The sequence below is a fragment of the Nasonia vitripennis genome, chromosome 5 (genome assembly GCF_009193385.2).
Source record: "Nasonia vitripennis strain AsymCx chromosome 5, Nvit_psr_1.1, whole genome shotgun sequence".
In the NCBI taxonomy this organism is placed as follows: domain Eukaryota; kingdom Metazoa; phylum Arthropoda; class Insecta; order Hymenoptera; family Pteromalidae; genus Nasonia; species Nasonia vitripennis.
The window spans coordinates 4,295,408-4,436,201 of record NC_045761.1 but is presented as its reverse complement, the minus strand read 5'-3'; the positions used below and the strand labels follow the sequence as shown (position 1 = coordinate 4,436,201).

The 140,794-nt window shown below is 46.1% G+C and overlaps 10 protein-coding genes across 26 annotated transcripts; 7 read left to right on the top strand and 3 right to left on the bottom strand.

Annotated features, from left to right (window-relative positions):
* Positions 1-9,027: 9,027 nt before the first annotated feature.
* LOC100121077 (cuticular protein RR-2 family member 24) lies at positions 9,028-21,952 on the top strand. Of its 4 annotated transcripts, none has more exons than XM_008210871.4 (4): positions 9,028-9,145; positions 9,751-9,923; positions 15,640-16,038; positions 21,117-21,951. In XM_008210871.4, exons 2-4 carry the CDS (start codon positions 9,894-9,896, stop codon positions 21,381-21,383), a joined length of 696 nt encoding a protein of 231 aa, XP_008209093.1. In that variant the 5' UTR covers positions 9,028-9,145; positions 9,751-9,893; the 3' UTR covers positions 21,384-21,951. The 4 variants fall into 4 exon arrangements, with proteins under 4 accessions (XP_008209093.1, XP_008209094.1, XP_008209095.1 ...); XM_008210872.4 differs by having other exon boundaries at positions 9,049-9,145; positions 9,754-9,923; positions 21,117-21,952; XM_008210873.4 differs by having other exon boundaries at positions 9,049-9,137; positions 9,754-9,923; positions 21,117-21,945.
* A 21,434-nt stretch (positions 21,953-43,386) lies between these two features.
* On the top strand, positions 43,387-46,663 carry LOC100121101 (cuticular protein RR-2 family member 25). Of its 2 annotated transcripts, XM_008210875.3 has the most exons (5): positions 43,387-43,637; positions 43,865-45,535; positions 45,617-45,665; positions 45,738-46,163; positions 46,223-46,663. In XM_008210875.3, the coding sequence occupies exons 1-5, from the start codon at positions 43,629-43,631 to the stop codon at positions 46,354-46,356; spliced, it is 2,289 nt and encodes a 762-aa protein (XP_008209097.1). In that variant the 5' UTR covers positions 43,387-43,628; the 3' UTR covers positions 46,357-46,663. The 2 variants fall into 2 exon arrangements, with proteins under 2 accessions (XP_008209097.1, XP_008209096.1); XM_008210874.3 differs by having other exon boundaries at positions 45,617-46,163.
* Positions 46,664-47,937: 1,274 nt separating this feature from the next.
* On the top strand, positions 47,938-49,212 carry LOC100379588 (cuticular protein RR-2 family member 62). Its single transcript, XM_031931871.1, has 2 exons — positions 47,938-48,570; positions 48,957-49,212. Exons 1-2 carry the CDS (start codon positions 48,466-48,468, stop codon positions 49,209-49,211), a joined length of 360 nt encoding a protein of 119 aa, XP_031787731.1. The 5' UTR covers positions 47,938-48,465; the 3' UTR covers position 49,212.
* Positions 49,213-61,576: 12,364 nt separating this feature from the next.
* On the top strand, positions 61,577-66,746 carry LOC100121152 (cuticular protein RR-2 family member 26). The gene is made up of 3 exons (XM_016988249.2): positions 61,577-61,795; positions 65,568-65,843; positions 65,927-66,746. The coding sequence occupies exons 1-3, from the start codon at positions 61,790-61,792 to the stop codon at positions 66,272-66,274; spliced, it is 630 nt and encodes a 209-aa protein (XP_016843738.1). The 5' UTR covers positions 61,577-61,789; the 3' UTR covers positions 66,275-66,746.
* Positions 66,747-66,819: 73 nt separating this feature from the next.
* Positions 66,820-75,219, bottom strand: LOC100121174 (cuticular protein RR-2 family member 27). Its single transcript, XM_001604713.5, has 3 exons — positions 72,221-75,219; positions 70,882-71,847; positions 66,820-70,805 (listed from the first exon to the last, which is right to left on the bottom strand). Exons 1-3 carry the CDS (start codon positions 72,224-72,226, stop codon positions 70,512-70,514), a joined length of 1,266 nt encoding a protein of 421 aa, XP_001604763.1. The 5' UTR covers positions 72,227-75,219; the 3' UTR covers positions 66,820-70,511.
* A 118-nt stretch (positions 75,220-75,337) lies between these two features.
* On the bottom strand, positions 75,338-104,531 carry LOC100121241 (non-lysosomal glucosylceramidase). Of its 2 annotated transcripts, XM_031932019.1 has the most exons (15): positions 103,716-104,351; positions 102,843-102,931; positions 101,647-101,827; positions 100,360-100,640; positions 99,754-99,990; positions 99,248-99,377; positions 98,951-99,190; positions 98,176-98,420; positions 97,819-97,973; positions 97,648-97,751; positions 97,182-97,324; positions 97,005-97,111; positions 96,745-96,936; positions 76,758-77,066; positions 75,338-75,709 (listed from the first exon to the last, which is right to left on the bottom strand). In XM_031932019.1, the coding sequence occupies exons 1-15, from the start codon at positions 103,847-103,849 to the stop codon at positions 75,449-75,451; spliced, it is 2,808 nt and encodes a 935-aa protein (XP_031787879.1). In that variant the 5' UTR covers positions 103,850-104,351; the 3' UTR covers positions 75,338-75,448. The 2 variants fall into 2 exon arrangements, with proteins under 2 accessions (XP_031787879.1, XP_001604835.1); XM_001604785.6 differs by lacking the exons at positions 75,338-75,709; positions 76,758-77,066 and adding an exon at positions 95,242-95,948 and having other exon boundaries at positions 103,716-104,531.
* LOC116738602 (cytochrome P450 CYP12A2-like) lies at positions 86,629-91,265 on the top strand. Its single transcript, XM_032600595.1, has one exon. It carries the CDS (start codon positions 90,461-90,463, stop codon positions 90,806-90,808), a length of 348 nt encoding a protein of 115 aa, XP_032456486.1. The 5' UTR covers positions 86,629-90,460; the 3' UTR covers positions 90,809-91,265.
* Positions 104,518-122,308, top strand: LOC100121262 (KICSTOR complex protein SZT2). 2 transcript variants are annotated; one of them, XM_031932016.2, is made up of 27 exons: positions 104,518-104,989; positions 105,166-105,483; positions 105,564-105,641; positions 105,703-106,111; positions 106,186-106,406; positions 106,475-107,109; positions 107,186-107,923; positions 107,999-108,201; positions 108,269-108,432; positions 113,581-113,920; positions 114,009-114,194; positions 114,266-114,561; positions 114,639-114,981; positions 115,063-115,427; positions 115,508-115,610; positions 115,674-116,519; positions 116,593-117,129; positions 117,206-117,669; positions 117,749-118,303; positions 118,371-119,079; positions 119,173-119,267; positions 119,338-120,143; positions 120,224-120,389; positions 120,460-120,676; positions 120,751-121,253; positions 121,372-121,989; positions 122,080-122,308. In XM_031932016.2, exons 1-27 carry the CDS (start codon positions 104,969-104,971, stop codon positions 122,209-122,211), a joined length of 10,068 nt encoding a protein of 3,355 aa, XP_031787876.1. In that variant the 5' UTR covers positions 104,518-104,968; the 3' UTR covers positions 122,212-122,308. The 2 variants fall into 2 exon arrangements, with proteins under 2 accessions (XP_031787876.1, XP_031787875.1); XM_031932015.2 differs by having other exon boundaries at positions 120,751-121,271.
* An 87-nt stretch (positions 122,309-122,395) lies between these two features.
* Positions 122,396-131,728, bottom strand: LOC100121281 (synaptic functional regulator FMR1). Of its 8 annotated transcripts, none has more exons than XM_008210887.4 (14): positions 131,301-131,723; positions 130,405-130,457; positions 129,974-130,124; positions 129,621-129,784; positions 129,358-129,523; positions 129,166-129,236; positions 127,874-127,945; positions 126,708-126,855; positions 126,473-126,625; positions 126,248-126,391; positions 125,958-126,165; positions 125,619-125,864; positions 124,995-125,090; positions 122,396-124,805 (listed from the first exon to the last, which is right to left on the bottom strand). In XM_008210887.4, exons 1-14 carry the CDS (start codon positions 131,349-131,351, stop codon positions 124,600-124,602), a joined length of 1,929 nt encoding a protein of 642 aa, XP_008209109.1. In that variant the 5' UTR covers positions 131,352-131,723; the 3' UTR covers positions 122,396-124,599. The 8 variants fall into 8 exon arrangements, with proteins under 8 accessions (XP_008209109.1, XP_032456484.1, XP_031787883.1 ...); XM_008210888.4 differs by having other exon boundaries at positions 124,092-124,805; positions 126,488-126,625; positions 131,301-131,668; XM_032600593.1 differs by lacking the exon at positions 124,995-125,090 and having other exon boundaries at positions 126,488-126,625; positions 131,301-131,668.
* Positions 131,729-131,951: 223 nt separating this feature from the next.
* LOC100121301 (WD repeat-containing protein 44) lies at positions 131,952-140,206 on the top strand. 4 transcript variants are annotated; one of them, XM_031932018.2, is made up of 10 exons: positions 131,952-133,099; positions 133,368-133,551; positions 133,895-134,536; positions 134,615-134,752; positions 134,954-135,044; positions 135,126-135,244; positions 135,595-135,963; positions 136,042-136,503; positions 136,580-136,992; positions 137,264-140,196. In XM_031932018.2, exons 1-10 carry the CDS (start codon positions 133,032-133,034, stop codon positions 137,796-137,798), a joined length of 3,021 nt encoding a protein of 1,006 aa, XP_031787878.1. In that variant the 5' UTR covers positions 131,952-133,031; the 3' UTR covers positions 137,799-140,196. The 4 variants fall into 4 exon arrangements, with proteins under 4 accessions (XP_031787878.1, XP_008209104.1, XP_008209099.1 ...); XM_008210882.4 differs by having other exon boundaries at positions 134,918-135,044; XM_008210877.3 differs by having other exon boundaries at positions 134,918-135,244; positions 137,264-140,206.
* The last annotated feature ends 588 nt before the right edge of the window (positions 140,207-140,794 follow it).

Genomic DNA, 140,794 nt, shown 5'->3' with positions numbered 1-140,794 from the left:
ATGCCATAGTTATATTCGAAATTCAAACTTATGTACTAATTCATTTGACGAGAGGGGCATAGTAAAGATGAGAGGCGAGCGCGCGAGCGGTACAAGGAAATGTTGCGCGAGCGCGCGATTCTTAATAGTGCCAGTAAAGCGTTTTATTACAGAAACGGTAAGTGCATCCCAGGCCTCGACGAGTAGTAGAGAGCCGTGCACATCTCCGCAATAAAATGTGGCAACACTTAAACGCTCGCTCGGATAATTTATGAAGTAAAAAAAACGTCTTTATACACACCGAACCCACAACCATAGCGGCCAGTCAAGGGGAGAAATAAAAAAGGACTCTCTACGGGCTAGATACTTGGCTAGACGGTGTACATATATTTTAAATCGCGCGCCGATTATAGCCAATGACCCGCGCGAGCTGGAATCCGTATGCCAATTTCGAGGATATAAATGATCGGGGCGAGCGTTGATTTACTTTTCAAAAGCTTGCGTATTAATTCGACCCCAAGAGAGGGGATCGTATATAATAGAGCTGATAAGTATTTCAGAGAAAAGCAATGAAAGCTTTATGGAGAACGGTAATAATATTCCTCAATCAGTTGTCGGCGTATGCCACTTCGCCTTCAATCATCTCCAACTTTTCGTAACAGCGCACATAGCTGGCAAGAGCGAAAAAAATTTATCGTCCTTGAATTGTGCCATCGCGAGGAGGAAAACAAATCTCCTTCATATTCCTCGGCGTTGAGATAGAAAAAAAGATGTTTCCATTCAGAGCGTATAACCAGAGCGCACTCGCATGAGTCGCTCCCGAACACGCGGTGGTTCCGCTCGACGTCCGCCTTCTCCGATTTCGTTTCTATCCGCGTGTGCGCGATTGCACAGCGGCAGGGACTTTCCGTACTCTTCCTTTTGTCTTTTCTCTCTATGTGCTTTGCCAATTCCGAGGGACGATCGGCGATCCTTATCTCTTTCGGCCGCGCCGCGTTACCTGCGTTATTTCGCCAATACGCGCATATAAGCTTGCCGTGTACGTGTGTACAGCGCCGAGAACAATGTGGGAAAAGTTGGCCGGAACGGTTTTATTGGACATTGTGATTGTCGTGAATTTCGCGGGGCGTTGGTTCGTTGCATCGCTCGCGTGTATCGGCCGGGGAAAAGCCAATTTCGCAAGGGCTTCTTTTTTAATCGTCGTTTCCTCTGCATCGAAATTTCGGATACGGGCTGTGGGATACCTATATATTGCGTCTCTATACTCGTATGTGGAGAAGACTCGAAGACTCGAGACGTAGGAAGAGTCTGCGCCGTCGTCCCCTTTTACTTCGAGATCCAGGCTTTACTTCGTAATTACAGTATACCTCGGATTAAGCTCTCTCTCTCTCTCTTAGGAGACCGACAATTACCGCGGGGCAGCTCATGAACGCGGAGTCAATGTTTCCGGGGCTCCCAGTCGTTTTCTCACACACAGACACAAACTTTTCCTTCCCTTTGTAAAAGATCCAATTTTCATGAAAAACTCGCTGTAAGTATATGTATCGCAGCGATTACACTCTGAATCGAGCTCGTAATTTTCAGCTTTGGATGCAAATGCGGCTCATGAATATTTGTAATATTAATATATTCAAAATGCTAATGCGCCGCGCGAGAGACGATCGACTGGGCTCATCGCCGGTGTAATCGAATTTTGAAACGCAATCTTCGTACCTATATAAGAATGCACACAGTCGAGCATTGTCATCGACGATGATTTTTTCATTTTTTTTTCGATGCAGCAACAACATAAACGTTTCACAAGGATCTTTGTTCGCAGCGCGCGCTTTGTTACGCAGAGAACATAATCGCTAAGTACGCGTATGCTCACCGCGTCGCGAGTTCCGAGAAAAAGTCTCCTTCTTTCCAACGCAGTCGCAGTAGTTTATCGAAATAATCCCGAAACAATCAGCGCTCGTTGTCCGCGAGCAATCCCTCTGAAAAGCAATCACGCATCCTTCCTATAAGGGTATCTGCACTCGCGCGAGCTCTATATACATATACACACAGGGTCCTCGAACCCGGAAATCCAATTGCTCCGGCAACGTCCAGTCTCCTCGTTTTTTGCTCCACGTCCGCTTCCCTGGCTTACGTAAGCTGCATCAGCCCTGATGGGCCACTGCAGGTCACGCAAACGATCCGGCCGGTCACCCCGCGCGGTGCTGTATACACGTTATACGTATGTATATACACACTTGCACATCGGGCTCGCGCTGCAAACTTTAAGGTTAACGACGGGATAAAATGTCACGAACGTCGAACAATGAGAGAGAGAGAGAGAGAGAGAGAGAGAGAGAGAGAGAGAGCGCACGCAAAGCCAATAATCGCGTGTCCCATTGCTATTAAGGCCCTCTCTTTCTCTATCTCTCTGCCATAGCTTCTCGATGGATGCATATAAGAAGCTGAAGAAGTGACGCTCCGGCTGGAATTCGATTAAGAATGCTAATTTAGCGTAATTTCTAATTGAATGAAGCGCGCTGGAAGCGAAGCCGCGGAGTTTATGACGGTGTGCCTCATTGTTATCGCGAGTGAGCGAGCGGCCGCGTTATTGTTGTGCGCAGCTGCTTTTGTTGAAGAAAGTCGATAATTGCCATTGTTATATATAAATTTGCATTCTTCCATGCGTATCTATATACATAGGGGCGAGTGCGTATGCAGATGATGACCGCATAATACGTTTTACGTAACGGGGTGACAAAGCGCTCGCGCGCGATATAATAATAATAAAACGTCCACGCGCGCGCACGTGTACGCATATGAGAAATAGGCGGCAAAGTGAAAATTCCGCTTACAAGCGCTCACTCGTGTAGCTACTAATGCGTGTACATTGTTAATTCTATATTATACATGAGGAGAGTCGCAATGTTTCATTGTTTTCATCGCCCTTTATACTCATATGTATACTATATTATAATATGCTCGATATCGCGCGAGACGAGCGAAATATTTCAAATTCATCCTCTTGCATGTGTCTTAATTACGATGCATCCACGGAGAAAATAAGTCACGAGTAATCAGCGAAACACGACGTGTCTTATTGAATATAAAACTTCGCGGGTTAACGCGCGCTAAGAGTGATTAATACGATTATGGCAGCCGATGACGTTGCCCAAGATTTAATAACGATTTCGTCTCACTCCGCGGCTAATATACACACGGAGAGACATCAAGCTTAAATATTTATCGTACGTATATTCTTGCAGGCGCGAAGCGCGTTACAATCTCCTAGAGGCAAGAATTCGCACACTGCACCTATATCGTGGCGCGAGAGATCCTTTCCTATTAGCCTCTTCTCTATCGAACCAAGCCTTCTTTGAATACTCTGCATCTGGATGCTGCAGCGTGGGGGTGTTTCGACCTTTGGAATAATTCAGTTTCCCCGAGTGGAATCTCTCGTTCGAGTTTTTCCATTTTTTTTTTTCGTCTGTGTCGCCGCACCGCACCACGTCGTTCCTGACCTGTTTATGGGGTGGTATACGGTCATGCGCGAGATAAGCGATCTTCCGCAGCTCTTTTGGACGATTCGTAACGAGAGTCGAGACGGAATGGAATTTTAAGCTACGTTTTCCGCGAATCCAGCGTTCGTTCCGTTGTTTTTTTTTCGCCTCGACATTATGCGCTCGCTATGAGGATTCATTTGTATTTTCATCTCGAAAAACGATGGCCTCCGAGATGCGGCTCGTAATAAATTCCTTGAAAAGAGCAGACGCTCGCGGTGAAGGCAGCTCGGCGGCAAGGGACATTTCCATAAAGAGGAATTCGCAATTTTTCGCTTTCTGAATTCCGCCCGCTCCCGGTGCGTAACAAAGCGCGAGCGCAAACAAATATGGAGCGAGAGCGTCCCCTTGAAAAAATAAAAAAAAAATTGCGGAAGCTAGCTCTGTACATAAAAAGCGCTTAATTTAGAGTCAGAGCGCAATTCGCGGGGGCGACATTTTTCTCATTACCTCTCGTCGTCCCCGGTGCCTCGAGAGCGTTACGTTATCCGATGGCAGCGCGCGTCAAATTTCCCCGGCTGGAAAAAAAGCGACTCTTGAAATGTCCGGCGCGCTCCGATTTCGAAGAGGAGAAAAACCTCTCGCCCACGCGGATCTGCTCGCTGGAACGATTAGGAAAACGCGCGTGGTTTAGGTATCCCCGTGACTAATTATAATATATTATAAGCGGCCGCGATGACGCGTCGCTTTTTTCACACGGCAGTTGCTCCATTCGCAGCGTTTCTTTTGTTGTATACGCGTGCGCGCCTTTTGCGAAGATGAAGAGCGCGCTTGGTTCAATTTTCATTTTCCAACTCGCCCACGCGCTAGAGTATCCACTTTTTTGCATATTCATCCTCTCTACACTGGCCTGTTGCATATCCGACAGAGCCATTACAAATTGTGCAAGTTTTTAATTGTTCCACGGCGCAAAAAAAAGAGCTCTGGAATGGACGTGCGCATCGCTGGCTTAATCGCCTGACCAGAGAGTTTAGCCTACGAACTCTCGAGATTGCTGCATACGTAGCGGGTCTAATGCCGCCATTCCATTTTCTGCGACTCTCTCTCTCTCTCTCTCTCTCTCTCTCTCTCTCTCTCTCTCTCTCTGCGCGCTTCTTTCAGCGTATAACGTCGAGACTGGAAAAACCACGAGGTACATAATTCATCGAGCAGCTCGCTCTGCCGCGATAATCGCGCTATCAAAACTATTTAAAAGCGGCTAAGGAAAGTTGCCGGTCCGCTGGGGGGAGGCAGTCTGCCAAACGCGCCTGTGGGAAAAAGTATATCCCGGAGCTTTCGTCCGTGTCTCTGGACTTCTTTCCCAGAAATGCTCCACTTTTGCTTTATTAATCTCGCGGTCGTGTGGTACCCGGTATAGTTATATACGGGCGAAAATAGCGCCATCTTCGCATCGAACCGGCAATAAAGAGATAAAAATAAAGGGGATAAAGTTCGAACAACTCGAATGGAAGTTTGCGCGGGTATTCCTTAATTGAGTTCCCTTGCTCGTTAACCCGGCCGCTGCAGTGTATAAATACCGTAGCTCATCTCGAGGAAAAACAGAGAGGAGAACTGTGCTTTTTTAATTTCTACAGTCTCATTCTGTCTCGGCGCTCTGCGAGTTTATGAAGAAACTGCGCGAGTTTTACTATGTGAATACGTGATTTTGTTTTTGCATGATGCAGTACACCATATAATACGAGCAGTAAAACGCTCGTAAACGTTATTGGAAGCGAAGTCGATTTCGCACGCGATTCGCCCCCTGACGCAAGGAACAAAAGCTTCGCATTCACTTGGTGTATAGTATATACGAGTCTAATCACTCGAAAAGAAATACCCTCTTTTTGCAATCATCATCGTGGCCGTGACTCAGCTCGTCGGTAGACGCGAAAAAGCGAGCGCCCGGAGCAAAAGTGTTAGAAGAAGAGAAGCAGCGCAGCCTCGTTGAAAAGTGAAGCGCGCGAGAATGAATCGGCTAATAATCGGATGATGAATTATTCCGCGCATTGTTGCGCTACCATACTCTTCTCTCTATACACATCCAACATGCCCCCCGGGACTAGCTCATTCCATAGGAAATTCCCTCGTCCTTGGACGCGAGTATACGAATGTTGCGGAGGAGGAGGAGTATGTGATGCGTCGCTGTGTGTCCTCTCCTTCGCCGTATTCCGAAGAAGTTCGACTACGCAATTTACTCCCCGTCGCGAATAATTCTCTCAACTTGTCTGCCGCACACACACATACTCCTCCGCACTCAATCTCTCGGCTATTAACTATATATGCGCCGTCGTTCCGAAGGACTAATATCGTCCTGGCCGACCTCGCCGCTCTCGATAAGCTTATGTTGGACGTATATAGGAGCCGCCGCAAAGACGCGGATATATTCTCTATCCGAGGCTTGTATAATGGAAGGGAGGATCTTCACTGGATTTCGAGTTATTATACAGCGCAACGCGGAGGGAGCTTCGCTTCGAGATCTTACGATATCTTTTATTTTTTTTTTTTTTTGACTCTTTCCTTCGCAGCAGCGAACGAACCGAATGCTAATGACTTATTACGCGCGGAGAGCGCAGACAGCCCCGCTGCACTCACGTAAGTATCACGCGGACGAGCTGCGAACAAGAGATGCCACTACGGCAGATACACATATAAGAGACGGAACATTGTCGGAGACACGTACGTATGTTTTATAATGACGAGCCGGGCGGCGAGTATAATGATGATATAGGTGAGAGCGAGAAACGTTGCGTGTGTGTGTGTCACCGGTGCGCAATGGCAAACAAGAGAAAGAGGAATGTACAGCGCACTCGCGCGAGCATATCTATATACTTCCCGCGAGAGCGCTGATTAATTGAGCGTCTAATTACACGTCTCTTGTGTCGAACGCGTAATGGGCCTCTTTGCAAAAAGATTACGGATCTGCGCCTCGTAATAACCTCCCCGGTGTGTATGGTAGCTTTTAGAAAAATATCATTCCTTCGAGCGATAATTGTAAGTAGTTTTCTCACGTGTTCTCAACTCGCGTACTCAAAGCACAGCGACGACGGGGCTCACGAATCGAAATCTCCTCTCAGCCAAATGAGTCCCGGCAGCGCATCAAATCCCATATCCCGTGCGGCTCTGCAACACTCCCCTCTCACTTTTGCAGCGGCAGGTGTATCAACGCGATGCGCCGACTAATTAGAGACGTACACCTTTTTTTTCGACACCTACAGCATAGTATACTCGTCGCTATGCGCGGCACAAAGAAACGCGACACACCCCTCCCGCGTGACCGCTGCAGAAGAATTAGCTCGCACTTTTTATCATTTGCTTTGTGAATGCAGCCGACGCGGAGTCTCTCTTTTGACATTACTCTCGTTAATATTAGCGGGAAAGCCTCGCTCTTTTTTCTCCTCAGCTCTTTTACACGCTGCATACAGCTTTGTTGCACCGGGACAAATTTAATTTCTTAATGCGCTGATCCTTCATTACACCAGACGCGACTGTCAGCTTGATTAGGCTGGATGGCGTGTGTGTCTACTCATAACGCGAGCTTTATTTGCAAAAAAAAAATAAATAAATAAAAACACTGGGGGGAGAGCGGGAGAGACGCGTTCCGGGCTCGGAGAATCTATGTATCGGCACGACACGGCGTGTAGAAAGGCCGCGGATCGCGCGATATAGCTCTGGTTGTTGTCCTTTCACCCGGTATTCGTTCATTTGGAGCGTCGAAAGCAAGCGAGATGCAGGCGCGCGCGCACACCTTTGCAGCACTTTCGGCCGCAGAGCGTTCGCTCGTTCGTTTGTTTGCCCGTTCGATCGCGCTCGTTCGTTCTTTTTGTTCTTCTGTGTGCCACGGCTCTTTCGTAGCGATGCTCGTGTGACGAAAGCGAGTGAATTTTTCGAGAGAGTCGCGTTGCTGAAAATTCAAATGAACATCGCGCGCGCGCGTTGTCCATCGAAGGTATATAATACAGACGTCTCCTTCGGCGTCTTCTTTGTCCTCGGCGCATTGGATTCCAGCTCGTGTGCGCGGCTGCATTTCCGTCTGATGAACGACTCGCCGCTGGCTTCCGACTTTTGACACGAGCAATCGATGCCGCGTATCTTGAAGCGAGTCCTGCATGACAACGACTCTTTCTCTCTGTCTCTGCGGAGTCTTTAAGTGATGCCTGCAGGTCTTTTTGTGTTGTACAAGAGTCGTCTTGTTTACGTCAGCGAGCACCTGTGCTGCGGAACTAATCTTATGAATCTCAAAGGGGCGGTTTGCTCTGAGCTGATGTTTGCTGTTCACATTAGAAATGTTTCGATTGAGTCGTACAAGGAAAGTATACGCCCACCTCGTGGAAATAACAAATTACGCTGATGAGCTCCGAGACGCGAGACGAGAGACACTCATGGCTGACACTAGTCACCATCAGCGCCGTGTGTGTAAAGCTTAACGAGAGCCGCGGAGCCAGGAAAAAACCATCGGCTATCTCTTTTATCCGCAGCTCGACCCTATACTGCAGCGTATATTCGCGCTTGTTATCTCGAACTCGCATATCCACTTATCCGAGCCAGCTCTCTCTTTCTAGTACGTTGGCGTTCGTTTAACGAGAAATTGGCCGCGCGCAGCGGAAAAGTCCTGCAGAAAGTCGAAAAATCGAGAGTCGCCCCGGAGCAGAGGGTAAATCCAGCGGCAAACATTTTGTGATTTCCATCATCCAGAAGATCGGAGAACTTTCCTCCTCTCTCCCGCTTTTCTTCCTCAAACAGATATCTCCCCGCAAAGGATTCGAAGTTTCACTCGCAACGACCGGCGCATTGTTACGAGACGATCGTTACTCTCGACTCTCCAAGAGTGTATTACGTACCAATGGTCTCGAGACTCGTCATTAGAGTCGTAGTTCGCTACCGATGCGCTGCGTATAAACAGTCGGCAGTAAAAGTCGCCGTCGTTATTTACGCTGAAAAATCGCGCGTGAATTACGCGCATCGGTAGCAGGATCGTCCCACCAATCTCGTCTGTTTCCACTGCGGTCGGCGCTACTCAACTTCTCGGTGTCATCCAGCGCGCTCTCGCATACGAAAACTCGGTCATCCGGAGCGCTCGCTTGCATCTAGCTGTTCCCCAAGGTCTCCTCGATCCTCGAAACACGTACACGCGTTACACATACGGCCCGCATGCATACACACACGAAGGAGCTCTTCTACGCCGAGCGAGTCGCAGAAAAGAGAAAGAGCGTCGCACGCAGAGCGCATCGCGCGGCCAGAGAGAGAGAGAGAGAGAGAGAGAGAGAGAGAAGGACGTACTTAGGTACCCACACACACACACGTATACACATGCACTGGAGTCGAGAGAAAGAGCCGTACGGAGAGGAGATCGAGCGGCGGCGGCGGCTCGCCAAGGCAAAGAGAGTAAGAAGGGAGGAGCAGCGGAGGAGGCTAGGGGATCTGCCCTCTCTGCAGCGGCGGCGTCTTGTATTGTAGAGTCGCGTCCTCTCTTTTCCCCCCCGGCAGATCGCGGCGAACGAAGGACCATCTTATTAAGGCCCACGCTATATAAACACTGGAAGCCGGCATGGCGAACAGTCAGCCAGCGTCTTTATTCGCCGTCGGGACGGATCATTTGTACCTACACTCCACCGCACACCTTGTTGCCGCTTCTTCGGTGCACGTGTGCGTGTGTGCGTTACCGCAGTTGAATTACACTCATTGAGTACCGCACGCGTTTGGCTTGCTTTTTTCGCGCGCGCGCGCGCGCGCACGCGACAGAGATCGTCGTCTTCGAGAGCTATGTACGTGGTGCCGGCAGTGTTCTTTGCGTCGTTGATCATGTGTGAATCGTATGAGCTATGACATACTGTGCTGCACGGAAGTCGACTCGCGAGTTTTTTACAGGTCCATTGATGCGGTGGCACATCGCACGCGGCTTTCTAATAATAATTAAACGGAAGATTACAAAGTTGTAAATGCCTTGTATTAGTTGCAGCTCTCGCGCGTCGAATGGGCTTTATGAAAGCCCGCAGACAGCGCGCGAGAGTTGCATGGAAATTAATGCTATCCAATTACTCAGCTAAACTCGGCGGAATTTCCACTTTATTTCTCGACTCGACTCGCGCGCGCGCGCCGAAAATTAGTTTAACCGTCTCGAGCCGAAAGCCTCGAAGAGCCGATCGATCAAGCCGCGTAGAGCGTGAAAAACAAGCCAAACACACTCGCCGGACTCTAATTGTTGTGCGTCGTCAGACGAGCTTCTCTAACCTGATGTGATGTATTTTCACGAAAAAAGCAGCAGCAGCGCAGATCATCTAGTGCTTAATCGGCTCATCTGATTGGCCGAGAAGGAGGGATCACGTCCGTTTAACTGCTCGTTATCGACAGAGAGGAGCCTGAGGAGACGACGACGACGCCGACGTATAACGAGCCATCGTCATGCTCCTAGGCGCATCACAAGCTACGCAGGTATAGAGTAGCACATTTTTACCTCGTGTTTATCGCGATCGGAATCGCCGCACCGCGTGTATCGGAGGCGCAATTAATTAAGCTTATCTCGAGAGATCGAGCATCGATGTATATATACCTATATACATGGATCGAGTGACGGAGTGCAGCGGCCGGTACCGAAAAGCCAAACTGCAGCACTCAGGACCACACCTTGTAAGCTCCGAGTCGCCGGGCGTATCTCGGTGGCGCATCTCTCGTGTCCTGCTGCAGCACATCTCGGTCTAATCGCGCCTCGGGTCCATACAGCCGCGTGCATCCTCGCCGCACAAGATATCGAGCTGCACCATTGCACTACATACGCGGAAGGAGGAGATATCCCGTGGGGCTATTCGGAAATTTCCCTCAGTGCTCTTGCGATGCTTATCGCCTCTCGCGCGCCACTATGCGTGTGTGTGTGTGTGGTCGGTAAATTTATCGGACCACTGCGACGACGACGAGGACGAGACGTCCTTTGCGCTTGTTCCCGAGTATCTATACCGCGATAAGACGACGCTGATGGCTGACACGGCTTATACCATAGCCGCTCGTGTGGCTTTGAACGGTGAGGTATTATTGTAGGGCTGTCCGCTATTTTTGCGCGCGCCGAAGAAAAATAAAGCTCGAGCGCAGTCGCGGACTTGTTATCGCGGGAAAGTAGCTTAGCGCGTGCGCGCGCGACGATCGGAGGATGAAAAACGAGGTAGTGGCGGCGGAATTTCGTGAAATTGGAAATCGCGACTGTTTGTGTACGCGAGTATACACGAGGAGAGAGGACTGAGAGCTGAGATGAAAAACGTGCGCGTAAATAAACATCCGCAAAGGATCCGCGATTCTCTTATGGGCATATGGCGTGTATTTATACGACGAGGCTCTCCTCCTAGTCGCGGGTAAAACAAATATCGAGATACGTATGTGCACACACACATACACACACACGCACATACGATATACGTAATATTTCGTTTCGATTCCCCTCGAAGCAATGCGTGCGGTCTGATGGTTGTCGGTCGCCTCTGTTACCAGGATGAATTCCCGCGCGATGTTTTTACTTCGCTGACGCTAATGAATTTCCATCAACGTTGTACAATTACGGGGCTGCGTGTATACGCGTTTATGTAACGAGAATATTATGTATGTAATCAAACTACGTGTATAGGTTATTGTTGTTGTTGCATTCGAAATTCGATAGTTTTTTAATTTTCCCTCGAAATCGGCCGCGCTTTACAAGCTTACGTTCGCTTTAATACACGCGCGCGATCTATACCGAGGATAAAAACTGTATAATAAGAGCACGCGAAAGGTTGTGGTGAAATAGTACATTACGATACGTGTGACTTAAATGGTACTTTTTTACACGGCGCAGTTAGCACCCGAGCGTAGCGAGGGCGCTAAGCGCCGTGTAAAACTGAACCATTTAAGTCAAGAGTATCGTATTAAATTTTATAGCACAGACTGCTAAAATCCGCAAGTCTCACCTATTCGTGACTTAACAGCGGATTTTAACCACACTGTGCTATAAAACGTATTTTCTCAACTTGCATCGAATTCCATAGCGGCGGCTTCTTTTCGCCGCGAGAGTAGAACCGAAAAATAAAACGTTATGCCTGTCTCAGGGGATCGTGATGAATAAAGCGGATATAGCCCGGCGGACAACAATCGTCCCTGATATCAAGTAAATATTTACCATCGCGATCCTTGTACGAGTCTACCACACAACGTAATATTTATTCCTACGCGCGAAGCTCTTGCGGAAGCCGAGACAGTCTCCTCGAGCTGTATACGTTATAACTCCTCCTCGCGTATTTATAGCACATACACGTTTACTCTCGTCGTCGGCGTGGATTTTTGCGCCCACGCGCTCTCTCTCTCTCTCTCTCTCTCTCTCTCGCTCTCTCTCTTTCTCTCTCTCTCTCTCTCTCTCTCGCTCTCTCTCTTTCTCTCTCTCTCTCTCTCTCTCTCTCTCTCTATCTCCTATGTTTATACACGAAGCTCTGTATACACGCAGATAGAGTCTTTGGAAAATCTGTTTAAAAAGTGCTCTCTCGCTTTTTAATCCCCTTTGCTTTGCGCCACACGCAGTGAATAATTTTCACGATTTTCGCATAGGAATTCGATCCTGGAATTATTCGCTCAACTATTTCATTTGGCACACAGGGATACCAGCCGCGCGATCGATGGGATTAAATGGAGCTAATTGTTTGTACGATCAAGATAAACCGTCGCGCGGCTTTTTAACTCGGAGAAATCACACAATAATACTTGGCTCGTATCAGGTTTATGCGATAAACTAGAGCTGAATGAATTCCGCGATGGTTATTGTGTGCAGAACAATAATTATTCGAGAAAACCTGGAGATGCAGTTCCAGCTATACACAAGCGCCCCTCAGGGGCAAAGGCAAAGGCTTCGTGTTTCGCTCGCTCGCTCGCGGAGTGTTCCAGAGTCGCGTGACAAAGCAGTTACGTGTGTATATACGCTGCTCTACGTACACTCTGGGCTGCTCGACAAATGAAACTGTCGCCGTTCGCTTGAATAATCGCTCTCTCGTTGCCGGTATAAATTACGGCGTTTCAGATCCTTTCGCGCTAGCGCCGCACACACACACACACACACACATACACACACTCGGAGATATTAAAACGGAAAAGGCGGAATAGAATGACAGGATATACACAGCGTGGAAATGTCAAGATGCGAGTCGTAATTATTCTTGCGCGATGGACTGGTTATGCTGTACGATATCCTCTGCTTCGTGTGTGTGGGGGCATAACTATCGATGACGATGCGCTGACGCGGAGCTATGGAGTCACTGACGCAAGCCGTGACGACTTGGATAGGTAAAAAGTTTAATCTCGTTGGTGATTGGATTTCGGTCATACGGTCATTCGTCTCGACTGGATAAAGAACTTTATTTATTTTCTGTTGAATTTTCCGAAGGGTTTGATTGAGAGTTTGCTTTTTGAGTAGCAATCGCCATAGTGTTCGAGAAGACGATCGCATGAATAGTCAAGCTGGGCGCGAGACGATCGAATGGATAAAATTTAAACCTAATTCAATTTCACTAATGCGATTGAGATTTCAATCAAACACATTCGTGCACTGAGAAAAATTTGATAGTAAAAATTACTATATCGAATAATAATTTGGTAACAGACTCGGAAGCTAGTAATTTTTACTATCTCAGATAGTATAATCACTGTTACGACTTTCAAAAAACTTAATTTTCTAATTTTTACTACCTAAGATGGTAAAATTTACTATAAAATGTGGGAAAAATTATGATATTCTCAGTCGGTAAGGTTTGAATTTATTTTTTTTTTTGCGCTAATCAGTATTTTAGTTGACATTTTACATTTATTTTATTATAATGAGTTTCTGTGGCTATTGATTTAACTTTATTATTTATTAGTCGTCGTTAATTTTTATTAACTTTAGTTCGTACATCAATTAATACATCAGCTAGATCTGAAATTTTGTACGTAACAGATCTGTTTAGGTAAATGGTCGGCGCACTCGATTCTCATGCCGGAGCTCCAGGTTCGATTCCCGTCACCGCAATAAAAAATGTAATCTCTCTTCCAAACATAATAATAATAATCAATAAAAATAATAAATAATAAAGTAATAACAGCGCGAAGTACCTAAGAAATGTAAAATATAGAACTAAGCGAAATTAAAATTAAATTTTTAAAAATTCGATTTCATCAAAAATTACTATCTTTGAATAGTAAAATCTAATATCTTAAGAGTCTGTTACCAATTTATTATGAAGAGCAGTCAAAATTACTATCCCAAATAGTAATTTCTACTATGAAAAATTTCTCAATGTGTCTGTAATGTCTATACGAACTGATTTAAATTTATTTATTTATTTTTCGCCCTCGAGGAGACGTTTTCATATAAAATATACACATTTTCAATGATAATAGAATTAAAGCTATTGCATTATATCGCAATGCGTTTCAGGAATACTGCGAAATAAAACAGGTCATGCGTCACGGCTGCAATGTTGTTCATTCATAAATCATTTTGAAAAAAGGATTAATCTTAAAAAATAGCGCTGAAAAATGTTCAAATTCATTTATGTACATCTTCCATTAATAAAAGTCGCTATATTTAAGATAGTAATTAAGGTCAAAATAAACGCAATAAGAAATTCAAATTAAATCCAAATTACGAAACATTAAGTATACTCGTGAAATAAAATATGTTTATCATATCCGGCATATAAACTCGGATAATTTTTCAAAACCAAGTTAAATCCTTCTTTATCGCACGCTCTTCAGCATTAATTTTCCAAACTGAATAAAAATCGCCCAAGCAAAGAGGCTCTCCAGCCTAATTATCCCCCGATAAGCGAAGGCAGCCCTATATACCTAACAAGTTAGAATAAAAGCGCGATGCGCAAGCGAGGAAAAAAAATGATCAAAGATTCCAACACGCCTTAATATTATCGCTCCTCCCGCGGCGGCACCTGCGCGCAGCGATAGCGAAGAATATTTCGCGCATCGCGCGCAAGAGCTAGAGAGAACCTCGTCTTTGCATCAGGGCTGCGCAGCTCTCGCGAATTAAAAGAGAAGCTCCCAAGCGCGCAGTCCGCTCCTGCGCTTGCAAAGGGACTCGATAATCTCCTCTCCTCGACGCAGTCTCTCTCATACCCTCTTGCCGTAACGAGACTACTGCAGAGAAGCGGGTATACACGCGCGTACACAGGGCTGGGGAGAAAATTACTTAAAGGGAGTAGAGCCGAGCGAACTACTTACATTATACTCGGCCGTTCATGGACTTTTGCCTCTTCTCGGGCTTCTTGCGTGCGTTCGAGTATAGGCGCCTTGGAATTCAACTCGAGAGCTCGTCGTAATTAACAAAAATATATAGATGTTAAAGGCTCTACTTATTCTGCATTAGGATAAAGCGGCGAGTTGAATTAAAGCTCGCTGGATGAACGTTTCACTCGTGCGACATCGGCAAAAAAGCCAACAGTAGCAAGGTCCGCAATAACGTCGCGTATGTAACAAAACTAAAGTGTCAATCCCGTAAGGTTGCTCAGTTTACGTGCAGCCCCCCCGCGTTATTTGAAATATCGACAAAATATCCTGCGACGTATCCTGCACTACTAGAAATTACGGCAATTTTCTTACACGGGCTCTTCCTCCCGCGCGCTCGCGAGCAAGCTGTGCTCCCTCGACAATATGAAGCTCGCGCGCCTCGTATCTGATCGCTCGAAAGGTCAGGGCATTGTTCGAGAAATTGCGACAACCGAAGCTCGCACACACATACACACATGTGGATATTTTCTGCAGTATAGAGAAAGAAAACGGGGCTGCTTGCACGAGCGGCACACATGCAACCTTCTCTCATCTGCCGTGAAATTCGAAAGGAGCGCGACCGGCTGATAGAGTTGCTTTTTATCCGAGCGTGATGCTGCAGCAGCGCTTGCGATGAAAAAAGACGATTTTTAAAAATGTGTTACCATTCGATCTTTCTAGCTTTGTATTTTTCGGTCACTTTTATCATCGTAGCTGATGAGTTAATTTCAACGATGTACTTCGGAATGTTCTAAAATTTATCGGATTTAAAATAATTCAAAATTCATGTTAATACATTATTCGCTCATTTCAAATTTCACACGAATGCACATTGAACTATGAATTCAACGAAACCTCGCTAACGTCATCTCTGTGTCTCGTCGTCAAGCTCGCACTGCTGTGCCTGGCAACGACAGGCGTCCTGGGCGACCTGCCGCCTGGCACCATCAGGCGGAACGCCAACACGTACCTGCCACCGGAGCCGACCAAGGGCTACGACTACAACAAGCCACCAGGTCCGGGCTTCCCGAGTCCAAGTCCACCCGGCAGACCGACTCCAGGCTTCCCAGTGGGACCACCGGCGAGACCCACTCCCACCTTCCCAACTGGCCCACCGGCCAGGCCACCTACCGGACCACCGGCCAGACCATCGCCCAGACCACCAGGCCCAGGCTACCCGACACCCGGCAGACCTACACCCCCGGGTCCCGGCTATCCGGCTCCGGGCCCGAGGCCCACTCCTGGCTTCCCCGACTACACGGGCTCGCCCAGCGGACCCGGTAACACGGTAAGTCATCAGTTAATACTGTTTCGCTTGCATAATTGATGCGCCTCTGGATATAGGTAAAAGCACGCGGCCAGACAATGGGAGTAGATAATAGCGAAACTTTTTCTACGTCCATCGCCCGGCTCAATTTAATTTCCAATAAGGCTATGCATCGATTGCACACAACGGGTTAGCGGGAATCGCGAACTTTGAATCTGAGTGGATGATAACGCGCTGCTACCGCATCAGCTCGTAATCCCCTTATAATTTCGACAGCTCGGGGCAATCGACTCGAGTTTCAGAATACATCCACAGCCAGACGCAGTTGCCAACCGAGTTATTCTCGTCCATCTTATATAATGGAACGCCGGAGCGTTATACATATATCATGCAGCGACTAATTATCATCCAGCAAGTTTTCCGGCTGAAAACGGCCGAGGACACATCACCCGCGCATAACGTACCGCAAAAAGCTCTCTCGGCTCGCCGCTATACCGTAAATAACAAATACGTCCTTCCGAGTATCGTCCCCCGCGGCAAATTGAAACACAATGACGACGCTCACGTCCTCCCCCGAATAAAACTTCGACCCTTTCCCTACTATAAATACATAACGCGCAGCAGCATAGCACAGTAGAAGATTATACGACTGGCCAGCAGCTGGTGAGAGAGAGAGAGAGAGAGAGAGAGAGAGAGAGAGAGAGAGAGAGAGTCCGGAAAATTCGGAATTACAGCGCGGAGGGAATATTTCTTCGCTTATAAAGATACGCGCGCGCATTCCGGGGCATTTGCAAAAGCAGTTTATACACAGCGCGCGCTCCGCAGCGATAAAGTCTTTCTTGCGGTTCAAGTCCTCGGCCCGCAGCTTCGCGGGCGCACGAAACTTTTGCGCAGCTCCTGCGCGCACTTCCGGCATAATAATGCAAACGGCCGTCTAACGAACTGCCCCCGCCGTATCTTCTCTCCGACTCGCTTTTCGTCGCCAGCAGCGTATACAGAGAGTCGTGGTGCGTGTAGCTATGTATAGAGCTTCCGGACGCTCGTCTTTTTCATTCGCGCTCGCTCTTTTTACGAGCCGGGGCGATATCGGCTCGGCACGAACGCGCATTTGCACGGCTAGCGGAAGGACGGCGCAGTCAGAAGAAACGCAGCCGTATACTGCTTATCTCGCGGTGCGCGCGTGTTCGCTTCTTGCGACGCGCCCGCGAGTTATTTTATGTGTGTGTGTGTGTGTGTGTGTGTGTTTACGTATATCCGCGCGGAGCTTTTGCGCAATATTTTCGCTTGATACCGCTGCCGCTGCACCGCCTAATGAGTTTTAGCATTTTTCACGGCTGCGGCTTTCTTATATTATACATCTCTGCGCGTACGCGCGCACGTGACGTTATAATTGTTCACTTTTCCTATCTCGCCGCAATTGAATCGGATAATTATAGGGAAATTAATCGCTCCGCTCGATCGGCCGGAATCGAGCGAATTTTAATCACGCGATTTATACCATTATTATACCTCTCTCTCTCACGCGCGCAAAGCTCGAACTTTCAAAGATAAATAGTCCGCGTTATCGTCGCCGAGTAAACGCGACACACAGCCGAGCGTGTCATACTCGCTGGCGTATCTGTACGCGCTTGGAAACGCGAAAAGTTATCTTTGCGTCGCGCGCTCGCGGATAGTATTTTTCTCTTCGCAGCTCTCTTTCGTCATCCATCTCTTTCAGCGAGTTTGCTTTGTACAGGCGCGTATAGGCTCTGAAAAATATGACCCTTTTGCGCGAGCGGCGCATTCGCGTTTCCAGCTGTTTTCCTTTTGCGCCGCGCTTCCTTTCAGCGGCAGCTACTGTAGCCTTGATGTAATTAAACCGGCGAAAATTTAATTCACTTTGCTTTATTAAAATTCCGAAAGAAATAGATACGTACAATTAAATAAATTAAGTGCGCCCGCGTGTGTATATATATATATATATATATATATATATATATATATATATATATATATATATATATATATAATAAACAGGGCGAGCCGAAACAGCGACGTTTAATTATAATTAAATGCAGCTGCCGCGCCCTCCCGCAAAATGCACTTTTTTTCTTTTAGAGGGCGAAAAATGTGAAAGGCTTTTGGTAACTTTTAGAAAGCGCGTGTTTGCTGATTCTAATGACTTTTCCGGCTGGGTGTGTTTGAATCTCAATTTCGCGAGTTTTTCAGAGTTCCACAGGCACTTGTGACGGACGATTTTATCTCTCATCCAACGGTATATAATATAAGACAGCCTACGCCGACTAATAACAAAATAAATTACTCCGCACGAGCGAAACACTACTCCCGACGACTGAAAACACACGCGAGTAGAGTATCGTCGCGCCCAGACGAAAAAAAGGAAAGCGCAGTATACGTAACTCACTGTGCTATACGTACAAGAAGAGCCTTAGCTACAGCGATACGGCGAAACATCGCACCGAGCGAGACAGAGAGATTATATACCCGAGCTGGCTGTCGAAGACAAACACATATATACGGAGCGGCGCAGCTCTTATCTCCGATATAACTTTTTACACGAGCCCGCGTGTATGGAGCTCTCGAGTGCACAGAATTACAGCCATCCTCGCTCGAATAAACCTCCACACCCACGCGAGCGCGTATAATTCGAGACTCGCTCGCTCACCTACATACATACACACCTATATACTGCAACTCGCTCCTCTTCGAAGGTAGAGTCACGCCGCCGATACCGCTGGCCCCGATAGGAAATAATTTAGCTGTCGACGTTCGCCGCGCCGTGTTATAGCGCGAGGCGGGGTATATAAACTGCCGCTAGTCGTCGCGAGGGAATTTCTGATTTATCATTGGACACGAGAGAGGCTGTGTGTATACACGGGAGAAGGAGAGCGCTCCATCAATCCGCTTTAAACAGCGCACGCGAGCTCGCGGTAGAGAGAGATCCGTATGGATCTGTAACCGCGGTAATTAATAACAATTATATATAAACACTTCTTAATTCTGATCGATCGCTACTCTCGCGAAGAAGCTTCGCTATCTCGTTTAACCCGTTCGCGGAAGGGATCTCGGGAGTGCTTCATAACTCAGCTGTACTTATACGCTTCTAATAAAAGCCAAGCTCTCGCGGAGAATAATTAGTCTCACTTATATTGTGGGATGCATTCGAGGTGTATATATAGGTGTACGCGTATAAGAGTAGGCGTCGGGGAATTAAATTCCCGGCTTTGAAATTCGAATTCGTTACTCGTCGCGGCGCGGGGAGTGGCATCCAGCGTCAGGAATTCAGCGGCTGTGTAATACGCGGGATATGATTAATTAACATCGCGAATCCTTTGACACACGGCGCTCGCGAAATTAAATTTTTGAGCTAGCTCTTCATTGCCGTGTATATATATTATCCACATACAGGAGGCTGCAAAATTTAATCGTTGTAAGCCGCGTCATCATCGCTAATCAGCTGCTGATTATTTTCGAAATGTAATCCCCGCGTACAAAAGCGCGACGCCTCGATCGACCTACTCCGTGGGGCAATTTCCTGCGCGCTCGATTCGTTGCCTGCGAAAGATAATCATCTCGGATTTATCGGGGGGAAAGAAGGCCGGAGGAAGGAGAATCAAAGAGCAGCGCCGCTAATCCCGCTGACACTTCGATTTTCCCTTCCTTTTTTTACCCCCGCGACGGCTTATCGTTTCCGGTCGCTTGTGCTAGACGGCTCTGATGCATGTGTGTGTGTGTGTGTGTGTATATATATAGGCGCGTCGTCGCGTGTCGAGCGATCGCAAATTTTGCCGCTAGACACTGTGCACTGCACTATATACGCTCGGATAGGTTAGCGACGGCTGACGCGCGCCAGACATCTAATAGTTGTTTATAATGCGCACACCTACTGCGCCTGTGTACGACGTAAAGGCGTATCGCGTGTCCGTTTTTTTTTTTACATCAAATCGACAAAGGGATCGCAGCGACTCAAACTTTCTCATAGTTAGACGCGTTGAATTTCCTTAAATGCATAATTCTTGTGATTCCTCGCGTCGAACGTACCTCGCGGTGTAATAATAAGTAACTCCGAGGGAACCACCTACTCGCGCGAGATAGATCGTGTGAATCTAGATAAGCGCAGAATGGCACGTGTAAAAAAATTCAGCGCATACGCGCGGAATATTTATAATATACGCGCAAACAATGTACAATCACAATCATTATGATAATTTATGACAGTTTGTGATGTACGACTTCGTATAGGCAGCCGCGAGAGTACCTAAGCCGCTTTCAATTGAATTAGCCGATGACGCAAGCTCGAGTGAAAAAACACTTTTTCCACTCGTGAAAATAACCGGCATTACAATCTTGATTCTTCTCGCTCGCTCGACAACCGCGTTATATCTGTAGGTAGGACACATCGTATTGAGGCGGGATGGTGTTCGGGGGATCCCAATAAACGCGAGGAGGAGGAGGACGACGACGACAAAGAGTCGAGCCGCACGTTTTCATTAGAAAAGAATGCCTTTCGACTGACATAGGAGCGAACAAAAAGGAGACAAGCTGATCGCGATTGCCCGTATCGATGGGTGAAAAAGTGAGATAGATGGGAGAGCGGGAAGTACTGCACACGCGCAAAACAAGAACGCGAAAGAAAGCGCAGAGAGAGAGAGAGAGAGAGAGAGAGAGAGAGAGAGAGAGAGAGAGAGAGAGAGAGAGAGAGAAAGAGAAATAGCGAAGCGCACGTCGCGACAGGTAAATTGCGAAGGCTCCGAGCGATTTGTACGTTGGCGGTGCGGGAAAACCAATGCTCGCACACACACATCCCTCTCGCTTGAATCAAACGCGCCAGAGAGAGAGAGAGAGAGAGAGAGAGAGAGAGAGGGTATGCCTACCTACTAATATTTCTCCTGTTTGCTCGCTCGCTCAGAGCCGCGGAATGTAATTTCGATTCGACAGCTGTCGCGCTGCCGCTGTTACAAGCGCGCGGCTGGAAAGAAAATTAAATATCAGTTTATTACGCGAATCTCCATTTTATGAGCGCTGCCGCAGCCCGCTTCTATATATGCATATGTATTATACAATATATATTTATTAAAACGAAGCCTGGCCCTTTTCAGCACGACGACGGCCACGTGCACGAGCCGGGGATGCCGTTCGACTTCAACTACGCCGTGAAGGAGGACGCCTACGGCAACGACTACTCGCACAACGCCATCAGCGACGGCGACGTGACGCGCGGCGAGTACAGAGTCCAGCTGCCCGACGGGCGTACACAGATCGTCCGCTACACGGCCGACTGGAAGCACGGCTTCTCGGCCCAGGTCTCGTACGAGGGGACGCCGCGTTTCCCAGGCGGCGGTGGCGGAGCTTTCGGAGGATACTGAGCTGCGCGACCTCGTTGCGCGTCATTTATGGGACAGCGTTGAGAGAGTCGCTGCAGCTCGCCCAAGTTGAGCGCGAGAACTCTTTCTATGATCCGAATGTTGTACACTTTTATATATTTTTTTAGTCGTTGCTCCGAAGGCCGCATTATATTATTATTATATACTAATGTCGAAAAAGTCGCCGAGAGACGGGCGAAAATTTGATATCGCAATTATATTGTAATAACACGTAGAACGCGAAGTTACGGCGTAAGGATGTTTCGCGGCAAACTTTTCATGCATAAAGTGTGTATTTATAGCGAGCGGTTGAACCATCACCCACACAGTTACCTTCTTCTTTATCATAGCCTATAGTATACCCTTACACGATTTTCCTGTACTTCCCGCAGACCTTCAGTTTTTGTTGTACCGAAAGCTACCCCATACGATATACATAGTTACCCCGATAGACACATGTACACTCTACTCATCATTATAATAACTCTGTCGTATATTATCCCTCTCCATTGATAGATTACATACTGTACAAAATAAAGTTTTTCAATAATAAAATAACGACGCAAGGAAAGAGGGCATAATAGTCAGCGCGCCTTGGCGTATCCATATTATAATCCTCCACGAAGCGAAAAAGCCGGCGATTCAGTCGTGCGCACGACGATATTCTCTCGCCTCTCTCTCGAGATCGAATCCATTCTCGCATATCGGAGAAAATTTTCACCGGGGATTCATAAGGCTCGCGTGAATTTTCGACGGCACTCGAACTTAACCCTTCGCTCCTCTTTTTCCGACCCCTCCATTCTCTTTTGCTCGATCCCGGCGCCGCCTTTTCCGCGTTCCTTTATTTTTGCCCCTTACCCCCCTATACCTATACCTCGATGTTATTCAATCTCCAATAAAAATCCGTATCGGCGGCCTCTCGAATCCTCAAACAAATTACCCGCGGCTCGACGAGCTGCGGCCGCGTCTTCGTTTTTCGACTTTATTTTCCTTTTATCCCTCCCCCCTTATTCTCCAGCTCCCTTTACCGGGCGTTACGTCTATATATAATACGTACAGAGCCGGGCCATTTTGCGCGAGGGCGGCTCGAGCCTTTTTTTCTCTCTCCTCGAGATAAAGGAGGAGGAGGAGGAGGAAGAAGAAAAGTCTGCTCGTGGAAATCCGATGTGAAATAAAATTCTATGGAAATAAGAAGTATAATTGGCAGGTTGCGCAATGTAAGCTGCGTCTTACGAGTGTATACAGCGCGATTTCGAATGTATGAATCTATGGAGGCAGCAAATTCCGCGGTGGAATTAGCCTTACGACGAACAGACAGGCGAGATTGATTCTAAAAGCACGATCGACGACACTTTATCTCGACGACGCGCATCGTCATTGCGCGAGTAGCGTTCAATTATCGTTACGCAAAGAAACGGTCGCAGAGAGAGGTGAAAGTAACAAAGACGTCGTCGATGCGTGTATTTCATGAATTTTATAAGAAAGCGTGGATTTTCCACGGCGTCGACGAAAGTGCTGCAAGATGGTGCCGTAAATAAGTGAGAAATGCTCGTACGTATTTCAAAGTATAACGCAAAGTGCTCTACTCGCGCGCTTGCGGCTGAGAAATCGCGAGCAATTTTCGCGGTCATGCGTCGCACGCGAATAAAATTATCCCCGAAAGTTGGCATTTAAGCGTCGCAACTTTTTCGCACCGATAAATCCAACCGCTTGATGTACAATAATAACCAAAGTGCAGCTTTATATTTTTCAGATTCCCTCTTCCCAGCAGCGCACGACTCACGTGCGAGCGACCTTTCAGGGGCCGCCGTGCGTGTGTGTGTGGGTCGGAGAGCGAGCGACGATTCAATCCCATCGCTCGGTGAAACAATGGGCTACCTTGAGCAGGCGGAGGATGTGGCGGAGGCTGCGTGCATAGATACGCCGCCGCGTGTGTGTAGCAAAAGTGCCGCCGACACGTGAACTAATCTCGGAGGCTCCGTTCTCTGCACGTATACGTGTATGTATATGAGGCCAGAGTGTGCGGGCTCTCTCACTTTCACTGCTCCGTGGGAAGATCGGATCCTCGTCCATTACAGGGGTTTTCATTCCGCGGCCCGTTTGTCACCGTTGCAGCACACACACGCAGTGGTGAAAAAAAGAGAAGAGAGAGAGAGAGACTCTCATCCCCGAGAATGTCGCGGTGAGACGCGGCAGCGGCGGCTCTGCATATTTTACTCGGCGCCTGCTGGAAATAGGCGAAATTCCTGCTGAAAGGGGGGAAAATCTTTGGCTTTTTTTTTTTACCTCGTCGCCGCGGCGGAGAAATCTTTGCAGAGTGTAAGCCGCTCGGATTGAAAACGACCTCTCGCGCGCGCGCTGATGCAGTTGCGGAATGGCTTTCGAGGATTTCGGCGGATTTTTTGTCACTCGGATGGAGGATGACGCGCATTAAGCTGGATTACGCTCTTATATAGCTCAGAGAGAGGGATTGACTCTTGTTTTGTTGATTCTGCGAATCCTTTGCACGAGAGATCGCTATTACTCGAGCTATTATCATGCGATTCGAACGAGTATAATATAATTTCCGCTACTCGCACAAAGAGCTGGCTATATCGTCTAGTAATGAGGCAAACGTCTGCGCTGACTCGGTATCTCGTCTCGACGGGGAAATGAAAAATCCGCTTAGTCGGCTGGCGAATATAGGATCCCTTTTGTCGATGTTAATTATATAGGCGGCTGCGAGAGAGCAAGACGAAACCCGGAAATAATGGATCTCTTTTCGTATACACTCGACTTCGGAACGCTATTTAATTCTTCGTCGTTACACCGATATTTCGTCCCTTTCCGCGCGCGCATCCGTCTCAGGCTCGCGTGTACTTCCTTTCTATCCGACCGCAGCGCTGCGGGTAGCTAATTTGCCGCGAGCAAACGGATAACGTGGTCTCCGCGCGCAAACAGAGCGCAACCTTGTTTATATATGTCTACGCGAGCTTGCCCCTGCGAATTCCTCCCAACCTCGCGTCTATACTTTGCTCCTCTGCATACGCCGATAGCTTTCCGTACCGAGACAGAATCACCCTCGATACGTGTGCGGCTAATAGACTCGAATACTTCGTTTCTCGACTAGGCCACAAAGCGCCTCTTGTGCCGAGAGCTTTTAGGCAAAAGTTACGTCGCGCGCGTACAGAGAGTGTGTGTGTGGATGCAACAGCAGCAACAGACTCGAGAGAGCAAACAGACGGTGTAACACTGCACATAACGCGAGCCGCGAGCTAATGCAACTCTTGACAACTGCGTTGTTTCTCTCCGAGGATCTACGCGCCCGGCTATTTGCGCAGACGTTGAAGGATTCCGCGGGAATAGAGGACACACAGAGCGCAAGCGCTCGAAACGTTTAGAGGCTAAACAGTTTTCGTTATGATTGATCGCGCCCGTGTTGCTCTTGCGTTATAGGTACATAGAGCGTGATGCATTGCGGGAGGAACGAAATTCGCGCTGTACACTCGCTCGACAGTCGGACATTACTTCTTATCGCGATGAGAACTTGTTGCGTTAATGTGTGTATCGTGCCGCAGTGGAAACGGCCGGGTAGAGTCAGACGCGCGCGTGACAAAGTCAAAGGGAAGGAGAAGAAGATTCGAAAGAAACATCCAACTAACAGGGCGCGAAACTCCGTGGAAGGTTATAAATTCCGCATTCATCGCGCGAGAAAACGTCGTCGTCGGGGAAAAATACACGCGGCGCATCTTGTTTCTTATTTGCGAACTGCTAAGGATGTCCCATCAGAAGCAGCAGCAGGGTGTACATCAGCGAGTCACGCGCCTCGTTTTCGCTTCTCACGTAGCCCTTCAAAACTTGGTATTACTTTGACACAGCTCTCAGTAGTGCGCATAGCCGAGGCTCGGCCGTGTTATTACACTTATTGCGTTACGCCGGGACGCCTTGGCTGTCAGAGACAGAAACGTGCAGCGCAGCAGCGAGGTATCGTTTTCTCTTCGGAGAAGTAAATTTAAAACCATCCCTCTGTATACAGCTCCCTCCCTCTCTTTCTCACCGCTAATGCAACGGGCTTTTATTTTCCGACCTACTCGCGCTCGTTTGATGCGGTGGGAACTGGATCAATTCCAGCCCTGTCCTCGAATATGCTGCAGCAGCAGGCAAATCGGTAGATTTTTTTTTTTTTTTATTTACGCAACAAACAAATGCGCTCGCTGTTGAATACTCGTGTTTGCGTTTCTTGAAAAATCACGAAAATTAATCTATTCCGCAGTTTGGCGGTAAACCCGCGCGACTCTCGATGAAAACTGCCGATAATACGATTCCAACAGCGGCGTCTCTGCTGAATAACAATCGCTCTGATGGCCCCCTCCGCACAAAGAGACAAGCGGCGACGGTGATAGCTTGTTAGCGCACGCGTATGAGCATTTCATCCAATTAAGGCTACGCGCTAACTCTCTCTCTCCTATCTCAATTGATGCGCGCTGCAGCAGCGCGCTTGAGAACGACGTTAGCCAATCAAGAATAAATGATGAAACTGCAATAGGTTATACCCTTCTCGTGCTCTTGAATGTGGTCTATTAGCGTACGCGAGCGAGTCGGCGACGAGATGCGATTATCGTTGCAGTAGCTGTAGAGGGGTGTGGGTTTATCGGTTTTCAGACAGATATACCGACGTATGTGTTCGGCGCACACCTATCGAATTCTCGCAGGATGATACGTCAAAAGAACATGCATATTGCGAGTGCATAGTAGCCTCGAAAAATAACTCTCGCTTATAAATATGGATATCGCAGTTTGGCTGGCGAATGGCCGAAGATGCTTTTAGCAAAGCACTCGTGTTTGTGCAAAACAAAGCGCCGAAACGTCGATGGAGCCGAGCAGAGGACGGAAAACTTTTCGAAAAATGAATCGACGACAGGCTGCAGCTGGAACAAACACGCGGCAATCCGTGCGTGAGTCGCCGCGGGTGTTCCTCCTAATTCAGCTGTAGCCCTCGACATAGCGCGGGGAGTGTCGAAGGAGGCTTTCTGCAAATAATACATTTCCGGTTTGATTCCCCCCCCCCCCCTCCTTTTCCTATCCCCGGGGGGGTTAGGTAACGGGGCCGTACCCGGAAACTGGCTATATGAGCGATGAGCTAACGCGCCCCGGGGACGTGTCACACCGGACCAGCTGCTGCATTATCTTGCTGTTTTGTTCCTACTGCTGCACGATTCTGTCTCTCTTGTTCGCTCGCTTGATTGATAAAGCGCTTTTTCGCCACAGAGAGGAGGATCCGCAGTGTAGACCCGCAGCGCTCTGATCGATGCAAATACTCGCCTCCCTCAATCTGCGTCCGCTAATTCAATCCCTTGCGTGTGTAACACGTCACATTTCCGGCGTTTGAGTGGGTGGACGCGTCGGCCTAGACGAAAATGGCTTAACGACCCTAATGCCGCGGAATATGAACCCTGAAGCGCGGCTCGTCGTCTTCTCGGCGCTTCGTAATGAAATCCAATCAGGGTAGCGAAGTGCGATTGGTCTATTTGAATAATGAGATATGTGTATACTGAAACGGCTCTCTGTCGTGACGCATATCGATTAAATCTCTCTCGCTTATAATTATACCGCCTGTTTAAGCGCTCGAAGTGTTGTGTTCTCGAATATTATAAAGATATCAGGTTGAGAGAGGGAAAACTAACTTTTTCGAAAACACAGGTCTTTAACCCGGCGACGCACGCGTGAGTCGCGTGCAAAAAGTTAACACCGCCGAGTGCGCGGGGCGCAATCTGATTCAAACTTTTTTAAAACCCCCCGGCAGCAGCCTCGCGAACGATCGATCCAAATTACTTCATTCCTACACCCCTGTACAATTAAAAACCATATAAATACACACGTATATAGATCGTCCCTCTCGCAACCCGATGCATATCTCGCGGACGATGTACAGCCTCGATAATTACAGCCCTCGTGCAGCGGCGACTGCACGAAAAAGAAGTAAAACATGACGAATCGAACGACGAGGACGCATTAGGCTCTGCGCAGTAAGTGCACACTTGCGCAACGATCCTCGTCGGCATTGTCCCGTCCAGCACTCCATCAGACGTCGGTGCACAGTATATCGAGAAAGCTGCTGCAGTAGTGAAGAAAGAAAAAAGGAAAGGCGCCGATCGCATTATACAATCGGAGTATGGCGCAGGCTAGCTATGAAAGGGGGAAGCGCGAGCGTCACGAATTTTCGTTTATAAGGAAAGTGCATGTACAGGTATATGTATATAGCTTATACAGAGAAGTAGAGCTGCAGCGGCGACGGCCGCGATCGATAGATGGATCTAGAGCCAGGCGCGACGACGGGGCCAAAGAAAATTACAGAAAATTACCGTAATCCACTTGACTCTCTCTCTCTCTCTCTCTCTCTCTCTCTCTCTCTCTCTCTCTCTCTCTCTCTCTCTCTTTCTCTCGGAGCGCTCGACATTTTTATTAGAGTCTCTCTCGCACCTCCGCAGCGAAAAGGCGTCTCCTGATCAATAAGCCAGCCTGCCTGTCTGCTCCCCTGAATGCATATAGGATATGCGTGCGACGCCGATATCGAGCTTGCACCCGCGCCTCTCTACTTTTCCGACGAAACGAATTAGCCGGGGCTAATGCACACGACGCGCGACGCGGAGTATTTATTATTAAAGGCCGATCGTTTGCAGGGTCGAATTCGCGAAGCTTCTTCGAAAGCTCACGCGGTGTAACACGTCTTTCGATTTTCATTCCGAAAAACAAAGTACACCGCCGCGCCTGTACACAGTCGACCCGTCGTACAGCCGCGCACGAGCGAAGCTCGTTGTCTCGGCGCGTATCTCGACTCTCGGAAAAAGCTCTCGAACAATTTCGAGCCCTCGCGCGGTGAAGGGACGCGTTCTCCCTCCTACTGCGCGTCGCACGCGCGCTTAGCGGAAGGAAATGAGATAAAGAAAACTACGAGAGAGAGAGAGAGAGAGAGAGAGAGAGAGAGAGAGAGAGAGAGAGAGACGGGCTGAAGCGGATAAAAAGCAACGCGTTATTTCGGTCAGTGACTCGAGTGCCGGCTTCTCGCAATTTTCTTCGTGCACGAGCAGGAAGCTCAGCCGCGCGAGAAACATCTCGGTTGTGCTGCCGCTGCTGCTTCAGGAAGACGCGCAGGGAGATAGGAAGCTGCGCCGGCCGGCAACGAGCAAAAAGAGGAATTACTCCGCCGTGAATGTATTATACTGTATATACCTGCGCTGCCCCGGTATACGAAGCCGACTGGGAAAGACACTGGCTGCGCCGGCAAAAAGCACAGAGAGAGATTGATAGGTTAATTCTGCGCTAGAGTCGTGAAAAAAGGATCGCCGCGATTGGACCGCAAAGATGGATGGGTTTCGCGAGGCTGCTAGACGTAATTGAATAAGGGATAAGAAAGTATAAGGGGAGGGAATATTCGAAACGTATACACAAGTGGAGTCATCATAAACTTCGCTGGGTTCGTAAAAGCGCGAATGTTTAGAGCTTGCGCGGCCAACGGAAGGAGAAGAATGAAGAAACGGAAAAATAAACTATCACAACGTAATTCAACGCGGCGGATCAATGCAGCCGAGATACTTTGAGCTTTTCTCCGTCCGCGCGCGAGCTTATATAGGAGTTTAGAGGCGCGCATTTCCGAACCGACGCTCCGAAGTGGCGCGGCTAGCGAAAAACTTTTACGCGCGCGCACTTTTCCGTCGGCTCGCAAATAAAAGATTTCGCCCGGAAAGAAACGGCAGCAGCAGCAGTAGCGCCAGGGCCGTTTGCAAAACATTGCGGTGCGAAGCTATTAAAAAAGGAGGAGAGAGAGAGAGAGAGAGAAGCTTCCGCGGATCAAAGGCGAGGCAAAAGACCGATAATGGCCGTGCACGCGCGAGAGCCTGAATTTGAAAGCTCTATAAACAGCAAAGGATATAAACTATTTCTTCTTTCGAGCATTTCTGCTGGCTCCGTTGCGTGCAAAACGGCCGGATAATAAAACGCGAGAGAGAGAGAGAGAGAGAGAGAGAGAGAGAGAGAGAGGCGAAAATGTTTGCTTTGGGCTATTAAGAATTTATAGAGCCAACGAGGAGGGCTCTCGCTCTGTATTGGAAAAGAAGCGGAGAGAATCAAATTTTCTCCGGCTTTTTTTCTCCGCCAAGTTTCATACACACTTCGCGTTTCTTCTCAGCGAGCTGCGAGAACTCATGAAATGTTTATAAAGGTGTCGGAACTCGTATCTTTGTTGTTGTTGCTGTTGTTGTTGTTCGAGGTGTGGAGAATTCTTGACGTTAGTGCAACTTTTCTCGGGTGTATTCGACGATGATAGCGTTTTCCGAAGAAAAAAAAGCACAAGTTTCGAAACTACAACGAACAGCGGAAGACTCGCATTTTTCTAGACACATTGTTCGCAAAATCTTTCTCGCTTCTCGTCTCGAGAGTTTATCGCCATATCGCGCTAAAGTTTAATGCAAAGCGCGCGATGTGAAATTTGGCAGTAAGCATTTTCGCTTTCCAAGTATCCATAATACGCGGAGCCGCTACTACTACTGCTGCATGTACGGCTGCAGGGGTTGCAAAAATTTACCGTAAAAAGTCACATTACGGGCAAGATTTAGGTGCCGCCCATCGCTATAAAACATTTCAGTTACAACGCTAAAATTCATTCGAATGAGGCACTTCCATAGCGGAACATGCCTTTTTACGAGTGCTTTTAAGATCGGCCATTAACTTCAGTCATCTGCAATTTTCAAAATTTATCATTCCCTTTATGTACACGCATTGGCTGCTCGTTTTTGAACCCCGCACGCTCTCTCTCTTGCTCTCGCGTCTGCGATGCGCGCGTTTCATTGTTAACGACGCTCTATAAAGCGCACACGTCCCCGAAAGAATTCGCGTATTATGCGCGAGCTATTTATCGCGCGTCATACTTCCGATAATAAGCTCCTTGAAAACAAGCCTCTTAAGCAATTAATACGATCTCGTGTAACTTGACAAGCAGGCCACTCGATGGCGGGGGGGGGGGGAGCAATTAAAAGCGTAAAAAGGCATCAAAGCGGCTCTTCAAATTAATAAACACCCGCGCCGAAAGGCGATCGCGCTTATTAAACGCGAAAACGAGCGGCTTTTCCGTTTCTCCTCTTTGTGTATCGCGGGCACTTTACCCCAGCCTCGTTTTTCATTTTTCTTTGTCGCGCCCTGCGCTACTACTCTAATGCCCGGCGCGCATAATTTTTGTACGACAATGAAGCGGAATTATACGGCTCTCTTCTATGTCCCGCGCTCGCGCATTGTACTGCAGCGCTCTCTCGCGACAAAACAAAGGAACTCGCCCGAGCGCTTTCCCGACCTTTTTGCCGTCTTTAAACTTTATTTTTTTTTGTCCCTTGCTCGTCATTCTTCTTTTCATCACTTTTCTCTCTCTGGCTCTTTTTGCCGTCGCCGCTGCTGCTCCTTTTTCCTCGACGCGTTTCGGTCAGCTCGTGCGAGGTGTTAAAAAGCCTTGTAGGCGCTTTTCTGGTGCGCGAAATTTTTTTCGAGAATCGCGCCGTCGAATTCCGAGTCTCTCGCTTAGTTTTTACTTTGTGTGTATACATACAGGTGCGAGGATCGAGCTGTCGTCCGCACTGCAAGTTTGATTCGAGAGGATTTTTTTTTCATCCTTTATAGACCGTCGCTCGGTCGGTAGAATTTAATTTGGCTGCAGCGCAGAGCCGCTGTTTCGCGGCCCCTGGGAATCTTCGGATTTTCGCGTTAATTGGTTCGATTGTCGGATATAGAGTGCGAGTGTAGAGAATACGATCCTGGTGCGCGCGCTGCTCTGCAGTGTACAAAGTAAATGGAGCTCGGCTGGTTGCACGAAAATAATTGGGCGCGAGCGCGCTAGCTTTTGGAATGAGAAGCGCTCGGCCGCCGGTATCAACTCGGCTCTTTTTTTTCATCTCGCTCCTTTTGTCGGTATTCGAAAGTATGTTAGCAAAGAGTACACAAGCACACAGAGAGGACGTGTGATATAATAGAATCTCTGAGCCATTGACGCTTAGTTCGTTAATTTTAATGACGGCTCGATTCGTCGTTACGAGCTTTTTGAAATAAGCGCCGGAGCTTTTTTCAATTCGAATTTAAGCGCCGGGAATCTTGCATAGTTATAACGAGATGATTATTCTAAAAAAGCTCGACACACATTTTTCGAAAAGTTTTAATTACAGAGCTACAGCCCTTTGACGCACGGGGCGGACAATATATAAGTTCTCCAGGTGGAGATACATGCGCTGAACGAAATTATTCCGCTGCAAGTCATTCCCAACTGAAAATAATGCGCGCAGCGAGATTTTAACGAAACAGCGACTTCAATTAAAAAGTATCACGGCATAACCTTGATTATACACGAGATCGCGTTAACAATCGATGCGCGCCGCGCGTTACGCAAAGCGAGCATTGCGCGCTGCAGCATTCGAAATATTCGAACGAACAAACTATAAATCATACACGTCGTATGCAAAATAATTACCCCACGTGCGTATCTCTGTCTACGAAATTCAAAAAAGGGAAAGTGAAGCGCGCATCGTCGGTTTAGTTCCCGGAAAACGAAGACGCTCGAGGACGCCGCTCCCATTAAAATAAAGCGCGGGTTTACATATACACACACGCGCGACCGACTTACGATATAAATCCTGCACGAGCTTATTCCGCTCGCGTGGCTTTGGATCCCGCGCGCGCGCGTTATATTCCACGCGTAGGAGCAGCTAGGGGCTAAACGCGCCCGGAATGACTTTCATGGGAGAGCTTTCGGAGGAGCTTTGGCCGAGGATTGCTAATGGCATTATTTATGGTCGCTGCTGGCGAATTCCGGGGCTCACTCGCTCTCTGACCGTCGTCTTAGATGCTGTTTAGTTTCTCTGATATAATGCACGGCTGAAACAATTATGCTAATGGCTATTATTAACCATACACAGTCGTAATATCGTGTCGCAGTCTCGTTTGAAAATTCCGACTGCTTTATCCTGCGCATAAAAGCAAAGTAACTCAGCAATATTATATCGTCAAAAGTGAGATTGCGTAATTGCAACGAGCGGTATGCGTATACGGCGGAAAAAGAAACGAGATGTATAGCGCGCGAGTCCAGTGTGCGGCGCGATAGCGTATCAAAAGTCGCAAGCACTTGTGTACTCGTTCGCGCGAAAATGCACTTAAGCCCAGCGAGACGTGCCAAGCCGTATTATATATACGCATTCTATGCCTTTAGGCGCGTATACAGAGTACAGCGGGAGTTATTCTTTTGTCCGGCGCGCACGGAATGCCTTGTGCAGTTTCTGCGTGCGCACATAGCGCGAGAGAGAGAGAGAGAGAGAGAGCTTTTTTCGCCCGCGGAAATTTGACCTGCTGCGGGACAGACCGCGCATAGCGAGAGCTTTTTCGAGCGGAAAAATTTCCGCTCGAGTTTTCGAACGCATCCTAGGAATGTAGGTCTGTGATTACTCGCAATTTGCGGTGAAGAGGAAAACAAAAAAGAAAAAAAGAAAATTCGTATATAACGAGCCATTTGTCATCAGTCATCGATCTGCACAGCTAGAACAAAGAGCAGGTAAGAAGAAAAAATCCGAGGAAAGTGGCGAAGAAGCTGTTCGAGTAGCTGCTGGGTAGGGCAAATCTGCGCACACGTAAAAGCCGGAAAAAAGTGGGTCAGCCTCCGGAGTCCGCGCATAAGAAACAATTAAGTTTTCGGCGCCCGAGAACGAGAGCAAAAAGAGAAAGAAAAAGAGCAGAAAGCGCGAGTAAAAAGGAAAAGAAGAGGACGAGCAGCCGTTGAGAGCCACTGTTTAGTGGTTGCATAACGATGTGGGAGTCACGTAGGTAATGAGGTGATCCGGTCTGCATCGCCGCATTTCTCTCGTCCGTTCTCCTCCCTCTCCTCCCTCGTCCTCATCCCCACCAGCAGCAACTCTTCTCTTTCTCCGATGGTTGCACGGCTGCGCGTGTGGGTGCGAGAGTGTATAGAGAGCGACGAGAGCGCTAAACTTTGGTGGTCCGACGCTCGGCACTTGGAACGGCTCTCTCTCTCTCTCTCTCTCTATCTCGCGCGCGCGCGAGGATAAGCGCCGTCGTCTCTAATGTAATTAAGTCGATGTTTAAATAGTCACCTGTCGCTTCGCTCTCTCCGGGCAGCCGCAAATTCAATAATAAAACGTAATTGATTACAGACGCTACTACTGCCGCTGCTTTTGTGTCTGTGTGTCTGTGAGTTATACAACCGAATCGCCTCTCTGATATTGACCTCGATTTTAACGTTCCCTTTTTTCACTCTGTATACACGAACCATAATTATTGAGCCTTTTTTTCTCACTTTCGTCCTCTCTGAAATTCCGAGCACTTTGGAGCGCGCGATTTGTTCGAAGATGATCCGGAGTTACATCAGCGGCAGAAGAGAATATTCGGCGCGACGGGTACAAATGTTCGCGCATTCGAATAAGCCGACAGCGATCGCTCGGAAAGTCGTTTCCCCTTTGTCCACGTCGTGTGCTCGCAGCGGGAGTCCGCGCGAAAATTTCTCCTCTCTCTGGCACTTCTTTCGGAAAACTTCTATATTCTGCAGCATATACGTATAGCTGTATACACGAGTGAGAGAGACTCCCCGGCGTTGCCATCGCTTTTCTCCAGAACGACTCGCTCGCTGATGGGCGTGATAAGTGTGCTCGGAATAAACATCGGCCCCGGCGGGAGAAAGAGAGGCGCGCGCGAGCGAGATCTAAAGCGCCCGATAAGAGGCTATATGTATGCGCCGCTGCCGCATATAAACGCCGCCAATAACTTGTCAAAGCTGATCGCTCGCGAACATGCCTGATCGCTCAGCATATAGCTATACGGCTTAATGAGCCGTTATGCATGGGAAAGGAAATGACGTTGATTTTTATCTCATCCTTTTTTTCCCCCCAATATCGGCGTCTGATTGGGAGCTTACGTAATTTTCATTTTCCGTGTTATACACCAAAGTGACGGGACCTGCTTTGAAAAATATCCCTATACATTACACATATATAATAGCCGCATAAGACCATCCACTGCATGCATATCTCTCGCAGATCTCCGCGCGCGCATTAAACATAATTCGCCGCAGATAGTGCGTACGTGCGTGAACGTTTTATTACTTAATCGGCGGAGTTGCAACGAGCGCGCGTTTTTTGAATTCCCGCCGCGCGCAAAAAGTGAAAACGCTCGCTTCGAAACAATGGCAACGCGTATTACGTCGCAATCGATATACAAAAACGCGCGCGTATACAACACATTTGTGAATTTAAAGAGAAGCCGCGATAAGAGGGTTGCGCGTTACGTGTTCCCCGCACGGTATAACGAATAAAGCCATTTTACGATTTCAGCTTTATTATATCTCGTTATATCGTGTCCGAGGTTACGGCTCTTTCGTCGTCTCTATAACAAGCACCGCAGCATCGCAGACTCGCGAAATAACGACAATCGACGGATTTTTTTCTCTCGCTTTACGCGCTAAGAATAGCTCGCCCGCGCATTCCCGTCGTATTATTTCTCCATTTAGCCATACATCGAGCGAGTCGACAAGCGCGCATAAGTAGGCGGTGATGGATGGTGACGAAAGTGCCGCGAGAGCGGCTGGCGAGAGAGCTGCGACCGAAGATAATAAAATGTGACGACAGCGAACGAGAGAGAGAGAGAGAGAGAGAGAGAGAGAGAGAGAGAGAGAGAGAGAGAGAGAGAATTAATGCAATATTACGCTCGTACCGACGCAACAAGATTATAATCTGCAGCGAACGATATCTTCGAATGGTCTCGAATCGTTCGTTGCGAAATCGGATGACGGTTTTAAGTTGGCGCCGATAGGTGGTACTTGGGCGATTTTTTGCTTCCTTCATCGTAATCTGCAAGCAGACTGTATGTATATAGCACTGCACCATCCACATGCCTAAACAACCTTCTTAGGCCGCTCACGCTACGGGGGCTCTATATTCTATTAACCGCCTCAATGTTGGTGCGACGGCGGTTCGTCATTTGTACCCTTGAAAAAAGAAAAAGAAAAAGGAACTCCTCTCGGCACTTGATAGTGCTCTCGAGCGCTCGATGACGAGCGGCTGCTCGAGCGCACAAAGTGAAATTTCGTGCAGATTCGCGTACAGTACCTCCGACCGGCCACTTGTTCCTCGGTGTACTCTTCTCTCTTGTCCGGTGCTTATCCGTACAGACGTCGCGCACTCGACGTGGACTCGCGGCGGCGCGTTGTATCAATTATTCATCCCCTTGATGTTCGCCGTCGAATTTCCCTCGCTATGCCGAGAGAGAAACTACTCCCTCGTAATATTACATAATCTGGAGTATTATCGAGTCGAGCGCGATACGGCGCTCTTAGCATCGATTAAAGTTTCCGCTCCGTCAGGAAGCGTGAATGCCGCGTTATAACTTTACTCGTTACGAGAGCCGACGGGAAGTTAAGCGCGGCCGTCGCCCTAATGCCGTTGGTTGACGCACTTTCGACTTTCAACTTTTTCCCCTCAGCTTTGTGCTCCCTCTGACTGTTACGTATTTATGATTATGTATGTTCGAAGAGAAAATTAACAAACGACATCCTGGCTCGCGCGCGATCGCGTGAATTAACTACGCACCGATAAAGATGCGTATGAAATATTAAACGGGACTAATTGATTCGTCGTTTTGCCGTCGAAATTAATGCATAATTTATAGTTTATCAATAAAAGCATATTCTATCGGGCTGCGATATGGGAGGCCGGATAAGCCCATAACGACTAATCTAGTATCAGTGCAAACTAGGCGAACAGTTTAGCGAAGTGCATCCTGGCCGAAAATTTGTGTATTAAAATCGCAGTATAAACCGCCGTGATATGACCGTGTATTAATTGTATTCGGGCCGCATGTGCGTCCGGCGAAACTATACATCAGAAAATGATACCGATGTGCATAATAAAGCGACAATTATAATTCAACGCAAACCTTCTCTTCCCATTTCTCTCTCTACGTCGTCTATAGCTATCTCCGCGGCGAGAGGTATACATCTGCGGCCAGGACGATCCACGCGATAATTCCGCACGACTCGGGCGCTCGAAGCTCGCTCGCTTGTATATATCTCAATGAGCCGAGATATCGTTGTCGTGAAGCTCCGCGAGCGCCGAGTCATTATTGTCACTCTAATTGGCTGTTCAAATAAAATCTCTCGGCAATATCTCGGCAGAAATATCTGCTCGTTCGAAAGGCACAATAAAGTAACGCGCCGTGGTAAGTGTGGGTATTTTCGTCGTCGTCGACGGGAAATAATGAAAACGTCCCTCCTCCGACGCGAGCCTGCAGATATAGAGCTCAGACTTTATTTCCGAGCCCGGTAATAGTACGATCGGTATCGCGCGCGACGTGAGCCACTCGATACCAACACACGTCTCTATTTCGGCTTCTTCTTCTTTCTTCGCTTTTGTTATGTGTGGCTTTTACGTAATACAGGCGCGCTGATCCAATTACACATCCGCGAGAGCAAGTCGGAATAAGTTTTAATTGGCTTTGGTTTAACGGAGAGCGACTGACTGTTCATAGCCCGACACGCTACAAGATTTTCGAAATAGGAGAAATCCCGCGGATCCTATACATCTCTCTCTCTCTCTCTCTCTCTCTCTCTCTCTCTCTCTCTCTCTCTCTCTATCTCTCTCTCACCCTCTCTCTCTCCCGGCACTTTTTCTCTTCGCCTCTCTCTCCCTCCCGAGAAAGTTTAAACAGCCAGATTCCAGTACGTCGCTTTCCGCGAAGTCTAAGTGAAACGAGCTTGAGTGCGCGGGTGTACGCTTCGTTCCAATAAATTGTACTTTTCGAATCCTCGCGCCGCGTTGTTAGCGCCGCAAAGGGTAAAAGCGTACAATACGGTTATCCTGGAAAACCGATTAAAGTTTAAACATTCCCGGGGGTTACATTAGCGTATACGGGGAAAAACCGAATTGAGCCTCGAAATATATGGAGCACTTGAAATTTTGTCTCACCACGATTTCGAATAATTTTAAATACACTCGTCCCTCCTATACGCTAAGTGATTAAGAGAGTAGTATATTCGTCGATAGGAAGCGATTCGAAAAATCCGCGTGTAATCGAAAGCTCTTTTCCGTAATTGAATTATCGACCTCAGCACACATAGATACTTGGCCAATCTGTCGTCGAGCTGCACCTATACCCACGCGAGCCAATCCTCGGGAACGAATTGTACACACGTCCCATGATCGAGCTAGTAGTATATATAGTAAACAATGAGTAATGGAGGAAAGAGATTAGCCAGCGATGCGCAGCTGGAAGTAAAAGTTCGGCGCGAAGGGACTTGCAAAAGTTTCGGATTCGATGCCCATGCGATTAGAGAGTATAAAGTTTACTCTTCTCTCTTCGCATCTGGGTCGCCGCGGCGAGCGCTCTGCATCATCCTTCGTCTCTTGGATTCTACACTTGCGCAATGCGCATCGCCTAAACGAGAAAGGAAGGCAGGATTTTCCGTTATTGGCTCGAGATCGTCGAGTGTACACTATTTTTGTGTAAGAAGGTCATCTATACTTAATAACGCGAGACTTATCGGTCGCACTTCGAATCATCCTATACAGAGTGTATCATCAGCGTTTATATTAGATAATCTGCAATTCAATGCTGCTGAACCAATTTCGAGTCCTTCGCGGAAAAGCTTCTTATACTATATACATATACCTGTATAGAGTACTTCTGCAAGTTGATCCAAGTGAGAGAGAGAGAGAGAGAGAGAGAGAGAGAGAGAGAGAGAGAGAGAGAGAGAGAGAGAAGAGGACTTTCCTCGACGAGTCGTGACGAAATTATAGTCTCCTCGGCTGTGCAGCTGCTTTACGTAACACCGAATTATCATATCAATATGTATCAAACTGTGACTTTACACACCTATATATACGTACCGAGAAATCTCATTACAAATCCCGCGAGACTTGCATTTCACTTTCTCTGAGTATTATTATTCAACACTTATCTGGAACCCGAGAGCTTCTGGTCTTCGCGAAAAGGCACATAGTCCACCTCATCATCTGCAACGATATGCATTATATACTGCAGTGTTTTGATATATTTAAGGTTATAAATCGGATTGTATCATCGGTACACACAAGCCATAATTTCGTACACTTAATCACGAGCGGCCTTCATATACTCGCGCACATCCCGCGGAGACTTAATTAACGCTCCTATAATACGAGAGCAGGGCTGCTCTTGAGTATTCAGCCGCGCAGGGCGTAATACTCTTATCCGCGTCTCAATAATAATTAATTACAGACTGTTCGGGCTAATGGAGCGCTGAATGCGCTCTCTCTCTCTCTCTCTCTCTCTCTCTCTCTCTCTCTCTCTCTCTCTCTCTCTCCGGCAAAAGAGCCTCGAAACAAAGGACACACGCCTATAGCACCGAAACTAATACCCGCTCTCGAGAAGAGTTATACATGCACACTATACCTATGCACACCGCAGCGGATATGGTAAATGATACGTTAAGGACGATGACTTTTGCGCCGCAGCTATCCCTGTGTGTCTAACGAAGCTCCGCATCACGAGCTTCATTGCGAATTCAACTGCAGCGCGGTGCGCGGCTGGCCGTACCCCGCTAAGACTACTTATGCGCTTTTTTCCCCCGCGCCGTTTGCTCAGCCTAGAGAAGACCTAGATATCGGCCGTGTGCGCAGCAAGTTTCCACGGCAGATGCACCTTATCGAGAGATACTATAATATAGCGCACGCCATTTACAAGTTCTGCAGTAGAGGCGAGCGCGTTGCGTAATCGATGTTCACCCTCTTGTGGTATTAAACAGCTGCTGCTGCTACGGCTGCACAGCGCGACTTAATTAATTGGAAGGAACTTTGTACGGATGAAGTTAATTCTAACTTTCGCATGGGAAATTCCATTTCAGAGGGACTGCATTATTTTAAGCAATTCGGCCTGGAGTAAGAGAGAGAGAGAGAGAGAGAGAGAGAGAGAGAGAGAGAGAAGCTGCTGCTGCTGTGCGCTTGTTGCGGAGGGAAAAACTTTGCCACTGTATTGTGCACGGTGTATACAGTGTCCTGCTTTTTTCGTAGCTCCGGAGCTATTGGACGGTAATTAGATTTGAATTTGAATGGGTTTATTAAAGGAGAAAATTCGCAGCGCGTAATGTGCTCTCTTTCTCGCTGAGAACGAAGTAAGGGACTGCGCGCAGTTCTTTGCATATGCAAAATACACACGGAGATGAGGGTGTATCAGCGTTTATTCCGAGATGTATTTTGACTTTGTAATATCTTACTATATTCCGAATTTCGGGGGAACCGAGCAGGCCGTACAGCTATATGATACAATTCGCAGAAATCGAAAACACCGCGGGTGAATCAAGGCTCCGATGGTGTATACATAGGTAAGCATTATTAGAATACAAAATGAATTTCGTCAGGTCGCGTTTCGAAATTCCGCTTCGATCGCGACTGTAGTGAGCTACGGCGGCTTCCCATCTAAAAATGAAATACACACTCTACTCGTGTCCTCGGAATCGGTAGCGCGATATAAACTTCTGCGCACGATCCTTTTCTACATAGATAAAACCAAAAAAAAGGAACTAACAGTTTCGCTACAATTAACCAGCACGCGTGTCTACAGGAATACGTACAAGCGCATAATACGCATCGCGATCGGCAGCGCATTGTGCCGTCCTGCGAGCTGCGCCAAGCGTATTTATTAGCCGAAGCCGAAGAAGCGGCAGCGGTAGCGTCGGCGGCGGCGTATCTTGCGCAATACCAAGTGAGAGAGAGAGAGAGAGAGAAGACAGCTGTAGATCGATGTCGGGCCTCTAAATTAGATCAAGTGAAGAGCCGGATTGCTCAAGCGCTCTCGAGTATACATCTTCGCTCGAGGGCCGATGCAACACACGGCAGCTGCTCGCGCCGCTCTCGCACTTTGGAAATCGAAATGTGCGGCTGCGATCCAGCAGAATCTGCTTTGCTCCGTATAGTATGTTCTAGAATATCGTGTGCGAGAGAGAGAGAGAGAGAGAGAGAGAGAGAGAGAACGATGTCGCACCTACTCACGCGCTTGTGCACACAGCATCCGAGAGCATATAATTCGTGGATTTTTTCGCAGGAAAGTACGTACACAATTAGGCAACCGTCGCGGATTTTGAAATATGCTTCGGTGATCATTAGAGAAAGAAATGCCGCATAAATATCAAGCCCGTCCGTTAATTTCCCGCGTTTATTTGAAGAATGCCACACGCAAGCTATTCAAAATTAATCCTCGCGAATTCAGCTACACACACGGTCTTATCTCGCGAGCGCGTCGCGCGTATCTCGAATATTTGCGTTCGCGCGCTTTTTGTATACAAAGGGCGCAAAAATGATGCGCACAGCAGCCTCTACGTGACGGCACTGCGAATGCCCTCTTTCTGCGAAAACTTCTTTAAATTTTGTCGAGCTCAAAAAGAAAACTCGAGTATAATCCAGATTTCGCTCCAGCAGCTCTCAAGGTACAATAATACCTACAACACGCTTTTTTCTAGAGACGAGGCCGATTGTGTTCGCAGCGGCGCACGACCTATACCGCGCAGCAGCCAATCTCGCGGAGGAGATCGCGAGCAGAACTTGAGCAACGAGAATATCAATAAAGATCGTGTCAATGTGACGGAGAGCGCGAGTATCTGCATAGAGAGATCGCATGCGAGCTGTGCAGTATGTGTACCTATGTACCTTTCTACATCACCCTCGGGAAATTAAGCTATATCGCTCGCGCGACTCTGTATATACTGCAGCCGTTGTCCCGAAAAAGCGATTCCTCGAGATCGGCTATAACTATACTCAGGCCTGCGAATCAATTTGTTGCTGTGTCTCGTACTACCGAGAGCTGCTTTGTATACGAAATATTTTCGCGTTATATAAGCGCGAGGTATACGCGGCGCGGAAAAAAAAATTGAGAAATTTCGTTCGCACGATCGAAACATATACAACGGACGTGGTGTGGAGAAAGTCTAAAAATTCGAGCTACTATCCATATACGACGACGCGCTTGTACGCGATATGATGGAAAAAGAGCGAATCCGCGTAGATGGTTATTATCGGCGTATTATCACGAGGAATCGCGCGCGGGACTATGCAGCCGTTGTATGTGTGTGGAGGTATATAAATTTACATAAACTATTTTCGATGGCATCGACGATAGCTATATTAAATGCGGAATGACGTAAAGCGATAAAGCATAGATATAGAGTACAGCGCAGAGTGTGAGGAAACTCGCGAGAGCTGGATGCACATATCCCGCGTGCGCGATACGTAAAAAGACGTCAAAAGCCTCTTGACATGCCTAATGAAAGTGCAGCTCGTATGCTCACAATGAGCTTCGCGCTCTCGTGGCGAAATAAGCCCCCTGTGCGCGTATAGCTATATGCATACGTATATCTCGAGCAGCCGTCCCAAATCGCTGCGCATATCCTCTCTCTTGTGCAGCAGTCCTCGTGTACAGGAGCGCGCCGAATGTGAGAAAATATGCGAGGCTTCCGCTCTTTTCCGCTCGATGTATGATACGAGGATATCTCAGAGCAGGACAGAACCGGAACCGAGCCGTGCGGCCGAGAAAAAATCTCCGAGCTCACTTGCTCTCACTCTCTCTCTCTCTCTCTCTCTCTCTCTCTCTCTCTCTCTCTCTCTCTCTCTCTCTCTCTCTCTCTCTCTCTCTCTCTCTCTCTCTCTCTCTCTCTCTCTCTAGCTCGCGTTCCGTGTCACTCGTTCGATTATGTATAGTGGGGCGCGCGCCGCCTGTCTGGTTCTCACGAGCAATCATGCATTTATCATAATCGCCGGCGTTTATAGGCGCGCGCGAGTCACATATCGCGTTACCCTCGGCTGCTTCTTCAGCTCCTTATTACTGCACTGCACACGCGCACGTTTCCGCGTTTGTAAATTGTACACGTCTCTCTCTCTCTCTCTCTCTCTCTCTCTCTCTCTCTCTCTCTCTCTCTCTCTCTCTCTCTCGACCCGACGATCCGATGCATTTATGCTTCGCAGCGTGTTAGTCAGTCAGCTCTCGCACCATTTAATAATTGAGCGCGAGCTGCTGCGATTAGGCTCGCGCGCTATTAATCGCCGGCACGAGCCGCTCGCGCGGGCGAGTGTTGTGTGTGTGTATATATATGTATACTCGTTCTTTCGCGGCAATTATAAGGCGCGCGTATTGAATTAACGAGGCATGTTTATTATTGCCGTTATTTGTTTAGCGGCATAGACACACGATGCAATATAGGAGAGCTAATGCGACCGAAGATTATTGAGCCATAAAGTTTCTGTTCTCGGCCTATATGGATGTGTATGTTTAATGGCCCTTGCGTGCGTTATGAGTATGATACTCAATCGCGAGAGGGAGGGAAAGGGGAGATTCTTCGCGAAATCGCCGTTTTTGCGGAATGAAATCATTGACGAAATATAACGTATACGTGTACACATAGAAAGCGTTCTTTCATTAGGCGAAAAAAATCCCCGAGGAAAGAATCAAGATTGCTTTAGCGCGCAAGCTATAGGTTGCCGCCGCGCGATTTGCATGAATTTCGCCAGTTTTCCTATTAATTTCATCACCCTCGCGCCATTGAGCAAAGGCTTAAAATGCTCGTATAGTAGGAGCTATATACATATACACGTTTGTCGTCCTAGATTTTGCAGTTGCCCTTTCATTTAACTTTGTTATGGTGCGCCTCTCGACGTGCAGCAGATGCACACGAGAGCTCCGCGGATCGGAATAGAGAGGGTATGGGAATCCTTTATCGGTGGGATGCTAGCTGCTACCAGAGGCTTCTCTCTCTCTCACTCTCTCTCTCTCTCTCTCTCTCTCTCTCTCTCTTCCTCGCTCTCTCCTTCGCTCTCTCCTTCGCACTGATTGGAGAGCAGCCCCCACCAGCGGGCACACATGCACATACGTGCAGCACCGTCACCGGGCCGCATCCAGCGCTGCAGCGATAGATTCACCGTCATGACACAGTTATAACGATCTTCGCTGTAAATCTTCGCCGGAGTTGCACCAAATCCATGATCTAACGCTGTGGACAGAGCCGGGGAGTATATAAAGTCGATTACGAGCGCGGGTTTGTCATTCTCGTTTAGCTCGGGCGCTTGCACGCTGCTGGTGCGCTTATAAAGGGACGGTGTTTGCGAGCACCGCTACGTCAAAGGGGATTCCCCTCTGGGATTGCCCTAACAGTTATTGTCCGCAGGCTGGACAGGTAGCCGTTGCGTGAGGCTCCGATTGGGATTCAAATCGTTGATCATGGAGAAGGTGAGTTCTATACTTATATTACACATTTTAAGCACTTTGCTGCCGTCAAATATTTTTCTCCCTCTTCGTGCGCGCGACCATAAAACGCGCCATACTGCTACTGCAGCAGCCATGAAATAATCAACGCTTGAGAGCAAATTTATTTCCCGTGCAATATCGTCTGGGAAAATATAAAAAAGTGCCGTTTCTCTTGGACTCTGACCCGAGACTGTTTTATCACTTTTCAGGTAATATGTTTGATAGCTGTGCTAACGTTATGTGCAGCACGTCCAGAGCCACCAGTAAACTCGTACCTCCCTCCAGGACAAGGCGGTGGCTTTGGCGGCGGCCGACCAAGTGGCGCAAGTCCCTCTGATCAATACGGCCCTCCGGACTTCCAAGGCGCTGGCGGTCGTGGCGGTCAAGCAGCTGGCGGTAATTTTGGAGGTGGCGGCAACGGCTTTGGCGGAGCGCCATCGAGCAGTTATGGTCCGCCTGGCTTTGGCAGTAACGAACCCAATAAATTTAGCGGTGCTGGAGGCGGTGGAGCCGGAAGACCGCAGGACTCTTACGGACCACCAGCCGGTGGCAACGGCTTCGCCGGTTCAGCAGGAGCTGGAAACAGCGGTCGACCCGGTGGTGCTGCTGCTGGTGGCAGACCCTCCGACTCGTACGGACCACCCCAGGGTGGTGGAAGCGGATTCGGCGGAGGAAACGCTGGACGACCTTCGGACTCTTATGGGCCACCCTCGGCTGGAGGTGGTGGATTCGGCGGTGGAAGCCCCGGTGGTGGATTCGGCGGTGGTAGTCCCGGTGGTGGATTCGGAGGTGGAAACCAAGGAGCACCTCAGAGCTCCTACGGACCACCAGCGAGTGGATTCGGGGGCCAAGGCGGTGCCGGCCAAGGAAGACCGTCCGACTCTTATGGACCACCTGGAGGTGGAAGCGGCGGTCGTCCATCTCAGGGTGGAAATGGATTCGGCGGTGGAAATGCTGGAAGACCTTCGGACTCTTACGGACCACCCGCTGCAGGAGGCGGCGGCTTTGGTGGCAACGCTGGAGGAAATGGTGGTGGCAACGGTTTCGGAGGTGGACGACCTTCTGGTTCTCCCGGTGGCTTTGGCGGCCAGGGCGGAGGTGGCAGACCTTCGGACTCATACTTGCCACCGTCAGGAGGAAGCGGATTCGGAGGAGGAAATGGACGTCAACCTGGTGGTTTTGGTCAGCAGGGTGGTAACGGAGCTGGCCAGCAAAACGGCGGTGGCGGCGCTGGAAGACCCTCCAGCAGTTATGGCCCACCTTCAAATGGCAACGGAGGCGGTTTCAGTGGTCAAAACGGGGGCAGAGGATCACCATCGAGCGGTGGTGGTTTTGGTGGAGCTGGCGGAAGCCCATCGAGCAGTTATGGTCCTCCTGCTGGTGGTAGTGGTTTCGGAAATAACGGCGGTGCTGGTGGAAGGCCGTCCAGCAGTTATGGCCCGCCATCAAGTGGTGGCAACGGATTCGGTAGCGGAGGCCAGGGTGGCCAAGGCGGCCAGGGAGGCCAAGGTGGAAGGCCTTCGAGTTCGTATGGTCCACCGTCAAATGGTAATGGTGGATTTGGCGGAGGAAACGGAGGCAGGCCATCTTCCAACGGCTATCCTCAGGGCCAAGGAAATGGAAATGGTGGATTTGGTGGACAAGGTGGCAATGGGGGTAGACCATCGAGTAGTTATGGCCCTCCTGGAGGAGACAGTGGATATCCCAGTGGCGGACCGTCTGGCAACTTTGGCGGATCAAACGCAGGAGGTGGTGGCGGTGGTTTTGGTGGACAAGTACAAGATAGCTATGGGCCACCGCCTTCTGGAGCTGTCAATGGTAATGGAAATGGATATTCTTCTGGTGGTCCTGGAGGAAACGGATTAGACGAAGGAAACGACGTAAGTAGCATAGAATCTTTTAGTTGGGTAGACAAGTACGGAAGGTTATTTTCTGAAAATCAAAAATGTATTCTATTACAGGAGCCTGCAAAATACGAATTTTCTTACGAAGTAAAAGACGACCAATCAGGTAGTAATTTCGGACATACAGAAATGCGCGATGGTGATCGAGCACAGGGCGAATTTAATGTTCTTTTGCCAGATGGCAGAAAACAAATTGTAGAATATGAAGCGGATCAAGATGGATTTAAACCTCAAATCCGATACGAAGGCGAAGCTAATACCGGAGCTGGAGGTGCCGGTGGTTATCCTTCCGGCGGTGGTGGAGACTCTGGCTATCCTTCGGGCCCATCGGGTGCTGGAGGAAACGCTGGCTATCCTTCTGGTGGAGGCGGTGGTGCGGGCGGTTTTGGTGGTAACGGTGGAGGCAGTAACGGATATCCCTCTGGAGGACCGTCCGGTGGACAAGGACAGTTCGGCGGACAGCAAGGTGGTAACGGAGGTTATCCATCTGGTCCTCAGGGTGGATCTGGCTTCGGTGGTGGAAGCCAAGGAAGCGGTAGTGGCGGATATCCATCCGGCGGCCCAGGAGGCAACGGTGGCAACAACAATTTCGGGGGTGGCAATGGTAAGACATTCGTATTAATTAATGCTCATCAGGCAATTATCTAACGCAAATTTGTACAGCTGGTTACCCCTCTGGTGGTCCAAGCGGTGGAAACGGATTCAATCAGGGCGGTCAAAACCAAGGAGGAAGTGGCGGTGGCTATCCATCTGGTAGCGGCGGAGACGCAGCGGCAAATGGTGGATATCAATATTAATTGCGTATATCACTATGAGCATGTATTATCTATATTTAGATCTTTCGTGCATTGTATAATGTTTATATCGCACGTTATTCGTTATGAAATGACAAGATGTGCTAGTATCAGTATTAACGTTAAGACATATTTTGTAACACTTTTTATAACTTTGCGTTGCAAATCACGTATTAATTATTTTTCATACATTCATATTATTTATTTATAAAAAAAAGAAAGCACTGTGCTTGAAGATAAAAATGTGTGTAGTTTCCGTAGCACAAAAAAATACCGCATTAATAGCAATAAAGTATGCGGTCAACCACAAGCCTGTATATATTTTTTACTTTTACTCGCCAGAATGTACAAATTAATTAGTCCAATCACAATTCGAATTTATTATTTAACTCATTGCAACACCTAAGCTTTTCCGATGAAGAAAACAAGGACTCGACTATGGGGCTGATTAGCACAGAGACCAAAAGTACGTATTTGTAGCGGTAGCGTCAAATTAATCAGGCTCCTTAATCTTGCGTTCTCTATCAATGCCGGCTCTGTTCATCCGGGTATGTGGCACACTCGTGTCTGATCCATGAATTAGAGGATCGTATGGAAAGGCCTGCTTAGCATCAAGAATCTGTATCACTATTAGAGGAAGATGGCTCAGGAAAGTGCATCGTGGCGTAATCCGTTGCATGTGTAAAATAGGCTCGCGCGTGCATTAGCGTCCCACGTGTAACTTGCACAACACATGATGCGGTGATGCAGGCACGCGCAGAGAGCGATATAGAAAGGGTATATTCTTAACGCTCGCCTATATGTCGCTCATTGTGTCGATCCAAGAGGCTAAGTTATTATCGCTATTTAATATTACCTTTCTATCTATAACTATCAATTACTTATCACGTGTAAACGGCTGTTAACGTTTCTTTTGTTAACAATTTTTTCCAGTCATTTACTTTCATGCTTTTTTAATGCACTGCAGTAAACGCTATAGTGCAACAAGTACGACTACGGGTAATACAGTGTACAATTGTAAGGAGCGGTGCAGGAGATCAGGAAATCGACGCGTGCAAACCTGCCAGACGAGCGTCTGGTCTGGCGTCATCGTCGCTGTCACAAATCTGCGGTTTTCTTATTAAATGTAATCACAGTGCTACATTTGTATTGTAAATCCGGCAAATTACTGTATTTTCGCCTCTATTTCAACTCATCGCTTGCAGTCTGGGGACCTGGTATATAAAACGCCCGATAGCTTCTCTGGAGCCTTAGTTCAGTTTTGTGTCCCTCAGCTTGGAACTCCAACTTTACATCAATGATTTTTAAGGTAAATTGTTTTACGTTTTGATTGCCAACAAGTCAGCATAAATTCGAATCTCTGTTCAATACGTCGTTGTATTTAATTCATCTAGCTTCAAAACTGTGATCAATACCCATCTATTATTTGATTATTTCACTTGACTATCAATACTGTACTGAAACATCCATTATTCACTATATACGATCGACTTCAATTACAGACCGTATCAATATTTGATGAATACTCCATTCCGTGGTAAAATCGGCAATTTATAATTTAAATAGTACGACAAGGATACTACGATTCTCATCCACATCTGCAATCAATTGTTCCTATTTCAATCTTCAAACTGTTAAATAGCTCGCAGTATATTTCCATTCCAATTAAAAGAAACTCCGTCTCTGGCGCAGCGTATAAGGACTATTAAAAAACTTCCAAAGTTTAATTAAATCGCTTTGAATCCATCCTTCGCTCAAAGCAGCCTCTCTAATTTTCCTTGGGCAACCAATCCAGCGAATTTCTGCGTACGATTTCGTTTGATCACGTATATACCGACGTCCCGCACACAGAGAACATCTCGAGTTCTCTTGTCAGCGAGGCGGCACGCGTTCTCCACTGTACCCTTTGCTACGCGCGCGCCTTCGCTCGCCTGACCCTCTCAAAGCCCAGCCTCAATTTACTTGGCATTCAAGAGCTATGCCAAGGATCGTCCTGTACATATATACGCGTACATATAGTCTCGAACTTCAAGAGAGCGAGAGAGACGCACAAGCAAGGAGGGGCTTTAAGTTCACGGGTCATTTTCTCCTCAGGCACTGTTGTTGGCGACAATGCTAGTCGGAATCCGGAGTGAACCGCAAGGGCCCGGATACCTGCCGCCGAGTGGCGGCGGCGCGCCAAGGCCGAACCAGGGCCATCCTGATGAATGGGCTGGGGTATGTTGTGTCCACTTCTCTTCGTGTATTATAACCGCGATGTGATTCTTTGACGAATCAGCGACAACCACGCGATAACTCGTATACACTTTTGATTTACGTTGTTTTTTCAATTATACAAACGAGCTCGAAAACGCGCGATTCATCACGTTCGCAAACGCTGAGTAAATAAGGCTCTCGCCCTTAAGGATTAACGAGCCGCGGCGCGAAATAAAATTTCAGCCGTCAAGAGCCCTCGGACGGAGTAATATTTATGGGACGCGAGCAACAATTATGCGGGTATTATCTACGACGCGAAGCAGCGTGTCTGGAGCGTACTGGAGATAACAACGCGTACATGCGAATGATAACGCAAGGGAGAGTGTGATATTGTGTATTTTCCGCAGGATCCGGTGAACTACGAATTCTCGTACGAGGTGCAGGACGCGCAAGCCGGCCTGGACTTCGGCCACAGGGAAATGCGCAAGGACGACGAGGCGACAGGAAGTTATCACGTTTTACTTCCGGACGGCAGAACGCAATACGTGGACTACGTGGCTGACGGGGGCGGCTACAGGCCGATGATTCGATACGAGGGCACCGCCTCCTATCCGGCGCACTCGCCAGGCGGCAGCGAGGGATACAAATACAAGAAAAAATAAATAAAAATTGCGCTGCGAAATAAACGAATTATTTTTTTCTCGTTCCCACGTTGTTGTTGTTGTTGTTGTTGTTGTTGTTGTTTTGTCTCTCTTCTCATGTTTTGTAACTTCGGGCGTGTGCGTATGGATTTTTTGTTTTACGCGCGTAATCGATTCGTCGAATGCCGTCGATTTTGGTCTTTTGCTCGCGTCGAAATCGATTGCGCCGAACATTCTTGCGATTTATCTCCAGATACGTACTTATGTAAAACGTATGAATTATCATGCCTCCATTCTACAATCGGAGCTTACGTGAAAATACAATACAAATATGAAAAAAAAAAGATCCCCCGCAGACGAAGCGCGAGTCGTGAAAAATTATTCCGTCCTCGCATACGCGCACACTTTCCGCCAAAGCGAAACGAGGCTTCTTTATGCCCGCATCTCCTCTTTATTTATTGGCCGAACCAATCAATTATCCGTATAAAGCGCATATCGAGACCACGCATTTAAAAAACGAAGAAGAACAAGAAGAAGTGCCGAAAGTGTCAAGCTGAAAATTTACGGCGTTCAATAACAAACAGCCTCGGTGCGATCCTGCCGCCGTATATTTTTTCCGAACTCGTTTTTTTCTTCTTCTTCTTCCCTTTTATTAATTAACTTGAATTAAACGGCCGCTCTTACGTGAGCTGACTCATCCGTCGCGGCGGTGACCTTGAGAAAGATCTCGCGGGAGCGTATGTACGTTATATGCGCTTGTAGCGCGTGAAAGTTACGGCCGAATCCGCGCGAGTATCCTATAGATGGCTCGAGGCGGTGAAGATGCTCCATTATCCGTGCGTATAAATATATCCGCGCGCGCGACCCCGTAATACATATACGATAAAAGGAATTGCACGACGGCGACGACGAGAAATCATACGGGCGTAATTGCCGGAGAAGTGGCCGCTCGCCAAACAACGATCAATCACGCGCCAATAAAAAAGTTTTATATTCGCCCTGTGTACATTTCACGCGAGCGCACGCTGGGTGTATGACTTTTCTATTTGTATAAAAGCTAAGCTTCGCGTGTCCGTTGCGCTTGATTTAGGAAAAAGTCGCCAATCGAGCATATCGCGGAGTATCAAAATTCCAAAATGAGCCCATACGTCTCGTTTCCGACTTGCGCGAGCGTTAGATGCACGAAACGGAGAAGCCGAGCATGCATATGCATGATGCGCTCTCGTGTGTCTACGACAGACAGACGTCGTGCTCCGAGTCTCGGGAAGCTCACGCGAGAGATGAGAGCGAGAGAGAGAGAGAGAGAGAGAGAGAGAGAGAAGCTTGCCTGTTGCCTGGGGAAAGCAGACGTACATACATATACACCTATGTATACGTACCTATGCGTGCCGTTCTCAGACCGCAAAACGTGCACACGGCAGATGTGACGAAAGCTGTGTGTAGCTCTCTCTCTCTCTCTCTCTCTCTCTCTCTCTCTCTATTTCGACCCTCGAAATTGCAGAGAGGACTGGTCCCACAGCACATCGGTAACTATATGTACAGCGTTTACGCGGAAGAAGGTGGGCCAATCGAGATCACTTTGCTCGCCGAATGATGAAATGCTCGCTGTGTGTGTGTGCTTGTGTATATAATATGCTGTTTTATGATTTGGGAATGGCTTCTTTCGACGTTGGTAAATTTTGGGTTTGAAAACTTTCTCGATAATATTAGCTTACGCGCTCGCATAATCAGCGCATCGAAAATAGACCATTATCATTATTATTATTTGTGAACTGACGTGCTAGATTCGTGAATGTGTATAGGTGTTTATTTTTTATTTCAAAGAGGTTACTGTGTACACTCACGAGAATTTGTTAATTTATTGATGAAAACGGATTCTATATTCAAATTTGGTTGATAAAGTGAAAAATATAAATGAATATGTATTTTAATATACATAATAGCGTAATACAGCGCGTAAACGCAGTATTACATTAATAGGACGTAATAAACTACAAATTATCTACGGTACTAGCAACAACAACAAAACAAGAGTATATAACATAACAATCTCATTCCACACAAATATTCGACATTAGCATACGTATATAGTATACTATAATAAAGCAACAAATAAAAGCTTTTTTCATTTTTAGGGGTTGGTGCGAGCCATTCCCCCACCGCATATACATTCTGACTCTCAGCTAGAGCGAAGATAGATGGCGTATCGGTAACTTTCGACGCATTCCCGCTATATACAATTCGCGCGTGAAATGTATATAGCGGCGTGCCACCTGAGTATATGCCAAAACTGCCTCGTTAAGCGTGCTGACTTGGGCCGCTCATGATATAACTGATGCACAAGTCACATGGGAAATATGTTAAACGAATTGTTTAGATCCAAAACCATCGAAAAACAATTCGGTGCATAAGTCTGCCGTCAAAAGTAATAACCAAGTTCGAATATTTCGTCTATCCGCATTTAACATTCTAAATAAACCCAAGCAGCATAGCAGGCATTCGTCAAGACTAATTAAAATTACACATGGTCCGCGAACAAGAGCATAATATAAGGCATCGTGAGCGAAAGCAACGACTCGCACACACCGAGGCACATTATAGTTGTACAATAACATAACCCTCTTGAAAATTCAACAGCGGCACTCGTAAATTTCGGCGTCGGCTGCAAGGTTCTCTCTCTCTCTCTCTCTCTCTCTCTCTCTCTCTCTCTCTCTCTCTCTCTCTCCCGTATTACAAGGATATTCATTGCCGAGCGCATCGCACGATAAATATGGGAAGCATCGCGATAAACATCTCTCTCTCTCTCTCTCTCTCTCTCTCTCTCTCTCTCTCTCTCTCCCGTATTACAAGGATATTCATTGCCGAGCGCATCGCACGATAAATATGGGAAGCATCGCGATAAACATCTCTCTCTCTCTCTCTCTCTCTCTCTCTCTCTCTCTCTCTCTCTCTCTCTCTCTCTCTCTCTCTCTCTCTCTCTCTCTCTCTCTCTCTCTCTCTCTCTCTCTCATGGCCTCGCGCGCGCGCAAGTTATGCGATGCGTATACATCAGCTGCAAGCGTATAATTACCGGTCTTCGCACGTGTGTATCGTCTGTCCCAAAGTGTGTACCTTTATGCATACACAAGACACCGGGAGAGTATCGAATAATGATTCACGCTTTCGCGCAGCCAGATCAAATTTGTCACTTGCGCGACGAGGTGTGGGCAGCGATGACCGCAGACCGTAATTTCCTCGCTGCGTGCGTATATTAAGAGCCCGTCGCGGTGAGAGCGCTAATTGCGAGGCGCGATCGGAGCCGCGGATAAAAAGCACGCGTGCTTTTTAATTCGACAGCCGAGACGTGTAATTAACCGATGTTTATATAGGCGCTCGGAGAGAAATACAACAGCGGCGGCATTGCAAAAATATAATCGACCGGCGTAAATCTTCTCGCGCAGAGCCGTCCTTCTTCTTCATCCTTCTTCATCTTCTTCTTCTTCGAAGACAATTCCGACGAGAGAGAGAGAGCTGTCGTACGCCTAAACCTTTGGAATGCCGCTTAGCGGAGCGTAATTTCTGACGTAACCGCATTTCCATGCAGCGCGAGCGCGCGGTTAATTTGAAGCGTTGTGTGTGCATATGTGCCTCCCCCGCGCGATTCCTCACCACCGCGTACGCCCCCCCCCCCCCCGCATATGTACACGTGTATATAGAGAGACGGAGATGAGAGAGCGAGTGACGCAATGAGCAACTATACACGCTCTCGTGCCCTCCTCTCTCTCTCTCTCTCGCGGCGGCGGCTTTCTTTTATTTACGCCCGCCGCTGATGATTGCTCGTATACTGGAGCACATCGCGCAATCGCTCGGGGGGTCGCGCTTTCATTGTTACACTATCTGTATATATAGCGCGACGGCAGGAGGTGGCAAGGCCGTGACGGCTTATTTCTCGCTCGCCGAAATCTAATCAAAACACTCGTTAGACGAGTCTACAACGAGGATACTTGTACGTTTAAACGTGACTGATCGGAGTTTCGCGATTGATTGATTCTACACGCGGACTATATGCTCTGACTCGGCGCTTTGTGTCGCTCCGCATTAGACGAAATTCCCTTGCGCAAGGATGTATAGAGCGTAGGACGATATTATTTCGGTGTATAGAACGACACGGTATGATCCTCTTCGCTCTTCGATGTATCATTCGAGCTAACCTTGTGAAAACAGCGCACTTTGTCATGCAAATTGAAAAAAAAAGGAAGAAGAAGCGGTGGCACATACTCGCGCCGACGAGCAGAAAGCGTTACCTTTAACGTCGCGTTTCGAATACACGATCTACACACACACACACACATACCGCATCTCCTCTGTGCGTCTGTAGCAATATGTATATTTGGCATAGACAGGGAAGCGCGCGCGGCGATATAGCTTTTTCGCAACGCGCGTTGGCTAAATGGATTGGTTCTGTTTTGGCTTCCCCCGCATGAATGTATTATATGCGGATGTATACCCGCGCGCGAGTTGATGGAAATCGATGCGCAGAGACGCGCACTTTCGTTACTTTAAAATTAAATTTCGTCTCTCGATAGCTGCGTATATTATATACACGTATACACTGCATTGCGGCTAATGCGAGCACTTTTGTAACGCGATACATCCATCCACATATAGCATCGGAATAAGAGTGTAATTTTCGGGATCGAGCTGGATTTAATTACGTTAATCAAGCGCAGACGAGTGTGTAACGTATTCAAATTTAATCCGAATCCACTGCGCCTCCAAAATGAAATCTGATAAGAGCTCGTAGTGTGCAGAGAGTGAGAGAGCGAGAGTTTTCAACGATCAGCAAGATTAGAGAGATTTTAATCAAATCCGTTCAGAATTCAATGCTAATGCAATCGCGTAAACTGCAGAACGAGGGAGACGCGCGCGGCACGTGTTACATCGAGCCGGAAAAAGAGAGGTATTCATCGATCAAACGACACTTATTTAAGCGCATACACGCAGGAGAGGTAAGTCGCGAGAGGAACTAATTTACATGTTACACAGTTAAAACAAAGTTCGAGAACACGCTTGATTACTTCAATTTCAAAAATCCGTTCCAAATTGAAAAAGCGAACGTTGCAGAATCCCTCTCTATCTCAGCAGCCCTTCAAACGCGGCAACAATATAATTACAGCTCGCGGCGACGCGCGTATAGTATATCTATCATCCCAGAGAGCTGCCGCTGTTGCTTCTGCTGGCCGCGTGCCTGGCTAATATGCAGAGTGCAGGAGCGCGAAACGCAACGCACACGTGCGCGGCGAGGTGCCCCTTTCGCAAACGACTACCGGCTCTTATACTCGAGAGAGAAGGATGATGGAGCAGAAGGAGGAGAAGAAGACGCGCGAGTGTATAGGGAAGAAGCGCGTGTTGCGAAAGTCTCTCGTTAGAAAATCGATCGAGCGAACGCACGCGCTCGCGCGAGAGATGAAGATGAAGATGAATTGATGAGCTTTGTAACGTGTCGGGCCTGCAGGGGCCTTTGCGAAAAATGACATTAACGCGTGCATGCATGCGCCTAAGAGAGAGAGAGAGAGAGGGAGAGAGAGAGAGAGAGGTGATCCGCTTTTTCGCGCGCGCGATGGAGCGAGAGGAGAAAAAATACGAGGCGCCGAGAGTTTTCTGATATAAAAAGACGATTATAGACGAGCGCGCAATCGCCGCTGATGATGATTTTTCGACGAGCGTTTTTATCCAGTTTGAATTATTAGGCGCTTGCGTGTCTACGACTTCGGAATGCAGTTGAGGATGAACGAAGCCTGCGGAACATCGCGATTATTCAGCGACGTCAATCCGCAGACAAGTCACTAACTCTGAAATTCGAGGAAAAGTAGCTATGATCGGTAAATCACAGCGTACACCGCTGCGTCGCCGAACGAGCTGTCCGACGAGCCATAGCACGCACATCGAAGCCCCGATCTCCGTACTACAAGCCGTGCACGAGCCACTTGCCGCGGAAGTCCCGTATACAATACAACACGGCTGTGTATAGGTACACACGCGGCGCCAGAAGCACACAAAGCCCATAAATTATAGAGCCGCACAATTATCGCCAATGGAGATGGATAAGGATTCCCCCGATCCACCAGCAGCATGACGGACGCGCGTGTATAGGTGTGTGTATAATATGCAGAACTGGGAGAGAACCGCTGGAAGCTGCGCGCGCGAGCGCGTGGCCAACTTCATGCTCGATGATTATATAATACGAGAGCGGGAAATTCGCGAGCCGTGAAATTGCAGACCGAGAGAGAGAGAGAGAGAGAGAGAGAGAGCCGACGCTGTACGACGACTTTTCAGCGAGCGCTGCCGCGAGAATGTCATAATTACCGCGCGCGCCGAGCGAAATACGTGCGAATCTTATATGGCGCGTGCTGATGCGCGCGGGATGAAGATTCGCGCTTGGATTTTTTCCCCCCAGTGTAGATTAATGGGCGATCGGTCAGCCGAGAGTTAGCTTGGTAAAGAGGCTTTTTGCATAATGAGCCGGGGATTCCTTTTTTTTTTTTTTTTGTTTTCGAACCGTCGCAATAGTGCTGTACTCTCGGTAGAGTAATTATCTCCGAGTCAATAGAGACTGTAATTAACTTCTTAACGCGCAGGGAAAAACGGCCGGCGCTTGATTGACGAGACTCGAGAGATAGAGTATCCGGTATTCCTTTTGACTGGCGTCGTGCTCGGTCTCTGTGTCGTTAATGGTTTGAAATAGTGGATTAGGGGTGGCCAGACGTATGACGTAGTGGTTTGGTTTTCGAAATTTATGCCGTGGGATTGGTACTCAAAGAGAATGATGTAGCGAGTGCGAAATGATTTTCGGGATCTGTATTGTTGGCTTGACGCAGTGAAATGATTGTTTAAATATTGGAGTTTCCATCCAGACGAGGAATACAAAGATCGAAATGAAAATCAGAGCTGAAATTTGATGAAAAAAAAAATAACCTAATGTATCTCAATCATTCTTATGCGCATAAATTCATATACGCCAAGCAGAACGGAAGGACCTGCTTGAAAAGCTGACGAGTGTGAATTTCCATATCTACTTACGAGCGAAGTGTGAATACATTAATAAAGCGATAATGATAATACTCCCTCTCACTCTAAGCCTCTCCACACGTTGGTCTAAAGATTAAAAAAAAACTCCGCCCACGAAGGAACTCGAGAGCGCAAAGCATAAAAACACTCGACACGTCTAGCCAACTCCCCCGCAAACACATACGTCTCGCACATATATCCACGCAATATCCAGCATAGAGACAAAAAAAAACAACAACGGATCGAGGAATTCATCAACCGAAACGGCCGCTAACTTTCCGTGCACCGAAGCTCATCGCGCTTCCAATTAGCATCGCTCCGAATTGCGGCACGCCGGCCGGATAATAATGAGGTACAAACGCGTATACCTCCAGGTGGAGAGGCAGCAGCCGCAGGAGCAGAGTCGCATATTAGATGTATACGTCGGGCGCTAATGCATCACATGTAACGCACGACCGACGAAGATGTAGACGTTCTATACACACGAGAGAAGCCGAGGGCCCCCCGCGACGCGTGTCGTGATCAACAATGTTGTATTACTACATCTCGCGCGTCTGTCGCTGGGCGCGCGTTTAACGAATGTATTATAGGGAGTGCCTCTCGACGACGACGATCTAATTTCTTTTCTCCCTACGGCCGCGACGACAACCGGCTTTTTTCCTCTCAATGAAGTGCCAAACAAAGGGATAGCTGCTGATGATGACGATGATCGACGATCCAGACTGTACATACTTATGTGTAAGTTGTATACGCGATCGTGAAGAGGTAATCGATTAGCTCGAACTGCTCGATTGAAAGCGTGCAGCGAACGCTCTTGATGGGATAATTGCGCAGCAGCTTAGAGGAGGGAATGAAAAAAAAAAAGATTGTTAAACAGCGCGTTTGCGACGCCTGTGTCTTACTAAAGACATGGTTATTATCTCCTCGAATTTCACCGCACTCGCGCTCATTGACTCGCCTTTAGCCGCGAGTTTATCACTTTTTTTATATACATGCGCCATACGATGCTGCAGCTCGTAATAAGTAGGATTACAGTAGTCCCCCATAGTATGCCTCGTAAAATAAACAGTCTCGCTTGCGAAACGCAGAGGTGCAACCTCAACCTGTCCCTCGTAAACTATCCATCCCCGAATGGGCAAGCGCCGCGTGTACACGTGTGTGTGTGTGTGTGTTGCGAATTGATTTAAGTAGTGCACTGCGCAGCACAATGAGAGTCGCGGGTATAATTTCGGTGAAATAACTGTAATCCAACGACTGCAAACAAACGATTCAGAAGTATGACAATTTCATATTCAAACAGCCGTGTGTGTACAGACTGCAACAGCAGCTGCGCTTCAACCCGCGAAAATCGTGCGAATTACGCGCTCGATAAGCATCGCCGCAAGTAAAAGACCTTACGAATTCGAAGCTCCGTTACCGCAGCGGATACCTATACACTTTGCGCAATTTATTCCTACGGGGATGAATTGATGGCCGATGCATAGCGCGGCTAAACGCCTCGTCGGCGCTTAATTATTGTGCAGCCGAGTTGCTAAAGCGCACATATGCGTGAAGTAATTTGGCTCTCGTTTACTCAACTATGCGCGCGAGCGAGGAGAAATGAAGAGTATAAGGCGAGAGAGAGTTTAAAAGAGAGTATAACATCGCGCCTGCCTGATGTGTGTGTGTGTGTGTGTGTGTGTGTTTCGTCAGAGAGAGCAGCGCCGGTGCATCTGCGTGATATTATGAGAGAGTAAGAGAGGAATTTCGAGGAGTGTGTAATGTGACGCAAATATCGCGCGCGAGATGGGCTCTTGAATTCCCTTGATCGTCGAGGATCCTCGCGTACACTTACGGGTCGGTAAGGGCCCTCGATACAAAAAAAGGCTCACAGTAAGTGAAAGAGAGAGAGAGAGAGCGAAAGCTACTTTTTGATTTCACTCGAATCGAACATATATGTACAGCGACGGAGACATTTCCCTCTCGAAATTCGCAGAGCCCCACATCGTTCCCTGGAAAAACTCTCGCGGCGATTAAAGAGGAGAACGCGCACGACAATCATGAACATCTTCATCGATCCGTGCGTGAACGCGCGAGTTGTGCCCTTGGCACGCATACCCGCGCGCGTATAATATGATCGAAGATCCCCCGAAGAAGAGCGTGGAAAAGCAGCGTACGTTCGATTGTGCGGGGGGAGGCCGACGCGCAATTTTTCGACTTTTAATGACCGCCGCGAGGCTCTCTCGCGCGGCGGATTTAAAATTCGAGCTTCTTTTTCTTTTTGCGCGCGAATCTTCGCGCTCGTTTAACCCTCATTGAAAGCGAGACCCCGAGACTCGCGATGAGCTCTACCTTGGCACGTTTTCCTCGTCGTTCGCGCGCGCGTTTTATTTATACGCGAGAGAGACTAGGAGCCGAATATAATTGCCATAAATCGCCGCCACTTTCAGCCTTATTACATCCGCGTGAATTTCCTCGCCGCTCATCATTTTTTTTTTACAATATAACCTTTCCACTCCACAACCCTATGCGATTTACACAATCGCTGCAAAACGCGCGCGCGTAGGCGCATAATGAAACCGAGCAGTATAGAGCGAATGTCCCCTCCTCCTCCTGCCTCTCTCGGGTCACTCTGCGGTTGAAATTTTATTTATTACTCCTGGATCGTACATATACGCGCGCGAGGATGCTGCGGCTGCTGCGCGAGACCACTGTTGCGTAAGCGCCTGCTGGTACAAATCAAAGCCGGCGCTGCTGCACACACGGTCCACGAATTTCAATTAATTTTTCATTAGCCATGATAAATTCAACCGCGCGCACTAATTAGAATTATTAAACCGCGCGCGGAGACCGATTATGTAGTGCGAAGATTCCGATCTGGACGAGGAGAGACGGAATAAAGAGCTGCTGCGGGGAAATTTTTTTTTTTCAAACTCGGCGTGTAAATACTTTGTAATTCGTCTTATTTTACAATCTTTCTCTGTGTCTCCTTCGCTCGCACAGATATGCATGCATGTCTGCGATGTTATCTAACCGGCGATTCTGTAATCCAGTACAATTTTCGCTGCGCTTTTCGGGGCAATAAGCCTGCGCTGCGCGCACGCGACTGCGGTAATAATTAGACAAAAAGGAAGAGAACAGAGAGACGCCGAAGAAGGGGGAAGAAAAAAGCTACTTAAATCCTTTCACAATCCGAAAAAAGCAGGACCGTGTGTAATTTAAAAATACACCCAGAAAATGCTCGCGCTCGCGTCAAATTATAATTACGGGTTAACTCTTTCTCTCCATCTCCCGGCACTGAAATTTCGCGCGAGCGCGCTCTAAGTATATATACCGGGGGATAGAGCGATTATGTCATGGTCCTCTCGCGTATTAGACGGCAGCAGCGCTCGACCTTTGAAATTTCAAGGCTCCTCTTCTGGTGTATACGAAAAAAAAAAGCGAGCGCGCAATTCGTTTACGCAAAGCGTACATCCGATTCGATATTTTTCAATCAACTCGTCTAACGCGCCGACTCATCCTTTTGTGTGTGTGTGTGTGTGTAAGCTCGCAGCGGGGGCGATCTCGAAATATGACGTGTATATCGGAGCGTCGACGGAAGCCATTAGAGAGAGAGAGAGAGAGAGAGAGAGGCGCTCGAGGAATGTGTCTTCTTCGTCGGGCGTCTATCGCTCCGCAGTACAGCCTTGATTTCTTTGTGCGCACGATTGTAGCGCAGAATGCGAGGAAAAATCGCGCTGATGCATCCACCGAGACATACGCGTCATTGTGCGTTTCATGAAAGTTTCGATGATGCGCGAGCGAGAGAGCACAGAGCGCGCGCTATGGGGTTATAAGGACGCGCGAGGCGCGAGAGCTGAGCTCGCGGAGATTGATTTTTGCTTTGCGAAATTTTCTTTTGTGCCCCGGCATCGGCAGCTCTTGTAATACGCGTCTGCATCGTTGGGAAATGTATCGAGATTACTAGCAGTCTGTGTTGACTCAGGAAAAATGCATTTCGATCTTTTCAGGGAATTTCTTCGAGCTCGCGTATATGTAGCCCAAGTATTTTTCATTTCCTATATGTGTGTATATAGCCCGATGGTCGTTTTTACGCCAGATCCGCCCATAGTCGCGTCCGGGCTCTGTAGCGCGAGTAAATAATGCAACAAAGTCGAACAAAGCAACTCCCCCCGCGACTGCTCTATGCATTCATTTTGTGCATCTTTAGCTTTTACCCGATTTTACAATCAACTATATGTTCGTAGAAAGAGAAATCCGTTTAGCCGCCAAAAGCGAGCGATCTTTTGATGCCCGAGCGAATAAAGCTCGCTCTGCGCGCGATCAATCGAATAACTCGACGAGTGCAGCAGAGAAACTCTCGACTATATATACCTACACGCGAACGAGGTGCAATTAGCGTATGTATGAATTCGAGTTATTTTTGATGCGCGCGCGTGTTTTCCATTTTTGAGATCGATCGAGGTATGTATATAGCGATTCTGAAAATTACTCCCCGAATTAACGTAATGTCGGGTGCCCGAAAAATTATTAAAAATACATAGAGCCCGCAGATACTCTCAACTGCATACGCGACCACATGTAGTTAGCGCACGAATTCGAGCTATTTTCAAATTACTGAAAATCGAAGCGCGTATGAATTCCCAATCCGAAATCAATCTAGGCGTCTCTAATTATACTGCACTATCGAATTCCCGAAAAAGAAGCCAGCCAGAGCGCAGAAATTCATCCTCGCTGGCTGCGCATTCCAGGCCAGGCGAAAAACAATAGCCTCTTACTATACTACTACGATACACATCTGACAAAGCCTCTCTCGCATCGCCGGCGACAGCTAAGTACACACGTGTATAGTACAGCGCTCGCAGTTGTGCTCCATCGTGTAATAATAACGCGTTCGCTCTTACTCTCCCGCGCGATCTCGAAATCTCTCCCCGTGCTCGCACGGCTCAATCACGACGCCCCACCACGTTATACACGTCATAAGGCAGGCACGTAACCTTAAGCCACCCCCAAAAAGTGCCAGCGCGACTGGGACTCGTATACACGCGTGCGAGAGACGGGCCCGCACATGGAGGGGGTGCCCGGGTGGTGGGGCCTTGTACACTGCGTCGGCGTGCGAAGAGGATATCAGCGCGGTGGCGCAACGGCCTTGCTCGTGATGTTACATATATCGGCCTGCGAGAGGGAAAGAGAGGACCGCGAGTGGATGATGATGACGCGCTGCCGCCGCCGCGCTCTCTGTGTCTCTGTGTGTGTGTGTGTGTGTGTGATGATGATGATCCGCAGGCGCATATCTCGGGCGCGAAAGGTATAAAACACGGGCCCCGGCAGATGCTACCTCGCACTCGGCACCATAGTCATCTCCCATAAGGATCTCAAACAGAACACGCATATCCTCACACACACACACGCACAAGTGGACTGCTGCTCTGTACCGCTGCTGCTGCTTCGAGTATACAGTCGTCGTGTCAGGAGGCACACGCGAGTTTGAATAAAGAGTGCTTCTTGATTTTCATTCGACTGTGCTGCGAGAGCCGAGTGTTAACGCTTGATTCCCGATTTTGCCGAGAACCATGAACGTGAGTATATTATATTTCGTTTGATTTGAAACACAATCGCGTGTATGTAATATACAGAGGGTAGGAGTTCGTGGAAAAAGCTTCGGTTATACATATAGTTTCGAGTGCTTGTTTTGCGCGCGAAGCTCGCGAGTTTATTTCATTGCGCGCGCGCGCCGTGTATCGATCGAACCGTATAATGCTACAGAGTATAGCGAGAGTAATAATTGTTAGCGTCGATCGCGCAAAATGTTTGCGTAGTGACGTCCAATAAAAAATCGATTACTATATACCAGTTTAGAGGCGCAAGCGCCCCGTATATAAAATGTGATTTCATCGAGCTAAAGAGTAAACACGAATCACGCTAAAGAGCCTGGCTTTACGTGTGCTTACTCATAAAGAGCGCCCTTCAATCGACAACTCGTTAAAAAAATATTAAAGAGAGAGAGAGAGAGAAAAAAAAATTGTAGCTTTGAATTGTTGATGAGATTGAATTTTTTTATACCGACGTAATCGGTTTGGTAATTTAAATGGCGAATTATATGTTGCTTCCGAACATATTCGAATGAGGATTTAACGAGCTTCTCGTAGAGAATGAATTTTTATCATATTATATTATATTGTTAAATGAAAAAGTACACTGCGAGAATAGCAAATTTTTTTCATCAATTATTTTTCGTTTCGGCAGCTGAATGTAACACATATTTTTCGTATCGTGTCCGGTATATGAAAAATGTTCGGATTTAAATAACGAGAATACAACTAAATATCAGCTTCTCGGAATAATAGAATCTTTTCAAATTGTACAATGAAAGCTCGGAGCGTCGAATTGTTTAAAAATCCGCCTCCCTGTAAAATTTTGAAAAATTTACATAAATAATCATTATTTCCGCACCGGGAATCCATAAACCAGTGTAAACGCAGTACAAATCGCCGTTAAAATACAGAAACGGTCGATCCGGTGCATATTCATAATTCCGGATAAAAAAACTCGAAAATTTTTTACAGCTTTCACAATGATCTCTCGCGCACTTTCCCATGTCTATAACCCACTTCCCCGGCTGGCAACGTCGGTGATTATTAAGTTTTTAGATCGACTCCCGATAAGCAGCGTACGGCAACAAATCACTCACTCGTTTGCGTATGTTTACACAGACATCCGCGTCTGATGAAAAAGCCAAAAACCTCTTGGAGCGCGCGAAAGCCGGCGTCATCCGCGCACGGCTGAAAAATCGCGCGGCGATGTATATACCTCTTGCGCAATCCGTCGCGCGCTCTCGCGCAGAAAACTCGCGCGGGAGGGCCCCCCCGTTATGATTGCCGTCCGTAAATCAGTCGGCGATCGCTTCCCTTGCGAAACGCCGCCGCGGAAAATCTCGCCGCGCGCGAATTTGGAAACGAAATTTCTCGTATACGAGACGTAAAAATTCGGACAATGCGCCAATCGACGATATGATCGCGCCGTAATTCATCACATGCCCGAAAAAGAAGACACCGCTGCAGTGACTTGCGCAATGGGCAACTGCGTGTGCGCTGAAAAATGAAGCGACACGCGCTCGGCGAGGGGGCGACTGATTAATTATCGGTCGCTCGGATGTTGCGCGATAGAGGCGCGCGAGACTCGCGAGGATGAGAGACGGTGTCGGTAAAAGTTGCGGAGATTTCAATTACAGAGAGTGAGAGAGAGAGAGAGAGAGAGAGAGAGAGAGAGAGAGAGAGAGAGAGAGAGAGAAGAAGAAGAAGAAGCGTCGGCAGGGCTAATTTATACGCATCGGCGTAACTCGGCGATTCTTAGGCCCGATAAGCCGCGTAAGATGCGTTTCATTGTTTTAATTTTGTTTGGCTTTCTCGATTATTATGCGCGAGAGATGTGTGTCTTAATTAATACCGCAACGGCTCTGAGGGTATCTGTGTATAGACGCCGTTTTGTAATTTCGTCAAGCGGCGAGTTGCGCTGCTGCAGCTTCTGCGCTCCTTGTCGATACTTTCTCCGTGATAAATTTATGCGTTACAAATCGATGCAGCGCGATCTTCGTGCATACCGAAATAAAAGCCGAGATTGCATCTTCTCCGCCGCGGCGGATTAAGGTGAAATTGTCAATAGGCTTCGATATCCACACGCATGTACCGTTGCTCAATGATTCCATCGCGGAAAATTATTAACTCGCGCGGGTAGTATAACTGAGCTTCTGCAAATTTTACATAATCGGACCTCTCTCGATGTGTAAGATGAAAAAATTGCGCGCGCAATTATCTATAATTCATTATGCGCGTTTATGGGAACATCGCGGCGAGATTATACGTGTAAGTATAATATCACGTAATAAAGCGGCAGGAAAATTGAGATAAGCATTTCCTCGCACAACATTCAATTAGACACTTCAGCTTGTCTAGATGCAATCGTAGATCTATACGAGAGGTCTCAGTCGGGCTAATTGAATTGGATGATCTTCGTTCACAGTCTACTTTGTATTTATTATCCGCGACGAGATCTAGTTTGTATTTCGATGCGCGAGCGTGTTACAAAGAAAGCGTATTAATTCTCCTACTATCCGACGTTTTATTTACCAGGTCGTTAGCTCGCTCGGGGATCCGTTTAATCTTTTCAATTTCAGCTCTCAAAGCCGGGGGACGTGCTTCGGTGTTTTGTTGTTTTTTTTTTTCACACACACACACACACGCTACGAGTCTTTTAATCCAACTCGTGGATACATTCTTTTTTCCGTTTATATTCAATCGATTTATACGCTTTGAAATTTTACATCGAATCTCGAGCGAGAGCAAATATGAAAAATCGATCAATCCCACAAAACGTCCCATCCGCACTCGGTACGAAGATTCGCTCCCGAACATAATAAATATAGATTCCTAAATAAATTTCAAATTCAATCTCGTCTCGAAAGGCGCCGAAAATTTCATTCGCGTCAATTTAATCCCGACTCCAGTGCTGCATTTCTCTCTTCCGCGCTTAGGTCAATACAGGCCCACCGAAAATCGGAAAGGAAGAGTCGAGTACACACACGCGCGCACAGCCGCACACGGAGAGACAAAGAGAGCCGGGATTTTGTGCAGGTGATGAGAGGAGAGAGGGAGATCGCCGCTACAGATGCCGCGTCCGCAGCGGCACGTGCAGGAGCTCTTTTCAATTCGTTATAGGCCGCAGAGTCTCTCTGTCGGCAGCACCAGAGCAGCGCTGATGCGTGTGTGCGTTGCAAAACACACACTCTGGGATCTGCACTAATGCACGAGTTCTCTCTCGTTGCGTCAAAATTGCGATGCTGCGCGTGCGTTTCGCTGGCCCCGGAAAATTATCAATTATTCGAAATCTGGGGAGAGAGATAAGTCGCTGTGAATAATCTCGCGCGCGATTTCGAGATGAGCTCGTCGCGTTGCATAAATTTAGAAGAGAAAAATTATATTCCACAGCCGATTGTAAAGAAAGCCGCGCGGCTGGCTGTTTTATGTAAACTACAGGTTTTAGGAGATAAGAGAAAAAGCTGGAAAAGGTTAATTGAAAAAAGTGCACGCTTCGGATCGATCGTTATCGCATACATCATCGCGCTGCAGTAGCCTATATCTCGCGTCGAGAGATAGCTATCTCCGTAAATAATGACTTCCTCGGATAGACTCTCCTCGTTGAATATATTTGTCCAGTAAACCAAAAGTTACCCGAAAAAACATTACGTAAAATTTCCGAACGACGCTTCGAGAGGAAATAAAAAAAGAATCGTAACCGAATTGCAACGCCGAGCAATAATCAGGGTGTATAATTGGGAAAACGCTTGCTCCGCAGAAATTCGTCGCATCCACAGTGCTGATGGCGTTGGTCGGTCTGAGCTTGGCCGAGCCGCCCGTCAATCAGTACCTGCCGCCGGATCAGCTGTACGGACCACCGGGTATCCAGCAGAGGCCCCCAGCCCAACAGGGTGGCGGCAACCGACCGGGACAATTCGGCGGCAGCGGCGGCGGCTCCAATTTCGGCGGCGGATCCAACCAGTACCTTCCGCCCAATCAGCAATACGGACCACCAGGCGCCGGTTCCGGTGGATACGGCGACGGCTCTAACAACGTGAGTATTATGCGCGCAAATGAATTGCTATTGTTTGCACCTGCTATTGCTTCATTAACAACAAAACTTTGCGAACTTTTCAGGAACCCGCCAAGTACGAGTTTGAGTACACGGTGAACGACCCGCCATCCGGCAACGACTTTGGCCACAAGGAGTCTCGCGACGGTGACCTCACCCGCGGTGTCTACTTCGTGCTGCTGCCCGACGGTCGTCGTCAGATGGTCGAGTACGAAGCTGACCAGGACGGCTACAGGCCCAAGATCACGTACATGCAGGTCGGCGGTGGAGCCGGTGGTGCCGGTGGTGCTGGTGGATACCCCAGCGGTGGACCCGGAGGTTACCCCAGCGGTGGTCCCGGTGGATACCCCAGTGGAGGAGCCGGGGGCTACCCCAGCGGCGGCGGTGGCGGACAGGGCGGCTATCGGTACTAGAGTGTCTGAGTATTTTCTTGTATAAAGTTCGACGGTTCGTTCGTTCGTTCGTTCGTTCTCCGATGGGATCTTTTTCTCTCCTGGATTATTGTTCGAAAAGCGAGATGTTTCCATTATAGCTTTAGTATAGAGTAGAATCCCGCGTAGCCTTGTTTCATTGAATAATCTCGATTTTTACCCGCAAAAGGCTTCCATGACAAACGCTGCAGGTAGTTTGAATCGCAAACAACGAAAATAAACGATATTCCAGCTGCACGCAGATGCTTATCGCGCTCGAAAAAGATCCCATCGGCCGCTCGGACACGGCCAATCGGGGAAGGTTTTAACGAAGTCGTTCTGCTGGAGATAAAAACGATAATCGATTATATGCCGATGTGACTCTGCATCAAATCAGCGCGCGTCAAAGTGCGTCGATTTTTGCTGCAGAGTACACGCCTATCGCTGTCTTTATTCGCGAATGTCACGGCGCACAAGCCATATCTATATATATCTATATATATATATATATATATATATATATATATATTCACGAGAGAGAGAGAGAGAGAGAGAGAGAGAACGAGCCGCGACAGTTGGGAATGAAGACAGCGATAATTTAATAAAGTTAAAAGAGAGAGAGGGAGAAATATTCGCACATATATTTAACGAGCGAGATGAGTTGAATATATAAACTTGTTGAAAATACTCATATTTTTATACATAACGCATATACACACATACACATACGACACTCACACGACCGATATTCTCTGTCATATCTGATTGTAACACGAGATAACGTCGCAGCGGTGCACGTCCCTACACGTGTATCCGCGCGTTGTCCATTTTGTAACATAGCTCATTGTGCTCATATACATACCATATATATACATGTACATTACGCGATGATCGTATACTATACCACGTGTATCCGACTGTGTACAGATGTACACAGCTATATATATATACATACGCCCCTAACCAGAAGAAGCAAGCAAGTGAAAAAACGTAAAAAAAAATAATGATAACAATAACTGTAACCCCCACGACGCGTGGGTAATAATTACCCATATATATACTGTATACACATATCGTAGCAGCTCCACACTATACAAAGCATCATCACCCTCTTACCTTATGTATACATGCATGTAATCTCTTCTATATATGTATACGTGTTCGTACAATATAATAATTTAAAACAGAAAACGTGCGCTCTCCCTCGAGCCTGTGAATTTATTTGGATTACCCAATCGATTCTGCGCCCTTATTGCCTATCTATATCTATATAGATCCCGATAATGGGCTCCTTTCTCTTGCGCGTAATGCATCCCGGAGCCCGATTTCGCCGACAAGAGACATCAGACGGATTCGACGCTCTGCACAGCTTGATCGACTCGAGTATCAGAAAATGCACTTATCAAAGACGTCGCGCGCTGCAATCGCTGTCGTATATATGTAAAGCCTGATGCAAGTGTGCATCGTTGCGCAAATTGAAACACACGAATAGCTCAATAATATTGGATCGTATGAGAGCAAATATGCGTAGTGAACCCACGAGGATGATGCTTATCTATAGGCACTCGACTAATAGAGTCTCCTATACAAGCCACTATAGAAATTTATCGCTGCGATTCCTTTTTTCCGCGACCGGGTCGTTAACATCGTATCGGCGCGCCGCACTATACTTCACGAGCAACAAGTCTTTATATTCATTACGCGGCTGTATCGTGTAGTAGTAGTAGTAGTGCTTGACTAAAATAAAAAAAAAAGGAACATCGCACCGCCAATGAAACATTCTTCCTGCAGGCGCGTAAAAATCAAGCGCGATTCAATAGTGGAGATTACTTTTATTTCGAGCAGCGCGAGCGCGAAACGTCGTTTTACGAGCGTTTTAAAAGCCGTAAAATATTTGCATGGACTGATACCGCTGAAAAATGAGAGAGAGAGAGAGAGAGAAAAGGATCGATCGAACGCGGGAAAATTATACTATAGCGATTGCGGCAGCAGCCGCGCGCGCAAAGATATAACTCGCGGCTGTTTCCAATATTAATTAATGGCCGTTGTGTACGTGTGCGACTCGCTAGCGGAAGTCTGATTAATTTTGGCACGAATAGCGACGTTTGATATTGGATCGGTGAAACTCGTATAGTGTTGTGTTTTTTTTTTATATTGTGTTCTACTATAAGCGAGTTTCTATTATTTCATCAAACGCGCGTAATAGACTTATTGTTCGGACGGATGAAGTTGTTGTTGATGATGGCGATGCTGAAAGTACGGGCACTTTTCGAAGGAAGACGCCGTACAATATACGACTGAGCCGCCAGAAAATCGCTTTTACAAAGTAACACTTTAAATTTTCTATTTTACAATTAAGGCACTCACGAGGCTTTAACGGCAAAACATCGCCTGTTTTGTACGTCAAAAGATCGAGCTAAAATTACATTAGAGGAAACCTCGTTGAAAACAGCTGCCTACACCGCAAACGAGCGTTTCCGCATAATACAATCATCGGTGATATCTCTCTCGGTTACAAATACGCCCAATACAAACGCCACGTTGCGAAAGGAGGATCGGCCGCGTAACGAAGTAGCGAAACAAAACTCCTCTCGCACACACTCACGCATACTTACTCGGCGACTCTGCCTCCGATGTGAAAGTAATGCGCCGGAGAAGATCCAGCCGAAACACGTGTATCTCTCGCTCTTACACGTCTATACGTATAGCTCTCGGCGTCTATGTGTGTGGCAACTTGATAATATAGTCCCGCGCAAAATGCGCCGTGTGATCTAACCGCGGCGCCGATGTCGCTCTCGGCTTTGGCGAAAAATTGTGTTTGGAGACTAAATACCACCTTGGCGCTCGTGCATTACGTATTCTGTCTGCAGATTTGATTAGTCCTCGCGGGTGACTCCGTGATCCAGATTCCCGAATTTCGAGAATTGCCTTCACCGCTCGAACATCCTCGAAGAAGATAATTAAAAAAAAAGAGGGAGGAAGGCTGCGTGCATAATATGGGAATTAGAATAACAGCCTGACGAAATCGAGGAACATATACATTTAAACTACGCGTATAGTCTCGCGGCTCTTCGCCAAAAACAGCGAGAAGCTTTTCGTGCAGCTCGAGCGCACATATGGAAAGGTCGAGAGCGAGGGAAATTTGAATGGGCCGTTGACGCGAGCTGATCTTCGGGCTGACAACTGTGGCGGATTGCGTGACAGGCTGTCGCGCGCGTTTCCGCGCTCGATCTTGCGTAACTTATACGTACACGTATATATACCTATCGTGATTCCTCGCGCTTCATTCGCTGTGGATGTGTATCGTTTGAATAAATGTAACGGAATACTTTGCATATCTTTCTCTTGTCGGTGGGGATTATATCTTGATTAATGAATACGTGACACATGGCTCTGATTACATGTTATAAATATTATACGCATATATTTTTCTTTTTTTTTTTTTCTACAATTTGTACAAAAGTGTAAAGTAATGTAAGTACTCAAAAGCAGGATCGTTGCTTATCCCATAATATTCGGTATTAATGCTTCTGTCGCGCTCGCGCATTTGCTAAATAATTCGCTCTAACGTATTGTATTATTCAAATGAGAGACATTACTTAATTACGACTACGTTATATATTATGGTATAACATATACAGCGAAACTGCAGTGCGATAAACTCTCTGCGACGAAAAATCAGAGTTCTAATGGAGGTACACGATTAATATGCATATAATAAAACGCGAATAATAACTCCACACCGCACTGCGCGTTCGGATTATAAAGAAATCGTACAATTATGAGAACACTGCGTATATGTATACGACGTGGATGCAAACGCGGCCGCGAGTAAGGGAAGCGTTCGATCGGCACAGCTCGCAATTTTTTCCGGCAAATCGAAACGTCCATCAGCGCTTTCGCCTGCTCTCGACGCGATGTTTGTTAAAAAAAAAACGTGTATTTTTTCTGGTTTAACCGAGGGCGCAACGCGTGCGAGATAAAAACCGTCAAAAATTTCGTCCCACTTACTCTCGCCCGCGTAAGTGTACAGCGTTTCTGCATTTGCACTCTTCTACTCCTCTCCCGCACGATTATATAGCGATTATTCCAGCTGGGATCGCTTGGATTGTGCTGGTTCATCGCGCTCCTTTTTTTACTACACTATCATAATGCTCAGCGTCGAGTTAGTTTAATTGTACTATGTCGTGGTGTGAACGAGTTCGCATATCCTGAGTTATATAAGAAGATCGCGAGCGGACTAGTAAGGTCCCTGGTGGGCGTCGAGGCTGTTGGCGTTCTTGTCGTATCCTCCGAAACCGATGTCAGCTAAGGTGGGAGTTTTGGGGCCGAGAACCGAGGCAGCTTCCTCGTACGAGATCCTGGGCTTGAAGCCGTTCTCGTCGGCCTCGTAGTGGACGATCTGCTTACGGCCGTCGGGTAGGAGCACACTGTAGACCCCGGAGGTCTGGGCTCCGTCGCGAGACTCCTTGTGGCCGAAGTCGTTGCCGAACTCATCGCTCACGCGGTACTCGAACTCGTACTTGGCTGGTTCCTGGGATGAAAAATTCGGATGTTTTTGAGGCTGATTTTTGAAGAAGAAAGAAAATAATGGGAGTGAGATAACTCACCGTCGTCTGCTCGGAGCGAGCGGCAGCTCCGTACTGGTAGCCAGCGTTCTGAGCGGCGGAGGACTCGTATCCCTGGGAAGACTCGTCGTGGCCCAGAGGTGGCAGGTAGTTGTCGGCGGGCTGCTCGAAGCTCTTGGCAGCTGGGGCACCCGAGGGGTAGCCTCTCTGGGGGTATCCGCTTCTGGCTGGACTGGAGGAGGCCGAAGTGGCCAGTCCCGAGAACTTGGGCTGAGGCTTGGAATAAGCTGGACCGTCGAGCTTGTAGGGCGAGACCGAGACGACGGAGATCCTGGGCACCGGAGTCGTGGCGGAATATCTGCTGTTCACTCTGCTGCTGCTGCTGCTGCTGGGTGGCAGGTAGTCGCTCTTGGGAGGCACTGCCGACTGTCCAGTCTTGGCTGGGGGCAGGTACTCGGGTTTGGCTGGGATGCTCGGGGTCGAGGGCTTGAGAGGTGGCAGGTAGTCATTGGCGGGCACGGCTGGGGTAGTTCTGCTGGGCGGCAGGTAGTCGTTAGCCGGAGCACTGGTTGGTCTGCTGCTCTGAGGTGGCAGGTATTCGTTAGATGACTGCTGGTTGCCGGACTGGGCTGGTGGCTGGTAGTCGTTGGCAGGTGGAGATGGCGGTGCCAGGCTGGGAATCGGCTTGTCGGCTGCTGGCAAGTAGTTGGAAGATGGACGTTGTGGCTGCTGCTGTTGACGAGCCCGAGGAGGCAGGTATTGGCTGTTAGGATTGGCAGCGGGTGCAGCTGGATGGTTGTAAGAGGGTGGCAGGTACTGGGAGGCCGTCGAGGGATTGTTCGCTTGCGACTGATGGTGATGCTCGTGGTCGTGGTCGTGGTCGTGTTCGTGGTGCTGCTGGAGGTGAGGCGGCAGGTACTGGGACGAGCTGGAACCTGGCGGTCGATAGCCGGCCGGTTCTAGACTGGCCAGCGCCACCGCTGCTACGCTCAGAAGAACTACGAATACCTGGAAAACAGTCAATTTTGTAGCGGATGGAGCGAAGGTATTACGGCTATTTGACGTAGCTTGTAACAAACCAACGCAACGTAGGAAAAGTGATATTTTTGACGAAATAGTATAACTGAAAACATGTTTTTCGATTTTTTTCCCTAACACACTGTATAAATAAAATAAAACAAACAGATGTTTGACGGCGGCGATTTAGCAGCAACAAAAAAAAATCAAGAATCACCGCACAATATTTTCCACAAATCTAAAAAGTCACAATCATCGAACACGATCTACTCCTCGCACGAGCAACCGCGCACAGAACAGTATACTCGTTACAAATGATAAAATCGATTCACTGGACACAAATCGTCTGTTCCCGTTCGCTTACCTGCATGTTGCTTCTCTTCTCGGCTCGGAAGTCGCTTTGATTTGGCTCCGTCGACGGCCCTCGCTTTTATACAATCACAGATACGCACACACCTCTTCGACGCATATCGGCCAGTCGAGCTCTCCTCTCCTCTCCACGAACCTCTCAAAGTAGTAGTCGTAGGTGAGGGCAAAGGCAGCGCGCGTATGGCCGACCGGCGCCTCCCCTACGCGCCGCCAATGCCGGCGTCATCATCGGCTAATGGACCTTATTCATCTTCCGCGATGAACGCATCGGGAGCGGGACTGTCTTCGAGAGCCGGCGTAAGTATACGCGCCTGATGTTCCCTTTCGCAATGCCGCGTAACATCGAGAGCAAGGACGCAACGAGCCGTTGTGCGGAGGATCGGCGCACGACGTAACGCGCTGTTTCCTACTTTCGTCAGGATTTCGGAGGGTCGATGACGAGGACTAGATAAATCGGTACTTTCATCGTTGGAGTCGTTCAACAAATCGAATGTGTCGCCGAATGTATACCGGTGACTCACGGCCCGTCGCGCTGTATGCGGATTAACGATCGCCGACGCTTCATTATTGTTTAACGAAGATACACAACTCTCGCAATTCAAATCGCTTTTTACTCTCGCATAACACTGTCCCTCGCGTGCGTGGAATATCGACTCGTACAACGCCGCACTTGTGTATTTCAACCGCGAGCGTTTATTTTTAATCTATATGCGCGATTCACCTCACGCGCGCTTATAATACGAACTTCGTCAAAACTCTCTCGAACGCTGTATATTATTGTTTACACGGCTCTCAAATCTGCAATTACTGTGATGAAAATGTGTACCCAGGTATACACTCTCGAGCCGAATTAATGCAGCCGATGAGTTTTCATTCGGGCGCCCTCACAGCTTTCGAAAGATGGGTCCGCGGAGTGAATCGATGCATCCGCGCGCCAAGGTAGGGTCCAGTACGAATTATTCAGATTTATTCAAACGTAAGCACACATTCGAGTGATTTTATAGTCTCTCAATCTAATTCTTTCTTCTCGACTATGTAGTTGGGCAACATCCGTTTTTCGAAAATGCGACTTTTGGCTCGCGCGAGTCTCGACGCGCTGCAGAGACGTTAAGTACACTCGCTGTCCGAATTGTTGATGGCGCCGCTGTGAAGCACGCACTTATGTTTGTTCCGAATTTCGACAGCGTTATATTTTAGTCTGAAGCTCTCTCACTCTCGTGTGCTTTTCATCGGGATCGTCAAATTGTTATATTCGTCGGCAGTTTTGTGAACGTGTGCAGAACGAAACGGATTCGTGGCAGTTTGTTCTCGCGCGGATTGTTATTGCGAAAACGCCGAATTCCAATTTATATTTCATTAACATAGAAATGATTGCGATATTATATTGGTTGGATCGTCAAATTGGAATTCGTCGCTATTTTTTATAAATGTATTAAATCAATGCATCCATGATTTCCGGTATTTTTGGATCACTTTATGAATTTTCGATCTTCGCGAAAGAGCTAAATCATATACGATTACATTTTGCATCTACGTTTATTTACGATCATCGCAAGATATTTATGCCCCGATAAATATTGTAGATAGCTCGTTACCCGCCGCCGAATATTATTCACGCTTAATAAATCTAATCGATAGTAGCATTTTTAAATAAATATAACCAGAGAAATTATTGCTCAGATAGCTCGCCCGGAACATCAATTAACGCTAAGCCCGAAAAGTTCTACGGTGAATATACAACATCTCGCTACCGACTAATGTCAATCATTGTATACATTACAGGTATACATTCACACAGCCATAGAGCGAGTGTCCAGATCGTAGATAAGATCAAAACGCGCGGCATCATACCGTACGTCCCATTCACAGAGCTCGGCTCCAGCGATCCAGTATACGCATAGAAGACGACCTTTCCCCATCGCACCTCCGACGCGTCTCTCGCGCGTTTACTTTGTAACTCAGTTCCCACATAACTCCATAACAGCCAATAAACACGCAACTCACGGACCTAGTCCGCCGCTGCCCTCGTAACTCGAAATTCCTGTCGCTCTCTCGAGCGATCCCGCATATCAGGTCACGCGAAAGCGCCTAGAAAAATCGCGCTTATATTATCGTGTATGCCTTATCGCTGGCAGGAATCGCGCTTCAATTAATTTGCGACTCGGTGAAATTCAGCCGCCCGCGACGTTGTGATAAATCTGTTATTTCGGTGTGTCTTAGTTAAGAAGCCGGACTCGACGGAAGCACGACGAGCTACGTATCCTGCGCATCCTTGATGCTTCTCGAATTTCAGACGAAGCCTTTCACTCTTTAGCGGGTGGATGTTTGGGCAATTTCTGCTGAATAGTTTGCAATATAACGGAATCTAATTGGTATGCCGATGTAAGCTTGTGCGTAAGATTTCGCAATATTATACTGTTTTGCTGTCGTTCGCTAGGGAACGTGTAATTCAGTGACAAAAGGGATGTTTTGCGGAGCTTTTATGAGTTGCCTAACATGCATAAGCTTTGTAAACAAAATTAAATCATTCTCTAAATTTATCCTTCAATTTTAGCTTGGTTTCGTAAATGCGATCATACGATATTAGCTGAATATAAATTTTACTGATATGCGTAAAAACATCTAAGCGCTTAAGTCACAGCGAAAGCTCAATTTACGCAATATCCAACATCCACAAAGGCTCACACTCGTACGTATGGTGTACCGATCTCTCGAGTACCCTCTCACCACTTGACGGGGCATCTTCTCAGCTTCACATGCCGGGACACGAAACAGGAGCAAGTACCCTCGCGTATGTGGCGGCACGTTAAATTTTACTCGAAGGATCTCGTGAGCTCGCCTGTAGGATAACTAACAGCCGAGGCTTCATTTTCCCGATGCCACTGCAGCTAACGCTTTGAAAGCTGCTTGATGCGCTTATAATGGCTGAGTGCCGTGAACCAAAGATATTTTAGGAGCTGGGTGTTAAATTACACTATTTTGCAGCATTTTGTGCAAATAGCGACGAGGACGAAAAAAAATTTTCAATTTCACGTCGCAGACTTCAACGAAGCTGAAAAACAAACGGATAGGACTGGGAGTATAGAGCAGGGATAAAATCCGAGACGCAATATCTAACGTAGACCTGTATTTATTGACAAAAAGGATAATAACAAAGTCTCCTCGGCACGGCAGTCGGAGAAACGGCTATACATATATGTATACGCTATCGAGCAACGGACTTTCAATAGGGGCCGCCGGGATAAGCCCGGCTTGGCTGACCGTATCGGCTCTGGGGTTGCGCAGCTTCGTAGGAGATCTTTGGTCGGTAGCCGGCCTCGTCGGCCTCGTACTCGACGATCTGACGCCGGCCGTCGGGCAGCAATACGCTGTACGAGCCCCGGGTGAGCGAACCGTCCCTGGACTCCTGATGGCTGTAGTCGTTGCCGCTGTTGCTGTCCTTCACCTGGTAGGCGAAGTTGTACTTGGCCGGCTCGTGATGCTCCTGGAATAGTGCATTAATTGTATATGAGTTAATTATTCGCGAGAGAATCTACTACAGTACAGACTCACTTCGGAACTCGACCCACTCGAACTATATGCGAGCGGACGAGAAATTTTAGGTAGCCAAGAGCCGCGGGAAAGAGTTTACGAGTAGTATAGCGTATAGTTTATAAGGACGTCGCGAACAAGAAAATGATGGAGAGGTCTGCTCTGTTAGAGGGGATTTCCGGAGCTCTCTCTCTCTCTCTCTCTCTCTCTCTCTCTCTCTCTCTCTCATCTATAACACGCACAGCGCACACCTACGCGACGTCGCTCGCGTTTCGTATAATGACACTCGTAACTTTTTTAAGTTCGTTATGAAGTTTGGTTTTGTGTGTTGCGCGCGTCTAGTGGCTCCGCGTGTATTTGCTTCTCTCTGCAGGATTTCTTGTTACGGGCTTTGTTTGCTTTTCCACAGCAGCCGGCTTTATATTGAGAGCCGCGCGATGATAATCCAATTAATTCGAGGATAGAATTTCGCGGCAACAGAGGCGGCTAATTTTCAATGAAGAGCTCGCTCTCGCGAATGTTCATAGTTTATACGTATATTTGCGCGGGTGACGCGATTCGTTCGGGGAAAACTTTTTGTCAATATTGGAATATTATACATACGGGAACTAGATCTGCTCGGCTGATTGAGCCACTGATTGATTATGCGAAATTAATCGTAGATTTCTCAACTCTTTGGAAAAGTCAAAACTTTCTACGAATTCCATTTGCCGCTTCTCCTGTATATAATTGGAATGAAACATTCGAACGGCGCCGCGGAAAAGGTGTTTGAATTAAAACGACGGTACAGGAGCATCGTAACGCAGGTAAGAAAAAAGAGCACGATAATTATTCCCGATCGCTTTCCTCTAATTGTTCGAAGAAACGATCCTCTCTGGCAAATCACGCGACCAACACAGCAACCCGTCATTAATCTCGCTCTAGTTATGACACTCGCAGCTCTCCCAAAAAAAACACACCTAGTTAACCCGCCTCCCAGCGTGAAAAAAACATCCTCTCACCTCTTGATGCCTCTGATAATGATGATGATGGTGATGGCCGTGATTGTGTTGACTGTTGTAGTCCGGCACGCCGTAAGCAGTCGACGGAAGAGGCGCGGCACGACGGGCTTCCAGAATCTCGGGCTGGCCTCCGAAGTTGTAGGAATCGGCAGGTGCCGGAACGTACTGGCGCGAAGGTGCTGACAACCTGGTGGACGGCTGCCGACGATAAGGCGGCAGGTACTGGCTGTGGCTCGAGGGTGACCGGTAACCGGCCGGCTCGAGACTGCACAGGGCTGAGCCCACGAGGACGAGGAGAACTGCTGCGACCTAGATCGTAAGGCGAATAAAATAACATTCGAATTCGGGAAAAAATAAAATACTACACTCGAGCTATCGGTGCTCGACTCGGCGTGTATTGAATAGAAGCAGTTTTAGAAAAAGTAAAAGATCGAAAAGCCCGGGCTCTTCGACGCCATCCCCCTTAAAAAATTTTCCAAATCCCGAGCACGTCGCGCAAAACGAAATCCCGAGCAAACAGCGTGTTCGCCATATGTAAACACACACATACACATACACGAGAGAGACGCGTGGCGAAGAGAAAAAAACTGCATAAGCGCACAGCGGAAAAAGTTTACCTTCATGCCGAACATTCCTCGGTGAGCACTGTAGATATAGGCGAGTATATGTGTATATATAAGGCAGCACGAAGCGACGATCACAATGGTAGTCGAAAAAATGATCTACTTTCCAGGTCGAGCAAAAGTTTTATATAGACGCAGCGAAGCTGAGCGTCGAGGATTCCCCACCACCGAGGCGTATCATCCTCTGGCCCTATGTGTATACGCCAAGAGCATGAGGTGTGTAACAAGGCGCCGAAAAGCGTCTTCGTTGCGCCATCCTGCGCGATATAATATAAGCCATGGGAGAATCTCGAGCCGAGTATACACAGTGCGATGATGTTGATGTGCAAGGCCGCTCCAATGACCGAGACGCGATTTTTGTTTTATGCTATCTCGTGTCCTCGACGATTGTTCCAGCGGAAGCGCTGGAAAGTTTATCCGCGCGAGATTCGAAGGAAGTCGCACGAAAATATAATGCAGTTTAATCTCAATTCCGAAAGTTTATTCGGGCCAGCAACTAGTTTCCGGCGCAGTTGTGTGCTGCAGCGTCGTGTATACTCGGGCGCTTGAAAAGGGTCAGTCGTGATAATTGAAACTCCACTGTGGGGAAATCAAAATTAATTTATTTTGCGTCTCATCTTTTCTCGCCAAGTATACGCCGCGCACACACACCGCTCTTGGGTATATTCATTAAAACTTTCCGCGGTCGTGCGAGTATAAACTTTGCGTTCTCAATTACGCACGGCCGTCGTAATTAATAAGTTTCCGGAGAAAAACGCTCCGCTATCATCTCTACTTTCCGCGTCTAATCGAGTCGATACGGAATAATGCATAAGATTCCTCGATTCTTTCGTGCACTCGATCGCCTTTCGATCCTCATCAGCATCGGTTAATCCACTCGGAGCCGGGGATAATCGGCTGATTTGTTCACCCGACGCCATCGTTCAACGACTCCGAAGAGGCATATACCCCTCTGACCGATCGATTTCAGCCTTCCCCCTCGTGTTGCCGAAATCGATACAAACGACTCAAGGGTCTCTATTCTCGCTCCACGTCTATTCATCAGTCCGATGGCTCGTGTTCGCCTGTGCGAATAATACAGACATGAATAGCCACTCAGTGTGGCTGATCGGCGAAAAAAGCGTAGGTCAAGATTGAGATTGCGAGTTAACAAAGTGAGAGACGCTGCTTACAAAATTGATCGAGGCTGCAGGAGAGATGACGACACAACGCACATTCCTAATGGTGCTTTGTTCGCGCGGCCTTTTGCGCGCATCGCGCAGCCCTTTCTCTCTCTCTCTCTCTCTCTCTCTCTCTCTCTCTCTCTCTCTCTCTCTCTCTCACTGTCTTTCTTGAGTTTGCCAGAGACGAGGATGTGGTTTATTGTGCCTTGCGCCGCCGCCGCGCGACTAATTGTCCACTGACATGAGAAACTGCGATTAGCCCGTATACGATCTTTACTGCTCGATGTAATCGCGGCGTGGATTTTTTTCGAAAGCATCGAGTGATTGATTTGCGCTCGGGGGTATTGTATTTCATTACATTAGACAGAAATCATTGCGATAAACTAATTTTCAGCCCGTCATCTTCTCTTCTGCAAAGTATAAAATTACCCTCACCAGCGCGAGTGCGGCATCGAGTTCGAAAAAAAGAACGCTGTTACCGAGCGCGCGTTCGATGTAATTGGTCATTAACTCCCGGACTTAATCGAATACCTATACATATATAGTAGTCGCGCAGGTCCGCGAGCTATGGATTTCCCGTCGCTCACTCTTCGCCCGGATAAATTAGCACTGATGCATCCTCGGTGTGAGCTTTAATCAAGCAGCTGTCGATAAGTTGCGACCCAACGATTCTCCAAATAGCGACTTATCGCATTAAAAATAACAACCAGCATCAGCGCACCGCGAATTTCGATTCGACAGCTGCCCCAACAGGCTGTATACGCCGAATTCGCGATATCAACGCGCGGGAAAAAAAGCCGAGAGCTGAAAGGGTCATCCGAGAGCTCGTCGCGTTTATAAACAGAAAAAAAGCGATTCCCCGGGCGTCGCGTGTATAGCCCAGCCAGTGCCACGGTAGCAGCTCTGCCGCGCGCATCATCGAAAAACTGGCTGTAATATCAATTCACCATCGGTCCTCTCTCGCTATCACCTCGATTTCATGCGCTCAGAGCTGCTGCTGCTGCAGTGGCAAAAAAAAATAAACGAGAGACAACCGGAACAGAGTAAACTATCGCGTGAGCGGGTGGGCGGCGAAAAGCTGCTTCGCAAAACAAAATTGAATTTCCAGCTGCTCGGCAGGTCGATGTCACAAAGCTGCCAGGGCCGCTGTGGAGTAGGCGGAAAAATCAGAGCTTTTCGGCCTTGCCAGTGAGCGAGAGAGAATGTGAGAGAGAGGGAGAGAGAGAGAGAGAGAGAGAGAGAGAGAGAGAGAGACTGATGGAGGGATAAATGTTGACGCATCGCTTTTATACAAGTTCCGAGATCGAGTATGTGCAAACTTTGCAGTTTGCCTTTCAATTTGTCGGTTTTATCCCCAGCCCCGGCGGCGGCGCCGGGCAAGGAAAACGAACGATTAAAAGTTTTTGCGGGTCTGCAGCTCGTTTCCTCCAAGTCGCTCGATCCGCGCCGCGCGAGCGAAATTTTCGGTGCGCCCTGTTTGCGGTCTGAGACAGCGAGAGAGAGAGAGAGAGAGCTTTTCTCCTCTCGGCTATATTGCCATATTTCCAAGAAAGCCACTCCGTTGTGCAAGGAGGCCACGCGACAGCGAATTTTTTCGCTGTTAATTAAAATCTCGACGCCTTTCTCGGAACGACGAAGAAGCTCCCAGAATAGAATACAAGCTCGCGTGAGCTGCCGTCGCTCAGCCTCTTCGCGTCGAATTTATTAAAGCTCGCGCGCGAGTCAGCCGGGAATTTAACGTTACAGCGCGGTGGGGCCTTTGAAAATTTACCGCAGCCGCCGCCGAGCACAAGACTTTATGCGCCCGCGTATTTTACACCGTCTCTCTTACCCAGCGTACAGAGGGCAAGAAGCATTCTCCCAATAAAATGCGGGCCGTTAATTTCTGGCGATAAAATTTTTAGCGTTATCTCGCGCTAACGGCCGAGAAAAATCAATTACCATATTATAGAGTCGACGTCAGGTCCGTGGAATACTTACCGGGGCCTGATGCGCGCACGTAACGAGCCCGAGTGAATTTTTCCAATTTCCGGCGGGTGAAGCGGGTGGGAGGGACTCAATTAGCGAAAGTGTGCGACGCGACTTTTCTTATAAGCCGATCGATGTAAGTGAGTAGCGCCCGCTGGTTAAGGGATGAACGCTACACTGCTGCTTCTCCGTCGTTTTTGCCTCACGCGCGCGAATTTACGGGACTCTCGAGGATCGCAAGCGCCGCGTGTCTGGCGCTGTACGGTGTTGTATACTCGATTAAACGAGACGCGCGGAAATAACGGGATTAAAAAAAATCGGTAAAGGAGGAATCGGCAAACTGTTTATATAAACTATATACCGCGCTTTTGCACGTGGTCAGTTTTTCACCTCAGGCAATCATCAATATTAACGAGCAACTCTCTCGAGCGGTTTATATAAGCCGAAAGCTTTTAAAACGAAAAAGCTCGATTCCCCTTTGAATTTTCCAGCGCGGCAATCCGCCGCGTATAAGCTCGCCATAGCCGCGCATGAATATGCAGCAGCAGCAGCAGCGTCGGGGCGCTTGGAATTCCAAATCAATGGAGAGAGAGAGAGAGAGAGGGAGCCCTCTGCTAGCACCTCTAAACTGCGTATAACTACGCACTTTTTCACGGACAATGCGCCTCTTTTTTTCTCAATTCAGCCCGCATCGAGTGAGAGGATGCTTTTTCGTAAGGCGCATGCATATAATACAATTAGACACGGCGGCGGACACGCCTCATAAACCTTAACGTCTCGCTGGCCACGGCTGGTGAGAAAAGACATAACTCTGTGTAATTATTGTACGCAAAACAGCGTGTTGCGCGCCTGTATGTTATTAAGTGTATATCCCTCTCTTTAACGCTCGACCTTCGACACGACGTCGGGCAAAAAGTAGTATGTGTGTGAGTTAGAGAAGAAGAGCCCTTTCTACACGGGAAAAAGCGCGCGGACTGACTCTAACGCGGATTGATGAATCCGTTGTTCTCCGGCTCTCGGAGCTTGAAGAGAACGAACTCGTAACCGGGGATGTCGCAATTTTTCTCCTTTTGCTCCGGCAGCGCTCGTGTCTTCGGCCGAAGCTTGTAATTATTTCGCTGATGCACGTTGTTTGTTTATCCGTATACGGAAAGAATAGCCACACCTGCGCGCTTGTTCGGCTATACTCGGACAGTATAGTGCAGCAGTCTATACGCCGGATACTCCCCGCGAGCCGCTGTTATAATCGAATTTCGCAATGACGAATAAACCGAGGAGAGCTCCACTGACGATCTCGAGCTAGATCCCAGCGAGATGGCCGATTGCGCAACGCGGGACGAGTCTTCCGGCCAGTATACCGCCCGCGTGTGCTGTATACCTTATTGCCCAAACAAAGGAGCGACTGTGTGTGCTCTGTACCGAGAGCTGACGTTTCATACATTTCATTCAATTAATCAAATCAGAAAATTTCTGCTATATTCAGCTAAAACGCACAAAATACAAAGTTTCACAGTCCGGCTCGTTGGGATGCAGCGGCGATCGGTAAAAAGCGATGGAACAGCGCGCAATGTAGCCTCGAAAGAGACAGAGAAGAATCGAGGCGCGCGTGTATATACGCGCGCAGGCGTAAGGACGCGCGCTCTCAATGCTGATTTGCATTGAATGGGCCGCCGGCGCGCACATCCGAGAAATAGACTATGTGCTCGCAATAAGAGAAAGAGCAGAGGTGAAATGCCTCTTGTAACGCTCCTCTATACGTCTAGTGCTTGGCCGCACTCTCGACACACACACACACACACACACACACACACACACACACACACACACTGTAAGTAGAGGATGTGACGGTTCACGTAATTGACCTTGCACGAAATCTTACGGCCCCTCTCTCACTTGGGAGACGCAGGAGTGTCTCAATTTACACACGCTACACGTTATTGCGTTAATTTTCCTCGCAAATCGCTGTCTGTGTAACGAGCCACGATATCCATATGTGTTTACACAGAGTCGAGGCGATAAATCCGCAATTAAGAAGCTGCGCTGTGTAACATCGAGGAAAAATCCCCGAAGCCACTTACAAGATAGCGTAAAACTGCATCGCGGCTCGCTAAAACGAGACTCCTCTCGTGGATGTAGATTTTCGAAGACACTACGCGCGGTATCTACACAGAGCCGGGGATAAGTACGTATAACGGAAGATCGAGAGGTGGGCCATTATCGGGCCGTGGAATCTTGTCACGTTCTCTCTAGCGCGCGCAAGAGAGCTCTATACTCTGCAGCGCGCTTCCTGGGCTATATTGATTCTGCGCTATACTGCAGCGCGGCGTAGTTCGCCAAACGAGAAAATACAATAAACGCCCGTCTCTGTCGGCTTTTCCCCCTTTTCTCGCCTTTAGTGCACGCTGCAGCTGTGTATACCTCTCTCTCTCTCTCTCTCTCTCTCTCTCTCTCTCTCTCTCTCTCTCTCTCTCTTTCTCTCTGGTACTTTCGTTTTACGGCTCTTTGCTCTGTGCTCTACTCCTGTGCATATTACACGCGTATATACCTGTATACACACCTTTTCGATTCCTAAAAGAGCCGCCGCTGGTGCTTGTGTTTCTGCCTCGTCGTCGTTGTGATTTTTCGAATGAGCGCGGAAATTCTTTTTTGCCGCTTTTTCATCTCGGTAAACACGTATAATCATGATCTCCGTGATGCTCGTGTCCCATCTTTCTTCTCTTTGCGCGCACATCTAGTTTCAGATTCCGCATTTTGGTGGACGAAAATCGAGATGGGTAACGTACACTCATTCGCTGATGCAGAGCAGGGCTGTGTTTGTGAATAAAAAAAATTGCAGTGTCAAGAAAAGAGGGTCATCCTTATCGAGAGCGACGTAAACATACACACATATAGCATATACGTACCTTTTTCGCGAAATCAACTTACCTGAACCTGTAGCTGCTGCATCTCGCCGTCTAGGATCGATCTTTGGCACGTCTATATATCGATGGAGAAAGAGAGCGACCTTTTGCCTGCAGCGCTCGAGGTCGTTTATTTCTCTCGCTTCCTCCTCTTTTTCTCCTTTCGAAAACTCCATCGATTCTGACGCTTGCGCTAAAAGTCACGCGAGAAAGAGAGAGAGAGAGAGAGAGAGAAAGGGATGCTCTCGGAACACGCGAAAACGTTCGCGCTCGAGCGGACAACTTCTCCAAAGTGCAGACTCGGAAGAGAACGAGAGATAGAGGTGCGCGCGAGATGTGTGTGTGTGTGCGCGAGAGAAAGAAAAGCCGGCAAAGGGCAAAAGTATATGTGTGTATTTCGAGATAGAGCTTTCAGAAGCAAAAGTTCGCTCGGCGTTATTGTATTTGAAAAATTGATATGGGTCTACGCGGTGAAAACGCAGACGGAAATCGTGCGTCGCAGCGAATATGAAAAGCTCGCAAGATCTGAATGTTGTATAAGAGACGAGTATAAAGAGTCGACTCGGAGTGGACATCGAAGTACGTAAACAGTAAGACTGCTTACGTACTTCGCCAATATGCCATTAGCTATACGTGCAAGTGGCGCGAAACCAAGAAGCCGTGGGGAGGAAAAGAGCGAGAGCTTTTCGACAAACGCGCGCGGGTAGAGCAGACGAGGATCGATTTTGGCTTTGGGCCGACGATCCTACTGCTGCTGCTGCTCTGTGCGTATATATATAGGTATACAGGGCTGCAAGCACAGTCTCTCGCGTGCAGTGGCTGCACGGGAACACTTAACGTCCCATCCGTGGCCGGATATCCGCGCGCAGGCCGCTTGAATGGCGCATTGATTGACCGTCCTATTGATTGGTATCAGTGTACATCCCCCCCCCCCTCTTCGCCCTTTCTCCGAGCGGATCGAGCTGAACGTCCACTTGGCGACGTGCCAAGCTCTGAGATCGCGAGCTTTCGCCTCCTCGTCTTCTGTGCTCGCGTGCGAGGGGTACCTAAATTCTTCCTCTTCGACGTGTGCCGCGCTCCGATGCACCCCGAGCTCGCATTTTTCGGGCAAGCTCCGCTCGAACTAATTACGCGCGTTTTTCGAACGTCGGGAATCGTTTCGCGATCAAAGTTATTGCCCGAGAATCGCAAGCTCAGCCGTCCCTCAAGTAACGTCACGGTGGTATGTACAATGGTTTTATGATAAAAAAACAGCTGCTGTGAGGGGGGAAACGAGAGAACAAGAGAGAGCGAAAACTGCATCGCCGTGATTAAAGCATTGTCAGCCGGTTCGCGGCACTTGTGTATTATTATATACACGAGCTGGATTCCCGCTATAAGGTGCAGGCGCTGACCTACTGCCTCGCGGTCGAGCTCTCCGCAGAGAAGCAGAAAGAATCTGCTGCGCCACCAGACATAACTAAACCGCCGCATGACATTTATATTCATCCGCGCGGTTCCGCTTAGAGCCTGCTGAAGCTATAGTGTCCAACTCCCCTCTCTCTATGCAACTTCTACTCCTCTCTCTATTTTTCTCGCAATTATACCTCCCTATCTCGCTTTCTCCTTCCGTCCGTCTGGCTGTACTTTTTTCAGGGCGTATATAATCCGGCTTGTTTGTCTTTTCGCTCTGTCGCCCGAGAGCTACTATATAAATTTAACAACTCCTCTCTCTCTCTTTCGCTGTTTCGCTCTCGGTTGATTTTAATTTGACTTTTATTCCGATGCGGCCTCTCGACTCTCCGTAACTCTCTCGTGTAATCGATTTCGATCTGTCAATACCGACGATTCGGGAGGATCTTTTGTTTACGTATTATTGAATAAATCGATTATCTGGACAGAAGTGTCAGAGCTGTGCATAATAATATATGTTTAAAGGAAAATAAGTAATTGAGTTAAGGATGAATAATTTAGTTTTCGGTCTAAATCTCAATTTATTGAAAATAATTGCCTTGATATCAACGAAACTCGAACCTTTTTTTCATTCTCCACCTCGTACTCGATCTTCACCTTCTCCGTACACACGCACCCTTTCCTCCCTCTAATTTTCTCTCGCGAGCGATCGCGCGTTCTCGTCATTATGCGCAAAACACAGAGGCCCTTACTGCGCTGCGCAGATCTTGTGTTTTTCACGCCGTGTCTCCTCTTTGTTTCCCCCCGCGCGTGCAGCTTTGTGCGCGCATACAACGCCGTCGAGGAGCGGCTAACGACATCGTTAAGTAAGTGTACATACCGACGGCCTTTTCTGTATAATCGCGAGCAGCGACCTCGCGTGACTCGATTTTTCACTATATACACGCGTAGGCGCGTGTGTGTAAGCGCGAAAAAAAATGAGCTTGAAACAACGAAAAATCGTCACTGCACGAAAGAGAAACGCGACGACGAGGAGGCTGGAAAAAAAATGGAGCTACAAGGCTGCGACGTGAGTAACGATCCGCGAAACCGTCATGCGCTGAAACTGAGAAATCACGCGTGACTTATACGCGCCTCTCGAATCCAGCCAGTGCCGCATACCTCGTGAATGAGTTAATAATTCGCGAGCGCGTGAACCTGCGCTGCTTTGCTGCACTGAGCGTATTCTCTCTTTCTCTCTCGTGTCAAGATCATGCATATTCCAGCGCCGAGTGTCTCGAGTGCGCGACGCGCAATCGATATAGAAGCTTTTTCCCTTTTCGTTTTCACGTATACGGAAGATTGGACAAAGAAAAGTATATACAGATCGAAGATCCGCGGTTAAGCCTATAAAACTCTCTGCGCAGGGAACCGCGAGTCAAAAATGTCACTTTGAACACTCTTTGTATTTATTCGATGGCGCGAGAATGAGTGGCCAAAAAAACAAGTTGCGGAGCGACGAACGAGCCAAAACGGCGCGGCGGAAAAAAGGTATAGAAGACGAGGAAAGACAGAGAGAGAAAGAGAAGCGGCCCCGCGGGAGATGATTTATCAGCGGTAATATTCGCGATGCGTTGCTCGCGCGCTTGGATATCAATTTTGCATGATCTTCTTGTGCGCAATTTCCGGTGAAAGGTCGCTCTTTCCTTTTGCCCTTGCGCCCACGCGCGGGAATTTCAAAATATCGTATAGTACCTTTTCTTGTTCGCGCATTTTTCTCGCCGCTTATTACCCGCATATGCACGCGTATATGTGCGATTCTACGGCAGCAAACGCATTCTTTTTCTTTCTTTATATATTACGCGGATGATACACGCGCGCGCGACCTATTGCTTTTAAGTTCAAGTTATGAGAAACTTCATCGCCCCCGAGAGTGCAATGTTTTAGCGGTATGAAAATTTTCCGAGAAGTTTTTGGACGCTTTTAAAAAAGTTTGTTAAAGCACGAAAATGTTTTAGTAGGTACAACAGAAAAAACATTCGCCTCTTTTAAAACCCAAGAAGAGTTTCTTACTAACCGTAAAATCGCGCATTATAATATCCCAAAATAACTCCGAAAACCGGTCGTCAAACTCCCCCTATCTACGCAAGCGCGAGTGCGCACCAACTGGCAGATTGGCCGAACGCGCAATGATAATGGCAACGATCCTCGGCCGCATATATGATTCTAATCCCCCGACACTGCACCTACAGCCTTTTCGGAAGCCCGGAGCTCTCGCTCGCGTTGAGTACACAACAGCCCTGTTTCTCCACGCAGCATATCAGTTATCAACCGCGCGTTCCGCTGCACGGAGCTGCGAGCGGGAAGATTCGAAGTTTACCCGCGGCCATATCGCTCAGAGTACCTCTCGGTACACACGTACCACGCCAGTGCGCCTGTGTGACTCTAATCTACGCGCGAATATAGGTCGTCGCTCGTCTCGCGACCCGGACTCAAGGCGGAGCAGTTCTTCTGCTAATTGCTAATTTCGAGACGGTCAGCGAGTGAAAGATGATGGCCCGCAGATCGATTCTCCAGAGTCTCGGCAAACTCCCGAGCGCTGCGCCGAAGTGGCTGCGGAGCGTCGCCGCCTATCCGATCAAGGAATCCAACGTTGAGGATGCGAACAGCAGCGAGTGGGACTTAGCCAGGCCGTACGAGGAGATTCCAGGACCGAAGCCGGTGCCGGTTTTTGGGAACCTCGTCAAGTTTCTCCCGCGGATAGGTAAGGATTTTCACTCTCGGATATAGCTCTTTTTCTCCAAAGCTGCACCGAAAGTGCCACGTTCCCTCCCGGGCGCCTGAAGAAAAATAGTATACGCACCACGGGAGGAAAATTGAACAGCCCATACCTCGTGTTTGACAATTCACACGAAATATGGACTGCCCTAGTTTTTTCCTCCCTAGGCACGTATAATATACTAATTATCGTTCAGTGACCTTGTTGGCGATGACCGATACTAATAACGCGACGCTATTTCGGACTATAATCTATAACAAACGAGAATATAACGATATATGCGGACATGCAGGCGAGTACGGCGACTTGACGTCCGATCAGCTGTTGCGCCGGTTACGGGCCGAGTACGGAAGCGTCGTGCGACTGGAAGGCCTGCTTAACCGACGACCCTGTGTCTTTCTCTTCGACGTCGAGCTCTGCGAGAAAATGTATCGCCTTGAGGGCGCCTGGCCTTCCCGAGTCTCGATCGAGTGCCTGCATCACTACTGCACGCGCAACATGGATCGCCGTGATCTCGGCTTATCCGTAAGGTAAGTCGCTGCTCACTCTCCTTTATGTCGTGTTTATGCATCACGAGAGCCAATGTTCGTCCGCAGCTGATATTCCGCCGAAACGAGCGCCATCATTCTCCGATAAAAATGTTCCTCCTCTCGGAATTATCATTATGAATTGATTGCCACCGTGCACATCTACCGCTGATAAGATTAGCTTCATTATTCTAAAGTAAAAAAAAGACGCACAATCTGAGTGTAGCGAACGCGTTGCGTATGTTGAGAAATCGCGCGTCTCGGCTATAACAGCGCAATTCCGAGATTTGGTTCGATATTGGAATTTTTCTCTCTCTTTCTCTCCTTTTTCTTCATTGTTTTCTAATGGACGCTACGGGGATTTATTTGCATTTGCGCAAAGCTTTTTGTTAGTCTCCGCCTTGAATCCGCGCACGCGATAAACTACTATTTGTTCTCTCGCCACCCACGCACGCGCGCGTACGGAATTGTGAAAATGCTCGGGCGATTGTATTGGAAATACCGCCGTAGAAAAATTAAACTCGATTCTTTCTCGTTTATATTTTGGACGAAATTTTAAAAAAATGTAGATTTCTCATTGTTAAATCCGTACAGTCAGGGGGAACAGTGGCACCAGTTCCGCTCGAGGGTGAACCAGCCGATGATGCAGCCGCGTACGGTCCGTCACCACGTCGCTCAGATAGATCAGGTCGCCGGTGACTTCATAGCCAAGATGCGCCAACTCAGAGACCCGCTGACCAACGATCTACCCGCCAGCTTCAACAACGAGCTCAACAAATGGTCGCTCGAGTGTGAGTACATAGACGTTTTTCCTCGAGCCTCGATCGATCCTCCGACAAGTTCCTTGCGACATTTTGCTCATCGGCCGGGAATTTCACTTCACAGCCATCTGCCTGATCGCGTTGGACCACAGGTTCGGCTGCCTCGAGGCGAATCTCGCAGCGGACTCGGAACCGCAGCGCATGATCAACGCCGTCCACGAAATGTTCGAGCTGCTCTTCCAGCTGGAACTTCAGCCGTCGCTCTGGAAGTACTACAACACGGGCAAGCTCAAGCGGTTTTTCCGGGCTATGGATACGCTCACCGAGTAAGATTTTATTATTATACCGAGCTAAGCCGAGAAGTATGATACGCATCGAGGCCGCGCGTATAATATATGATGGACTATGAATTATTTATGAATTTCTCAGGATCGGAAACAAGCACATAGCGAACGCGTTGGAACGAGCGAAAAGTAAGCCCGACTCGGACAATCAAGAGAGGAGTATGCTCGAGAGATTATTAGCTATCGATGAGAGGACGGCCAGGACAATGGCTCAGGACATGCTAATCGCCGGCATCGATACGGTTCGTATTATTGCTACTACTGCGCAGTCTATTATTGACCAGCGATGGTTTGCACGGAATATTATTTCAAAGAGTAGTAGAAAGAATGAAAAAAAATATATATAGGAGCCGCGGAGACGGAATAAAGGCTGCCTCTTTTTATACATTCCGTTTGGCATTGTTCCTCAGACGGCGAACTCGGTCGGAAAGACGCTGTACATGATAGCCACGCATCCGAGGGTACAGGAAAAATTGAGGGCCGAGGTAGACGCGGCATTGCCTCGAGCCGACTCGCCGTTCACTTACAATACCATGAACGAGATCCCCTACCTGAAAGCCTGCATTAAGGAAACTCTGAGGATATCTCCCACCGCCCCGGTGAACTTAAGAACCATGAATAAGGACATTGTTCTGGCTGGTTACAGAATTCCAAAGGGGGTAATTTGACCTACATACATATCTGTATATCTGTATATAGCAGCGTCGCCCGCTCAAGTGCACAGCGACGCTTATAATGGAGCGCTGCAGCTCGAGACTTTTTTCCCTCGCAATTTCAAGTCGAAAAATGCTTCTATAACTGTACGCGAGTATGTATATCTCCTTTTAACGTCCTTTTGCGTCGATTCACCGTTTTTATTTATTATACGCGACCTCGTACACCGCGTCAAAACAACGCGGCAGCAGCGCCGTGTTTTTTCAAAATTTTCAAACACTCCTCTCCATATCCTCCCGCGAGGGAACGTTCGTTTTTTCCACGAGAGTTATGGCACACGCGCGAAACAGCAAAATCAGATTTCCGACGAGGGAAGCAGTTTTCGCTTCCTTTTCGAAACCCAATCACTTTTTCGATGCCGCCCGCGCGCAATTAGAAAGCAAAAAAGCGGGCGCATCGAGAGGAGGCAAAAAAGCAGCGCCGCGCGTTCCCAATTGTTGTCCGGCTTAACAAACCTCCGGACGGAAAACCGAATTTCCCTATCTCGTGTGTGTATACGTAGTAAAAAAAAGCGGCGCTCGCTCGGACGAAAATAAAATCCGCGGATCGACTGATGCAAATCCTTGCGCAGATGGACGTGATTGCGTGTCACAACCTGCTGAGCCAGGACGAGGAGCAGTTCCCACGAGCGAACGACTTCATCCCCGAGAGGTGGATCAGGGGTAGCAAGGAGATACAGTCGGCCAAGGAAGCTCACCCCTTCACCTTCATGCCCTTTGGCTTCGGGCCCCGGGCGTGCATAGGCAGGAGGTTCGCCGAACTCGAGATGGAGACCCTCATAGCCAAGGTAATCCGGCAGTTCGAGCTGGACTGGAAGCATGGACCCCTGGTAGTGCACGACCGCTACATCAACACCGTCAGCACGGCCTTGCAGTTCAAGATCACCGACCGCGAGAACTAGTTATTGCATATTTGTATACAACAAAGTATAACCGAGATTTATATTTTCGAATAAAACGCAACCTTCCCTCCTATATATAGCTAATATACACACCCGGCTGATTGAGATTCCCCGCTGCAGTAGCGCGGAAATTGAATAGCGAGTTGCGAGGATAATCCTACTGCTGCAGGTAATTCCTCTCAAGAATTCCAGCTATTAAAACTACTGCGCGCGCACACGTCGCGTAATAAAGCAGTCGTCGCTCCACAGTAGCTCCTTTCCACGAGCTGCGAGCTGCCGAGAATCCTTTATGCGCTCGTTATTGCGCCCTATCTGCAGCGCGGGTAAAACCAAAAAGTTCGAAGCGTCGAGAAATGCGAATCACGTCCTCTCGGCGCTGCAGTCGAGAGCTAGAGGCTCTGTTTAATTCCCAGAACAGACGGAATAAGTCGGGGAAATCTCAATCAGGACTAGTCTCTCTGACGAACGGCGTTAACTCTCTCGACGGCGCAAGGGTGCGAATGCGAATCACACTTCCACGAGCCGCGTGTCTAAGGTCTTTTTTAAGGCCGAGTCTCGCGGGAGTGTGATATAGGCTCTCCGACGTCGGTCGCTTGATCAATCCTCGGCGTTGTTTCGAGAGAGAAAAAGGCGTATATACGTATAATAGTACTCGCGGCTGCGTTATACATTCAGAAATAGCAGCGGCGAGAGCGCGGCGGTATAGTTCAGGCGCTGCGCCGTGACAGCGAAGCTCGAGTGAATTGGGTCGTGAGTATCCTACGCATCTATATAGTACTGTATATATAGCCCGCAGCTGTGGTGTAGCCTATACAGCGGCGCGGTAGCGTAACGGATACCAAGCATTATCGCCTTAGCTGACAGTCTGCGCAAATGCGATTTGTCACTCAGCTCGTTCGGTCAGAGGCGTATATACGCTCCGAAGATGCAGCCGTCGCGCTGTAACTCGGTGACGCTGCCTTTCTCGAATTTCAACGCGCAGCGATCGCGTCAGCCTGAATATTGTCATCGAGATATACCGCTGTAAACTCAGCGCGAAAATATTTGCCTCGATTAATTCACTTTCCAAACTCGTCTTATATCCCTTTGTGCGCTATAAGCGCAGGTTTGCCGGAGTAGAAAGGCTCTTTCTCTCATACCATTGTCCCAGCAGAGCAGTGGAAGAAAAGTCTGTCGGGGAGAAAAAAAATCCGAATCAATCACCGGGGGCTCGGCTGAAAAGTGCTCGCGGACGACAACTCGCGAATAGGTTTAATGGGGCGTACGCGAAAATTCCATTCTGCGCGCGAGTGCAGCCGGGGGACGTCCGAACTGATGAGCGCAAAAATGGCCTCGATGAGAAGAGCGCGCCGATAAAAGTTCGGCCCCCGCGGGTTAATGTACCGTCGACAAACCGCTTGATTTATATACTATCTCGGCTCCGCTTGTATAATTGTCCAATCGATTTCGTCATCTTATGTCATTATACGTGCGCTACAAGAAAAACGCTCGAAGAATATAACGAAAAATTTCGCAGCCCTCCGCCGCGTCGATACCTGCAGTCGTCGCACGATTTCCAATAACCGGAGGCTCGGCCCCAGCTCCTATACGCCACTATCCCCAGCAGCGTGACTTCATATATACGTAAAGCCGAAGGCTGGACTTAGATACGCCTCATCGTCGTCGTGTCTCTGGCGCTTTCTCTCTATTTCAGGGGTCAGTTCTGCCCGGCTTTATGAGGCCGGGGGTATAAAAGTGTCAGCGCGACGATATCGGCAAACTCGTGCAGCTATTGTATATATATCGAGTATAGATATATACGGCGAAGTGACGATCGCTTTGGAATGTTCGTTTCGACTTTTATGGTGAAATGTTCGATTATTGTATGGAATTGACAAGGCTTCATTTTTCACTTGAATTTAGCGCGTCAATTTTGCCGAAACCCGAAGCAGAAGCTGCAGTGGAAAGCGCAAAGTGTTCGAACAAATACATACATTGTATACACGAGGAGGAATGATTAATGGAGTATTTTGTAAAAAAAATATCAATACTTCTGCTGCACATACATATTAACCGATCAATTTTCCCCCTTTAAACGTTCGACAGCATCGGATGCCGCCGCCGTGTTTTCGAGCGAAAAAACACGCGCAGATACGTCGGAATAGGAAAGCAGACCTTCGAATAAATGTAAAAGCCCGCGCTTCTCTAATCCTGAATAATGAAATTGAAAATCGCCACCGGCGAATGACGGCTGCGCGGGCTGACGTGCACAAATTATTCAAATGCGCGCCTCACTCTTCCATTCGGCTTAAATATATTATAACGTATGCAAAATTGAAGAGAAATCTCCTACTCTCGACAATTTTTTGGCAAAAGAGCTTGGAAAGCGTTCGCGCAAACAAAATACGACGTCTTCGAGCTAAGTAAGTGGATAACGCTGAAATTGGTCAGACGCGCGAGCGCTAAGAGGAGCTGCCGAGTAAATCGACTGATATCTACGGTGAGAGAGATGCTCTTCCTTCCGGTGCGGCGCCAGAAATTATTGGCCATTGCGCTCGTCCAAGTTGGACCGATAAATACACGCTTGGAAAAATTCCGCAGACCAGCCGCTCCTGTAAAGGCTTTTTTACTCGCCAAATATCGAGCGGGTCGCGATTCGTCATTTATATTTCTCTCTCCTGCAGTTTGGCAAATCTTTGACGAGCGGCCGTAAAAGCCGCGTGTATATGTATAATACATAGGTCGGATCCATAAAATAAAATGTAAGATTCAGCGGGTTATTAAAGAATGAGAATAAAATCGCGATAACCGTACGGAGAGTAAGCAGACTCTCGTCGCCGTACGTCGATGGCTCCTGTATGAGCGATCCGGAATTTTACGAGCGGCTATACGCGTCTAGCACCGTAAACGTACCTTTTAAAGATCCGACTTGGCGCTGCGTGTCCGGCACTCTTTTTCTCACTCGACGCAGCATCTCTCGTACAAATGCTCGATCGGCCAAACTAGCTTGTATCCGGCATCATTGTTATGTTTATCATCGCAATATCGAACGTGAAAATTTAAAGTTTTCACACAGCCCCCTTTAATTCTCATCCACTCTCTTGCGTGCGCTTTTTGCGTATTATATTATTCCGCTCGGATGAAAAATGTAATGAATGATAATACGCGACTCGCGCAACGAATGAATAATGGCGACGCGCCCATTGAATTATACGCGAGTGTGCGCGCAGGTGAATTCGCGCGAAATATCATTACGTGCTGCGAGCGTGCGCCGGAAAATCGGAAAAATCAAGCAAGCCGAACATCGATTTTTAACGCACTGCGTGCGCATTCATGATTCGCTTGGATTTCTCGTGTCGGGAGGGATTTTAATTACATTTGTAACGTAGCGGAGCATTCGATATATATATATATATATATATATATATATACAGACTGCACATACGCGCGGCATATCACGACGTGTTATTGAAAATCGTCATTTCGCCGCGGGCTAACTGAAGGCTCTGTGTACACACGCTGCGCGAAAAAGTAATTATAGCTTTGTTTTTCCGTCTGCAATGCTTTGCGAGGATATTTATTATTGTTGTTGCCAATCAGCCCGATATATTCGTTGCTGTGTTTTTCGAATGATGAAAAACAGTATTCAGTGTAATTATTCCTCGCTATTTTTAAAGCGATATATTTTTTTTCAATTCGCACGTGACGTCTCTACACTCTTTCATATTGCTTTAAAAATAGAAAAATCCAGACTAAAACGTCGATATAATCCAGCGAAGCGCGCATTCTCGACTCGAAGAAGGAAGTCAAGTAAAACGATATTTTATTGAAAAGCTCAGCACAGCGAGCGATTCAACTATTAATCAAATATAGGCTCGCGCGCAGAGGGCTGTATACACGCGAAAATATACACACACATAGGCTGGCAGTTATGCAAGCGTAAAGGAGAAAATAGATGGAAGAGAGGAAAGCCGGGCGCGCCGCGCGATGATTATTGACAGGAAAATGACGTCGAATGAAATAAATCACCCGAAGCTCGATTTGCGTAGCTACGCGTAAAGCGTGAATTATTGTTGGCCACGATCGAGTCCGAGCGATCGAGCATAAAAAAGCGCCTCTCCCTCTCGGCTGCCGTATAGCGCGCCTCTATACGTATATTACAATATATGTACGCGCGTATATAGCTTAATTCACGCGCGACGGCGGCGCTCTCTCTCTCTCTCTCTCTCTCTCTCTCTCTCTCTCTCTCTCTCTCGCAGATGCGCGCAATTTAATAGCGATTTTCATCGGCGCACGTTCCTCGCCCGGAAGAATGCACCGCGGGGAATTTTACGCGATTACAAGTCGCAAAGTGTGCGCACGCACTGCACCTGTGACATTAAGCTATTTCGATTATTATTACGTGTGTCTCGCAACGCGTGGGGATTTTCCAAAGGTGAGAAGCTCGAGAGTCGTGAAGTTTAGAAATCGTTTATTCGTATACACTATATGCGATCATCAAGAGGTGACTGATGATGTACAAAGCTTTTTATATCGAAAAATGTGAAGTATATATAGAAACGGAATACATTATAGAGAAAAAACGTGAAGAGCACTTCTGGACTAGTCTTTGAAGGAGGTAACAAAATTGTGCGAAAGTATACATCAACGCTCGCTGCAATGTACGCGAGAGTAGCTCTTGTGCCCGCAGCTGCTGTATACGTAATATTTATATAGGCAGGCTTACAAAATTCAATCTTTGGGCGTTTTCGTATAAAATACGACGCGAATGTATGTATAAGAGTAAAATTGTGTGTATGACTCGAGACAAAAGTAGGCTACTCTAAAAAGTAAAATCGTGCACGTCATATCACGTATAAAAAACATCTCTCAGCTGATCCAAACGGATCGAGTGAGTGGCCCGAGCTCCGGAAATGCACTACGAGCTGAGAGTCAGATTGATCTCGGTCATTCCGTCATTAGCATCCCCTACCGGATCTAAAGCTTTCCTCATGGTCCAGGCATGCTGCATCGCCCAGATCGAAAGCGGCCGCATGTATCCAATGGCTCGGTAAACCTTGTGCTCGTACAAAGCCTCCGGTGTCTCGAAGCCCATTCCAATTTTCTCGTAGACCGTTCTGTACACGCCCTCAGCAGTGCGGAACGCTTCCTCGATCATTCCCTGAAAGCAGCCGGCCAATAGTCGTCTTTTGTAAGCTCGTCCGAAATCACGCGTGTACCTGTACGTATACGTGTGTATACCGGCCGTCAGTGGCTAAATTAAACTGCCCTCCTGCGGTACACGATTAGCCGATGCAAAGCCATATACTCAGCCTTAATCGCCGGACGATTTATCGTTCGGGAATTTTTCTCGACGATCTCGAATGCGGCGGCCGTAATTCAAGAGATTTGTCGCGCGATCCACCGCGGCAAATCGCACATATACCGCAGCGTTTTTTATACTTTAAATTGGAAAATTCGCCGCGCGCATATATCGATTCCGAGAGAGATTAATAGTAGCCGATTTCGAGCGCGGATGCGCCACATAATTCAAAGCCCTTTGGCGCCATTCATAATCGCATTTTTCGTATTACACGTACACGCTCTCACGCGCGCTATAAACTTTGAAAATGTATGTCGCCAAAGCCCCAGCTCTCTCTCTCTCTCTCTCTCTCTCTCTCTCTCTCTCTCTCTCTCTCTCTCCGGGGCAGAGCAAAAGCTATACCCTGTCCCCAGACGCTTGCCGGCGCTGCTCCTTCGCTCTCCTATCCGTTCTCAATTTTTTAGCTAAAAATGTGGCCAACATCTGCTCCTGGAGAAACGCTCGCGCGAACGGGACTTTTCATCCCCTTTGAAAAATATCGCGCCTCGATAATTCAGTGCGCCGCACGGAGAGAAGGGTAAAGTGATATCATCGGTTTTTCGAAAGAGCAGCGATTGAAATAGGGCGAGAGGAGGAGAGAGAGAAGACGATTTACCTCGTGTATCAGAAGAGCAGCCAGGCCGTAAGCTACCCCAGTCCACATCTCCTCGCTCTGTATGCAGGAGTAGTCTATGGAGCCGGTCGGTGAAAAGCCATTGACTGCGCCCTGCTGGCCGTTTTTGTACTTCATAACGTTGTTCTGAAAGACCGTCTCCAGAGAAGATCTCACCCGATCTTGCGGGAAAACCTGAAAAGTCGAGCGTTACGTGTAATCTGCGTAAAATCGTTGAAAAGCTCAAGGATCGAGCTTTGCACCTCGTAGCTGAATCCGCAAGCTCTCAAGAGCCAGTGGCCGCAGAGCTGGTCGCTCATGATGCTCAGTTTGCTCTCGTCCTTGCCGCAGTCGAAATTGTAGTACTTTCCTGGAAAATCAGCGCGATCAAGCGTGTAAAACTTGCTAATATTATGGCAATACAGATTATATACACTAACCGTTCCAGAGTTTGTCCTGAAAGGCAACTTTGCCGCGATCGAGTATCCCCTTGTACCTCGCCTCGTCTTCGCTCTCCCCCAGAAGTTCGGCCATTTTTACGGCGCAGTGAAGCGCGGCGATCCATAAACCGCCGCAGTACGCGCTGAATGAGAATCAAGGGAATTAGACGGATCTAGCTATGTGTGCGCGCGCGCTCTCTCTCTCTCTCTCTCGTTATAAAATTAATGCCGACGCGACATTATCGCCGCGCATCTCCGTATACCTATATACATAAACGCGCCTCGGGACCTCGGGGCGGACTTTCGTTATAGGTATACGTATAATAGAGCTCAAGAGCAGCGCCAGAATATATCTATATGCAAACTGCCCTGTCAGCGCGGTCTGCGACTCGAATTTCGCGCCTCGAGACGCATATAATATAACGAAGTGATTGACGTTTGCAATAGAAAAGAGGATTGCTCGTACCTCGGTCCGCTCATCACCCAGCAGTCGTACGTCTGGTCGGGAAAGCCGCCGTTCTCTATTAGACCGTCGTTGTCCTCGTCGAACGTCAGGCTGTGCTCCAGTACCTGCAAGGAAAACGAAGAGCTTTGTATATTGGAACGATTTCCGAAGGTATTATTCTCGATTTCTCACCAGCTTGATGGTCGACCAGAAGTCCCTCAGCTGCTCGAGGTTCCTGTTGAAGAAGTAGATCCTGTAGCAGCTGAGGACGAACTTGGAATTGAGATCCCGCCACTGCGACACGTCGTGGATGGGATAGGCGTTGATCAAGTCGAAAGGCTCCTCACCTGAACGAAGCGCAAAAATACGCGCGCACGTATCATAATACCTCGTCGATGGGCCCAATCAAAGCTCGCGCGCAGCAACAGCGTCCGTTTCCGCCACGGACATTAGACACACAAGGAGGGCAGAAGCCGCGCTCGTAAAACTTTCCGGTGCGTCGCTCGTCGGCGCAAAAGAGAAGAAATATATGCAGCGTAATAAACTCACCGGGGTCGCCAATATCATGGGGCACGCTCCCCTTGACTTTGCGATGCCTCTTGCTGCCGTCGTAAAGGCCCTGTAGCCTCTGCTGGTCCTCGGCGTGCACGCTATCGCGAAACTCGTATTGTATGCAGGCCTCCAGGTTGGGCCACAGCTGCGCCAGAGCGAACGCCGCGTAGAAGTGCACGTCGTACGTGTTGTACATGCGGTACTCGTGGCCCTCGAGATACGCAAAGCGCCCGTACCTTCTCCTGTGTACACACAGACACACACACGTATTACAAGCCACGATGAGACAAGCTGTACTCGAGACGCTGCTTTTACGGCGGGAAATTTCGGGGGATAATGCTACTGCCGCCGCTGCTGCTGATAAGTCGCTTTTTGCGCCCGGATAATTGCCAGCGTACACACAGCGAGAGAGAGAGAGAGAGAGAGAGCCGGAAATCTTAAAATACAGAGTCGAGGGCTGTTGCGTGCAGGTCCGCTCTCTCTCCCATTGTACACCCGCCGACGACACGGAGCCCGCGCGCTTGATAACGCGTCGTGTTTATAGACGCTGGAAAATACCGCGGCTCTCGTGTAATATTCCTCTCGGTGAAATAAATTGAAAAATTCAATTAAGCGAACGAGCACTGTGCAAACTAGAATTTATATAGAAAAACAGCTCGCTCTATGTTGAATAAACATCGAGTCGCCGCGGGCGACAAATCCGCAGCAGCGGCAGTATCAAAGCATTATTTTCGGGGAACTGTGTAGGCGTGTACCGCGAGTTGCGCCGTACCGTGGATCATCCGGCTGGAGCTCGTTGCTCTCGTCGGTACTGAGCCAGAGACTGCCTCCGTCGCTGACAAAGTACAGCTCGTTGAATATCGCGCTCTTGTACCAGTCGGGTAGATCCGGATCCTCGAGGACGGACTTCTGCCAGCGCTCGATCTCGTCCTCCCAGCGCTCGTACTGGGAAAGCGCGTAGCGGCAGATCTCCGGCCCTGCCTTTTCGCCGCTGAAGAACTGAGTGTAATACCTGTGCGAGAAAGGATTGTTGAGAGTTTTGTTCAACGAGATGTAATGTCACCCTCACCTGAGATGATCCTTTTTCTTGAAGAAGAACTGGATCTTCGGCATGTGCCAGGCCAGACTGAACTCCAGGAATCCGCTCGAGCCGGCCTTCACCAGAGTGTCGGCGCAGACGGCGGTGGCGATCGGCTTTCCTGTGAATCAATCCGATAAACTACTTTATTACGAGCGAGTATAACGTGGATTAAGTATGCATTAAAAAATCGCGAAAAAGTCGATTTTTTCACCGCCCCATCAGTTAAGATGCCTGATTTATTCCTCGAAAATTCAAGCTTTTTACGCTCGAGGAGAGAATATAATATGCTAATTAGCATCGTATACGCGCCCGCGTCGATGTTTATCTCCGGCGCATAATGTAAACGCGCGGCCCTTCGAGCTGTTGAAAGCTCATTTTTTTAAAGCAACGCGACATGAAACAGCGTATGCCACATAAAAGAGGTAAAAGGAAAATCGATAGCAGCAACAACAACGAGCTCCGGTAAAAAAGAAAAATTACAGCGTTGCACTCACTGGTCTTGCTGGATATCCTGGGCTCGGCGCTCTCGTCGAACCTGCCGGCGTTTTGAAGCCTCTGCCAGAGAACGGCTCCGTTTCCTCTGGGATCGAAGCCGATCATTCGAGTCACGCCGACGTCGTCGGGCCGCGTCCTCGAGCTTATCGCGTATGTGCAGGGCATACCCCGAAACTCCTGGTGTATCATCGTGCCTCTGCTCTCGTCTAGCTCGAAAAATTCCGTCCATTTGTCACCTGGAAAATCAGAGCAGCTACGCGTGTATATTTTATGAACGTATACCTCGCGGCTCTGCTGTTATGCATCAAAAGCTCGTTTTCGCGAGAGCTATTTCTCGCTCCACTATATGATTTTGTACATAAACGTGTGCCTACTTTGCGGCTTGTTTAATTGAAAGCGAGATTTAAAATTCAGATAGATCGAAAAGCGATTAGAAGCTGCGAGCTATCAATTTCGACTCGACGCGCGCAGCTGTTATTTCGCGATATCGAGAGTCGGTTCGTTTCGTTATTTCGTGCGGTTGATTGAAAGAAGCAGCAGCAGATAACGAAACGTCGCTCAAATGCTTCCGAGAGCTTTTGAGCAAAAAAAAAGTAATAGCATACCCTGAGCGTCCTCCTTGCTGGCACATCCGCTCTGAAAAGTGAACGTGATCGCAATCCTGAGATCCCTGTTCGATCTGTTGACGACGTCCCAGACGAAGACGGCGCAGGGCAGCGAGCTATCCTTGTAATCGTGGGGTATCACCGGCGACACCTGTCGGCAGGTCAGCTTCAGTTCAAGCTCCTCGACCTCGTAAGTCGTCCAGGAACGAGGGTAGAGTCCCGTGTACGAGGCCTTGTTGCCCTCGAAACCCCATTTCCACGATCTCAGGTGCTTCGGTTTCCTGGTAACGTTTACAATAATCACAAAATCGCTCGAGCGTTTGAGACGGTATACGACACTCGGTAAATACTATATACATACACAAGGATGGATCGTGTACGCGGGTTTTTCTGCTCTAATGAAATACCTTTTTCCCGGGAAATTGATGGATCGACGACACGGCGCTTGTATTTGCGAATCGTGTACACACGTATACAGGCGCATACTTTATTCCTCGTATGTGCGTGTGTGTGTGTGGAAATCAAATATGTACACTGAACGTTTGACAGGCAATCATCGGCTTTCACGCATATGATGCATTTCATCGATCCTTTTCCATTACGCGCTTCTATCTGGACATATACGCGTATGATGCAGGCGAATGTAAAAAGCAAACTAGCAATATTTGTCGGCCTTTGAATATTGAAATGTACAAAGCCCGAACTCTATTCGTCGACGTACGAGTTGTACCGATATTTGCCTATATACATACGAATATGTACAGCGTCAATCAATTAGGCCGCACTCGATCAAAACGAATAAACTAATCGAATACAATTAATTATCATCGCTTATAAAGATCAATTTAATACACACGCGATTCGCGCGCGCACAAAGGGTGGCCGGTTATATTCTTCGGTTTTCGATTATCGACCGGCAACTCGAGCATAATGCCTATAGTATACACCGCCGAACAATGTCAGGCTTATAGACCAGCGCACGAATGACAAACGAATCTTGGAATAATCGGTTGGAACTACTCTCTCGGCGGCTGGTGCTCTGCGGCGATGCATATAATATCGAAGTCGCGAAGCCGAGAGCGCGCAACTCAAGCATCCAATTTACCCTCGCAGCATTTCCTATAGCGGTACGCACTACAATACGCACGATAGAGCTAATCTAGTCTATATACACACGTACGGCATTATATAGCCGCGCGCATAGTAATGATAACGTGTTCGTATCTATGTGTATGTAGAGTGCGAGGCTGGATAGCAGTTGTAGCACATCGTACAGCGAAGACTCACGTTTTCGTCGACAAGACCTGATTGTATATCGTGTTCCCATTAACGTCCCTCACAGTCAGGATGAACTGATTAGCGGGGATGACGTGATAGCTGTAGAGGCCCGGTAGCAGTGCGTACCGGCAGAACTCACCCCTGAAGCCACGGCCGATCGAGCCACCACCCAATCCTCCTATCGGGACACCTGCGAAAAAAAATCGAACGAACTTTTTATACATTTCACTCTACTCTTTGTTGGCTTTTTTCCTGCAGCACCACTGCACATGCGGATTGTTTTACACGTACCGCCGCTGTTTTTTTTTTTTTTTTTCATTCGATTTTTCGTTACATCGCGATGCGGGCGCGTTGACGAATCGTGTATGTATTCCGTTCGTTTATTTTTAACTCATCGCTGCAGTATATATAAGCGTATCCTTTTTCACAATCGCAAAAGCGAATCAATAGTTATTTGTACAATATAACGCGCGAGCGCGATATCCAATTTGATACTCCGGTATAATAATCTGCCAAGGTTCATTGGAGCGGAACAGTATAGGGCGTATGTGTGTTTTTGATTCACGCGCAATTGCTGCGTACGTATAACGTATAATACGGCCGTTCGAAACTCGCGCGCGGGGGATTTCGATATTTTAGAGCGGCAAATCAAACCAAACGCTACTCGCGCGCAATATCGGGCCGGCAAAGAGAGAACTTAGCGCCGCGCGGGCATTAAGCGTCAAGTTTACAGCTCGAACTTTTCCACGAGTTGAATGTTCGCGCGTTCGTGTGTGCGTTTATATGTATGAAAAACCGACACGAAAAACCTTCCCCGACACATACATACGCGCGCACATATTGAGCGATAAAAAAAGGGCTGCACAGTGTGTGCTATACTACTACTACCAGCCGTCCGCGCTAAAATCCAGACTCGCAAAGTTCGTATTATACGATAGTGGGCGACGCGTGCACGCGGCGCGCTTGGCTGTAGCATAAATTCCGAGCCCCGATATGCCCCCCCTAATTCTCTATCCTTTTATTGTATTTTTACGGAATTTATTTTAATAACCAACCAGCCTGGGGCTGCTGCTGTGCGGAAAACTTTATGCATGTGTATGCTCGATTTCGCGCGCGGATTCAAATTTAAAGCGAATTAAATATACATATACATATAGGTGTGCAGTATGCTTTAATTATATAGGTATGCAAAGGTGCGAGCTTACCGTAAATTTGCTGGCCATGCCTCATGTTGAAATAATCCATCAGCACGGGCCTACCGTAACGGCTTACGTTGGTGTAGTAAAACACGTATCTGAACGAACGAGAGAAGAAAATTGAATTAAAACATATAGAAAAAGTAAAAAATCGTATAATATTCGCTCGATAATTTATCGGCGAGAACGCGAGTCGCGCTTTTCTCCTTCAATAAGCTTCGGGATTACGCCAAGCGAGACCTGAATCAATAAACTTTGTGATTTGTTTATTTTTTTAATGAATAAAACGACCCTTGCATATTAGCCCGATTCGGCTGATCCTCCTTTTTAATTTTCGTTGCGTATATATAAATATTTTGTATATAATTTTGTATATATGCACGGCTCAACGAACGGAAATGGATTTTGCAATTAAAAGTCTGTTACGACGTCCGTCGCGTCGTTCATGGAAAGGAAGATTAAAATTTAAACGAATGATTATACGCGTTTTATCAGAAGTACGTGTAATTTCATAATAATTAGAGCTTGCGCCGTTTTACTTCGAGTTACGCCAGCGCATCCTTATATACTGACGCAATTACGCGAAACCGCCGCGCGTTGATCAATGGTTTATAGATATATTCTAAAAACCTACTTTGCGGACAGCTTAGCATTACTTTTTTTAAGCCTGTATAGAAGTATACGTGTACTTGAAATATTTCAATGATTATACGGATACACTTTGCACAATACAATTGAGCAACGAGGTAAGAAGTGCACGGATCACGAGCCTTGGTTCTTTACACTTCAACGCGCAGGTATAGCTACATATCATAATAGAGAATTCATGAACATACGCAATCGATAAGGTTAACACGTATGTATACACAGCTATATACGAACCTCACAGCCAGAGGCATCATCTGAATGGTCTGCTTGAACTTGGGCCTCAGCTTCTGCGACCATTTCTCCGGGTACTCGTGATCGAGTCTCACTTTGAAGCCGTATTTCGGCACCTCCCTAACCCTGCCTCCCATTTTTCTTGAGTATATAAACAAAGCACAGCTGATAATCGTAAAATGCCAGCAACAATCCAACGGATATCTCAGGATGGATCGCTCGATTCCATTTAAACTTGGCGCTGACGAAAGATTACACACACTGCTGCAGCATCAGTTACAACGCGTTTATCAATATGAATAACCGCTTTTACTCATCATTACTGTATGGGCGCCGCGGAAAACTCTCGCCGATAAAGTTCAGCGAAAGCTCGATAACCCATACGCGCACGCACTCACTCGCTGCAGGCGCACTTGACACTGGTGTTGAACACGGAATGACAGGGGATCGGACGATTGATTGATTTTCTTCGCACGGTCTCAACTGCAGCGAACTGCCAAAGCGGCACTTTTACTTTTATACCGACCGACGTGTATAATCTCGTCATGCTAGGCTGACTGCAGAAAACACTCGTTTGCGAGCGCATCGCAATTTGCAATCGCTCTCCTCTCTCTCTCTCTCTCGCTCCCTCGCTCAATTACAAGTTTATACACAGAGACAGTGGAGACAACGAAGAAGGAGAGAATGTGTGCAATGCACGTCAGCCTTCGAAACAAACAACTTGTGACTAAGACTTAACCTATAAATCCAGAAATAGAGAGGAATATATATCTACTGCGTTTATCTCTCTCGCTTCCAGAGGCGTCTCGGTCGGTACTCGCGGTTGATTTCATATACGCACGGAGACTCGCTGACTCGACATCGCAAGTGTACAGCCATATATCAGTGCTCTATATATAGATATATTATACGTGTATGTACACGCACACAACACTGTACATATGCTCGCAGATACGCGCACGCGATACGTAGGAGGGTGTTCTAGGTTATGTTTACTATTGAAAACATTGGCCTGCAGTCTAAAAGTCTGGCTCGGAGAGTCGCGGATGTTGAGCTCTGAAAACACCAGTGGAAAAGTGACCTTTGCTCGACCAGCTGAAGAGAAAATATGGCGTTTTTCAGCTGCAGCTTACTCTTGACGCACTGCACCAGAAGGAAGTACTGCGAGGTTTACAGGAATATCTCGGGAGCAGCTCGTTGACATGTCAGAAGCTCCAGTTTATTGTGTAATAATTAGTTAATACTAAAGTGCCACCATGGATTGTTCGGAAAACGAGGTAAGCAGATGCCTTGTTTTGTCCCGCATTCGTTGCAGTTAATTTATTCGATTTATCATTCACGTGATCATCGCGTACAATTGAATGAAATAAATCGCGTTCTTCGTTTTATTTTATTTGTTTTTAATTCGTCAACTGCAAAGTTATAAATTTTAAAAAAATTCTTAATTTTACAGAAACCAACAGTTCTCGAAGCAGATACTGTGTATCTGCTGATGAAGAAGGGTTTTCCCATATCTCGCAATGTCAGAGCACAATGGGTACTGCAGCACTTGGATACTGTCATTGCAGTACAAAATCCTGCCTTGGATTGCGAGGAATCGCCAGACTTGGAAATAGTCTCTGTACTTCCCAAGGATGGCATTGATTCATGGTGTCCAGAAAACAGCTATCAATTTCTTTACAAAGTGACTTCGTCAACCACAATCAAATTTCTTGCTCATAGATACAGAATGGTTTTTAGTTTAGACTTAAGTCCTTCTCTTGCCGCAGTTGTGAGTATTGCTGCAAAGCTTGAATTTATTCAATTAAAAAGGTCTTTGATAAAAGTTTAACTAATTGATTGTATTTGTAGGATATTCAACATGGGGAAATAGTTATTGATGAAGTTTTTACGTCTACAAAGCGATTCCTTGAAGGCCTAACAAGACCAGTAAGTATAGAATATCAAAAATAGTTGCATTCGAATAGAACTAATAAAATGCTTATTCCAGTTTGTTGTCCCTGGAAGCAAAAGAGTAATTCATCCAGAGATTTACGTAACTGTGATAGTTCATACACCTTTTTTTACAAATCCAGCCCAGCAAGTGTTAGTTCAAGGTTGGCTAGTCACTAAGGAGAATGTTGCTAGTTTAATGCAAACTATAGAAACCCAATTGAATTTATTGGAAGAAAAAGTTGCTCAAGTTACAAGTTTAGTCAATTTACAATTAGAAACCCTGAGGGCAGAGAGTGAGAGATTAGTGGGTGGGCTTTTTGAAGAAGGTGGTACAAGTATTGGCAAAAGTAATTTGAACAACAATGTGTCCACGATTGCCATGGTTCTACCAGAAACTGGATTTGTTAATATGTTACGTTATGGAATGTTAGCGCTGTCTCTCTTACCAGAGCATAGCTGTGCTCGTAAGTAATAATCATTAAATGAAAAAAAAAGTTAATCACCAAATGTATCTAACAGGTATTAATATTTTTTACAGACTTAGTCATAGTTACGGATGGAATTGTTGGAGTCAATGATGTTCATGCATTAGAATCAATAATTCAACAATTAAGGGCAACAACAGTTGCTTGTAGCTTTTTACATGTTGGAAGCTCGTATCGTCCTAATAGTGCAAATGGATTAGTGCCATATCCAGATTTATTAAGATTTTTTGCAACTGCGACCTTGGGTAGTTATATGACTGTATTTCCTGCAACGGTAATATAAATTCACTTTCTAGATTAAAAAGAAAAACATCAAATAATATATTTAAAACTACGTAATAGGTTGCTACTGAAGAGATGGACATGAATAAGTATCATATAGAATTGCTGTGTTGGCAACTTTATCGAACTAATCATGCAGAAGTCGCGAGTGTGGGTCCAAATGCATGGCATACAAAAAATAGTTTATTTTATGGTCATGAGCCTCCTCAGCTTCTCAGGAAAAAACAGATCGACGATCAAGTCACTTGCACCCTAAACAGTCTTCTGTGTTGTAGGTTGCGTGAAGGATATTTAATTAAGAAGACGGCCATACGCGATGGCTGCTTAGAAATATGTTTCGTGCTACCATGGAAAACTCACGTTTACGTAGAGTACGTGGTGACGTGTCCCAGGTTTTTGAAGTCTCTTTCAGTTTGTAATACACTTCAGTACACAATCACAATAGAGGCGCCATACGAATTTTTGCATGACATAACGTGTTTATCAAAAAAACCGTTAAAGTCGCAGTACAGACAAAACATGGTATCAAGATTTTGGTCTGCGCTGACGTCGTTGACCGAAAGTGACAGTATGCTGGTGCATTTCAGTTGGTTTCCAGGAATGGGATGGACCTGGTACAATGTTCCGGATACGATCAGAAGCGGTATGCCGTTATTTTATCTACCCACATCGTCGTCTAGTTCCATCCAGCTCAGGTACAGTCTGATCGAATATTTAAAATAAACAATCGTACAACAAACAAATAACATACTCATATCTGAATCAACGTAGTGATGCAGCGTGTCCACAATTCGGGCAGATCTGGCAGCCAGTTGTCTCACTGGAACCTCATCAATGGCCTCGATGGCTACACTCTCAGCGTGTCACGCTCATCCTCCTTCACGACAGACCACTCTCTAAGCATCTGCACCAAGCGAATCAAAGTGGTCGGTTTCAGAGCGTGCAATACCGTCAGGCTGCAGCTGTTCTCTACGGCATGCTCAAGACGTGGGCGACCTTTGTCCTGGTGGAAAATCACACCTACGTGCAATTTATTCACAAAGAAGCAGACAAGCCTCCGATCTCCTTTTCACTCATAAACATTAGCTGCAAAGCTCTGTGCGTCGTTCTAAATGTGGCCTTCGCTGGTGGCACCGAGGGTGTCGTTCGTCACAACGTCATGACCGACCTGCTAGAGCGATTGTCACAGCTCACGCTTCCAAGTAGGAGAACCGAGCAGAGGGAGGTACCTTGCTGCATTATCCTGCACAAAGCACTAGAGAAAATATTGATAAGGTACGAGAGGATGCCGATCGATTTGAGTACCGTCATCTTTCCCGACGGTTCTCAAATAATCTCCAGGAACGCATCGATCGCTGGGGGCAGTCTGACCACTACCCTCAGCAGATATCTATATCATGCGAGATGGCTGTGGCTCCTGAAAAAACCCTCGTTGCAGACGGTACCCGTGATTACATTACCGAGACTGAACGTTGCCGCGGTAGCTAGGATTTTATCTACTATTACAAAGTAAGATTTTTTACTTCACTTTACAAATTTTGAGAAATTGAAAAATTCCATTAAACGCGTCAACATTTATTTTAGAATTCGATTAGCAGAGGGTTTCAACTTTGCCTACTCTGCTGCCGGCATAATAAATACTGTGATGGAAGTACAAATGAAAGGGCCTGGGAGCGACGATATATCATATCCTTGTATAGTACAATATATTTTATTCCCTCCACACGTAATTGTGGGCCCAGGAGGACTAGAAAAAGAAAGTGGATCTGATGAGGAAACCGATGAAGGTAATGTTACTACAAAAATATGCTCATGCTTATTGTTACGGCAAACTAATTTAATGTTCAACGGCAGGTACCGCCGATGGAGAAAACGGCATCGAAGATACCGAAACTTCTGGAGATTTTCAAATAGTCATGGAGGTCTGGATCGAACCCCAGTGCGGATATGTGCAGACTACTGCGGCCAAGAAGGCTGCTTACATGCATTTTCTCGAATACCATCAACTTCCTGAAGCGGTGAGTACTCAAAAATTCACCTTAATTTACAATATAAAAACATGCCATGGAAAATATTACAAAGAAATTTAAAAAGTCGAAGGCGATGGCGATGGGTCGAAATAATAAAAGTAATCGAATTATTTTCGGCGTTATAACTTTCCCTCGCACCTTTTAACAGCTTAGGCTTAGATTAGTTGTACGAGACATAGATTGTCTCATTATCTCGAATAAGTCGCCGCTTGATAAGATATGTAATATTTCCGATATTTCAACACGCATCCATGTACTTCTGATTACACGTGATTGACGAAGAATGCGTTCCTCAATTCACATTGGCACGAATCGATTCTCCATTAGCCAGAAATCACGTCCAGCTTCGACTTCTACTCTCGTAGTCCTCTGTATACGCTCGACTTTGCACTCGATTACGTAAAGGTACACGAGAGGTATGGTCGCGACAAAAGCTAATTTCTCCCCAAAAAAAGACGAGCCCTGGGAATAATGCGAAAGCCGCGTCTCGAGTTTCTTCGCTTATCTCCCTGGCAACGCGGCTACGCGTTGATAATGCCTGTAATCAGCAAAATAAAAATTTATCCTGACCAGCGGTTTTCTGAAGTGCTTTATTTTGTCAGGTAGACGAGCGAGCGAGCGAGCAGCCAAGCCGACGAGCGCGCCTGCTATCTCGCTCGGCAAACAGCCGTCAAAGATATTGAAGATTTCAGCCGCAACTCGAGGGAGAGAGAGGTGCTCGAAAAACTCTCTCAAGCTTGGCCTTTTATTTTCCCTTGGCTCTCGCGCGTCTGCGACGATTCGTTGGTTTTTCCTCTTTGTTATTGCTCCTTTTTATCGCTCCAATCGTGAGTACCGGGGTCATTGTCTTTTAAGCTGATGCTGTGTTGCGGTTTAATTTATTAGGTCGTAAAAACGAATTCTAGAGTAATGCTTACTAATACAATTTATTATAGGTATTTAGTTTGGAATTTCATGTTCTGAACTTTTTCATTCACTGAAAATTATCCTAAGAAATAACTAATTTTGAAGGTCTTCTATTAAAAAGATCAGTACTGAAAATTTAACGTGAACGTATTTTTAAAGAACGATCTCTTTTTCCGTTATGAAACTACGTGAAATCAATTACCTAGATCAGAGCCATGTTGACGATCGACAGTTTATAAATACTTTATCGACAGTACGGCAGATATGCATCTCGTGCATCACGTTTCAATTAAAAATGAAAAAATGAAAATTCTTCTTCTCTATTCGTGTATTTCTGTTTGCGATCAACTTTGTATGCAGCGTGTTATAACCGCATTTACATAATATGACATTTTGCGCGCTTCGCGCGAGCAATTGCTTTTATTTGTATGCTTTTTGGACATATCTTAAGTTTTGAGGTTATAACTTCTCAATTTAGAATTATTGTTTCAATGAATATCAAATTAAAATTTATTAATGAATGTATTAATTGTTTTATTATTTATTCAATTTGCTTTTATATCATAAATAACTTTGTAAAAATTAAATCTATTTTAATTCGTAAATACTTTCTAGATTTTGTATTTTCGCGCCATTTTAAAAGCAGCTAATCAAATCTCGTTTTAGTCGGCTTCACTTATCTCGTATCTCTTTTTGAAGAAGGGATTATCTCGTATCTCTTTTTTAAGAAGGGATATTTCAAATTGCAATGCACGTCGAATTTTTCGAGCGGAATAATCCGCACTCGATACTTTCGATACTTTGTATCAATCTACAACGAGGAATTACATCAGTAAAAAATTATGACGAAGCTTTTCACGATAAAATCGCAGTATAGCTTCAAATCGGTATCGATATGATTTTTGTAATATTGCAAAAATAAAAATGAATGGCACATCAAGGACGTATTAGTCACGATTCAAACTTATAGAAATTTCGCAATGATTTTTCACCGAACTTCATCGACTGAGTCAAGCGTCGATGATTCGATTTTAGGGGCACAGCTCGGAATTATGAAATCCTTCGAACTGCGCCAGTTGCGTCAAAAGGAAGGAACTATCGATCTTGGGTAAACATTTAATTCTTAACGCGGAGAAACTTGTTTCTTTATCGTGTACCATTTGAAATTTCGTTTCCGAATTTCCGTAGACAGGCGACCAAGGTGGAGAGATAGCGCGTAGGCTAAATCAGCTAGAAAAGTAAAAAAATAAATATTTTACCAAGATAGCGTGTCATCGTCTCTCAGAACCTACGCCTATAAATGCTACAGATATTATTTTGTTGTTTTCATTCGACACTCCCCATCGGTAACTTTTCTCACGATTCGCGCGTTAACGCCGCGATCGAAGTAGCCGATAGAACGACGAACGGCGTACAAGTACTTTTCCCGGCTCCAAAAATTCCGTCATCCTCCTCGACCCCCGCGACCGGTCAGCCGCGCGAGAGGACACCTCGGGAAAAAAGAAATATCAACCTCGCGCATAACGCGCCAGATATATAATAATACAGCTCGTAGCTCCCACTCCGTGTATCATGCACACCTAGTTTCTGTATCTCTGGAAGGCGACAGGGCGCCGTTATCGTTATCGGGGCGGGGCGGCCGCGAGCGAACGCCGCCGAGGCGTCGAGCGAGAGAACGAGAGTGCCGATATCGATGAGCTAGGAGAGAAGAAGGACCTGGAATGGGCTATCAGTCCGGCCGAGCTGCGACGCGTATATATAGGGCCCGGCGTATCGCCTGGGCCTTCTAGTGACCCCTCGTGTGCCACCTCGAGCGCACCTTCGAGCTCCTTCGTGATTTTTCTCTATCTCTTCGCTGATGGTCAAGTGCCCACCGCTGCTGCTACTGCTCTGGATAAGTTGTTCATTTGGTGACAGTGCTTTGGAACATCGCCGAAAGTCGAAGTGCGCGCGCAAATCGGTAGTCTCTCGTACGCTGCGTCCGCCGATTTATTCATACCGATTAAATTATCTTCGGGACATGCGCGCGTTGTGGCCGAGTGTTATTTCACGCATACACGACTCGCAGCGAGCGCGTAAATTTCGTTTCTCTCTCGAAAAAGAAGCTCGATTCACCGCGCGCCAGTATCTATCTCTCTCGCTCGGAACACAGTGACGAAAGGTGCCCCCATGGCTGATTACATGCGAGCGCGCGTTATGTAAGCCTCGCTTTTACATACATCTACGCGTCGTAGTAGAAAGAGAGAAAAAGAATCGCGGTTTCCCCGGGCGAGGAAGAATCATCGCGAGATAAGAGACAGTCTTTTCGGGGGCGGCGCGGAAACGCATCTTAGTCATGAGGCCAACGGCGCTGGGAGCGCTCGCGACTCGGTAGAGAGAGAGAGAGAGAGAGAGAGAGAGAGAGAGAGAGAGAGAGAGAGAGAGAGAAACGAGTCGCGTATAAGAAAAGAGAAATAATTCGGGAAAGAGGTTCGGTGCAGTGCGCGAGGAGCCGATAAGAAGCACGTATACAGTTGCGTCGTCTTATCGATCTAAAGCCACCTCAATCTCTCTCGAGTGAATCACGAGTTTGAGCAACGGCTCGCGGGAGATAATGGAATCGTTGCCTGTGCGCGAGCGCGAGTTTCGCGATGTTCCACTGCTTTTTCGGCACCAGGTGAATCGGCAGACAGTGCGTGTGGTACATTGGATATTTTTTTCACTCTGAGATATCCGACGAAGGGCTGAGCGAAATTATCGAGCGAGTTATGGTCGCACCGTTGATAACGACGTTGTAAGTATCGTATGCTCGAATAGAATTTTAAACTGGAATATCGCGTGCAGCCGCTTTTCGCGTGTTTGTTTTGAGATAAATTTCGAGAGAACGACTTTCGGAGTAAAAAAAAACTGTTTGGTTCACTCGAGTCTTTACAAGCCACGCTTTAAAAGATTTCTGTGTATTGGCTAAAATCATGCCATATGGCGTCATGTTTTTTTTTGTAATCTTGCCGAATGAAATCTAGCTTTGTAGAGTACTGGACTGCGGCCTAATCTTCGAGTCGAATTCACGACACGCGTATTATATTCCAATTTTATAATTTCTATCCTGTAAACGATCGTCGCTATGTAACGCAGCGCGTACCACTCCGACGAATCCATCAAGCTCTGGAAGAGATAGAGAAAAATCGCATGCGACCTTCCACGTGGAGCAGCTCCTACTCGGACTCGACGATCACCCTGGGCGGATAAGCTGCGGACCGAGCCCTCTTGAGTTGGAAGTGCGGATCTAGACAGTGAGCGCCTAAGACTCTGAGGAATTTGCCAGATCTAACTCTTCCAGCTCGAGATAGCTCGGCGCTACGTCGGCGACGTTAATCGGCGATTAGGCATCGATATTTTTTCCCGGCGCCGATCGATATCTTGACATAGAATCTCGTCGCTCAAGATAACTGTTGCCAGGGAAGAATGAGAGGGAGGAAAGCAGCCGTTCGAGGGTTCGAGGTTCAAGTGGAGTAGTGGTCTCTGCGCTTTGTGATTAAGTGAGATTCAACTCCTCCAACTTATTCCTGGAACCCTTGTCCATCGAGATCGTCTTCGACGTCAGTCTTCTTCGGGGACGTTTTTTGGCAGACTTGCGATTCAGAACTGTATGATCGTGTCATACATTGTATTAAAAATAAGATATCCTTGACGCATGAATTGTAAACAATATTTGTAATATTCTCCATGGTTTATGTATTTTTATATTTGTCGTGCATGTTGCTTCATCCTTTTCAGCATCGAGAAAGAATCTATTGTCAGAGAAAATTCATTGCAATGCTCGCGGAGAGAATTTATTGATAAAACGGCTATCGCGTCATGGTTTCTTATCAAAATTATTCATGTTGTTATCAAAACAAGGCATCCTCTCTAATATTTCAGATTATTGAATAACGCTTTGGTAAATATTTACTCGAATAATTCTGAAATAAATAGATTCTTTCTTATCGAAGGCATATTATTTTTGCATGCACATGTTTTATTTTTATACTCATACGATTTGTACCATTTGATTTTATAATAGATAGTACTTTTGTGGAAAATAAATGAAACATATAATACTCGTTACATATTTTCTTTTCAATTAATCTGATATTCACCTAACATTCCCTCATTCGACTGATTTAAAAGATGTAGCATCTTCGCAATAGTTACCCCAGAAATGCATACTAGCATTCTATGCCTCTGAACTATCCTCTTTTAAACAAACAGATATCGAAAATCGACAAGGAATGCATCAACGCTCTACTGACGCTGGAGCACCTGAGTATGATGTGCCAAGTGTCGCCGCTCGATAAGAGCCACGACTTACCAGGTAACCAGCAGCAGCTGCAGTCCAGCGGTTTACCCACGAATCAGACGTCCAACAACAACAACAATAACAACAATGGTCTTAACCACGGAAAAACGTCGAGGAGACCAACGTACGCGGACATCTTGGAGAATCCCCTCGTCGACGATCGTATTCGCCCGATGCAGTTCGACTTTGACGCGCTTGGCATACTTCCGAAATGCCAACAGGCCGAGCTCCTGTTCTCCATGTTTGCCGATGGTCAGGCGTTAATTTCTTTCTTTTCGTTCTTCAAACGTTGTCTTGTATGATCGGTTCCTTTAAGCATTAAGCGATTTAAAATCTTTAGATTACCACGACCAACTGCACGGTGACAATAACGCCAACAGAATTTTGATGGACGGTCTGCTAAACCACATAAAAAGTTTGCACAACAAAGAGCTGATACTGAGCGCGGCCGAGTCGGACAGGTTCACCAAGATGCTCTTGGAGAGACCGAGAGAAGACGGGGCGAGACCTCAGTTCTGTCACTACGGTATACGTTAATGCCCCGCACACTAACACTTCCCTTAAAAGTCCAGCGCTAAAACTCAAAAATTTCCGCAGAAACCTCGCTGCTGGGCAGTAAAGGGGTACTCTACCCGCGATGGAGGTGCTTCATCAAGGGCATAAGCGTGACGCACGTGATAGTGACGCTTTTGCCGGCGGCCGAGAGCGACGTCCAGCTGATGAGCCATCCTGACGAGGACGTCGATCGGCACGTGCTAACGACGCCAGTTTTCTCCCAGCAGCCGGACGAGTCGACGAGCGAGCACATCGAGTACAAGCAGCTCTACGGCGACGCCGAGACCTCGCAGTCCGGCGACACGTCGCCCGTTCAACGGAATCGCGCCGAGACCGCGGTGAGACTCGCATAAGAGACTTTTGCAACAGCGTAAATCATTCGATTGACGTAAAATTTCGCCTTTTATTGATACAGGAGAGCACCGACATGGAGTACCTGAAAAACGCGCTGGCTTTCAGCACACCCAAGGCAACGGACATGTTCGACAAAACTCCGGTGACGGCCTCTGCATCGGCTGACGGTACCTCGAGGCGCGGACTGGTGCTGCCGGTCTACGTGTACGACTGCTCGCTGGCTCTGCTCATAGACGCGCTCATCGAGAAACACGAGAAGCCGAGGTTCAAGGACATCTATCGCGATCACACCTACAGGGTGTCCGATAATTTCCGCGAGGAGTTCGTCAATCTCAAGTCCGGAGACAACACCAAACCCTCCTCGCCGGAACCCAAGAGCGAAGACTCCGACAACGTTTCCAGCGGTGATTATATTTGATTCATTGTTTAAAATTGCCTATAGGGACGTACCTCTAATTCTGTGTGTTTTCGCTTTGCCCAAGAAGATCAGCGAAACCTGATGGAGCACTGTAAGGTCCTGAGCCTCGCGCACTGTAACTCGTACGTCGTGGCGGTCTACAAGTCCCTGATCCTGCAGCAGTCGATCAGCTACGACGACATAGACGCTGCCGTCGAGCAGTGCGAAGAGTTTCTCATGGAGATCAACATCACCGACTACCTCAAAGCCGTCTGCCGTCACCTCAGCCCCCAAGATGAACACGACGCCGAGTCGCCTTGCAGCGAGATGCGGAACATTCACAATCTCATCAAGGACAAGTTTAGGAAGATCATTAACGTTGCCTTCAAGCAAGTGCCTGTCCACCCGGACTTTTACTACTGCCTACCGGCCTGGAAGTCGTGCGACGAATTGGTTTGTTCATTGTCGTTATGCCCGTGTGGTGTGTACTAATATCGCGCTTGTTGCTAAGTTTGTTCGAATGACATTTTCAGGCTGACGCTGCGACCCAAGCCTCCTCCGATAGCGACGACGATGTACGATTTACCTTCAATTCGGAAGCCATCAATGGAAAAATAGGCAACTCACTGAAAAAAGGTAATGCTTCGAGTTCGTGAATTTTCTGCACTACAGATACTCACTCGCGTCTTATTTTATTAGTCAATCATATTTCCTCGATGCCGTGGACCGGGGGTAGCCTGATAGGGCATGAGCGCTTCGTGCTATCGGAATGTTCGGATTCTGCGGATTCCTTCGGTAGCGATCTGCAGACGGATCCGGAACACAGTCGCGAGCAGCCTCTCTTCCTTCAACTGAACTGTTCGATACACTCCAAGTCGAGTTTTTCGACCACTGCCGTCAAACTTCTGCCTACCTGCTTCACCGAGGTCACCCAAAAACTCGAGGATTTTAACCTAAAGGACACATCCAGCTTGAAGGTGACTCTTGACATAATCTGTCTGAACTTGCCGAAGGATGTCCTCGAGGTAAGCATCGACAATACACCCGCTGGCTTGAGAACCACGTCGTACTGCAGCGAGGGAAGTATGACGCGCGCCGACACCAACGAGTCCAGCTTCGATCGACTGCAATCGGTAGAGGCCGATCATATTTACGATGGATTGAATAAAATGCCACGCCATCAGGGCAACGCCGTGTCAAACCTTGTCGATGAGATTAATTGGTTACTGAGGGACGAGACCGCGGCTGTCCTACTAGATAAACCTTCGCCAACCGAGGATACGCTAAATTTCGTTGCTAAACACGTTGCTGAGTCGAACAACAGAGCCAGCTGCTACCTCGACAAGGTGCCTTTACACTTTGTCTTCTCCTCTGACAATAGCTTGCCGAGATTTGTCGAAGAGCTGAAAAAGCTCAAGATTGATCGGTATTGCATCAAACAGGAGGGTGGCTTCTTTTACTTTGTAAAAAATTCAACCGATGAGATGGCTTCGGATGCCGACCGAGTATCTTTGAGTGATTTCCATACTAAACAAGACCGTAAAGGTACGCTATAAAAATTGCGATTTGTTAACGAAATATCGTTTTCCTACGGCAATGTCAATCAAATTTTTTATAGGGTTTGAGCTCAATAGTTCTTCAGTCTTTAACAGCGATGACTTTCCCATTGCAACGTCCTCCCGGGTAAAGAAACAGGATTCGGGCGACCCTCCAGGCTGCCATTCGGAAATTTCAAGCATCGGCGATAATCAGATCGGTACGGATGATGGTTATGAGGGTGATAGCAGTGACTCTGAGGACGAATGCCAATGGCTCATCGACCTCGACCGCCGTAGAGAACTACTGCCTAACTTCTGGCTGATTCTGCATGTCGAAAACAACCATGTAAACGTCTACTTTCACTGCCGTTTCCTCGAACTGACCTCACCTGAAGTTGACCGCTACCAGCAAGTGCAGAAGACGGCGGTGGCACGGATAAAGGCAATCTGTCGACGTGTCAACCAGTACCTGTTGTTACGAGATTTGCACGATAAACGCATATGTGACCCACTTCTTGAACCTGAATCTATCGAAGACCATTCGTGGAAGAGCGCAGAAAACAACGCTGATTCATCAGCATCTGCTACACATAATCAGAGTACAAGCAATAGTTCAGGTACGACTCAAGTGATATTCAGCAGCGATAAGAGTTTCTATGGGTTTGATAATCGCCATTGTAATTAATTTTTCAGTTACAAGATCAAACGTGTCTCCTGGCATGTTCCGATGTCCAATAGTATGGGAAGTTCCATTTTGCCTACACCACCGTCTGAAAACTGGTCCCGGAAAGACGGGCCTGTCCCGCGGAATCAAAGCTCTACAAGCAGTGCTCAATCGCTTTTCCGTAAATAATCGTAGCAACATGTTTGTCTATCAAGAGAGCAACGGCAACGTGTTTTACCTGCGTCTTCACGAGCGCACGAGCGACGATAGACCGCTTCAGAGCAGCAAACTTTCGGAGAGTGATGAAAAGCTTATAGTATCGCGAAGTAGCAGCATTGCCTCTTTGTCGCAAGCCAAGAGTCTTGGCGTCTCAGTAGATCTAAATTCATCATCGTCAACCTCAACAATGGATTTGTTGAGACCACGAGTTCGATCCTTCGGCGAAAGAGAATCAGACATACTTAACAAGTCTGGAGATTCGATCGTCTTAATGGTACGTACAGTCATTGTTAAAAACTTGAATCGTCGATTAAAACGCTTAGAATTATTAATTATGTACCTTTTTTCACCAGGTGCACGGAATATCAGAAGCAGGTCCAGAAGTCAGATATGAACTCGTTCAAGTTTTACAAAATCGTCTCGATGACGCCGTTCTGGAAGTTTTGTCTGTTATGTTAGCGAGAAATCCAATGTGTAAACTCACTCCATCAGACGTACACTTTATTCAAAGACAATACCGAGTTCCCGAGAGCGTCATTCGATTGTCAGTACAACAGCGCTGCTTACGACATATGGGTGCTCTCGGCTACTACCTTCGTCAAAATATACTGCAATTTCTCTACACACCTAAGTACACTGATACAAGAGCTCACTCGCACTTTCAAGATTACTCGCAGCAAGATGGGTCGAACAAAAGAGTTCCCGAAAGTGATATCTTTCTATACAACCAAAGCCATTCTAGTGGCAGCCGAGGAATAGCGTGTATAGCTATTGCCATTGTAAATGAAAAGGGCGACATTATTGTCACCGAAAACGAGAATGTTTTTGACTCAATGTTCCCGAGTTGTCCAGAAATTAAAGACTTCGAAGATATCGTTGCAACTAATGTCTATTGGGGACTTAATTGTGTAAGTATACATTATTTTGTTGCAGATTATCATGAAAACAAGAAAGCTTACGATAAAATTTTTGCAGGAAAAAAATGATTCGAAGTCAGGTACAAAAGCTTACATTGAATTTCGTATATGGAAACAAGGACGAGTAAATTTAGAAGCTCTGGTACATAAACTAAAAGCTGCTGTGAAACACGCAAATTGGGACTTAATTACTGAGTATAACTTCCTACCAACACCATTGACTGAATCGTTTAACGATGAAAATGATACGGATGATCATAACATAAGGAACGATCCGTCGGAATTGAATAGTTACGAATTGGGAGAGAAAGGAAAACTTAAGGAAGTCTATCACACTACACTACCGTATTGGTTTCAATTTGCTTTAGATCTCGCAGCTCCATCAATGAAGAAACATATCGTTAAATTAGAGCGAAGACACTCGTTGCCGGTGATTCTCAAGGAGTTGCAGAATCTGGTGCACAGTCATGCATTGGATACAACAGCGCGCACATTTGTTCAATGGAGCAGACAACCATTCATCGGTACAGATTCGACACAGGATGATTTACTGCTTAGCAAAACTATTGAGAACGTCGAAGGAAGCATCAAATGGTTACAAAAAGCTATTGAACAAAAAACTGCGGACGATTTAATATTTCTGCCACGCGATGCGACAAAAGAAGATCAGGGAACGTATGTAAGAAGTATTTTGATCGCACGAAATTTCAATCAATGGAAAGCATCATTTAGTAGTACTATTTTGTCTGAACAACTTATCCCTAAAGGTATGCATACTTTAAAAGCTTGATAAGAATACTATTGCATTTTTTAAACGTTTTCTTTTAATGTGACTAAATGACTACCGCCCATATTTTCAGATCAAAAATTACTTCAAAAATTCAACCCCTTAATTTTGGAAAAGACTTTTGTACCGAGACAAAGGCTACTTCTGGCTAAGGTTCAAAGCGAACATGTGAGTATTTCTACTATGTTATAAAAGTTTCTTTAAAAATGGACTGTAATCAAACCACGCGACTTGACAGATTCTTCTCTACATGTACAATTGGTCAAAGGAGCGCTCTGAAAAATTGATAAAGCAAGTATCCAGCTTGGGTCTGTGGTTATCATCGAGATCCAACCTTTATTCTAATATAATAATGCAAAAGTTAGGAATATTTCACCACCAGCCAGTTAGAAATTACGAACAAGAAGAACAGACTGGTCAGCAATTCTATCAAATAACAGACATGGAAAGTCTATCTAAATTTCCAAATGGTACTCAAGCTGACAGTAAGGAATGGCAAAGAGTTAATCTTCGAGGTCAATCAGGCAAAAATATGGTGTTCTCTTGGAATCAACTGATGGGACAAGTAATGCGCGATGCCAAACCAAGTGGACAGTATCCAGCCAATACTACTGATCCGGTTGTTAAAGCTGCCTACGACTTTCAAGAACTCCGGCATAAGGAAAAAAAATCGAAAGATGACTTGAACAAATTGCACACAATGTGGCAGAGTCGCGGTGCTGTTCCTAATATTCCAATCTCCGTAGCGACCTTGAATACCTTCAAGCAGCATTCACGACTCATACATTACTGCCACACGCCCTTGCTATTTCTACCAAGTTGGCGCTTGGAATCGGCAGCAACGCGAGATCACTCTTTGACACCGCCCCCCTTTAATTTGGCTGTAAATTCTCAACAAAGGTCGAGAACCACCAGCGATGCGTCTAACAAAAGAATCATATCAAAATGGCACAAAGAAATATGTGAACTGATGCTTGCCGAGTACAAACAATATTTGCAAGTACTCGGTTTCAATCCGATTCAGATAGAAACGCAAAATAAAACGTAATTTTCAATTTTCATAATATTAATTTAATCATACATAAATAACACAAATTAAAACCTTCTTAATTTTGAATTTTCAGGGACGGTGAAAATATTCTCAATCAAGCCTTTTACCTAAAAAAATCCATGCTTGGCGGAGTTCTCCTGTTCGAAATACATTTAGCGGAGCCATTTTTTGTTGTTAAATTGAGGGTCATCGAATGTAGCCGTTTACAAGCTAAATCTAGCAGTGCCTTAGTCAATCAGGTAACATCCATTTTTTTAAGAAATAAAAAAAAAGTATAAAACTTTGTTTGACGACCAACGATTTTTCCAGTTTATGCTGAGTTTTGTGGATGCCTGTGATAAAATAAAAATAAGTATGCATTTACATTCCTTCACCTACGACTTTCATTTGCGATGCATTCACTCCTACATATCCGGAAACTGTCATTGGTCTCTGAGGCACGGTTATCATCTCACAAACTTCTTAGACGATTTTAACAAATACTACAGTAAAGCTCCTAACTACGCAAGAAATTTAATCTACAGTGGTAAGTTTTTTCTTTCTAACAACTATTACTAGTGATTCAATTTGGAAAATTAAACTTCATACATCTTGTAACAGGCGTAGTAACGGTGAGCAATCTGGTTACACCCGCGCAAACCTTATACCAGTACTTGCTCTCGCATGAAAAAACCTACGGTATGCAAGTATTCTCTATGGCCGATGAAACAGACGACACGCAACACAGCGAATATGTACTTGTAAAATTACAAAGTACTCCCTTAGTGAGTTACCACGATTCCCAGGATACCAAGTACACGGATGACTTCGACGTTGCCCTTATCGTTACTTGGACCGAACAGTTTGCCCGATGCGACAGCCGCGAGATAACGCTCAAATACTACCTCATGCTAACCAGTAAACGGGAGTTACATCCTAAACGCGAGGTTGAAAATAACAACAAAATCGGCAAATTTCGAACAGTCTACAGCGTGGTCAAGTCAATAGCCAGCTCTCAAATGGACAGTCCATCCGAATCCAGTCCTTCGTCGATGACTTCGCCTTACCTTCACAAGCAGACTAAGAGCGAGCTGGTTTCTAGCTCTAGCGATCTGCATGCTGAGGTGGGCAGCTCCAGATGGGTAAAATTTTGTTACGCTTTATTTTTACTTTCTATTCATTCTATTGTCATTCTCAGCTGGAATTCAAATCATTGCCTACACTTACCTCTCGCCTTTACAGGATACAAATGCTGCTGAATCATTGGGTTCACTGAGAGAGTGCGATGGATTAGACTCGGAAGATCCAGAGAACGACGTTCGCAGTCCACTGGCTCCGACACCACCTCCAGTACCTGACTCTCCTCTAGCGACCAACGTCCTTAACGCTTCGACAGCCTCCTCCAGTAACTTGACACAAATCCGCCAAGAATCGATCAATTACCTAGGCTATTACTCGTCGCACGAGCAGCTAATGCAGCAACTCATAATGTCACAAGCTAGCGCAGCTCAACAGCACATCAAAAATATGATCGAGCAAGGAGCATTACACTGTCGCACACACTTACTTTGGAATCGATTGCTCGAGAGCCGATCATCCATGACCTACGCCGAATTCGCAGAGTTACGCTCGTTGGCCTGCGTTGAACCCTTGTCCAGGATCGACCCGAGGCTGAGCCCTCTCATCAATCAGCCGATCGGCTGGTACCAGGCCCTGGCCAAACTCCTGCAGAATAAGTACCAAGAATATCACAAGCAGTTCAATGCACCCGATGGCAACGTCATGCATCATTTAATACTTCATCCAAATTATGTGCAGGCGTTCATGATGCTAACAATCGATTTGCACACGTCCAGGGGTGTAAGTACTATTATTATTTATCGTTTGTTATACATATATTCAAGGTTAAAAAAAAAAACAAAAACAATTCACAAAATACAAATTTTTCAGGAATTGTATGCAGTATATAGAAAATCTGAAGAAATCACAAGTACGCCATTTACTATTGGGGATATTTACAGTTTGATCGAAGACTTTGTTAACGCCTGTTGTTTCCACCTATGGGTGGGACTTTATTCTTGAATACAAAATTTATTATTTTTTGATTTAAGAAACTCAGACTATCTTTGTTATTTGTATGTTGTTGTAAATAATAAAAAACTATTTTCTTGTTACAAAACCAGATGCACTAATTTTTCCTTTTTGAATGTAATATGATATAAGATTTAGGAATTGGTTGATGGCTGATAAATAAATGAAGAGACGATTATGTACAGAAATGTTTTATTCTTAAATTATGCACAAATTGCAATCAATACAAATGTATCTGAAACAAGCAAGTTGGGGGATATCTCAGTTTTTTTTGCCGCCTTACAATAATATAGCATATATGTCTCAGATGTTAAGAGGGGCAGCTACTTCTTTTAGATGTTAATTATACGATAGTTTCATTAACCGGCGTACGTTTTTTTCATTATCATTCTCGCACTTGATTTAGTATCCGTTTTCACAATAATTATCAGACACGTCCGATCGGTTGTTGTCATATCCGGAAGAAGAATACCAGTTTTTTATTCCTTAAATTGAAAAATGCTTCAATTTAACTTGATCGTTGACCATATCTATTTTTTATAGCTCTTGGTACAGTAAAGCTAATTTATTTGTTCAGACATCCACATTTCTACCAAGTTATAATATAGTAATAAAGGTATGCGCGCACGCTAAGTCTTCGCTTCAGCTAGATATCATAAAAACATGTATCATTCCTTCTCTCTGGCACATCATACATTGGTATCGCTAAATATAAGTTTACTTTTCCTCTTACAAATCATGTGAAAACAATCGCAAAGTGTGAGACCTGGGCGAGATGCCGTAATATCGATCATCTTAATCTGACGACAAGTTACAGCGTTTACGCGTATGTCGCAGCTATTAATAAGGGAGAAAAACAAGAATTCAAAAAAATATAGGAAACTGGAAAAACGGCGCGAAGCTTGCACAGCGGCGAATCAACTACCGAGGAAAAAGTGAACCAACCATCCGTGCGCTAGAGCACCACTTTTTCTCGCGTCCAACTCACGGCGTGTGCACAGGCGCTCTCATGTTCTTTATTTTTTTCTCATTATTTTTATACTTTGTAATCTTATCTTTAGCCAATTTTATCGGCGAATATTTTATAAACTAATCAATTAATTAGCACTCTGCACTCTCTGCATAGAAACGTAAAAGTCTAGTATCATGTTTCAAGTAACTACTAGTAATCATAAACGAAAGAAAAAGAAAAGAACTCAATCATGTATAGCAAAATGGGAGGAACATCATTGGGATACCGTTTTAATCAGGATTCACTACAGCTGCCGTCTCTCTATTTTTCCAATCTTCTTTTTGTTTTCTCAACTTTTACGGGTTCTCACCATTTATATAAGTCAAACGGGTGTTAAACCTTTGCATCGACAGCAATGTTCGCGCTAGTAACGACTCCCAACGTCACTTATCTGACTTCGACGAAATATAGACTCTTTATTGATGATGTTTTCCGTTACTAGGGCGAATTTGCCACGGACGTTAATTGACGCTCAGGAGCAGCGAACACTCGACCGGGTTTTTGCAATATTTTTATTTTAATCCTTTAAACACGTCTGCTCGGGCGCACGCTGCGGACATCGTTCGGTGTAAGTGTAAGTGAGTGTTAGGTGGCCACGAGCGGGACACCGTCAATCGAGAGTTGAGTATAAAAAATGAGGCACAGTTTCACAATCACGGGGGAAAATTCTCTTTCTCTCTTCACATTAGAAACCGAATTGTGCGGCCGCTGCTTCTGTCTCCCAATGAATGCGTCCGTAAATCGAATCAACGACGACGGTCCTTTGATAAAGGCGCCGCGTCGTTCTCTTTTAAACTAAACCATGCATGAATATTATACGTGTTCTTAAATGTTTTTTTTTGTTTTTTTTTTTTAATCCTTTTTATCTTTAAGGAAAATGACTGTCGATTATAAGTGTCATTATTTGTTTTTTTTCTTATCGGTAGCAAACAGTCTTAATGACGAGCATAGGTTAATCTTCATGTCGCGTTTCAAAATTCGTGTGTAGTCCATTAGTGAGTAGAGGTTAATGCGTCATGTTGCGTGCTGATGTAGGTAGCTCATTTTCTGGGTTTACATTATACATCGTTTATATATATATATATGTTTCTTTATATATATCGTGTAGCGGGCAGTTCTCTCATCATTTATGACGTTCGTTTCAATGTTAATCTTATCATTTTTACTTCAGCATTTAATTCTTAAAATGCTTTGTTTTACCTTAAACCTTTCTTCGGTTGTTATGTTTTTAAACTTTTCTCGCGTCGTTAAAAAAAAACTATGTTCTCGCCCATATGTATCTGTCCCTTGTAAACGATCGCTCTCTTCCATCAGTTCGTCTTGGGAGGTGCTGTTCGCCTTTTGCCGTCATGAAGACACCAACGTCTTTAGCCACTGGTACCGTTGACCATGGCCTCCTTGGGTTTGCTGTTTTGCGGAACGCGTGGGTAGCGGCCTCTTTGCTCTCGCTGACCCTTGGGACCCTGCTGGTTGTTGCTGTTCGTCGGTGCCAAAATGTCGTTATTTGAAGGTGTAACCTCCTTACTCACGACGCTTGGACCACCCGACTGATCCACCTGACTGGCGCTGCTGCCTGCAATCGGAGAATAACTTTATTACGATAAGATTCGAATGCTTTTAATACGCGTATGAAATACTGTTATAAAAAATTCTTTGTGTGATAAAAATGTAATCATTTAGACATAATCTTTAGATCGAATAACCGTTCCGATCACAGATTTTAATTTCAATCATCGACAAAATCACTGCCCAATTAATTTACCTCGTCGACTATTGGACGGCGTAGCACTGCGCTGACGATAGCGTCGCAAACGTCTTTTCGATCCTCTGGAACCACCTTCCACGCTCGATACCGAGTCTACGTAAATACAAACCATTGTGACCATCTATTAGTCTAAATATTATTCAATTTTTTTTTTAATTTATAGACTCATTTTAAGAAAAATGATGAGTTGCACGGGTTAGTTGGTGACAGGCATTTTGTTAATTTTCCCAAATATCAATATTAAAAACGCAGAGAAGGTTAGATGGTCACAAGTGTTTGCTTTATATCTAGTTGCATTCTATAAGCATTAAAGAGCAGCAAAATGTGCTCCCTTAAGAATTTATTGAATGTACAGCTTTTACGAGTCTTAGTAATGTTGTTACTATAATGAAAGATGCTTTAATACCATAGCTAACACAAAATATTTGATTTCATTTTTTATATTTTTTAAATCAAACTGTACAGACAATAACATCCTTAATTGATAAGGCTCTTATCAATAATGTCTTTTGATTAGTGTGCACAGCACTCACATGCTCGCGGATCACGCAGAACTGACAAACCAGTCGTGAAATTTCTTTCGATATTAAACAATGAAATTAAATAATATCTTATCGTTACCTCTGTCAATGCTTGACACATCCTGACTATCGAGAACTGTGTCTTCGTCGTCCGTGGTTCTACGGCGATCGTCCCTGCGGTCTCGGCGCTGCGTGTTGGGTCGGCCCCCACCACCTCCACCACCACCTTGCCTACCACCGTAACCAGAACCACCACCTTGACCACCCTGTCCACCCTGATGACCGCCTCTCGGAGGCAAATCACGAATGCGATCTTCGCTACTGTCCATAGTGTCCCGACGCATACCTTAACATTGAACATTTTTGTATTAATTATTTTTCCACTGTTATTACTATTAAAAGTTTTATTTTTATCATTGAAAATAGTTCTAATATTCACCACTGTTGTGTCTTGGGGGTGCCCTACCCCTACCGCGTCCTCTAGTCTGACCACCTCTACCACCGCGACTGCTACTACTTTCTTCAGCTCCCATTGGCATGCCACGTCTTGCTGGTTGGAAATTGTGCATTGGTCCTGTATTTATTCCATGAATGTTTCTCAGCTGTTGATCGATTTCCAGTTTTTCCTGCCGTAATTGCTCAACTTCCTGGATGATAGAAACAAAACGAAGAATAAGTCATACATCCTATTGATGAAAATTAGTTTTTGTTTATAAATAAGTATTTTACCTTAAGGTGGGCTAAATGGTATTCCAATAGAACTTTGGCATTTGAGATGCTTTCTACAGTACCTACGAAAACGAAAGGTACTTGTCCTTCTTCTCTTGGAATAGTAGGTTGTGGCTCGTTATCGCCTTCAATTTTTACCCTTACCTAAAACGCGATATAATATTTTGTAATCAATAATGCCGACTATTAAGTTTTGGAATAAAAAAGTACACAAAAGGTCAATACATTCTCTATACTTACGACCCCACTTTTATCCACTATTTCTTGGATAATTCGACCGTTTTTACCAATAACTTTTCCCACAAGAATACGGGGAACTTGTATTGATTCTTCGCTGTACTCTAACATAGAACGAGCTTTTTGTACAGCGTCATGCGTCTACAATATAAAAATAAACTTATCAAATACCTACAAAGCTATTATAATCATCGTATATTATAAGAAATTTGCAAAACTTTACCTCTCCATAAATTTTGAAAGTACAGGAATTTTCTTCTAACTCAATGTTAGTAATTCCTTCAACTTTTCTAGCTTGTTGAATGTTTGCTCCATGAGATCCTATGGCAAGACCCATAAGATCTTCCCTGACATTGAATTCATCAGTGTACCTACAACAAAACATAGTTTATAGCAATTTATTTGACAAAAAGGTTTAAAAAAATTTAAGAAATAATGAATGATATAGCGATCAAAAATTAGAAATTGTGCAATTTGGCCAAGCTGAAAGATCTATTATACTTTTTTTCTATCCAATAAAAGATACCTCTTTGTTAAAACATCCGCACTTTTTGTACTAGCAATATTTTCATGATTTACAGAGTATAACATAAAATGATTTACATTAACAAAGAAAAAAATACCTTTTTTGTAATCATACTGCAACTTACTCCTTCAGCATGGAATAATTAAAACGTGCAAACAAACATGCATTACAAGCAGGAAGTGCATACTGGGTTAGAAAAAAAATATTTTCCTAAACTGATCGATGCTTTGTTTTTATAGTTTGGTTGAGATTTATCATGAGCCTTTTTTAATTACAAAATCAATATAAAATATAGCAAAAGATATTAATTTTGTTTGAAAGTGTGTTTTTATTATTAAGGTATATGAATCATAATAAGTATAACATTGGAAATTTTCAAGACAAGGGATGGGCAGATGGGCCATCTTTTATTATTTTTTAAAAATTTCCAAATCTTTTATTATTTATCTTTTAAATGACCATAAAATTTAAAAAGAGATTAGTTTGGGTGTATTGAAAAAATAATTTTTTATCAAACATTGTTATAATTAAAAAAATGTACGAAGAGACCGTTCATAATAAAGGAGGCAGATACCAATTTTCACCAGCCATTATTGCAATTGATGCATAATTTCTAGTACTTATTACAGGAGCAAGTATCATCGCATAAGTTACAAAACTCAGATAATAATAATTTTTGCGTACAAAGTGTAATTGAAGCATACAGTCGTTACTGATATCTACACGGCTTTGTGGCATGCACATTGAATGTGTAATTATCTGAATAAAAACTTTGGAATCTCAAAGATATACAGCAGTGTAAACTGGTATAAAAATACAGTAAGCTAACTTTAGTGGTCTAGACCACGCTGCATGGGTCTCACCTTGAATTTGTTCTCACTCCTGTCTCAAAGTCTGAGACACGTTGGTATACAAAGTTTGAAGGTCTAAATTTGCTGAAATAAGAAAGAAATCCCTCATATAACGGTGAGATCCTAATTTCAAAAAATATCAAATTCAGAAACACAGTTTACAAAGTTTGATGCAATATCACCTTTACCAAACTATTTATGAAAAATTAAATATAAAATATAGCCAATTCTTAGCTACTAGAATCGTACAATTTAAAGATATTTCGTAAAAAAAAATTAAAAATAAAATAAAATAAACAGATAAGCAATAATAACTTAAAAAAAGACTATTAATTACAGAAATTAGAAGAAAAAATTTTAATTTTTAAAACAGTATTCAGAGTTATAAATGGAAAGTATTAGGAAAGTTTAAATCATCTTGGACAAATAGAAACAAATAAAATTTCTGATGTTTGAAATTCTTATATGCCAAAATTGGGATCTCTCCTTATACAATGTGGACAATAGATCTTGAAGTGACAAAAGGATGGCCCTATCCTGCGCCCTTGCCATTCTGTCTGTTTGCTGGTGTACAACTAAACGGACATAGATCTTTTTTCAGAGAGATCTTTATAGCCTCATTCGTCGAGATATCCCTGATAGTATATGCGTGAGAAAAACACTGCATGCGCAAAATGTCACTTCGATCGGCCAAAAAGCAACTAACTCGTTTACGAAACGTCCCACAATTTTGCTGTTTCTTTGCATGTGCATGTATCTTTTTAAAAATATAACCAGCAAAGCATCGATCATCTTGGAAACATGGAGAGTTGAATGTTCGCGATTGTTATGTATAATTTTTAATAGAGAATAAATTAAAATAAAACAAGACAGAAAGAATGCAAAAATTTCATTCACAATGTTTTTGTAGCTTCATAAGCATTTGTATTAAAAGTAGTGTTAGGGTGGTGAGTTAATAAAAGATTTTGAAGGATCAATATACACTAATTACTTAGCATAAATCTTCAATCGATTTATAAATCAATGAGCAGTATGATTTGTAAAAGTGGCTGTAAGGGTAACACGAAATGTATAATGGAAATAAAATCGAGAATATAAAAAAACAAGAGTATTTTGCGCTTTTATACAGAGTATCTTTCACCTTTGCCAATAAAGCAAATTACAGACAGGATGGTAGCGAGGACAGTGAATGTTCATGTCTGTATACATATTAGTAGGTCGGTTTCGCGGATGTGGATACGGCAGAAACGATAGGGATTATTATAAATGAATAGCATTAAATCTTTAAATGAATGGTTACTCACACTCCGACTGTTTGAAGTTTAGTTGATTCCAGCTGACGAGCCGCTTCTTCCGTCCTTTTCAAAAGCAGGACCTTCAAGAATAAGATGTAAATGTGAAAATTATAGTTATATTACTTAGACACAGACGTCTTACAAACGTTCCAGTCTATAGATGAGTAGAAATTTCGTTGATATATAATTCAAATTAATTACCTTCTGTTGCAAATTACGAAAATGCATTTCTTGGAGCATACTGCAATGTCGACGCATATTCTCATGACGGGAGATGGCCAGCAATACTCCCCGTTCAGGCACGTATCGACACACAGATGCCCCTATCACTTTTTGAAACTCCTTGTGTACATTGTCCATTTTCGCGCTAATAAGCAAACAGAAATAATAAAAATCACGTTATCATTAAAATTGTCATGCCTAATAGTGCTATCTGCGCGTGGAGTGTAAAAAAGATGACTCACAACTCGCGTAGGTCTTCAGGTACTTCTATTTCGATCTTGTGAAATGTATTCTTGTCAATGGGAGGATTTGGATTTTTTGGTCTTAATCTCTCACTGGCAACAATTTCGGTGTAAGCACAGTCCCAACCAAGGTATTCAATCACTTGGAATCCACCCTTGGTCATCTAGATGATGCAACAATTTTGTTTTTTCATATAATCAGTCAAAAAAATAAGAAAATTGATTTCTAAGTACAGTTTAGAATAAATATTTCATCAATCAGTTTGAACATTTTAAGTACAAGAAGAAAGATATTTCACGCATGAAATATGTAACATTAAATCACCAATAAAATTTGCCAACTGTATACTAACGTTGATAATGGCCCTCCACCATCCACTAGCCTCTTGGTCGTTGGCCCTGGAAAACACCTCGATTTCCTGGTTCTCCTGGAATTCAGGCTTTGGGCCATCCTTGGGAGGTAGACGAACTTTAGAGAAGGGAAATTTGGACTCTGGTTGCCAGCTAATGACAAAAAAATGTGCATTAGTCACTGTTCTTCTGATAAAAGCATAGTAACAAAACTAGCAAGTAAATCTGTTCATTTGTGCTTATCGCGACTTTATTTAAATTAAATTTAGCAAAACTGAAACAATATTTTGCATAGACAAAAGCTAGTGCGCATAAAACAACTGCATCTGTCAAAGTATTAATACAGTTGCAGGAAAGAGCATCGATGCATCAAGCATCTGCAGTAGGTAAATTTGGTGTAAAGTCATTCTTTATCCAAGCATAAACAACTTACTCATTTTCGAAAGCCACGAGAACTTCCTCGTCAAATACATCCCTGACAAAGGCCTGAAAAAGATAAAAATTAACGAGTCAGCGAGTGGCGAGAGTGAAGGGAAGCGCCAGCCATAGGTATCATCATCATCCAGCCGTGGCTTTCGACGCTGCATGCGGCATTCCCAAAAAAGGTGCTTTCACCTAGTGCGTGTGCTCCCGTCCGCCCGCGCACGCACGTACGTACGTAAAAAAAGGAAAGAAAAAAGGCGAGGGGGGACTCGATATCGTGCTCTCTCGCGACGATGTTCGCCTCTCGAGGGAATTCCGGGAAAGTCGAGTCTCGCCGTATCGGGTGCTGCGGGGAAGCATATTACGTAGGGACTTTGCTTTCTCGCGAGGGCGTCCCGAAGGGCCCAGGGCGAAGCCGCGAGGATGGCCGCGCGAGCGTCGAGGGTAGACAAAAGAGAGATGGAGAGAGATAGAGCGAGGAGAAAGGGCTTCGCAGGAGAGGGAGGGAGCGAGAGAGCCAAAGGAGACATATCGGAAGCATCGCCGAGGAACGGGTCGTCCTCGGAAGCGTCGACAGACAAGTCATGGCGTCTTCGGGGCAAGGGAAGCCGCCGCGAGAAAGGTAGAGAGAGAGAGAGAGAGAGAGAGAGAGAGAGAGAGAGAGAGAGAGAGAGAGAGAGAGAGAGAGAGAGAGAGAGAGAGAGAGAGAGAGAGAGAGAGAGACTCGGAGACAGAGAGCGAGTGAGAAAGAGATAGAGGGAGCGAGCGAGCGAGAGCCGGGCCGGTTCGGCCAGAAGTACGAAGCCGGGGTTGGGCTTTGGGCCGGACGGGACCGAGCCGGGCCCGGGGCTCGCTGGCCCGTGAATCGAGGAGGCTCCAGGAGCCATACTTTTCGCAGAAACGCACCTTGTAATACGCTCCATTTTCGCCGCATACTTCGACTGCGAGATCCTCCATCTTGCTTTTGTGTGTGACGGGCCGAGGACGACACGGCTCGCTCGACTCCCCTGCGCGCGCGGAGTCGCTGCTGCTGCGGCCTGCGTGTGTCGTTCGTGCGCCGTGCGGCGGCGTAGCGGCAGACTACACGACGGACGGCTATATAGATATACGCCACCAGCCACCAGCTTATACGTGCGCGTTGTGTATAGGTATAGACTACACTAATACTATAGGCTGAGCGAGGATGGCGACGACGGCGACGACGGCGGCGGCGGCGGCGGCGGCGGTGCAAGCGGCCACGGGAAACGCGACGAGAAGAAGACGGTGATGATGTCGCCCGATCCGCGGCGTGCCTTGCGCGATGATGCCGCTCGCTCAACGGCCGTGGCGCTACTGTCGCCGCGCGTGAAAATTCTCTCGGCTCCAGGAGCGTACACTTGTATAAGGTGTATACCTATTTATTGTGATTTGGGCGCGCAGTGCTTCCAAGTAATGATGCCCTTTTCTTCTCTAAGTTAATATCAATGCTGATGCTCTGTTTGGTTTTTTATACCGTGTAGTTAAAACGCGATGATGCTTTGTGAGCGCTTCTTTGTTTCGCGAAGAGGAAAAAAACAGTGGAACTCCGGTCTACTGACAGTGAGTTGTTGGAATAGAGTCGCACCTCTGCTGATTTTCTCTTTGAATTATGAAAAATCGTAGCAATTCTCGAGAATTTCGTGAAATTGATAAAATCAGCAGTGGAAATTTGAAAAGCTACGTCTTCAGGGCCGTATTATGACAAACACAAGTAGAATTAGCAACATTTTTCTTTCGTTTTTCTCTTCAACTTATGATGCGAGCTGTAGGTATACGCAAGTATATATGGTCGATCTCAAGCCCGAGTATTTGCAAAGTAAAATCAAAAATATCGAAATTCGAAATTCGCGCTAAGAACTCTGCGGCGCGGAGAGAGGTGCATAATATATATAGATATATCCACATCATAGATGTTATACATAGGCGAGCAGCTGCCTGGCCGTGTCTCGCCGCTGATGCTGCTGCAGTGCTCGAAGCAGTTTCCAATGGCGTAGTGACTACACAAGATTTCTCTCGGGCATCAGTTTGCTGCTGCTGCTGCTGCTTTACGCCGCGCACTATACTTGTGTTTCTTTGCAGCTCATCACTAGAGCTAGACGTCGCAGTAGTAGTAGAAGTTGTAGCACCCAGTAGATAGTAGTAGTGAGTGTCAGTCACGAGCAGGACGACATGTCGAGTGTGCGCTTACACTATTGCTGCTCCGTCAGGAGAGAAGTCTGGAAATAAATAGTCTCGGCGATGACGCGATCGCTCACACCCACGAGCAGCGCGACTACTTACGCGGCTCTGACCTGGCGACAACGTCGGAGTATAGTGCAGCATCGGGCAGCATCGATTCTCTCTACTCGTTTCTACCTACTTGGCCCCAGGCCCACATAATAATTTCGCTGATTCCTCCCTCCTCTGTGTTTTTCCCCGCTTCGTCTGCTACTTAGGTATACATACACACACACACACACACACACACACAGTGGTGCTTTGTATACCTACCACTCGCGGATGAGGATAAAATTCGGAGCGTAATATTGTTAACTTGCGACGTTTCTCGATGCTGACGAGACTACGCTCTGCCTCATCATCCTCTTGTCTGACGTTCCTGCAGCCGATTCAAGGACGAGAATGTCTGCCAGCAGCGACTCCGAAGAGTTCTTCGATGCCGAGGATGACACGACCAATCGGGCTCCTAGGTGAGGCCGAGTTTTACCTATTATTTACACTTTCATCGTTGCTCACGCTTAAATAAGTACGAGTTTGCATTAGACTATTATTAGATAGCTTGAGTATGCCTCTTGCAGATTATTGATACACTGATTTTAGCTGTGCACAGACTATGGTTTCTTGGGTCTAGCATAGCATTGGAAAAGCTTATTTTCATTGACGCGTATCGATATGAATATTGAAGACCTGTTTGTCACGAGTACATGATTTGTAATTATCATTTTCTCTAATTATTAGGAAGAGCAGACACAGAGAATCAATCAGCACAGAGTCGCATGATGAGAAGTTTTCTACTCCCAGTGCAAAAACAGAGAGTCATGTTTTTCTCAAGCCAGCTGATCCAAAGCCGCAACCTCCAAGTGAAGCGAGTGAAAAGACTATCAGCGAAGAACCGGAGCAGAAACAAATCACTGAAAAAACAGTAATTCTTTTCTACCAGTTTCATTAGCTTAGAAAGCCAAGTATTGTAATATTCCTGTATTGTGAAAATTTTCATAGCTTATAGTTTCAATCAATCAATAATATATAGCAGGAAAATTAATTGATAAAATTATGAAAATTAAGGAAGGATCATAATTTGATTAAATTTTGTAGATATAATTGATAGTTTAACTAACATGATGAAAAGTTATGCAACATTTTATTGATTTTGGAATTGGGCATACATGATTTGAGAATATTAAATTATATTTAAAATCAAACTCTGAACAGGACAATTTATTTAATCTCAATTCAGCAATTGACTTTCATTTAACCCTTTGCAGGAGGAAGAAACAAAAGGGGCTGGAGCGGATAAAATAGTAGGCAGGCGAAAATTCAGAGAGCTGAGGCAACGTATGCAAACAGAGGATGATGACATTCCTATAAACAGCTCTCCTCCGGATAGTCAAACCTCCTCCATAGAAGGAGTTTTTCCAACACCTTCAAAAACTTCCCATCCTTTCAGAATCATTGAGCATGACACACTGAGTTTGCAAAGCATGACTTCTTTAGGCCGTGTTGGCAGAATCTTAGCAGGAGCATCGGATAATACTTCACAAGTCTTAGCTCCTGGTATATTACCAACTGCTCAAGCAGCAAGCATATTGCCCAGAGAAACTCAAATGGCAGCTATACATAGTGTTTCAAGTAAGGACGAAGATACTGCTTCTGATAAACTATCTCAATCATCAAGTGTGATGACCTTGTCTGGAGATGTTCTTAGAGAGCCATCTTTAAATGGCAAGTCTGATCAATCGTCTTCTTCACAATGTGATAAAACTACAGTTCTCCAAGAGCCTGATGTTATTGCCAGTACTAAATCAAATGGAAAACCTAATGAAATTCCAGCTATTCCCAATAAAATGCCTGTGGCACCACCTCGGCGCAAAAAGAAAACGAAAGCCCAAACACCAAATGATTTAGTTGTAAGTTACTTTTCAATCAAATTCCACATTTGACTGTAAACACTTAGATTCTTATTTTTCCGTGAAATATTTTTACAGTCGGCAAACAAGGAAATTTTACTATCGACGTCATCTTTGCCTAGTCCAGCTAGTACCATAGAATCTATAACCAGAGAATTTGAACATTCATTAGACATAAGATCTGCCACAAAAGGACAATATGTTGTTAAACCACAGGTAAGATATTCAAGTATCTCTAAAATTTTCTATTGCATAGTTCAAAACGTCAATAATAATACATGCTTTATGGTTATAAACGTAGATGTATGAGTACATTTAGGACTATGCATTTTTTAAACATTAAAAACTAAGTGCGATACTTTAACAATTAATTTAATTTAGATGAGTTTTTATCAACTATATTTGAAATTGCTGCAGGACGAAGATAAAGCAAAAGCTGAAGGTCCCTCTTCTGAAGAGCTTGAAAGATTAGCAAAATTAAAAGCAGAGTTAATGAGTGCAAAAACAGGTGATAAGTCTAGTAGTGCATTAGGTTCGATAGTTAATAATAGTATTGGGCGACACTCCTTGGGACCTCATAAAATTACAGGATTAAATCCGCATGGTTCAAGAGAAAGACGAAAGTCAGCAGGTGATCAAGATCTAGTGAAACAGTTGAATATGTTTGTGAGAACTAGAACAGATTCTGGAAAACGTCTTACAGACATGGTAATTTTTATTTACATATACTGCAAAATATCGGGTTATTATTTGTTAAATAAGTTTTTAACGCGTTAAAATTTGGTGACTCATATCTATATCTAAGAGTATGAATCTCAGGAAATTCCTGACTATAAAGTATAGTTTGTATGAGAAAAAATGTAGATAAATTAGATCCTTACAGAAAATCAAAAAATAAATCATGGTATTTATAACATGCATACGGAAAAAGTAAGAATATGTTAAACAATTTTTCTGCTGAAGTATGGCTAGATTGTAATGAAACCCATCTGAAGCTACCTTTGTAATTTACCGGTGGGTATACAAGTAACTAAAAATCGATCGTTTGCGTTCCACAGGAAATACTAGAACAGGTGACGGTTCTAAACCTGGACACTGGCGAGCGAGTGCCCTTGAGCATAGCCGAGGACAAGTTGCCGCAATGCATAAATCCCTTGTCGCTGCATATAATGCGACTGACGTCCGAGTATATAAGCAACTCGAGCCTCGAGAAGGAGAAGGAGAGTGACGAGGAGAGCGTAGACAGTAAGATGTCAAGTATACCGCCGGACGAAGACGTGACTGTGGGTCGTGTGCGCAAGCGAACGCAGAAGCTTAGGCGTTTCTTCGGCTCGACAGTCAAGAAGACGATGGACAAAGCCAAGTCCATAGCCCAGGAAGTGTCTCATGCTCGTCACAAAGAGGATGTCATGGATATCGTAGATGACGTAAATACTTATTTTACTTTGCGTTTTAACTTAATCAATCACGTCGTAAAAATGTTTGTTGTGATGCATTTTATCCAGGTTTATCCAGGCGAACAGCAGTGCATCAAGCTGAAAGCATCCAACAGCCACAAAGGCCCATATGAATTCTACTGTCTACAGCATGTGCAAGATCTCAGTGGCGAGCACTCGGGCCCCGTTTGGTGTATGAAGTTCTCTGCTTGCGGACGGCTGCTGGCCACCGCTGGTCAGGACCGTGTGCTAAGGATCTGGGTCCTGCGCGATGCTTTTGCCTATTTCCAGGATATGCGGACAAAGTACAACGCGGAAAAAGTTAGCCCGACCCCTTCGCAGGAATCGCTCGTGTCGCAACAGTCGATGGAGGATCCGCATGCTATGGCCAACGCCCAAGGCTATGCCGAAGGTAGCAAGGGTCCTTTTATGCCCAAACCCTTCTGCACTTACACCGGCCATACCTCTGACCTCCTGGACGTTTCTTGGTCAAAAAATTACTTTGTTCTATCGTCCTCTATGGATAAAACGGTAACATTCCAAAAGTTAATTTTTTATATATGTAAATAAAAAGAAAATAGTTTCTAAAAATTCTCTTTTATTTCAGGTACGACTGTGGCACATCTCGCGCAAAGAGTGCCTCTGCTGCTTTCAGCATATTGACTTTGTGACAGCCATAGTTTTTCACCCGCGTGACGATCGTTACTTCCTCTCGGGTTCCCTCGATGGTAAGCTCCGACTATGGAATATACCGGACAAAAAGGTGGCTGTTTGGAATGAGGTAGATGGTCAGACAAAGCTCATCACAGCAGCAAATTTCTGCCAGAACGGCCTGTTCGCCGTGGTTGGCTCATACGATGGTCGATGCATATTCTACAATACTGATCAACTTAAGTACCACACGCAGATACACGTACGTTCGACAAGGGGCAAAAATTCCACGGGCAGAAAGATCAGCGGGATCGAACCCATGCCTGGCGAGGACAAGATTCTCGTAACTTCCAATGACAGTCGTATCAGGTTAGTTGCACTTTCGTTTAACAGGCTTGATATCTATTCAATCTTATTTGAATGCACTCGGTTATTGGATAATTGACGTCGACGTGATAGCTTTCAAGTGCATTTAATGTATACAATGAATAAGAGTATAATCTACAATGTTAATGCTCTTATTTTTTTGTCTCGCTTTTACAAAAAAGCTTGTACGTTTTTTTGAATATTTGTCCTGGAATTTGATATTTTAAATTGCGATAAAGTCCCTCGAAATCGAAATCGTTGCTTATTTCCACAGGTTGTATGATCTTCGAGACCTAAACCTGTCGTGCAAGTACAAAGGCTACGTTAACGTAAGCAGTCAGATCAAGGCAAGCTTCAGCCCTGACGGCCAGTACATCGTGAGCGGATCCGAAAATCAGTGCATCTACATCTGGAAGACCCACCATGACTACTCCAAGTTTTCGAGTGTGCGTCGTGACCGTAATGACTTCTGGGAGGGTATCAAGGCTCATAACGCGGTGGTTACTTGTGCTGTATTTGCTCCCAACCCTGACAGCATAATCAGACAGATTGAAGCCCGAGAGCAGCAAATGGAGGCTGCCAAGAATGCGGAAGGAGCCGCGGCCGCTGGTGGAGGCCCATCGATGGGTAAGAATAGCGGTGACAGTGCTAGTACCGACGCTACACCCGTAGATCCAGTGGTAGAACAGCGAACCAAGGGCTGCGGTGGTCACGTCCTTGTCAGTGCTGATTTTACTGGATGCATCAAGGTGTTCCTCAACAAGACCAAACCAAAGCACAGCTCCCTGCCGGCCTCGGCTCTTGCTTAAAGCGTTGTCGGCACCGTGAGATCGCAATATTATCATCCCGAGCTGGGTTGTCCATTTGGGTATGAGGGGAGTTCGAAATTTTTTTGTCGCGTGATTGTTGCTACTTAAAGAACGATCGGTGCTTGAATTTTCGCCCACTATGATCAATCACGTTTATCGAGTAGAAATTTGCGAAGCTTTCTCATCGATTTGCACAGTGAAATACGCTTGTTTGATTGATATCCACTTTTTGTATTTGGCGTCACTGATGCAATGTTTGGTTAAGCCAGCGTGTAAGAGTCTTGTTTGTTCTGGTAATGTCTGAGAAAATGCTGAACCATTATTGTTGTCATTGACGATTGCAACTCTGCTTGATGCTAACGTACACACTAGCATAAATCACGTAGTATCAGATTAGCCAAATTATTGGCTTTTTGTTTTAGAGAAATTCTTATTAATGGTTTAGCAATAAAAAGTCAATTATTAATTACGTGCCTTTGTGAAAAATTTCAGAAAAATGTATGAAAGTATAGATCTTTTTTTGTGACATCGATAATTTGACATCAAAAAAGTCTCTCTTATTGAAAACGACATTCAATTTTCAAATCTTCCTTTAAAAAAATCAATTTTTTTCTAAAATAAAATGTAGTAAAGCTAAAATTTTACAAAGGCAGCGTAATTCATAAGAAACGCATTTTCGATATCCAAATCGATGCCCAGCTCTAATTTATAGAGTGTTAAGAATGATTTAAATTGTTTGAAAATCCATACAAGATACAGAACATTTTGAAATTTTGTGGTCTATTAAAAGACATAAAATACTTTGGAACTATTTTTGAATTATATTGATAACATAATGATACGCTAAATATCAATGTTATCAATGTATTTTTGTAACATAAGTAAAATTCGAGTAAAAATATATTTAAGATAATGCAAGAACATCAAAATATATATACTTTTAGCACAGCTAAAAACAGTAACATTTTAGTTCATTTTTAAAATTTTTATTATTATTATTATACTTTATTCGCAATAGCCTTTATAAAAATATCTGAAGTAACGATTTTATGACCTATATGAATCTTCCGACATAATGCAAACCTTTTTAATCAAAAGTCAAAAAACATTTTATATTTGATTGAAATCTTCCATAACGAGTGTCAATTGCTTTTATCATCCTTATTCTAATGATGTTTATTGATACTTTTTATTAATTTATTAAATAGATGCGTATGTACTAGAGAGGGCAAATTTTTCTAATATCTACATATTTTTTTTATAAAAATCTTTTACATCTTGCGATACGTCCTGTTATTATCAAAAGCCAAAGTTTGATGCTTTAAATAAACGTTTTTCTTATTTTTTCTAAGAAAATACTTGTAAAATATACTTCAGATCTTTTCATGAAGTCTTACACTGAAAAAGTTAAAGTCGTCTTGAAAAATTAATTAATTTGTGGTGAATCACAAAGAATTTGTTAATAAGCTTATTACCTTGTTTGTGTATTCAGTTACAATTTATTTGTATGCATACATATATTTTGTATGCTTGATCCGTCTATCGTCAGAAGATTTAAGTTAGAAAGATTCATTTAGAAATGTGTGACTTCGTTTCACAGCTTACGCTTTAAGGTAACCAATTTCGCTATTGACGTTTGGGTTTTATCATCAAGATAAATTAATTTTGCAAGACCGCAATTATACAAATCAGCTAGTATTTGGCTTTTTTTTAAACAGTGAGTATATTTTGTCCGGCAATGCTTTTAAAATATAATATATACCCAAAAATTGTAATTTCCCTTAGTGGGAAAATCGATTGATTTAATATTCATTACGATATTGCAAAAGACGAAGGGAATATACATTCTATAAATATATATTATATGTAAATATGCAAGAATAAAAAAACTATATAAACGCTCTAAAAAGATTGAGTGAGGAGAGGTAAAAAATCGTTGTAGTTTTAAGATTGTAAATATGATTTTTGACGGTAATACAGCGAGAGTATGCTTTAGTGGGTACATATAACATTGCCATTGTTTGGCTGTGTCATGCACAAATACATTGTTTGTGATCTCGTTCGTAGACTAATATCGTCTGTTATACAAAGTGTATCAACGCCACGCATATTAATTCCATGGCGAGTTTTTCATTCGTTATATTATTTAAGCTGTCGGCAATAAGGAGTGTAACTATTATTTATCGTGAGATTTGTTTTACTTGTTGGGCTTTGCGTTGCGGCGTTATGCGATTAGAAGCTATAAATGAACTTTTTTTAACTAATCCTTCTTTTCTAATGTATGCCATCACACATGGAAATCGATTAATTGTATAAACTACTAATATGTGAATTCGTTGAGAGCTGAGTATGCAATGAAAATTGTTCATTAAGTATTATAAATAAAAAGAACGAAGTATACTTTTAAATCACTGTATTCCGTTTGTAAACCTTTCAGGAACCTTCTCGATCACACGTCTACTTTGTTGCGAATAATTCATGCGTAATCGATTCTGCTGGAAATCAGAGTGAATTGCATCTTAATTCGCAATTTTCAATTACCACGAATTTGATTTACTCGTAATAATCAGCGAATAGTTCTGTGTCCCGAAAATAGTACCACCGCACAATTCGTCTGCACGCGGAGCACACGTGTAAATGCGAGAGATTCAATTTCACCGCATTACAAAACGACTGCAGCTACATATCGGAATCAATAATTCCGCCAGTGCATAGTGATCAAACACCTCTCGGGTACACCGGAGGCAGACATGCTATATACTGCTTTCTCCGCGCGACTCGTCGTGCGCAAGGCATTAGCGATTCTTATCGGCGCTTAAGTGCCATCGGGACTATCCAATAACACGTATTAGCGCGACGAGGATTCTCCATCAAGTCGCGCGCGTATATCCGTGTCATTTTCATAAATCACGGGCACGTATACGCGCTCGAGAGTACAGATAGACATCTCGCTCCCGTCTTCCGCGAGCGCGATGTCGGCTGTATTACTATTGGCG

Excerpts from the sequence above, each read along its gene's own strand:
- LOC100121077 (XM_008210872.4), top strand. The coding sequence starts at position 9,894 with ATGCTCCTAGGCGCATCACAAGCTACGCAG. Across the intron at positions 9,924-15,639 it reads GCGCATCACAAGCTACGCAG|CTCGCACTGCTGTGCCTGGC; the intron begins GTATAGAGTAGC and ends CTCGTCGTCAAG. Across the intron at positions 16,039-21,116 it reads CCAGCGGACCCGGTAACACG|CACGACGACGGCCACGTGCA; the intron begins GTAAGTCATCAG and ends GGCCCTTTTCAG.
- LOC100121101 (XM_008210874.3), top strand. Across the intron at positions 45,536-45,616 it reads GATTAGACGAAGGAAACGAC|GAGCCTGCAAAATACGAATT; the intron begins GTAAGTAGCATA and ends ATTCTATTACAG. Across the intron at positions 46,164-46,222 it reads CAATTTCGGGGGTGGCAATG|CTGGTTACCCCTCTGGTGGT; the intron begins GTAAGACATTCG and ends AAATTTGTACAG.
- LOC100379588 (XM_031931871.1), top strand. The coding sequence starts at position 48,466 with ATGCTAGTCGGAATCCGGAGTGAACCGCAAGGGCCCGGATACCTGCCG. Across the intron at positions 48,571-48,956 it reads ATCCTGATGAATGGGCTGGG|GATCCGGTGAACTACGAATT; the intron begins GTATGTTGTGTC and ends TATTTTCCGCAG.
- LOC100121152 (XM_016988249.2), top strand. Across the intron at positions 65,844-65,926 it reads ACGGCGACGGCTCTAACAAC|GAACCCGCCAAGTACGAGTT; the intron begins GTGAGTATTATG and ends CGAACTTTTCAG.
- LOC100121174 (XM_001604713.5), bottom strand. Across the intron at positions 70,806-70,881 it reads CTCGCTCCGAGCAGACGACG|GAACCAGCCAAGTACGAGTT; the intron begins GTGAGTTATCTC and ends TTTTCATCCCAG.
- LOC116738602 (XM_032600595.1), top strand. The coding sequence starts at position 90,461 with ATGCAAATCCTTGCGCAGATGGACGTGATTGCGTGTCACAACCTGCTG.
- LOC100121241 (XM_031932019.1), bottom strand. The coding sequence starts at position 103,849 with ATGGGAGGCAGGGTTAGGGAGGTGCCGAAATACGGCTTCAAAGTGAGA. Across the intron at positions 101,828-102,842 it reads GCATGGCCAGCAAATTTACG|GTGTCCCGATAGGAGGATTG; the intron begins GTAAGCTCGCAC and ends TTTTTTTCGCAG. Across the intron at positions 99,991-100,359 it reads CAGCAAGGAGGACGCTCAGG|GTGACAAATGGACGGAATTT; the intron begins GTATGCTATTAC and ends CTGATTTTCCAG.
- LOC100121262 (XM_031932015.2), top strand. The coding sequence starts at position 104,969 with ATGGATTGTTCGGAAAACGAG. Across the intron at positions 120,390-120,459 it reads GCAGTGCCTTAGTCAATCAG|TTTATGCTGAGTTTTGTGGA; the intron begins GTAACATCCATT and ends CGATTTTTCCAG. Across the intron at positions 121,990-122,079 it reads ATTTGCACACGTCCAGGGGT|GAATTGTATGCAGTATATAG; the intron begins GTAAGTACTATT and ends CAAATTTTTCAG.
- LOC100121281 (XM_008210887.4), bottom strand. The coding sequence starts at position 131,351 with ATGGAGGATCTCGCAGTCGAAGTATGCGGCGAAAATGGAGCGTATTAC. Across the intron at positions 127,946-129,165 it reads AAACTTCAAACAGTCGGAGT|CAAATTTAGACCTTCAAACT; the intron begins GTGAGTAACCAT and ends TTCTTATTTCAG. Across the intron at positions 125,091-125,618 it reads TGTGTCAAGCATTGACAGAG|ACTCGGTATCGAGCGTGGAA; the intron begins GTAACGATAAGA and ends GTATTTACGTAG.
- LOC100121301 (XM_008210877.3), top strand. The coding sequence starts at position 133,032 with ATGTCTGCCAGCAGCGACTCCGAAGAGTTCTTCGATGCCGAGGATGAC. Across the intron at positions 135,964-136,041 it reads TCATGGATATCGTAGATGAC|GTTTATCCAGGCGAACAGCA; the intron begins GTAAATACTTAT and ends CATTTTATCCAG. Across the intron at positions 136,993-137,263 it reads TCCAATGACAGTCGTATCAG|GTTGTATGATCTTCGAGACC; the intron begins GTTAGTTGCACT and ends TTATTTCCACAG.